The 138,223-nt window shown below is 43.1% G+C and overlaps 7 protein-coding genes across 13 annotated transcripts; 5 read left to right on the top strand and 2 right to left on the bottom strand.

Annotated features, from left to right (window-relative positions):
- Positions 1 to 26,918: 26,918 nt before the first annotated feature.
- On the top strand, positions 26,919 to 60,943 carry TRIM67 (tripartite motif containing 67). Of its 3 annotated transcripts, XM_058801949.1 has the most exons (11): positions 26,919 to 27,039; positions 27,106 to 27,854; positions 33,023 to 33,118; positions 36,851 to 36,973; positions 38,216 to 38,326; positions 40,479 to 40,638; positions 48,134 to 48,279; positions 51,079 to 51,217; positions 52,184 to 52,487; positions 59,688 to 59,850; positions 60,878 to 60,943. In XM_058801949.1, the coding sequence occupies exons 1-11, from the start codon at positions 26,919 to 26,921 to the stop codon at positions 60,941 to 60,943; spliced, it is 2,178 nt and encodes a 725-aa protein (XP_058657932.1). The 3 variants fall into 3 exon arrangements, with proteins under 3 accessions (XP_058657932.1, XP_058657930.1, XP_058657929.1); XM_058801947.1 differs by having other exon boundaries at positions 26,919 to 27,854; positions 40,479 to 40,632; XM_058801946.1 differs by having other exon boundaries at positions 26,919 to 27,854.
- A 7,988-nt stretch (positions 60,944 to 68,931) lies between these two features.
- Positions 68,932 to 75,487, bottom strand: C3H1orf131 (chromosome 3 C1orf131 homolog). The gene is made up of 7 exons (XM_058802540.1): positions 75,425 to 75,487; positions 74,990 to 75,285; positions 72,867 to 72,923; positions 71,731 to 71,826; positions 70,951 to 71,037; positions 69,895 to 69,947; positions 68,932 to 69,266 (listed from the first exon to the last, which is right to left on the bottom strand). Exons 1-7 carry the CDS (start codon positions 75,483 to 75,485, stop codon positions 69,137 to 69,139), a joined length of 780 nt encoding a protein of 259 aa, XP_058658523.1. The 5' UTR covers positions 75,486 to 75,487; the 3' UTR covers positions 68,932 to 69,136.
- Positions 75,488 to 75,546: 59 nt separating this feature from the next.
- On the top strand, positions 75,547 to 95,340 carry GNPAT (glyceronephosphate O-acyltransferase). 4 transcript variants are annotated; one of them, XM_058801342.1, is made up of 16 exons: positions 75,547 to 75,783; positions 79,043 to 79,234; positions 81,639 to 81,815; positions 82,653 to 82,782; positions 84,943 to 85,070; positions 85,530 to 85,605; positions 86,190 to 86,341; positions 86,432 to 86,562; positions 87,240 to 87,463; positions 89,581 to 89,826; positions 90,243 to 90,322; positions 92,038 to 92,178; positions 93,082 to 93,181; positions 93,275 to 93,368; positions 94,318 to 94,379; positions 94,681 to 95,340. In XM_058801342.1, the coding sequence occupies exons 1-16, from the start codon at positions 75,547 to 75,549 to the stop codon at positions 94,722 to 94,724; spliced, it is 2,214 nt and encodes a 737-aa protein (XP_058657325.1). In that variant the 3' UTR covers positions 94,725 to 95,340. The 4 variants fall into 4 exon arrangements, with proteins under 4 accessions (XP_058657325.1, XP_058657328.1, XP_058657329.1 ...); XM_058801345.1 differs by having other exon boundaries at positions 75,692 to 75,783; positions 81,643 to 81,815; XM_058801346.1 differs by having other exon boundaries at positions 75,696 to 75,783; positions 79,046 to 79,234; positions 81,643 to 81,815.
- A 264-nt stretch (positions 95,341 to 95,604) lies between these two features.
- Positions 95,605 to 100,155, top strand: PDCD2 (programmed cell death 2). The gene is made up of 6 exons (XM_058802386.1): positions 95,605 to 95,905; positions 95,983 to 96,234; positions 96,600 to 96,776; positions 97,802 to 97,917; positions 99,100 to 99,216; positions 99,738 to 100,155. The coding sequence occupies exons 1-6, from the start codon at positions 95,605 to 95,607 to the stop codon at positions 99,900 to 99,902; spliced, it is 1,128 nt and encodes a 375-aa protein (XP_058658369.1). The 3' UTR covers positions 99,903 to 100,155.
- A 1,842-nt stretch (positions 100,156 to 101,997) lies between these two features.
- Positions 101,998 to 111,787, bottom strand: TBP (TATA-box binding protein). The gene is made up of 8 exons (XM_058801786.1): positions 111,722 to 111,787; positions 109,886 to 110,122; positions 108,896 to 109,227; positions 107,743 to 107,830; positions 105,671 to 105,762; positions 104,335 to 104,502; positions 103,936 to 104,030; positions 101,998 to 102,718 (listed from the first exon to the last, which is right to left on the bottom strand). Exons 2-8 carry the CDS (start codon positions 109,937 to 109,939, stop codon positions 102,639 to 102,641), a joined length of 909 nt encoding a protein of 302 aa, XP_058657769.1. The 5' UTR covers positions 109,940 to 110,122; positions 111,722 to 111,787; the 3' UTR covers positions 101,998 to 102,638.
- Positions 111,162 to 111,905, top strand: LOC131555434 (sterile alpha motif domain-containing protein 1-like). Its single transcript, XM_058801469.1, has one exon. It carries the CDS (start codon positions 111,162 to 111,164, stop codon positions 111,903 to 111,905), a length of 744 nt encoding a protein of 247 aa, XP_058657452.1.
- A 1,816-nt stretch (positions 111,906 to 113,721) lies between these two features.
- On the top strand, positions 113,722 to 122,882 carry PSMB1 (proteasome 20S subunit beta 1). Of its 2 annotated transcripts, XM_058802388.1 has the most exons (7): positions 113,722 to 113,869; positions 115,084 to 115,191; positions 116,330 to 116,411; positions 116,872 to 117,001; positions 118,532 to 118,638; positions 119,973 to 120,170; positions 122,213 to 122,882. In XM_058802388.1, the coding sequence occupies exons 1-6, from the start codon at positions 113,766 to 113,768 to the stop codon at positions 120,156 to 120,158; spliced, it is 717 nt and encodes a 238-aa protein (XP_058658371.1). In that variant the 5' UTR covers positions 113,722 to 113,765; the 3' UTR covers positions 120,159 to 120,170; positions 122,213 to 122,882. The 2 variants fall into 2 exon arrangements, with proteins under 2 accessions (XP_058658371.1, XP_058658370.1); XM_058802387.1 differs by lacking the exon at positions 122,213 to 122,882 and having other exon boundaries at positions 119,973 to 120,241.
- Positions 122,883 to 138,223: the final 15,341 nt, after the last annotated feature.

Below are 138,223 nucleotides of genomic sequence, written 5' to 3'. Positions count from 1 at the left end.
ATTAACTGCTGCAGGCGGAGGTGACCGCTTCTTCTGTGGCGATGGTGTTGCATCAGTCGCCTGGATAACGCGACGCTGCTCACCCTTTCCATCAAGATGTTTCTTTCTTCCCCCGTTTGGGCTGGGATAAATGGCTTCTTAGTAGCTGTACAGTGCCGTGTTTTTGATTCAGAATGAGAATAATGTTGATAATATACTGATGCTTTGATTTTTGCTGAGTCGTGTTTATCCTAAGGGCTGTCTTTTGTCTCTGTGTGCCTGTCTCATGCTCTGCCGGGGAAAAGGTACACAAAAGAAACTGGGAGGGAGCACAGCCGTGACCGGTGACCCAAACTGGCCAAAGGGATATTCACCTTTTTTATTTGTACTTTGTTCTCAATTATTAAACTGTTCTTATCTCAGCCTACGTGTTTTACTTTTGATTCTTCTTCCCATTCCACTGGGGGAGAGGGAGGGGGTGTGGGGGAGTGGGGCGGCTGAACGAGCAGCTGTGGTGCTTTATTTCCAGCTGAGCTTAATCCACCACCCTTTCACATGTTCACAGCCAAGTTTTGTACTTAAAGTGTTTTATCTCTGAGCGTTGCAACTACACAAACCTGGGTCTGTCTGCTTTGTGAGTCAAACTTCTCAACCTGAGAGTTAGCTCGCTGTCTGTCTTCCAGCATTATTCACAGAGAGGATTATTGCTCTGCTTTACAGAAATACCCAGGTGCTTTCCTGAGAAGGCTGCGGAGAGGGAGCCATGCTCCAGGACCGGGGATGTGGCACGGGAATCCCCAAAACTGCCAACGTGGCCATAGCAACACAACCTCCATGTGCCAACTCTGATTTTGTGCCTTTTATGCTTCCTCCTTTTCTCCTTGACATGTTTGCATCTCCGGAGTCTCTTAAAAAAAAAAATAAAATAGGGCAGTTTTGGATTATTCAAAATCCAAACCAAAGCAGGGTATTAAATTGGAGTTCTGGGAATATGCTGCCATTGCCAAGCCAGATTGTTTAGAGGTGCATTCCTATTCCCATGACCCTGCTTTGTTTGTGGGGTTTTCTCTTCAAGAAATACCCAGATATGGTGATTTTGAGTTAAGCCTCTACATACTTTCAGTTTTGTTCCCAGACTCGCATGGTTTTTTCATGGTTTAAATGTCATTGGACTCTGTGACAATTGTTTTCAAACTGCTTAAAGTCGAGAAAGTTTTTGCCAATCGTTCTTCATGACACTTTAGGGATTGATTTTTCAGACAACCTGATGTGCTTTTTAATGCTTTTTGCCCTGGAATGAAGATTTTTCCCCCCATTAGGCATGATGCTACTTCTGCCCAAGTTAATTGTGAAAAATAAAGTTGTGCTCATAGCTTTTATGAAAATAAAGGCATTTAAACCATCCTTATTGTAGATTAAAAGTGTTAACGAAGGGTGCCTGAGTGCACAACCTTTTTTTTGGTTTGCTAAAGAAATACACACTGTACTATTTTTCTGCTTATTAGCAAATGTATTTATTTGTTCTCCATTCACCACCCCCTGTTTTTCTCCCAGATGACAGCGATTTGAAAAAGCTTGTATAATTTTATCTAGACCACTTTATCTTCTTTTTTTTTTTCCGTTTACCTGATTTCATTAAATTCTGAGTGCATTTTTTCACACGTATGTCCTTTAGGCACCTTGTTGTCACATTTACCATTGCAGAGAGCTTTATGTTGTCTTACTGCTCAGCTTTATAATCTGAAAAAGTAAAAAAACCCACTTTTTGGGTTTTCAGTCACCCTTCTCTCAACTGGCAACCTTATCTAGCCTTCATTCATACTAAATTCATAATTATCCTTTAAAATCTAAATCTACTGCTTTATTTATTCTGACCTAGTTATAACAGGGTGATAATGGAAGCTGGAGTCTTTTGCAGTTATGTCTTTCGGTTATGAAGCAGCTTTTGTTAGCTGTGTAGACCTTTTGGTCTTTGTTGGTTCCCAGAATTGAACTACAGAAACATGTTACTTGTCAAAACTGATCTTTGCTAAGGATGTTACCTCAAAAAACCCCATATTAAAAATATATGCTGCTATGTCATAAAGAATTAGGAAGTTCCAGGAGAGAGGTGTCCCGTAACATCTCCTTATGCATTATGGTGTGGGTTTAATTTACATGTTCATATGTGATGTTTTTCCTTTCCTAATTCATCAGGAGGATACACAATGCCTGTGTATCATTTGTGCATCATTTACTAACAACCCTCTCTCCAAATGTGGTGATCTATATGCATTATAGTGTACCTTGAACTGATACATTAAGACTGTTCCCTACAGCCTTTTCTCTGATGTTTTCCCCTCTAATAAGTGAGTTATCCACAGATGTTAATGGAATTCCTCGTTATGACAGGCCTCTGTTAGAAGGTGTTGTGGTTATCCCCTTTGGAACGAGGACATGAGGACACAGGGAGCTGAAGGTAGGTAATGGTAAAAAACATTGACTAATATTAAATGCCTGGTTTGTGATTCCTAGGAATGACTTTCCACCCAACAGAACTGACTAAAGAACATGTGCCTCTGCTTCAAGCTACCCTGCACAGAGCAGCATTTCTGCTTAAAGCTACCTTCAATAGAACTTTAAAGTAATACTCCAGAGTTTGCAGCAATGTGGCACGTGTCACATTTGTCAGCTGTGCATCAGGGATATCCTAAAACTTGCCAAACAAGATGCACCAGAGCTCCTCTGTCGGTGTCCTTTTTGTATTGGGAAGATGTATCTCATTGGGTTAACTTGCAGTCAAAATTACTTGTCAAGGGCCAGTCAGGATCCAGATATCACAATCTGGGCATAAGCAAGACAAATTAATAATTAGTTACACATGCTTTACTCTTCCATTTGCCCCTGTAGTTAAAGTGCCTGAACACACTCAGTTTCTCATGAGGCCCATGGCTTTTATCACTGGTATGGAGGAACAGAGATGGGACTGTTTTGGGGTGCTTTGGGAATGATGTGAATTGCAAGATTCACTTGGCCAAAGAGAATTCGCAATTTGCTGGGTATAATTGGAACCTCATTATGATGCCATATAGTGGTATATCCAAACAGAAACTAGATTTTCAGCTAAAGATCATTCAATTCTTAGGCAACATTTTTCATCAGTTTTAAATAAAAATGATCGGGTCCTAATTTTGACACTTTTTCCCCAGGTAAATTTTTATATATTTGTCTTAAAGGTGAAACCCCAAGCATATTCTAACACATATCACAGGGGCTTCCAGCTAGGCCCCTAGCAAAGTGGTATCCCAGATCTAGAGCAGAGATCCTTCTATTTAAGCTACCTGAGTAAACAGGAGCAATAGAGGGCTTTTACCTTTTTTATATGTCTGCTACCTCATAGATACCCAAGAAAGACACTTCAGCCTTTACAGGATTCAGAACAAAGTGCCAAAAACACAAATACGGAGATTTAGGTTTCTCAACGAGGACGGTATGGATTTTTGAACTAATTTATGCCCATCGGTTAAAGCAGTGAGAAGCAGTATGGAAATCTGAAGAGCGTGTGCACGTGGCAAATAGTTACATTTCTGCAGTGATGAGTGGTCTAATTCCTCTCTCTCACTGTATTTTTTACACTGTTGTCAGTTCCAAGTGCTGTTTTTTGTGTTGTGAACGGGAAAAAAGACTCAAAGTATGTACTTTCATATCAAAAATTCCAGTTCAGGATTATAGGAAGGACCATGCTAAGGAAAGATAAGGACTGGATCTGAAAGTAAAGTTGATGGAAACTCTAGTTGAGGTATCCAACTGTTGTTTTCCTGATGATGCCAAAATATGGTTTGTTCATACCTCTGTTCAAATTTAGATCAAACTATAAATCTTCTCCACAGTACATCACTCTGTGCACTGCAACACTAGTTTTAAAATCTCCTTATTCTGTCCTCTCCAGTCTCATAGATTCTTCCCCATTTCGTGAACTCTAGAAAAAAAGAATTGTAATTTAGACCAAATTTATAATCCTATAATGTATCCTTTTTTACAGGATTTCTGCTGCAGTTAAGAAAGCAAGCCATTTTATTGTTTCTTATAAGTTTGCAAAAGTAAATCCTCCAAAATGAAATGAGAAACAATGGTAGGCTGTAGGAATTTATAATTTCAGTACTATATGAAAATTCATAGACATGAAAGAATACAGCAGATTTTGTGAGGTAACTGTGTAATAGACTAGCCTCATGCCCAAAGTTCTTAGTGGCTCTGAACATCTTCCCTACATCTCCTTTTGCTGTGTCAAAAAAAAAGAAAAAAAAGAAAGAAGAAAGTAAAAAGGACTTCAAAGTGCTTTGGGATATTTTTCTCCTCTTTCTCATGAGTTCAGTATAGTTCTGATAAGCATTTGCCTCTTCCAAAAGGTGCTTGAGGGGGGCATTTATTACCAGTCTCTGGTTAGTTCAGTTTGTTAGCCTCACAACAACTCATTTCTTGCTCTCAAGAGTCCAGCTTGACTTACAGTAACAGCTTTCCAGAATCTGATTACTGAAAGCAGATCGCCAGGGGATCAGAGCTACAGGCTTTAAGGGTATTTGTCTTATTATCCCAGTGACACTGAGCAGACCCTTTCCTTTAGTGAGATCTGCATTGGGGTCAGATCTGGAGGATGGGCTGAGGTCATCTGGGGTAAAAATGATGGGAGCTCTAAATCTGCAGGCAAAACAGCATAGCGGGAAGCAAGCTGCCGAGCAGGAATGGCTGCGGGTGCACAGAAGGGGGAAGGACTCGTGCTTGCTGAGTGCAGTATATTGCAGATTCTCTAGCAATTTTTATCTGCCTCAAGGCCTTTTTGAGTGAGCAGTGGTCATTGGTAATTTTAAAAAAAGAATTCTTTATTTCTCTGTGAAATGGTCATTTGGAATAAACATGGAAGTTTCTATGTACTATTATGTCAGGGGATGTTAGCAAAGAGATCATATTTCTTGCTTCTTTCTTCTGTGTTTGCCCTTAGCAATTGTGTATATCAGATTTTTTTTTTTCAAGGCTGAATATGGAAATCTGTTAGATAACATGTTTTCACTGTAGAAGTAGATTACACTGCTCAGGAGATAAACATTCCTCTTCAGCTGTAAATTACTATAATGCTGGCTGGGGGGGCATAATTTTATATTTAGATGTACCTGTGTTCTCTTACCATGACCTTTCCTCTGCTGCAATGCAAGAAGACAGATTTGTGCCTGAACTGAGTTGTGAATAATTAAGTTCAAAACGGAGGCTGCAGAAAGCCCCATTCCACACCGTTCAGTTCAGCTGTGCCGATGCCACTGTCCCACACTGCCCTCCGCCTGCCTGGAGCTCTGCCTGCGCTGCAAGGGGCCTGCACTCCTCTGCGGGCACTCACAGGGGACAGTGATGAGCACATTTCAGTGGGGCAGCAGCTGGGGTGGCACAGGGTGCATGAGGCTTCAGAGATGCCTGAGAGCACAGTAGCAGCTGAATCGAGGGCAGGCCAGAGCTTGAGGGGAGCATCCTCGTGTGGACCTGGATCTCCTTGTCTTGTGCTGAAATTGAGCCGCCTCTGAGGTGGGACAGGGGAAATCATTTAATGGTGTGTAACATTATTTCTAAACAGTTTAGAGGAGAAAGATACTCTGTGTAATTGAAAGTTCATTTAGCTAGAGAGAATGTAATTACCTGGCACAGTTAGAGGAGCAGAGCTATTATGAATCTTTGATGAAAGTTGTCATCAGTTGTTTAATGGCCAACAAGTGACTAGAATTTTTTGTTTCATATTTCATACAAGAACAGCACATTCAGCAGCCCCAGTGACCCCTAAATTCAGTGCAGAGACCCTCAGCAATTACTGTCTCAGAGGCAGATGTTCTCCTAGCTGAACTATGATCATTGCTTCTTGCAGCATTTTAGTGTGTAGCACACAAACAGCAACAAGTTTGGGCCTTATTTCAAATGGGCAACCTACTTCTGTAATGGTACTGACAAAGGAATGTCTTTGAAATACTGTCAGTATTTAAAAATTAAATACATTCTATGCAGCAAACATAATGCTTGAAAATAACTTCTTGGTATAAGTACATGATGCCCAATTTTTACCTGGTGTGAACTTGGCAGAGAAATTGTATCAAAGCAGATTACATTTCAAACAGTGTGGAAACAATCCACCCCTCTTTCCCCGCTTCTTGTCTGTTAGAAAAGCCCCTCTCAGGCAGTGCAAACTGTGGGCTGTTTCTCTGTCTCCTGCCCAAGAACTGTATGTGCCTGCCAGGAGGGAAGATGATCCTTATCAGCATGTGCTGGGCTCATGTGCCTCTCAACACAATCATGCTTTTCAGTTTATTGCAGACAGACACGATTGTCCCAGGCTGATATGTGGACTGAAGGAAACACATCCAGCTCACCAAGGGATCCAAATGTTCAGCTCACCTTCCCTTCTTGAAGTCCCACCAGCTTTTCAGAGTTGTTCTTCATTGGTAGAGATGTTGAGGAGTAACTGTAATGCCAGCAGCTGTCATTGCCAGGTGGGAATGGTGCTGGAGTGCAGCGATTCCTGCACACACCTTAGGCACCTGCTGCAATGCTGGAGACAGCTCACATGTGACAGGATCAAACCATATAATAATCCAGTCAATTCTTTGTCATTTTACAACTTGGTGCCATCTGGAGTACGGCACAGAGAGAGGAGAGCCTCACCCAAAAAGCAATCTACAGTAAATGTTGAGGTTGCAAAAGGAAATGAAAATGGAAAGTAAAACAAAAGGCTGAAACCCCTGCAGGGGGAAATGCGACAGCAAATATCCGCAAGGAGGGGAAGCTGCTGAGTCCAAACATCAGGGCTGGAAATGAGATCCGTTCAAGCTGATCCCTAATCAGTCACTGACAGGAACAAACAGGTATACAAATGAGTTGGAGGGAAAAACAAGGATTTATGAAGTATTTTTGGCAAGTCTGGAAAAATAAGAGTCATTCCATTTGGGAAATGTGATCTAAAGGCTTCTTTGCTTTTTTCTGTTGAGTTGTCCAGGGAAGATAGAAGCCTACAGAGACTGCCTGAATAAGAACCATCAAAAATAGGATTGCTATTAAGTCCAACACCTGCTGTAAAAATAAAAGTCAGTTTTAAGGTACATCAATAGTTTTATTTCTACTGGCATCTCTAAAGAATGCTAAGGAGCTAGAAGTGGTGGAGACCTTTTGAAGATCTTGTTTACAAGTTGGACAGGCAAAAGCAACTTCTTCCTTCTTGGTCTTCCTTCCCTCTTAGCTTCTTTTTAAAAACTGTGACAGGGTAAACAAAATGTAATTTATAGAAGGCCACAAACCCCTATACTATGAGAAATAAGATGTGGAGTGCAAGGTATGCATGCTTGGATTTCAACTTACTGTTTTTATATCACTTTCAGAGTGCAATTGCTCTTTATTATGAGTTACCAGAACTTTTTGGAAAATCAGTGACCTGGAATAACTTTTAGATATCTCACAATTATTGTCAAATTTCAACTGTGAGAAAAAAATGTCAAGTAGCATCTCTTTTATTTTTCAATGCTTATGAAAACTTTTAGAATAAAATTAACATAATTTTGTCAGTGCTTTGAAAATAGGTTACTTGTATCCTGTGGCACTCACTCTTTTGATGAAGACATTTATATTTACCAGCTTCATTCTTGTCAAGTCATGGTTTTCTCTGAGATTGCTTTGAGGTAGAGAGAGAAAGAGGTAAAATGATAATTTGATATCACTTTGGTAAACTATCATAGATCAGAAGATAAACAGTAACTCATAAATACCATGATTTTTTAATTATTTCAGAACTATGTTGCTGTCTTTGTTCTAGATTGATTCTGAAAATTAATTACTTTCAATTCTTGTTTATTTAATGAAGTATCAACAAAGCCACAGCTAGCTAAAACTGTGAGAAGTGTGCAATTTAAGATATTTTCCAAAATTTTCATAGGAAGATGCTTCCTAATATGTTCTGGAGACCTCTGTCATTCCTTGAATAAGCCCCATGAGGCTTGATCCAAATCTCATGGAATTCAGTGTCAGTCTGTCCACTGGCTTCAGCTGTAGAGAGAGAGGATTGGGTGGGAGCCTGTCTGAAACAATGGGAGCTGTGGTGTCTGAATGTTGGATGTTTCAGAGAAGAACTGACAAACAATCTTGCTGTCAAGCTTTTCCTTAGGGGACCTTGGTCTTCAGAGCAATATTGATTCACCAAATAAACCTGGGAGGTGCATAATAATCACATAAAAAAGGTTGGAGAAAAATGGTGTTGTTTGTAATACCAGCCTGTGTAAAGGACACAATCAGTTTTGTAAGAGAAAATATAGGGGACTTGAGGACGGCTTTCATTAAGCAGTATTAATAGCAAAGTTCCATCACATTTCACAGACACTAAATTTGTGAGGTTTTTTAAGTGTGAGGGCAAGAACTTAATGTGTGATTTACAAATGCTACTTTTGGTACTGGCGGTGATATGAAACGATCTGAAGAACTGCAGGTGACCATGTCCTGGATTACTGTTGTGCAATAACATCAGTGTTTCGCTGCCAAATGCCCAAGTTGTGCAGGTAAGGTGTTTTTGCTCTTGTCCTCAATGGTTTTCACACTATTGCTCCATCTTGCTGATACATTTGAGTGTGGTTCAGCCTTTCTCAATTTTAATCTTCATCTTCTTAAGATTTGTTTTTGGGTTGGTTTTGGCTTTCTGTTTTTTTTTGTGGGGGTTTCCTGCTAGGTTTTTCTTTGTTTCTTCTAATGGCCATGTAGCAATACCTTTACCATTGCAGACTGAAAGGCCTGGTTTTATGTAATCCCTCCTTTTCCTCAAAACATCTCCCAGAAGTGTTAAGTGCACTGCCACACTCATTGAACCCCAGCACAGCAGTTAGGTTGCATAATGCACTTCTCTAAATCAACTTGAGCAGATGGGAAGGAAAATAGCTTGAGCTAGCACAGCACAAGTCCCCTTGGGCCCTTTTCAGATGGAGGTGGAAGTGCAGCCTGGCAATGCCCCACTGTCTTCATTTTGTCCTCTTGAATGACAGAGGCAGCCTAGCCTGAACAAAGAATTATTCCCCCTGGCTCCTTCTCTCCTCCCAGTTTACGCTGGGAGCACTGTACAGCTACACTCTTTGAAATATTGCTTGTATGATAATTTTTCTCAGCCATCACACATTGCTTCATTTCTGTTGGTATTTAGGCAAAAAAGAGAGAAGATCAATAAAAAATTAGATAACTGAGATATAAACAAGAACAACATAGGTTCAAAGGTGATTAAAAATAGTGACATTAGTAAGTCTTTTTTTATGCTTATCAGGTAGGAAGCTCACAGCTGTATGAAGAAATTAAAGCTTGTCAGTTTATTAAAACTCCATGATCATGAGTGGTTAATTTATCTGAAACAGAAGGAGCAGAATACTACCAAGCAAGGCTAAATGCATCACTTAATTCAACCTCACTGTAATCACTGAAGTAATGAATTTGGGTTTAGCTGGCATTGTCTGGTCTCAGGTGTAGAAACAAATGGTTATATAAAAACAATGCAAAAATCAAGTCAGAACTGACTGTTTTAATGAACCATTAGAGAAAACAGGCTCCCTGTTAAGACATGTTAAGCAAAAGCTTCACCTGGAAAATTTGTTAATGTGAAATTAATTGCATACATAAATATCAGTGGTGGTGTCACAGGTTTTTAAGTACCAGGTCAGCTATTCAGTGAAGGAGGAACACATCCATGATCTGACCAGAGGTGCTGCTTGTTCATGGTGCCTCGTGAGCAAGCAGCAGGAAGAGGTCAAATCTTTAGTTTAGTACCCTTGCCCTAGAGCAAGCCACAGCTGTACCTCAGAACCTGTCCAAAGAGCCATGAGAAGATCAGATTTTCTCCTGCCCTTGCTCTGATAATGCAACAGAAGTGCCTGTCCTCTTTTTGTGGTACTTCATCCAAGGATTCAGTTCACATCCAGTCTTCTTTCCTCATATAATTTATTGATGTCAGTCGTTGAGAAATTGCTAACTACTTTAAGCTTTTACAATTTTCAAAAGACTACAGCCCTGTGTGCAAGAATATTCCCTTATGTACGTCCTCTGCAACTTAAATTGTGCTAGACCTAATTTAGGATGACAGCAAAATGGGCCAAAGAACTAATAAAGCTACAGAGAGTTTAGGTTGTCAAATTCTTTGTAGTCCAGGGACAAACACTCTTAGAGAACCTGGAGCAGCAAGGTGCTGAGACAGATTTAAGCCTTTCTAAGCCAACCTGGTTGTGATTTTCCATATATGCAACATTTGGGTTAACTTTGAATTCACTGGCTCCAATTCCTCCCAGTCCCTTCTTTTACTTTGAAGTTTCCTGAGTTTTATACCACTCTGCTCTGTATCACATTTGCATCTTAACCCAGCATTCTCTATTTCCTTCACATTTCTCAAACTCTTTTAAATGAGTCATTTTGCAGCATTTTGCTGTGCTTCCTTGTCTTGCAAAGGTCAAATGTATTTTTTCCTACCTTTTTGAAGCTTCAGTGTAATGTGAAGCACCAGGGGAGCACTTCCAGCTTTTATTTTCTCTACAGGAGCCTTTGCTTAGTTTACAGTCTTTGCAGAAGACCACGTGAGCAGCAGAGTTCACAACTGACGTGAGAGGCTCAATCATGCTCCCACTCTCAGCACAGGTGGAGCCAATCCATTTTTCATCACTGTGGCAGGCGTTTCTGTGGGTCTCGTGATTTTTGCGGGGTTCCTTATGGGAAATTCAATGAGGAGAGTCATGGGAAATGGTGGAATACAATAAACACAGGGGCAGCTTTGAGGGGGTTGTTTTGGTTGTGGAAAAGAGAGATAATGACATTGAAAAAGAAACAGTGAAATAACAAAGAAGTAAAGAGAGAAGAAAAGCCTCTTTTGAGGTTAGGTTCTCAGCAGGAAAGGAGGAGCTCAGGTCATTGGGGCTTTTGCTGGAGCAAAAATAATGAGGAATAATAGGCAAATTTGAAGTGTGTATTTGGAGGACACTGCCCCAGTGGTGTGGTGAAGTGTGTAACCAGTGAGACAATAAAGAAAGAAATAAAAGAAAGATGTGGCAAAAGGAAATTAGCGTTTCCTGGAAACAGGGCTGAGAAAAATAACAGCCTTAAAACAGTAAGTAAAATTGTCAGCACAGTGAAAAGGAGAAACCAAACAAAGTGGGAAAAGAGAAAACCAGGAACATCTAGGCTGAAAGTCATGTAGGGGAGAGGGGGTTCTGCTTCCTCTGTTTTTTCTCAAGCTTCTATTAAGGTATGTAGTGAAGAGCTCTTATTTTTCTATTCACATGTTTCTTTGCACCTTTCTACATAACTTTTCTATGTTTATGGATATATATCACAGAATCACAGAATATGCTGAGTTGGAAGGAACCCACAAGGATGATCGAGTCCAATCCCAGCCCTGAATAGGACACCCCAAGACACCCTGTGCCTGAGAGCATTGTCCAAACACTTCTTGAGCTCTGTCAGGCAGGTGCTGTGACCACTTCCCTGGGGAGCTGTTCCAGTGCCCAAACACCTTCTGGGTGAAGAACATTTTCCTAATATCCAATGTAAACCTCCCCTGACACAGCCTCAGACCATTCCCTCATGTCCTGTCACTGGGCACCAGAAAGAAGAGATCAGTGCCTACCCCTGCTCTTCCCCTCACAAGGAAGTTGTAGACTGCAGTGAGGTCTCCCCTCCTGGCTGAACAGACCAAGTGACCTCAGCTGCTCCTCTAATTCCTTCCCCTCAAGGCCCTTCACCATCTTTGTGGCCCTCCTTTGGATGCTCTCTAACAGCTTAATATCTTTCTTGTATTGTGGTGTGACTTACAGATGGGGTTATCCCATTTTACATCACTCTGAGAGCTTCCAGAGGAGTTACAGCCTCAGCAGAACCCAGCTGCATCTCATGCATCTCATGGTTTGCAGCGTGTGCTGGTGATGGGCGGTAGCTGATGGACATTGCCACCACTGATTCTCAGCTGTTGGAGAGGTTTCTTGTTTTCTTCATGCTTATATCTCAGCATTTGATTTTTGACAGCTGCAGAGCCAAATCTTTCATTAAGAGCTTATGGGGGATTTACAGACCATGGCCTAGGTCTAATGTGCCACAGCTATGCTACATTTCTAGTGAAAATCTCCACTGTGCCATGTCCTAGATAGGCAAGGACTTTCAGTGGCTTTCAGGGAAAGGTTACAATTTCATCTCTTTCCCCAGGTGTTTGTCTGCAGTAATATAGAAGGATTGGATAGATGGGTACTGTGTTTATTTGGGGAAATACTGTCTCTTCTGCCTCTGGGCTGAGAGGAAATACATTTGGCCATGTGTTATTGTTAAACTATTTACATGCTCTCTGGAGAGAGTCTTGTTCACAGGGTGGGTACTGTGTCTGTCTGTAAGAGGAATAAACAGGTACACGCTACAAAGCCAGGGTCTGTAGCAAGACTCCACTCTTCATTGACAAGGAAAGTGCAAGTGACATTTACTCAGGACTTCATAGTAGTATTTTGCTCATAAAATATTGCACAGTGAGAAAAAACATCCCCTGAAGAAACAGATGTGGGTGCATTCCTCAGAGATTACTGTGTGATGAGACTTCAGGAGCAGTGGTCCGCACTGGTAGCCAGTGTCCCAAGAGCAATAACATTCTTTTGCCCAAGGCACAGCCATCACAAACAGCTATTTCTACCTCTCTAAAATTGTCAGGGGAAGGGAGACAGTCAAAGGCAAACTTTGACATTTGGAAATTAGTCAGCCCCCCTGTCTCACTCCTGCCTGCCTGCCTGCCTGTTTGGCAGCAGAGCTGGCTGGGGAAAATGTTTCTCTGATCACAGATGGCTTGGAAGCAAACTGGCAGATCTACAACTGGAGTGTGTTTCAGCATTATCTTCAATCAAAAATTTTCACTAATGATTCAATTCAGTGGCACAAAAATATAGGCTTGGGTTAACATTTTGTCCTCCTTGGCCTTGTCTTGCTTTTTCCCCTGGATGAACCTCACACGCACCACTAATGGGGAGGTAGCTTCAACAAGATGCTTAATAAAGAACCCTCCCAGGACTAGTACCTGCCTCCTCCCTGTTCAGTCCCATCTCACAGCTCTCCAGGGCATCCAACTATCCATTCAAGAAAAATTAATTCCAATCCCAAAACCTGTTTAGTATCCTTCTGTAGCCAAACCATGAACTTGAGACTTGCTCTTCTTCAAGTTGTTGCCTACCTTGATGTCAAACGCTGCCTTTGCAGGAATTCTCACCCCTGTTAATCACCTTTCCCTTCTTCCTTCCTGTCTCACTGTTGTCTCTCTGCCATGCCACATGTGGCTCAGGCTCTTATCAGCAGTTCAGCCTCCTTCCCTGCAGAGATTGCAAGGCTTCAGGATGGAGAAAGCTGCTGCTGAGAGATGAGGAAAGGCTGAGAAGCAGTGAACCCCTTGCAAATCTGAGCTGGGGAGGGCTGTTCTCAGCTTTCTACTCACTGTCAGATGTGCTTCTTGTCAGTCTCACAGCTCTTGAGAGAAAGTGGCAGAAGATATCTTTTTGCCTCAGTTTGGCAAACAGACAGGTAGGGCAGAGGGTGCATAGCTACAGATTAAGAAACAAGTATCTGAAGCCACTGGAATAAAGTTGAACAAAGCCAGAGAGCAATTGTAAAGGACAGAGACTTTAGACAGCTTTGCTCTATGGTAACCTGAATCATGTTGGAAACAGTATTTTGCTATTGTTGCAATGGAATTGTTGGGTTTTGACGAATATGTCTTTTAACTGCTTGTTTCTTCTTCCTCAGACAGAGCTCTTTTTCAATAATTCAGATCAATTCTCTTTGCATTTCTGTACTGGAATAATTAAACTCTGAGATTATTCCCCTAAAGTGTGGGACCATGTGGCATCAATCATGTGTGCCAGCAAGACTTTCCTCTGCTGCAGCAGCAGCAGCACTGGCTCAGCAATGGTCTGTGAGCAGAAGAGAGACAACATAGGTAGGGAGACACAACACCTTTCATACACCAAATGACAGAGCTGAAGAAAGGCTTTTGTATGAAAAGTTGCCCATTTTCTCCAATAGTGGGTACTGGTCTAATAGAAGACAGGATTTCTTCCTGCTAGCCTTGTGTGCTTACAATACCTGTGCTTTGATCAGGGCCTGCAGTTCACTTCGAACACTTCCCCAGGACATTTGCTTGTTTTAATCACCACCGGCTGTTTCTTTTGCTATCAAAGAAACTCCTTTTGCTAGCTTTTGATATGGGGAATGCACCTCCCTGTAATCAAAGTGATGTTTAGCTTGTCCCTGAGCGTCTAGAGAGAAACCTTGAACCGTAGTTAGTGGCTAAATGTAAAATACATATTTGTTAACAGATGTGCAGACTGAAGGTGGGGTGCATGTGTGTACAGTTTGTTGTGCTGTATTTGTATTGCTGGAAGGTGAAGGCTTTTTTATATTATAGATTCAAGGCATACTGTCCTTACTTTTTACACAGAGATGTAAAATAATAAAAATAATGCAGAAAAAAAAAATTGAACTTCTTATTTTATAATACCATTCAACTAATGGAGTGTCGGAGTGTCTTGGAACATCACAAACAGTTTATAGCTTACAGTGATGTTGTGATTGTCATTGTAATTATTATTAGTGGACTGACAAATGGCTAAGTAAAAATATTTGAAATTTTAAATATTAAAGAGGAAGAGGGAGGCAGAAGATGAGTGCCTTTCTCATCTCACTGGGGTCACCTCAGAAGCCTCTTTTAGAATTCCTGCAGAACTCATTCACCCTTAATTCCCATACACCCTCTCTGGGTTGTGATGGAAATATAGAAAAGCAGGCTATAATTACTCAGAGATGATCAACAGGTAAGTCTGTCTCAGGTTGGATATGGGGGGTGTATTCAATTACTATCTGTTAAAGGTGGGGCAGTTATCCTCGGTTACTTGGGCAGTTTTCTTTATCTCTTCCACAACCAATCCTCCCTCCAGAAAATATTTTCTGTTAATAGGCCATTGAGTCTCACTGCATGACTGATAAAATTACATCATCCCATTGTGAGATGCTCTGCCCAGGGGGAGGAGCCAAGCATTCCTACCTGGATATAATCTGAGAGTTGGAACGCCAGAGAAAGCCTTTACCCACTGGGTTCCCAGAGAAAGATCAGGCCCATCTACACCACCACTGGATCTTCAGAAGAAGACTACACCCTTCTACAGGCTCACTGCTTCAACAGAACTACATTTGCCACTCTAAGAGGACTGCAGCCACCATTCAGACTGCTACCAACACCCTGACCAACAGGGCCTCAGGTTGTATTCTGACTCTGTCAGTGTTGTTTTGTATTACCGCATTGTTTATTTTATTTTTATTTTCTTCCCTAATAAAGAACTGTTATTTCTGCTCCCATATCTTTTCCCGAGAGCCCCTTAATTTCAAAATTATAGTAATTCAGAGGGAGGGGGTTTACATTTTCCATTTCAGGGGAGGCTCCTGCCTTCCTTAGTAGACACCTATCTTTTAAAACCAAGGCAACATCATATGTAAATACACCCATGCAAGAAATTTACATGTATGAAAAAAGAATTCAAACTCCTAGTTTGAGACCTCTGTTTTCTCAAATAATGATTTCTCTGATGATGTCACTGGTAGTAATACATGGTAGTCACTGGATAGTAACCCAGTTTTAAGCTTAGAATGTCCAGCCTTTTGCCTGAGCAGGGGATGTTTGTCACAGGCACTTGCACCTCAGATTAGAATATTGATAGTGATGGCTTCCACTGAGGAAAGGGTCGAACACACTGCCTTGCACAACAATCCACAAAGTGATCTATCCCGTATTAGTCAGTTACTGAGACGATGAGGAAGACCAGGGAAATGTTCCTCAGCACTCCAGAGGCAATAGAGAGGACCAGTGCCCACAACAGGGCCAGTGCTGGACCGTCTCCATGTGCAGGGGGAAGGCTGCTCCTGGCCATGTGCCTGGGACAGGCACCATGGAGAGCCTGCAGTCTCATTGATCCCCTGGGCAAGGCGGTGGCAGGGGAGATTAGGAGTCCTCCAGACAAGAGTGTGTGGCCTATTTTGGTGTATTTATAGTGTAGCCTTCCTTTGTCCTGCTCTGTGTCCTTGGGGATGAGGGTCAATTACAACTGAATGTCAGAGCTAGCATCACTACCCACAGCCACAGCAGGAGCTGAGAGGGCTGTCAGCAAGGCCAGAAATAACCTGACACTCAGAAGGGCAGCGAGTGGGGTTGGGGACCTCTTGTGCAACCTGGCCTTTGGCCAAAGGAGCGATGCTTCACCCCTTCTTGTCACTCTTGCACCAAGAATGACACAGGAGCAGGTGGGAGGCAGTGTTGTAGAAAGAGCAAAGAAGGCTTTATTCAAGAGAATTGCGCGGTTTTTACAGAGTGATGCGATGCATTCTGTTTGGTTGGCCAGTTAACAAAAACACCTTTCTCATACACCCTCCTTGAGAAGAACAGAGATATGAAGTAGAAAAACACTATCTGCAGGTTGTTTATACTTAACAAGTTATCACATCCTTACAACTCCCTAAAACTTCTCACAAAGCGCTGTGAGAAACGCTTGCCGTTCCTCTCTCTCTGTCCCATGGCATCCACACTTCTCTGGTGCTGACATCTGCAGTGCCTCTCCAGCCCCTCACCGTGGGTGCTGCTGTCACTTCAGGTGGCACAGCCTCTGCAGGCAGCATGTCCCACCTGGAGCCAGCTTGGGTGTCAGGTGTAACCTTGCCAGGTGCCAGGAGCAGCTTGGGCATGGCAGGGCAGTGGGCAGCAGGTCCCTGCAGCCAAAGGCACCTGCCCCATGGAGGGACGAGCCATGGTCTCCAAGTGGAATCAATCCCACCCTCCATTTCTTGCTTGGGGACCTGTGCTGTGCACAGATCATGAATGAAGACTCCATTCTACCAAATCAGAAACAAAAAAGCAAACCAAACACAGCAGCATTTGAGCTGGAGATATTCCAAATATCAGGAGCAAACAGAAATCATGGTGCTCTCCTTGTACAAAACATTTGTGATGCTGTTAAATGAGCCGCTGCAAACGCTGTAATGTTCCACTGATTCTTTGTTACTCAGCAACTACTGTGGTGGTTGAGCAGTGAATAGGCTAAGCTGAGTTTTCCTAGCAGAAAAATAATGAAAGAAGATTGAAATCTCAAGTTTTAGAAAGAGACTGATGAGACTGGTGGCACAGCAGGAAGGAAGTGAGGAGCAAATGGAAGTCTGGCAGTCTGAAAAGGTTAGGTTGCAAGCAGAGCTCCTTGAAAGAGGTCAGGGGCTCACCATCCTATTAGGAGATCAAGGGAAGGCAAGTTGTGAAGCCAAATGGAATAATTTAAAGGAGACTAGTGAGAGGGAGAGATGGGGCCAGCACAACACAGCACCAGGGCAGAGATCTGCCTGGTTTGGGACAAAGGAGTTTGGTAGGACTATTATAATCCTAATTTTCCCATTAACTGAGCAATTACAGAAGATGCCAACACATACTTTGAAGGTACATAATTTCAGCTTGAAGTTAAAACTGGTTGAATCTTAGGGGCACTATCTCAAGTTAAAAGGAAAAACAAATTAAAAATGGATGTTTGGCCAAATCCCTGCGGCTCTGCCAGAGCAGGCAGGACAGCTGATCTCCAGTGCTGCCATCAGGTAGGGGAGCAGTCATGCACAGCCCAGAGCACACCTCCCTGTGAGCACTGATCCTGCTTGGAGCTGCCTCTAGAAATCCATGTGTGCTCATCCATGGGAATAAAGCCTCGCTCTACCTAAAGGAATTATTTTAGTTCCTCCACCTGCTTTAACCTATTTTTCATCTTTCTGAAATTGTTCTTAGCCTTTTTTTCCCATCTCTTTTTTTTTTTTTTTTTTTGCACTTCTATTTTGCCCTTCCCCCTGTTCCCTTTATTGGCTGCTGTCAAAGATAAGGTGGACCAGATTCATTGTTAGGCTGATGCGATATGGCCCTTTTTAATGTTCTTCCTTGGATTACAGCTTGCTAAAATTAAATCATTTAGTAAAAGGACAAATTAAATCATCAGCTGTGGCTCTTTTTTCTGTGGGTAACATAAAAGGATGTCTGTTGTATTTCATTTGAATTAAGGATATAATCATATGCACATTGCTGAAACTATTATGTTTCATAAAGTGGTCTTATTATTTTCTGCATATTTTTCTTTGTGTGTGGAGTCTTTTTCTTTCTATTAAATTGCATATCCAAAGAGGATTTGGGGGCACTCAGCCAGTCAATCCAATTTGGAGTTGGATGGTGGTGGTAGTGGACTAAGTCCCTTATCTGTTCCCTTCAGCTGTTTTACTCTTCTGCTATTGATGGAAACATAAAATTAAAAGTGGAATCAACTCATAGGAAGCAAGAGCCCAGCAAGAGACTTAGGAGGGAAAAGTTGAGGAGGGAGATTGTGACTAATCTCTCTACAGCTGGGGTAATGTGCTGACAGATTTGATTTTAAATACACATGCAGTAGATTGGGTATTTCACAAATATTGCCATTTCATTTATCTTAGTGGGTATCAAAGCAAGTACAAGAAGAAAATTGAAATCAGATTGGTAATGGTTTGGGGGTTTTTTTTGAGGAGTGCAATTTATGGAATTCTGGTTTCCCATGTGATATGTACTGGGAAATTATGAAGCTTGAGGAATGAACAGGAGGCCTGAAAGTGGATTAGCCATTTCTACAGGATGATAGCAGAAGCATATACAGGAACTAGCTGGTGTTTATTCTTGATTCTGTGCCTGCTTCACATTATGTACAAGCTATGATGAAAAAGAAGCTTAAATACTTGAAATCGGTGGTTGCAATGGTGCAAAGTTTGATTTAAATAAGGATTAGAATATGATGGACCATGGTTGTCTGGTGTGTCTGTGGGATTCATAGTTCTCTTTGTACCTTTTGATTCCAGACCAGGGAGGGCCTTCAATTTCTCTGTATTAGTATTTCTCAGTAGGCTAATAGCTTCCTACACCCCTCCATGACCCAGATTGTTGGAGCTGCACAGCAGTTGAGTGGTGCTGCTTTCTTTATCTTTACACAAACCTCTCTGCTGTGCTTTCCTTTTGGGCTGACATTTGGCAATGCACACTGACAAATAAAATCTCTTATGTAAGGGGTTCTCCCCAAGGAGGATCCTCTGCCTCTTGTATCACAGTGATGTGAGAAGGAAAACCTCATGGCCAGCATCATACCCAGTCAGCAGGCTGGTCCTTCTGCAGTGAGGGCAGGAACAGGGCAATCCTTTGTGCCCCAGGGACAGATAGGCACGTCTTCCTTCTCTTGAATAAGGGTTTATTGCCATAGCCAGTGCAGAGGACTGATGGGATAAACCCCACCTTTTTGTAGGATTCCTATTCTTCAGACTGCTTCCCTCTCGTCCATGGGGCTGACCCTCACCTAGGGCTGGATTCGGTGAGAAGTGGGGAGCAAGCAGAGCTTTGGAAGGAGGAGAAAGGCAGAAAGGCAGCAGGGGAAGGTGAAGGATCAAGGGAGTTTCTCTGCATCAAGGAGTAGTGAAGAGTAGCAAGGGAAAGCAACATAAGGAAGAGGGAAGCAGAATCTCTCTGCTTATATAAGAATGTTCAAAGAGGCTGTCACAGATGAAAGGAAAATGTAGCAAAGGCAAAGAGAGGACAAAAGCAGAATGAAGGTGTTTTTCAAGTCAGGAAATGTAATACTAAATGAAGCAAAAGAATACATTGCTGGTGTGAGTGTGATTGATTTGGCTGACGTCTGTTTGCTCCCTCCTGTAGGGCAGCTCAATGGGCTGCTGAAGAGAAGGACACATAAATCTCATGTAGGTGAGGTGTGTTGATGGAAAAACCTTGTCATCTTGTTGACTTGCCTCCCCACTTGACTGATGCTGATGTCTCACACCACAGACATGGCTTTTTGGATCTTGTACGAATTCTCAGTAGTGCTGCAAGGGGCCAATCTTCCCCACTCCTGTCCTTGTGTAGGCACAAGGAAACCTCTGAGTCAAGATGCTGAAAGCTAATTGTCCTGGTCTGGATTAATGCTTGTGGCTGTCTGAAAGCTGCAGCAAGTGCAGGAGAGGTGACGAGAACGGGCTGCTGGGGGTGGTGGCAGAAAGAACCTTCCTGTACAGCGGTGACACAGATTTATGCTGGATTACAGAGCTCCTCTCATCAGCAGTCGGCAGGACCTGAGTCTCTGTGCACATTAGAGGCCTCCCCGTCTTGATTCTCTGGTGCATAGCAATGTGGGAGTTCTTGTTTACGTATCAGAAACAAAGCTGAAAAGAGAAGGGGAAGCTCAAGGCAGCCTCTGTTTCTGCAACCTGTCAATCTGGCCCCACTCACAGTTATAATCTCCTACATTTTTCTTGGCTCCTACCTCTCATTTCTCAATGCAGCTTGCAAGGCTCCTGCATGGCACTGCAGTACATAGAGGAGGCTTTGGTCAAACCCTCTAGAGCTCCATGTACATTTTGTCCCAGTACCTACAGAGAAGGCAGGTCTGACAGGTCTCTTGATCTTTCAAATACACATTCAGGGCTCACTTGAGAGAATTCTTGCAGAATAGAAGTGCAACGCCGCCTTTCTCAGGGTATTTATAGATCCTTCCTTGCTCAGGGAGATTTCCTCACTAGTTGTCTCTTGCTAAACAAGGATAGCACTTTTTGTCTTTTCTTACATTTAGTAAAGGAGAAAAGCTGCTTGGGCCTCCCTTCTTGATAAGAGACCTTTCTCAGTGAGTTGCACTTGTCACAGAACACTGCCCACCCTTTCAGGGACAAAACTTCATTACCCCCTTTGTGTAAGTATTTTCTTTCCATGAGAAGAGATTGCCACATGGTGGCAATTTACCTCCGTTTTATAGTTGTACATACAAGTGCCTAACCCTGTCTTGATTCTTTTCCAAACAAGTTTTCCTTCAGCCCTTCCTTTGCTCTTAGGAAGCACTGGTGCTTCAATGTTGAGATTACTTACACCTTGTTTGGTTTTCTGGGGATGTTTGTCCCTCTTGTCTATTCCCATCCACTCCACAATGCTTAGGATACCATTACTTTTTCCTTCCTGCTTCCAGCCTTCCTACCAAACAAGAATATTGGGATAGGTGTAGGAAGCGAAGGGAGACAACCCATCCTTGTTGATCAGCATCGAACTCCGATTTATTGATCCAAAGGGCACGTTTTTATAACCGTGTTAATTAAGTTCATACATATTGCAAAACTCGACCTCACCATAGGCTACAGATCAAACACTAACCCCTCCCTTTGTTTTCAATACCTGTGGTTTGTTTATTGAAACCAAGATTTGTGTTCTCACCCTGATATGAAGGGTTCTCAAAACCTCCATGTCTGTTCCCAAAACAGCCAAGGACAGAATGTTTACCTGTTATGAGAAGACTGCCTGGGAACTCTGCTGTTCATAAAAATGTGCCTGAGAACCTAGTTATTTACAGAAACAGGCTTGAGAATTAGCTGCTTACAGCTGCCTTTTACTTTTCCATCAGCTGTATATTTTCATGGCCTTTTTTCCTTCAAGCCATGTCTGAGCAAAATTCTCCAACAGATAGGTTTGGATTTTACATAATTCTTTACTTTCTTGAAGTGCCATGTGCATTTTTCTTTACAGGCATGAATGGAATGACCATGGGGACAGCTGAGGGAGCAGGGAACCACGTCAGGACAGGTGCAGAGGTTGAGGCAGACTGCCAGCCCATGCTCAGAACAGCTTCCTGTGACCCTCTCTCCTCAAGCTGGCCCAGGGAACAGATGAGGAACCCAAACCCAGTCTCTGCTGCAATACCATTGAAACCAAATAATCTCTGCCAGAAGTTTACAGTTACTTTCTAAAAAGGCAGCAAATGTGACACGAGTACTCTAACAATCATAGTGTGAGGATGTTAACCCTTTGGTGTTAACCCTGAAATGTGTGCAAAGCAGGGCTCCATTCCCTGCTGTCCCTCACATGCAGCTGCTCAGGGTCCAGTGCTCTCGTCCTCTCGCCTCTCAAAAGAGCAAGCACCCCTGAGGATGCTGCTTGCAAGCTGAACTGTAGCATTGAAGGAAAAGTATCTCACTCCACTGCACAAAAGCAGCAATAAAGAGAGGATTCCTGGCACAGCAGGAAAGCCAAGATGTCCCTGGAGTAATTCCAAAGTCTTGCAGGCTGATGTATTTTTACAGCATCACAGAAACATGAGATCTTATTTTTCAAGAGTCCTGATTATGGGTTAGTGCCTTTTGCGCTTTCTTTGTGCTTTCTTTTAGATATGAATTGGTTAAAAAGTGTTGAAACTGACCCGTTACTGAGATTTGTCTGTGCCAACCTACCACTTTTTGTTGGCATGTATGTTTAAAGCACTGTTTTTCTCTGTATTGAATTTTAGTCTTAGATGGCTGAAATAGATTTAGAAGTGTGAGTGTTTGTTGAGCAATGTTTAGGATCCAGCACCATTTTTTTGCCATTTAGCCATTATAACAAACATATACTCAGCAGACATTCTGAATAAAATTCCATTGTATGGAATTGTCCTCAACTGTGAATTACACTTTTCATGGCAGATTTACTTCCTGACAGAGAAAATTCAATATGTAGCTGCATTTCTATTACAGATACAGTCTTCTGCTAGCCAACAGATAAGCTTTTTATCAGCAGCCATGCTTCTGTGGCACTCTTCTGGGCTGCTGCCAAGCTTTGCCATCCTTCCTTTCATGAGCAGACCAATTTGCAAATATTTGAAAGCCCTAAATAATACAATAGCTACTTGAATGCATTCTCAAAAAAAAACCAAAAAAAACAAACAAAAAAAAAAAAAAAAAAACCCAACCAAAACAACACCAAACAAAATCAATTTCAAAACTCTTACACCTACATAATGTGCCTAATGGAAATCTACAAAACCAAGGAGCACAGTTGCCATTTCCAAGGCTCCCTGATCCACAGACCATATAGATCGGCTTTTCCTCTAAGCCACAGTGGAAGTCTACCTTCCTATGCCTCTTTGCCAAATAACCCCTCAAACAGAACATGCAGTGTCAGCTCCAGCCAGAGCTGGTAATGTTGGGAAGACGAGTCTGGGTAAAGAACAGGATGAAGAAAAAGCAGACAGGAGAGGTTATACTGTGCTGTGTTTTTTATTATGCATGGGAGCAGTGCTGAGGTGTGTGGGATGTAGAGCCACTGGTTAGAATCCAGCCTAAAATTCAGATATGTGCAGCTGTGTTGTCCCCTGTGGTTTCTGGGGGCATCCTCTGCTGAGAATTGAGCCCCCTGCATTTTTAACGAGGCAGTGGAACTCCTCAGCTCACACTGCCACACAAGCTGCTGGCTTTAGCCCAAGTGCATTTTAACTTCTCTGCTCTTGTGAACTGTTTGTCTGTTCTCCTTCTTGCAATAGAATAAGAACCTGTGGAGATAAGATCCTTTTTCTTCCCTGTTGCCCTTCAGATGAGAGGATGTGCACTTGGAGTGATGGCCATTAGTGGAAGCTATGTTGGAATACTGGAATCAAAAAATTCCCCATGGAGAAACAGCAGTGGTAAAAGAAGAAAACTGAATAAAGTGAAGTGACCTTGGTGGACAGCTATTGAAGGAAAAAAAATGAGAAAAGAAAGAAGGAAAACTACCAGGAAACGGGTTAATGTGTGAGGGCAACATAAAATATTAAAAAGTACAAGAAAAGGAAGAGGAAGTCAACAAAAATGTCACAACAAGTATAATGAGAAGGCAAAGGCAATAAAGCAAGAGAGGAAAGATTAATCAAATCTCTCCTTACTGCAGGGTTGTACCACAACTTGCCTTATGGCTTTTTAAAATGTAAATCTATAAATAAACCTCATTGTCTTTCTTTTCCCCATTGGGGGGATATAAAAGATGCTAATAAGTTTTTACAAAGGGTAAATAGTTTAAGGGGATGATACTAGTGATACTGATGTATTAAAATGAAGATCAAAGCTAGGACTGCCAGTATAGGGTCTTTAGGTTATCCATACACTGCTACAGCTCTAACAGATTAAAGACTCATTTGAACATAAAAAGATGAAAATATAATAGGGATCATAGCCATTATAATAATGCCTTGATTACAAAACATAGTAAAGGCCCAGTTCTTTCAGGCTCAGACCAAATAGTTCTTTATTAATAGTTCCATTAAAGTTAGTGGAATCATCTTGGTGGGGTGTGTTCCGCATCAAGAGTAAGGATTTCCAAGGTCAGTCTGCTCAAGCTCAGTGACATTTTTCAACTCTTAGACCAGTTTCCATTCCGACCCCTGGAGCAGTAAGGGTTACAGTGATTTTTTGGCTGTTCACTTCCATCAGCAGCAGTGTAGTTATACACAGAATTACTTTTCCTAAGGAGAAGAACCTATCGTGTTCTTCTTGCACCTAAACTCATCAGAGCATTGAATATTGTTAAAGTAGGTACTACTTCCAGCAGCAGTCTCTGGTGCCATGGGGATGAAGGTTTCTGCATGGAAACTCTACAACTCCTTGGCAACAAGGGCTGTCCTGGGACCAGTAGGACAGGTAAACAAGCATAGCTCTCCCTGCTCTCAAAGCCATAGCTCTCTTGGGCATTAACATTTCAGACCCACTCAGAAAATTAGAAAGACCCTGAATGATGTAAAAGTCACACCACAGAACAGAGAACAACAGATCACCTTTTTAAGCTCCATTTCAAATGTCACGTACTATAGGGATATGCTCTCAGGTGAAGTCAGGTTTGAGGAGAGAAGAAAAGTTGTGTTTGAAAGGGAATAATAATAAAACTGTCTGAGATGGTTTATTTCTTGCCATTTCCCATGTCAAGTGCCAGTAATTCTAGGATTTTACATAAATTCTAGAGTAGGATTGGAAATGGATATGTAAAATTCAGTGTATTAGAACTCTGGAAATTGCAAGCCCAGCTAAAAAGCAGCTATAAAGGCAGTTGGTCAGGTTTGATGTTCATACCTTCACATTTCCACCATTTACCTGTCTGTTCATTTTTTCTCTGATGTCTCAGACCTGATGCTACTATTATGCATGTTATGATCATTGTCACCTTCCACACAGGACAGGTAAAGAAAGAAGGAAAAAGTCCATGAAAAAGCTACCATGCCTTCATAATTACCTTTAAGATTATGGCTTGAACATAGACTTGAAGTATGTGACTTGGATTCCCCTATAGGTCTGGAAGAAATCTTTAGAGTACATCCACTCCTTCTGCTGACAGATGGTGGAGCAGAGAACAGCCACGATGAAGATAACAGTATTTCACCCACGGGTTTTTCTTACTATGCAGTAGCATAAGGTAGCTGTGAAATCAGTGGTGTTTCAGAACACTTCTTGCAGTACTGAGGTTTCTGGCTGCAGGTAGCCCAAACACACACCCAGTCTAGAAACTCTCAGTCTCAGCACAGAGGTCACATAAAAGAAGAAGACACGTAGCCAGATGACAGGCAGGTTTATGTGGGTCACGGGTGTTTCTGCTCTGTGCCAGAGGCCAAACTTGCTGCTTTTCACCCTGAAATGGGGACCTAGAAAGCTTTAAACCCCTTGGGGATTTTTCCCCCTCAGCTTGTCATGAGAGTGGCTGGGCGAGATACAAAAAGGAATTCCAGAGAGGAAAGACAAAAAAATTTGAAGCTTTAATATATTCCTACTCTCTGACCCCATTCCTCCTTTTCTGTGCATCAACCATTTTAACAATCTGGCAAAAGCAAACCCTGAAACTAGAAAACCCTTTAATAACCAGTGTCACAAAAACCCTTGTAATTTACTGAGAAACGTTATGATGTTTTAATACCTTATCTCTTCTTCTCTTTTCTTTCTTTTTTTTTTTTTTTAGTTATTTTCATTCAATACCACTCAGTTCTTCATTTTTTAAATAGCTGTTCTGAAAAGACCAGTTTGCATTTTAAAACAAACAAAAAATTAGGATATGCTTATAGAATTGAGCTTAGTATGGTAGTGGCTGTTAAACAAGACTGACAAAAAACAATAATAAAAATCAGTGAAATCACTCTTACATGTAATCTCTTCACTATGAAATAAACCACTGCTACATCCACGCTAAGCATATGTAAACAAAACAGATGGGGGATTTCCCGCTGCTGGTTTCTTTCTCCTAAGGGTGGTTATTTTCAGTTCATAAACTCTCAGCTGTCATTCCTGATTTATCTTCGCGGCAGATTCCTGTTGGGGTCACAGGGCTGGGAGCTGGGGCGATGTGGCACGTCCCCTGCCAGCCCACAGTGTTCGTAGCTGGGCTTCGTGCTTCCCTTTTAACCCCTTTCTCATCCCTCCCTCTGTCAGCGCCTGACATTTTGTGCATCGTGGTTGTGCTCCGGCATGGTGAGAGCCGTGCGAAGGAGAGGTTTGAGCATAGTTTGTTGGTGGGCATCCTCCTCTAATTCGGGGACGGGAGAGAGGGCTACTAGAGATAACGAAACCCCGCCTGCGTTCAATCTCCTACCCAAACAATGGCTTTATTTAAACATATGAAGACATCGCTGCGTGGAGATCCTTTAAAAAATGTTTTAGCCTTTCCCAGCCGTAGAGAGAGCGACCACTTTATTTGCTGGAAAGGGCTCTTCCCGCCCCTTCCTACTCCTGCCCTGCCTCCGCCCCCCGCCTCCCTTCCCCATATATTATTACTCTATGCCACCACCGCTGAAACAGTCCCACGGCGCTCCGTGCCCGCGCCGCGGCCGGCGGGCAGCGTATCCGTGCACCGGGCACACCGCGGCCGCGGGGCGGCTCCCGGGCTCGGGCCGGGCCGTGCGGAGCTGTCTGCGCTCGGCGGGTGCTGAACGGCGCGGGGCGGCGGCGCCCGGAGCCCGGCCGGCCTCGCCGCGGCGCCCGGAGCGGAGCGAGGCGGCCGAGGGGGCGCCGCGGGGGATGGGGGCAGCCGGCGGCCACCCCGCGCCGCCCGCCTGAGGAGCCGCGCACAAAGCCGCGCCGCGGCCATGGAAGAGGAGCTCAAGTGCCCGGTGTGCGGCTCGCTGTTCCGGGAGCCCATCATCCTGCCCTGCTCGCACAATGTCTGCCTGCCCTGCGCCCGCACCATCGCCGTGCAGACCCCGGAGAGCGAGCAGCACCTGCCGCCCCTGCTCCACTCTCGGGGCCCCGCGCCGCCCGCCGCCGGGCCGGGAGCGGGGCCGGGAGCGGGGCCGGGAGCGGGGCCGGGAGCGGCCGCGGGCTCCGCCGCCTGCCTGGACTCGGAAAGCGCGGCGGGCGGCGGCGGCGGGGACCACGCGGACAAGCTGAGCCTGCACAGCGAGACCGACAGCGGCTACGGCTCCTACACGCCCAGCCTGAAGTCCCCGAACGGCGTGCGGGTGCTACCGCTGGTGCCCGCGCCCCCAGGGGCGGCGGCGGCTCCGCGGGGCGCCGGCCCCGCCAGCTCCTCCCTCACCTGCCCGCAGTGCCACCGGAGCGCGTCCCTGGACCAGCGCGGGCTGCGCGGCTTCCAGCGGAACCGGCTGCTGGAGGCCATCGTGCAGCGCTACCAGCAGGGCCGCGCCGCCGCCGCCGCCGCCGCCAAGTGCCAGCTGTGCGACCGCAGCCCGCCCGAGCCGGCCGCCGTGCTGTGCGAGCAGTGCGAGGTGCTCTACTGCGCCGCATGCCAGCTCCGCTGCCACCCGGCCCGCGGGCCCTTCGCCAAGCACCGCCTGGCCCCGCCGCCCGCACACCCGGGCGCCCCCGGCGGCGGCGGGGACGGCAGCGGAGGCAAGGGGGCGGGCGGCGGCCGCAAGCTGCCGACGTGCGCCGAGCACGACCTGGAGAACTACAGCATGTACTGCGTGAGCTGCCGCAGCCCCGTCTGCTACCAGTGCTTGGAGGAGGGCAAGCACAACAAGCACGACGTGAAGGCCCTGGGAGCCATGTGGAAGCAGCACAAGGTGAGTCCTGGCAGCCAGCCGGGTGATGCCCAGAGCTGGGGTGATGCTCAGCGCTGCGGTCTGCTCATCCCAATGCCCCAAAAACGGGTTGCAGTTTGTGAGACATGAGGTCCTTCATGCCCATCATTCTCTCAGACTTTTCTCCCTTTGGAATGGTGCTCTTAGGATTTTGGCCCTTGCTGACTTCCTGCTGACCCCGCAGTCTCTGCTCAGGGTTGGAAAACCCAGAGTCCCTCTCGTGTTGGCCTCACCTTGACCACTGAGGTTCCACCAGGTCTCAGGCAGATAGCTGGAATTAGCAAGTCCATCTCACCAACTTGTTTGCCTTCCACAGCATCCTTGGGCATCCTGTCCTCAGCCTTCCCATGCTCTCAGTGGCAGCAGCTACCTGTAAGGAGCAGGGTGGTTGTTCCTTCCTTTCACCGCCTCCCTTTCATCCAAGACTCTGTGCAAGCTGCCACAACTGTATGTCCACGAGGGAGAGTGGCCCACAGCCACCCAAATGTTGTAGACAAGAAAGCATGATGATCATTGACACTGGGTGTTCTCCTGAGCCTTAGAGAGATCTCCTCCCACTCGGTTCCCAAAGAAGCCAGGAGTAATGGCTGGAGGGATTTTCATGATATAAAGATAACTGAGGAATTGTAGATGGGGACTAGGGACAAGTAAAGTTCTTTCTGATTCATATATTGTCACTGTCTGATTCTTGCTTCCCTGCACGTGATGCTCCCTACCCCTCCCTGGATTCCTTTGTGGAGGGGTCAGAGCCATTTGCTTGGCTACGCAGGGGTTTCATGAGATCTGGGAGAGCTGGTGGGTCACTTGATCGTGCTTTCCTTGCTAAAAATAAGGCTTTGCAACAATGTGAATAAAGAGCAAGACGTGCCCTTAGAAGTTGAAAAAATGTATGAAGTTAGTTCTGTCTTGCTGAGAGTGATGGACCCTGGAGAAAGGATTAGCTCATATATATGAACTTAGAGAGGAGACTTCAATACCTGAGAGCTGAGGACAATCCTTTGGAGCTTCCTGCTGTATTGGGGTTAAAGGACTTCTCTCACAGCTGTGCAAAGACCACTTGACCAGCTCTGCTGGCTGCAGGATTCCCTTCTTTTCACTCTCTGCTTGCAGTTAGCAGTGAAGAAAGCACAGAGATCCTTTCAGACACTGCAGGAAAGGTCAAAATCAAGACTGGTGTCATCACCCCTCAGCCATGGAATGGCTCAGCACAAGACAGGCTGAGGTATTTGGCAAGACAAAAAAACTACTCTCTATTGTAAGATCCAAACAAGATGCCCCTTGGGGTGATCTGCTTTGTTGATCCATCCAAGAAGAAAGACAAACCTCTTCTGGAGGTGTTTCAGTTTGAATGTTCTGCCAGCAGCTCAGCCATCATTCCTCCCTAACATGATGAGTGCTTGTGCAGAGCAGTTCTCTTGCAGAGTAAACTGTTTGCAGCTGCTGTTCATACCCCAGTGTCAGAATCCACTTCTGAGCAGAGTTGTTTTGATGAGCAGGGTCTGGGTTCACAGTTCAAAGGTGGCTGATGTTTTGGAGGCCATGACAGACCAGCTTGTGATGTACTGTGGTCTACCTTGAGTTAAAACTGTTTGATGCCTTTTGGAACATGACAGTCCAGTCTGATCAAAGTTCAGAATCAATAATTTTGTCTCTTTCCTACTGTCAAATATTGTAAAAACTCTTTTGGCTGGTATTTTTACTGCATTTTTTTCTGTGACTGAGGTATCACAGAACATTATTTTTTTCTTGATTTGCATATTCAATCAATGTCAAAATTCTAGTGAAAAGATACCCTCAAAATTAAGTAATTTGGGGGCTCTGAAATTATGCTCTTGTGAATATTATATTTCCCAGAAAAATGTGCTTGTCACCAAATAAATATAATGGAACTGTGTAGCCAGGCAGCCTAAATCATCATCTCACATTCATTCAGATAAATTGTTTTGGAATTAGATACTTCTGCTTAGAAATAGTTTTCTGATACAGCAATTTCTACAAGTTTATTACCTGCAGTTACTTTGTCCAAACCATAAATTACTTACATTGACTGGCATGCCAAAGGTAATTTAAGGCTTATGTGTTCTCTGCAGATGCTCTGGGCATGGCTGGTAGAGGCAGCTGAAAGGTTTGTTCTTAGCCCAAGGAGCCTTCCTTGTGTTAGCCCTTTGTTTGGCTCCTCCTTTGTCTGGGCCTTATTACAGTGACCTAGTGGCAAATTGCAGAGTGTAAAAGCTTGTCCAGGCAGTGCTGCAGGCCATGCAGGGAAATGTGCCCTCACTCTCAGCCGTACTGCTGATACCAAAGCTGGACTGGACTGGTTGGCCCCTGTTAGTGGTGCAGGTTCTCCATTGCGCTGCTGTGTGTAACTTCTTCTACAGACAAAGTAAAATTGGTGTAAAATGACAACAAGGCTCCAGTGGCACAAATATTTGAAAATCCCCTGGTTTAGCTGGACTTGATTATATTCACTTGCCTAAAAAGTGCATCTGGACCAGCAGATCAAAGTTATTAAGAAAAACCCTTAGTCTTCTGTTGAAGTTTAATCCTTTCATGTTTTCTTAGCAAGTACAGTGGTAGTGTAATCACTTTTAGGTGGGAATTCAGACCTGTGAATGTGAGGAATGATGGGGGACACCTTTCAGCTCTGCCCATTCTAAAGGGTTAACTATACATATGTACCAAAATGCTGAAAACATCCACAGCTGGATCTGTCTGTGAAGGGCAGGCAGGCAGGCAAGTGTGGGAATCCTCATGCCTGCTTTTATTTCCTGACCTAAAGCCTTGTGTTCCCAAAAACATGTGGGTTCTATGAGAATTCAACACCAGGACAAGCTTATCTAATCAATAGTCAATCTGCTGCTGGAGATGGAGGGAAGGCAAGCTAAATGAGCATGAACTGTTTGGTTGAAAAAGGACATGGCCATTATCTGGTTCATTTTCTGAAAGCAGCAGTCTTCCCTGCCCATCTGGGTTCAATTACTTACCCTTGTGATCTCTGTGTTCCTGCAATTGGTGGAAATAGAAACTTGGTCTCCATCTCCAGCCCTCACATTATGGGTTGCAAGACCAGGTATGAAAGTGAGGATAACACCAGGTGGAATACCATTTGTCAGGAGTATTAATTGTCCCGGTCAATGGAGCTTGTTACATCTCAGTCTGGTTTACAATAAATATTTCTGTGGTATGAAAGATTGCTCTGGGCGTACAGGGCAGTTTTTATGGCTTGGTTGGTTTACTGGGGGCTTAGTCATGTAGCTCCACTTGATTTTAATGAGAAGTGCATGACTAAGTTCCTCTGATTTGCAAGGTATCTTTTACAAATGCTTGGAAAAACAAGGCTATTATCTCTAAGTGGGTTTCACAAATGGAAATCTGGCCTTCTACTGGGCCTCATGCTGCAGTCAAGTTAATGCAACCACAGGTTTTAATGAGCAGATCAATTTGCTTATGAGCCCTTTAGACAGTGACATGGCTGAGTTTCTGTTGCAGCTCTCAGTGATGGGAGTGTGCCAGGAGTGACTGTGCTGATTGCCATTGGTATATATGCTGCTTACAGTTCATCTGTGGTGGTTTTCCACAGCTGCTGTGATGCCCACATGCTGCCTTTGTCTCTTCTGATGTGGAGAAATGAACTTTGAGGTAATTTGAGAGCTGGGGCAGATGTTGGGAAAGTGGAAGTTTTACTTTTGTTGGGACCAACCATTGGTTTTTATTTGAAAGAAAGGAACCCTTTCCTCCCTGGGACAATTTGGTCAGGACAGTCAATGACTGAGAATATAATGCTTCTGCCACCTATTCTTTCTTGCTTGGGCTCCAGCTGCTTTGTCAAGTGCTGCTTTAACCTTGTTCTGTGTCATCTTGACAAATCAAAGGCTCAGATGTGCCCTGTGAATAGAACAGAAAGTGTGATCAAAAACTTCAAACTTTGGCAAACGTGATCAGCCTGTGCAGGGCTGACCTCAAGATTGTCTGGTCTCGCAGGAAACAGAGATTTTTCCATGAACCTGGAATTTGCTTCTGTGGCCTCCCGTAGTGTTAATATCAAACAACATCATTTCAGTTTTTTGTGCATTTAAAAGGGTTTGTCTAAGAAAATAGCAGAGATTCAGATATTGAGAAATAGGCACAGTAATGTGTCTTCCCTTTACATTTGTAAGGAATGAATTCTGTAAAGCATATTCACATTTAGATTTTAGCACTAATGTGCTTTCAAGGGGCCACTTTCCAGCCTCTTGTTCCCCTGTCTTACATACATCCAGGGTTGCTCCATCCCAGGTGCAGAACCATGCAATGGCACCAGCTAGTTCTTTGAGTACACTTAGTGAATCCTCTTGGGACTCCTGGACTTTCAGGGATCCATCTGGAGCAGAAAATCCTGCACAAATTTGGGGTTGACTGGGAGTTAATGACTGTGACAGTCATCCTCCAGCTCAGGACACCGGGACCCCAAAATGCATCACGGGGTCTGCCAGGGGCAAAACCGCTCTTTCCTTCCTGTCCTCGAAGTTCATCGACAAGCCTCTGGCTCAGCTTAGAGATCTTAGGTGTTAGCTGAGGAAAGGGAAGGTCAGGCCTAGAGTGTGGACTTAAAAAAGACGTATTCTATGTGCCTTACCAGTCAAAAGTTAGAGGAAGGGTTTCTTCCAACTTTTGCAGACCCAAGGAACATTACTGTGAAGTCTGAGAAGGCAAATTTGTCTTTAAAGTCCTAGCGTATCTCAGGTTTGGTAGGATCTACCACATTTATAAAGATTTCAGACTTGGGTGAAAAAGAAGTGTCGTTTTGGAAAGCACTTGGGGATTTTTCAGCATGACAGATGCTACTGTGTAAGTGTAAGACTACTACTACCTCCTTATAAACGTGGGTAGCTGTTTTATAAAAAGGTGTTTGACTTACCAAGTTGCTGCAATAAAGTGGAACGTGCAGACACAATACTTGACTGCCCCCACATGCATATTTCACCCTCATTAAATCTGACTACAGTAAAAATCTTAACTGTTCTTTTCTAGCAGAAACACTTTGTGGAATTAGGAATACATGTAAGCCTTTTTGCACATTATTAATAATCAAATCCAAGGATTACTAAGAAAAACATTTGCATTTTATCACTAACTTTTTCTTTTTTCTCCTCCTTTTTTCTCCCTTGCAGGCACAGCTGTCTCAGGCTTTAAATGGTGTATCAGATAAAGCAAAGGAAGCTAAAGAATTTTTGGTTCAGCTGAAAAATTTATTGCAGCAGATCCAGGTAACTGTAAAATATCTGTTTTGATAATACAGTAATCAATAGAACTGAGTGAATAATTTATTTGATGACTTTGTTTCCTATGCTATTCTCATATTTCCTGAAATCATCTGACCTTTCTTGAATGGATTTGCTAGGTAAAATTGTTCATCAAATAATGCCTGCAAGCCCCTCTTAGCTTCTAGATTGTTTGCTGTTTGTTGCAAAAAGCTGATACTCAATTCTGGACATCTGAGCTGTGTTGATTAGTGTTTGATTGAATCCATTAGTCATGCTTCTAGGCTCTTCCCTGACTGCATGTGCTTGAATTCCTCATTTAGGAAAAATTCTCATTGTAACAGATTCAAAATGTGCTGCTAGCTTTTCATCTTACATTTCCTAAAAATGCACTAATTTCTGCCAAAAATCCAGTGAGCCTGCCTATTAGAGTACTTGTAAGAATGTCCTACACACACTCAAAAATACAGGAATATTCCCCTAAAAAAAAAAAAGGAACTGCTGCTAAATCAATGTGTCGTTTATTGGAGCGTAAGTTATTTTCATGCCTGTAATTGTCCAGATTTAATAGTCAGAAAAAGAGCTCATAGCGAGTGCAGTAATTGAGGGCACAAACCCAAAATGAAACAAGCCTTGATTTCAATCAAATTTAGACTCATCAGTGCTGGAGGTCAGACGATCCTCAAGGTCCTTCTGGCCCTGCGGAGTGTACCTGGAAATGTGCCACTCCCGTCTGGGCTGCAGTGTCCAGGAGGTGACACTTGTGTCCTGTGCTTGTTAGTAAGGGAAAACCAAGCAGAAATTAAAAAAGTTTATTATTTATTCATTAAAGTACTCCACCTAAAACCTCAGAGGATGAATTTGTACCACAAGAGATGCCCAAGCTCTTGGGTTCCCTCAGGGCAGCCTAGCAAGACACCGTCCCAGTCTGCCACAGCCACGTGGGGAAGGGAGCACACCAAAATGAGGGACTGGTAAAATTAAAGGACATTTAGCTGAAAGAAACTCGTGCAAAGCCACTGACTGGGACTTGTAATGTGCTGTATTTTGGCTTTAGGGTGAGGTTTCTTTCAGCTGACTTACCCATTTAACAGTTATGTAGCTCACATAGTTATGTAGTCTGCTCATTTAATTTCTTTCACTGTCCAAGGAGAAAAGACAGGCATCTCTAGAGAGCATTTCTTCCCGTAGGTATGAACAGCTATTTTAGGATGGGATAACCCATCCAAAACAGTAGTCTACCACCAATCTTTCTTGAGTCATCTAGCTCCATTACAAATGTATTTTTCCCTCCTGAAACCTAGAAGTGGCCTATTATGACTATTTATGACTATGCTGTAAAATCCTTTAATGTGTTTCAATAAAATCACCGCCAAATTGCTCTGCATAAGGGAGCTGCTACAGTTGGATCAAAAGACCAAGCCATTTATTTGATGCTGCTTATTGCTTAAAATGCTAGAGGAGAGCTCAGAAGAGGAAATTTTATCCAGCAGTACCCTCTAACATTGAGCCAAATCTGGTCACAAATGTGAATCTGACCCTCACATGTTGAGGCAATCTTCATCCTGAGTCTGAGTGAAACATCAAATTTCAGCAACCAAAACAGCAGGACTAATCAGCTGCATATTGTATTCCTAAGTAAAACAAGACTGGGGCATGGCTCCAAGATGATCACTCACGCACTTTAACCCTTAAGGAGCTCTCTGGAATGGTTTTCTCCTGTGACAAATTGCACTCCTCTGATGCAGTGTTCGAGCCACCTTTGATGATAGCACATACCATGGTAGTCAGGTTTGGTACAGCCACACTCTTCGAGGGGAAGGGGTTTAGATGTGTCATGAGCCAGTCTGTGCCTTTTGACATTTGGACAAAAACCTGTTCTTGTACTGTTACTTTGTGGGTGAACAGATGCAGCCTTTGTGCATAGGTTTGTAGCCAGACACATATCTCAGAGCAGGTTATTTACAGTAGGGATCTTATGACTGCTGCCACACTCACATATGGACATTTACCCCTCAGCAAAAATGTATTTTAGCAATACTTTCACACAAAGGAGCAAGCAATATGTATTTTATTATGCTGTCTCAATGCACTGCAGACCAGGCAGCCACCCACATTCTTTATCTCCTCTCTGAGTTTGCCAGAGCTACCAGGAATCTTGCTTTCATCTTACCTGGGGCAGTTTGCAAATTCATAATCTATTTTTCTTTCCCCTGCTTTGCAGATCTGTTGTTCCCCCTCTTTTTTCATGCCTTTCTCTTCTCTGAGATCACTTTTATATCTCTTGTGTTTTCTTTTCAGATACTGCCTGTTCCTCATTGCTCCTGTTGCTTCCTTGCTTCTCTCCTTGTTGCTGTCATGATCTGATTTTCCCATTTTCCCATCTGCTGTAACAATTTCATACTTTCTCACTTGAAGGAGGCATATAGCCAAACGCCCTGTTTGATGTGAGAGCAGAAAATGAGGAGAGAAAGAAACGATGCACTGCAGCAGCCACCGACTGATTGAGGCTCTGTGCACAAAGCAGCACTTCAGGAGTGACGGGATGGGAATGGGCTTAAGGGGGAGCTGGGAGTGACACCAGCCAAGGACGGGGAGATGCAGACAGGAAGAATCTAAGACAAACCTGTGAGCAGGAGCTGAGCTGTCTGGTGTCTCGTCAGCCTTGGATAAACCCCCGCCCACATCTGGCCGGCAGGTTCAGGGCTGCATTGGGGCTCCCCAGGGAACACTGACCCTGCGTCCATCGGCTGGAGAATGGGACGTTTCTTTATTTTGAGTTTATTTTGAACTCAAAATAAAGAAGGCAAAGCAAATGAGTAGAAAATAAGAGAAAAGATAAAGAGCTGAGATAATAATGAATTAGAGGAGTACAATGTCTTAGCAAAGAGGCGCTTCTCCTTCAGTACATGCTTAAAATCTTCTCACATTTAATGATGTTTTTTCCTTTTTTAATTGGGGTATTTGGGAGGAAAGCTGATAGCACACCTAAACATCTCCTTGGAAGAGGAGCTTGAAAGGTTTCTCCTTCTAGTCTCAGGAGCAGAGGAGGTGAGGGAGAGTCTTCCTTTGAATGGGTACTAGAGAAGCAGTTCCAGGAATTTATGTAATGCTAAATTGTTCCCAGAGCCTACTAAAGGCTCAGTGTTGTATACCTCATGCTGGTTTCTGCCTAGCAAAGAATTTTACCATAATGTGAATAGAAAGTTGCCTCTTTTTTAAAAAGTACATAGCTCCACTGCCAAGTGCTAGCTATTTTATAAAAAGAACTCGAAGCAATACACAAACCTTAGGGCTTTGTACCTCATTAATTTCCTTGTAATAAGCCAGTAGACCAGATTCTGGTCCATAATTCTGTTCTAATTGCTGTGGTACAGAGCCAGTGATTTCAAAGTTGCTACAGTGGGATAATTAAAACAGATTGGAGCAGAATCCTCTTATGTATATATGCACTGTGTATGTTACATTTAGCATTTACATCATGTTGTACTACATCTGTCATCAGGAAAGTGCCAGTAAACCATGGTGTTGAATAAGACCATTTGTGGCATGGCGTGTTATTGTTTCGTTTTACAGCATGCAGCTATTACTGGTACAGTTGTAATGAAATCAGAAGGGCAAAAAAAATGCTGAGGGTCTTGAAAGGAAATCTTTTCTGAGCAGGAAAGCAGGTATGAGCAATAGCTGAAGCTGCAAACTGTGCTGTCTCTGATGTGTGTGACTCTGTCCTGGTTGCAGGAGAACGGGCTGGACTACGAAGCCTGTCTCGTGGCTCAGTGCGATGCCTTGGTCGACGCGTTAACGCGGCAGAAGGCAAAACTGCTCACAAAGGTCACCAAGGAGCGTGAGCACAAGCTGAAGGTGAGCACTCCTCTCATCAGCCCAGCACAGCTGCTGAGAGATACCTGCTGGGGTTTGTCAGGTTCCCCTTGACAATCAAATCTCCTAGTGACCAAATTCTAAAGTTCCTTTAGCTGGTCCAGTTCAGCAGTTTAATGGAACTGTGCCTACACACGTTAAATGATGGATATACTTCAGCAGTTTGTTGAATCAGGCCATCAATCTTTATTTATCTTATGGTTTGGGGCTATCTTTTAGGGGTGCTTATCAGTGAAACCTGTGTGTGGTTTGGATTTTGGCACCTTCTACCCAAGTAAACAGTTGTGATTTTGATATCTCCTTGAATCTTTAAATTCAGGTAAGCCACCTCCAGAAATACATGAGCTAATCAAAACATATTAAAGAAACACAGTAAAAGGAGATGGCAAGAAGAAATCTAAAATGGTTGTATGAAGTGGCAGTTAAGAAATATTTAAATAGACACATTTCTTAAAATGGTGATCTTAATGTGATTTTGAGGTACTATGGTGCCATTCACATTAAAAGTATCTAAGACAGAAGGAAAAAGTGAAATGGATTATCTGACATATCAGTTAACAAAATCCACCTGAGATCAGCATTCAGCTTGCTTAACAAGAACCAGCACTTAGGACATTCTGCTGGCAGCACAGCAAACCCTGCAGTTTATTGCTGTCACAAGTTGTCCTACAGAACACAGTGCTACTAGACCTAGTCCACAGCCATGTGGCAGCAGAATCAAGGCCAAAATCTGGAAAAATGGAATGCAGCTATTTTATTTCTTTATTCCAGCAATGTGTTCTTAAGCAGAGCAGATTCAATAATAAATTGTGAAGAGAATGTTTAGGGTATGATCTGTGAGAAACCACTCCAGCCGTTTGCCTCTACAGTGAAGGACTTTTAAAAAGCTCAGATGTTAGTGAAAGTGTGACTGGAAATGTGAACACTGCAAATGCAGAGACATGTTCTGTGCCCTCTCTGCCCCAAGCAAGCCTAATCTTTGAGAGATTAATCTGCTCTGAAAATTGAGATTCCCTGTGCACAACATTTTGCCAAGCTAATTATCGCTATTTACAATACAGAGCAAGTGAGTGAAGCTGATGGAGATACAGCAGTGGCCATATGGCAGCTAAATTAAGCATAGATTTAACACACTCTCCCATTCCTTGTTTCTTCTGGAATAATTTTATAAAATTCACTGCAAGCTGAGGCAATCATAGAACTGTACTGATGTTTGTTTTCCAGGTTGTTTGGGACCAGATAAATCACTGTACACTGAAGCTACGCCAGTCAACAGGGCTCATGGAATACTGCCTAGAAGTTATCAAAGAAAATGATCCCTCGGGGTTTTTACAGGTATTTTTCTTCCTAATGTTCTGGGAAAAAAAAAAAGAAAATAAATTAAAAATAAGTCTACAAATGTGTGGCTTTGTTAATTAGCCCCTTCCACCTCCAAGGCAGGTTCACCTTAACTCCTGTAAGTACTGTCTAGAAACACAGAGAGCCTGGTGACTGCATGAATGTCCCAGCAAAGAGATGGCTTTAACAGCTGCACCCTGACTGAGGTGGGGAGTTAGTGGTCACACCACTGCCCTCACTCCTGATGTCTTTCCTCTTGCCAGCCCTTCCTTCTGGGCTGAGAAGAATATGCTATGCAGTTAATGATAGCTCTTTGCAGAGTATTTTATTCTCATTTGACAAACCCAACACAGGGCCTCACAGAGCTCTCTGATTAATTTGGAGAGGTCAGTGACTCAACAGAGTAGTACTTCTCCCCCTTGTGCTTCTCCCCTTTGCTTTCCTGTGTAAAAGAGTCCTTTCAGCACCTCCCTGTAAGGAAGTCTAGTCTGAAGGGGCTCTGAAGGGGCTGCATGTAGCTTTGCTTTGCTGAGATTGTTGCAGCTGTGGCAGCTCCAGGTACCTTTTCTTTGCAAAATATGGCCTAGCCAATAATTGCCTTAATTTGCAGGATATTGCTTCTTAGGTGCAAACAGTGAAAATGTCTGTTGATGAGACAAAACAAAACCGTGGTTTTTTTCCATAAATTATTTAGCTTTGTTTATTCTTATATGTTTATTAATAACTTTATTTTGCTCTAGTGGTTTCTATTTATTGCCTAAAAAGAAAGGTACATCAAACAAAATGACCTGCGCACATGAATGCACAAGTGTCAGGGGTTTGTCAGAGCATCCCTAAAAAACAGGATGAGAATTAGCCAGCCTAAACCTATTAACGCTCCAGACTGTTACTGTCATGTCTGGTCTCAAGCAAGTGAGGGGAATGTGTGGTGTGGATTAATCTCAAGGTTACACAGATTTTAACAGGCTGTTGGCTGGACTCTGCAGGACAAACAAAATCTTTGGGGATACATGCTGCATGCTATCTAGATATATGCTTGACTTTCTTTTCAGCTTACTTTCCCTGTAACCTCTGGCGTTTCAGTTTTTGCAGCCCCCTTTATAAAAAATCAAAAAACAAAAAAACATTTTTGTTTTTACTTTTTCCTGGTTTATCTAATGATGCTTTCAAGACACTCAGGCACTGCATTACTTTGAGCAACTACTCCTGCAGCCAGGATACTGAGACATAGGCAAGGGATCCAGCATCCCAATAAGTGGCTCCGAGGCTGCAGGAGGCTGTGGGATGCTCCTCCACCTACTGCACAGACTGATAAGGAGCTGTGGGTTCAAGGGCTCAGACAGGAGTGTCCTCAGTAAAAGTACTGAGGAAAAGTATCCAAATTTCTGCAACAAAGGAAAACTTTCTCTGTAATACCCAGAAAAAAATTCTACTCTCTGTGACTTACAGGAAGTTCACTGTCAGGGGCTCCTGATACCCAAATGACAGCTTGACTGAACTCAAGGACAGCTGAGCTCATTGATTTCCACAGAGCCAAGAGTTAACTTCCTAAAGTGTCTGTTGTGATCATTTCAGTTTAACTTTCAGTCTGATTGTCTGTGGGCTGAGCAAGAGCAAAGCTTTAAAAATTAGGCTCAGTTTTGATGTAATGGAAGAAAATCCATCATATATGTGAAAATCTATCTGACAATTTATCACCCTCACTGTGAGTAATATACACCTTCCTTACCATTTGATTTTTTAATCCTTTAGCTTTCATCCACTGAATCATCTCTGCTGAGTGGAGAGACTCAGACATTTAAGCCTCTCTTTGTGCAACTTCTTTTTAAACAGGAGAGCAAAAGTAGACCATGCAGATCAGAGAACAGAGTACAGAATTATATGTGCCATTCAAAGGCATGACACACAACATAATCTTAACAGGCTTTATAAATGCAGTTTTTACTTTCCTAGCCTAATATGAGCTTTATTTTGAAAAGACAAGATGAAAGGATGCAACATAAATGGACCTCACCCCAAAATGACCAGATCCCATCTCATCTGTTTTGGTGCCTTAATCCTGTTTCCTTTGTGCTGTATCTGACAGGTATTCTGTCATTTTTAAAGTGTGCATCTGCCATTTCATTATAAACCTGATACTCTCTTTCAGATTTCAGATGCTTTAATCAAGCGTGTTCAGGTATCTCAGGAACAGTGGGTGAAAGGAGCCTTGGAGCCAAAAGTGTCTGCTGAGTTTGACTTGACTCTGGACAGTGAACCTTTACTGCAGTCAATTCACCAGCTGGATTTTATTCAGATGAAATGTAGGGGTGAGCTCTTATGATTTTCCTTTTCCTGTTTTTCATGCATGTGTTGGAACAGTGCTGGGAGGTGTGAGGACACCAAAGGAGGAATGACTTGAATTTGCTGGATAGTTTTAAAAGGTGTTCAGGCAAATTCAGGTTACTGTGTGTTTCTTGGAAAGGTGTGCTCCCCTCACATGTATAATCTTTAAATGCATCTGGTATTTCTATCTAAGCTGAACAAGCTCAGGTAGAAATACCAGATGCACTTAAAGATTGGAAAGATAACTTCTTTAGAGTAGGGCTTTGAAGATTTATAAGACATGAACTGCATGAAACTTCATGCCATTTTGTAGCATTCCTAAGTCTGACATGGTTAATTCAAGATACCATTTACCCCTATCTTGTCAGAAACAGATGAAGTAGAAAATAAATATTGCACATACACACACACACATGCTTGAATAGGAAAGAAAATCCCCTATTTTACTGATATCTGTACTGTGCTCCAAAAATTGCCCATCTTAATAAAAAAAATCATGAGGAAGAGATTCACAAGGGGAAAGCAGCTCCATGGCTGTACCACACAAGGGGAAAGTAGCTCTTTGGCTGTACCATTCCATGGTTCCAGGTATCTGGATAAATCTGATGAACAGAATTAGAGAGAACTGAGGCTAAAAAATATATCTAAAAGAAGAAGCTGATGAACAGGACATGTCACTAACATTAAAAAAAAAAGGAGAAAATTAACATAATGAGCTTTTAATGGGGTTAGTTTATATGAATCAAGCTGAGAACTGCATCAGAATTAGACAGATCCATAGAACAGTTGGGCTTGAAAGCCATTGTGGTCCCTGGGAATGATGTCATTAGCTTCTCTCAGTGGTGATTCAAGCCCTAATTATACATGTGGGTGACAGGATAGAGGCTGCCAGAAGTCAGTGAATGAGTTAAGGATATCGTGTAGTGATGTCAGATGTGCTTTTTTTTTGTTTTGAGCAAGCATAAAGAACTTTGTTCCACTTATGTGTTCTCTCTGGGCCTAATTCTGCATCTAAGACACCCGAGATGATGTAATTAGGGTGGATAATTTGGCAGATATGTGGAGAAACAATGTACAAACAGTTAAAGGCCAGAGTCCACTCACCAAGAATGCTTTGCATCTTGGCATAAACAGCCTGTGTTAAAGTTATTCAATAAACATCTGTGAACTGCTCCTTTGAAATGTTGTCAGACAGGCAAGTGGAGTCAAGAGAGCAGGAATATCACTGATGAAACTCCTCTGAATGCTGTCTGCCCTTGTCTTTTTAAAATCAGTTTATATTTATTGCTAGCCATATTTATTGTGAAATACATTTAATACTAATCTCCCACCACTCTCCTTTACAAACACAGGAAGGATTTAGTTAAACTAGTCACCCAGATTGCTAATTAACCACAGGTTACCTGAGGTGAGAGCAGCTTTGGTATTTGGCTTGTGGACATTCACTGGCTTTAAGCTTGAAGACTTACAAAACTTTAATTGAGCCAGATTCACTTGAGCTTTTTGAATTAAAGTGTTTTCTCCTATGCTCTCATTTATCATAAGATGGCAGGGAAGCTCTGGTACTGAGTTAGACACAATCTAAGGGGCAGAGACTTCTGCAGCCCAAACCTGTGCAGAGCTTCCAAACCCCCTTGGGCTTTGCTCCCCAGAAGCAGGGTTAACCCTCAGGAAGGGCTTTTGCTTGAGCTGTCTTGGTCCTGACCAGGGATTATCTATTGCATGTCCCATCAGGGTGGTCAGCACATCAGTGTGACCATGCACACACCATGCAAAAAATAATGGAAAGATGTTAACCTGGCCAGCATTCCTTAAGGTGCATAAGGGATGTGTTACTTTCACACCTCTGTGTGCCCAAGCAGAACAAGCCTCTGACCAGTTCCAAGCTAGCATTCATAGATATTGGGGATTGTTTAGTATGTAGATGTGTATTTATCTTTCTTCATTTATGACAGCAAGTCTATTTCCATTTGAACTTCTCAGTCTGACACTTTGGCCTTTTTTTTTTTTTTCTGAAATTTTACTTCTATGACCTCAACCAACTCTGCATTATTTTAGAATAATAAAATTATCTGGATTGGAAGGGAACCTTAAGGATCATCTAGTCCCAACCCCCTGTCACGAGAAGGGTCACTTTTCTCTAGATCAGGTTTCTCAGAGACCCATCCTGCCTGGCCCTGAACACTTCCAGGAAAGGGGCATCCATGGCTTCCCTGAGCACCCTCTTCCAGTGCCTCACAACCCCCACAGGAAAGACTTTCCTCCTAATATCTAATCTAACCCTCTCTCTTGCAGTTTGAAGCCATCCTCCCTTGTCCCATTGCTACATGCCCTTGTAAAAACTCCCTCTCCAGCTCTCTAGAAGGCCCCCTTTAGCTACAGGAAGGCCACAATATGGTCTCTCTGGAGTCTTCTTCAGGCTGAGCAGCCCCAGCTCTCTCAGCCTGTCTTCATTGGAGATGTGCTCCGGCCCTCTGATCGCCTTCCAGACCTACTCCAACAGTTCCATGTCCTCCCTCTGTTGGGGGCCCTGGAGATGGACACAGCACATGGAGCCATTGACCATGACTCTTTCAGTGCAGCCATCCAGCCAATTCCTTATCAGCTGTGAGATCCATCCATTAAAAATTCTTGTCTCTCCATCTTTGAGACAGGGATGTTATGTGGGACAGTGTCAAATGCTTTGCACAAGTCCAGGTAGGTGACACCAGACCCTTGCCCTTCATCTCACTCCGCTGTTATTCTGTCATAGAGGGCCACCAAATTTGTCAGGCTTGATTTGGCCTTCTTCGAATACACTACTTGTGTCTTCACATGCAGAGTGGTCTTGCATCTAGAAATACAGGTATCACAGAGTAATCAACTCAGCATTTCAGGAGCAAGCACCCAAACTGATTGGGAGCATCCCTTTACTGGCTGTAAGGAGAAGCTGCAGTTGCATGGTGATGTTTTGCTATTTATCACCATGAGCACTGGGACAGATTGCCCAGAGAAGTTGTGGCATCTCTCTCACTGGAGATATTCAAGAACTGTAGGGACACAGTCCTGGGCCATGTGCTCTAGGATGTCCCTGCTTGAGCAAGGAGGTTGGACCAGATGAGCCCCTGTAGTCCCTTCCAAGCTGACCTGTTCTGTGATTCTGTGACTTCCATATTTCTGAGCATCCACTTTCACAAAGAAAAAATGTCCTCCTCTTTCATCTGCTCCTCCTTCTTCAATCCTACCTACTCCAGCACACCAACAACTCATCCGTCTTTGCCAAATGTTGGTGCTGAGGTGAGAATTATTAAGCCATAAAGCAGATGCTTTAAAGATGTCAATGATCTGTAAAGGAAGTTTTGGGGAGATCTAGGAGAACAGGGCAAGCGTGGCTTTTCCAACTGTAAGTTGTTTTTTTCCAAAAACTTTGCAATGTAATATCTGTATTATTGTTATCAGTGCTTAGTACATGACTGAATTTCTATTTTTCTTTTTCAAACTCTGGCCTCATTCAACCTCATTGAGCCTGCATGGGTCATTTAGAGTGAAAGCATGCTTGAAAGTAAACATTGATTCACTGTGGTAGACAAAGAATGAAAATGAGAACAAATCACATTGCATTTGCTTTGATGACAAGTTCATTTACATTACTGATGCATTCTCCATAGGCACAGATCTAAAGCTCATCTAAAAAATAGAGATCATAGGGTTCTTTTTCTTTTTTGCAGAAAGAAGAAGCAATCTGAGAACAAATTAAATGTGCAGAGATGTGATAGGTGCAGAAGTAATGCTTAGGCAGTCCTGTTGATCAAAGGGTCTCACTGAGTCCCACACTCCCTGGGCCAGCTGACCTCAGAGGCACTCACACAGCTCTACTGGTTGCTGGCATTTTGAGCTTTCCCAGATCATTTTCTCTGTCCATGTTTTCTTCTCTCTGAGGCTTTTACAGAATGCCATGTCACAAAATTCCTGTCCTCTAATGCCTGGCTTTTAATGTGTAGTTCACATATTCTCAGTTGGAGCTATTGGCACAGGCAAATGCACTTTCCGAGTCTGCTTTGTTCACACAGCTGTAACTGGCATGCAGTCTTCATTGGCTGAAAAACAGGACTAGATACAAAATAGGAAAATATGTAGCTACTTTACTTTTCTGTACCACCTCTGAACATTCATTCATATACCCTGTCTGCTTATCCTGACTCCTTCTCTCTTCTGCAAACCATGAAGATTCCCCAGACATGTCTGCCACAAATCTTCTCTGCTTCTGCAGGTATGAACTGTACTGCCCTGATAATTAAAGGACAGCTGTTTCATCTTAAGCTTTACCTCTGGTTCTTTCTGCTCTATGTCATGGACTCAGCTCCTTGTGGTCTCTCCTTCTCTTCTTACTTTGTTTGGAAGGCACTTGCTACAGCAGTGAGTCAAGCTATTCCAGAGCTGCACTGCAGTTTTGGAGGAAGTCAAAGTTTTCCTGTTTCTGGGGGGTCCCATTCTTGAGGTGCATTTAGTCCTTTAAAAACTAGTCTGGGAAGGTGGATGACATAGTTGCTTGTCAAGAGGACAAAAGACAACATCTAAGAGCAGCCCTGCTGTACCCTGTGAGGGGACTACCCTGATCAGCCATGAGATGCATTGAGCAGTGTGTTTTAAGAACTGCTCTGTTGACAAGAGACATGAGTCAGTGTCACATTTCTTATCAAAGAGTGACCCGCATGAAGCACTTTTAAAATAGCAGGACATCGTTCAGACTCATTAATAAGTCCCACTGTGCCAATGCAGTATCATTTCTCCCTTTATATTTTTAATATTTCCCTTCCAAAAAATCCCTTGAGAACAATAAATTGGTCAAGAAGTGGGACAGAACTGCAATTTAACATCTGAGTCTTTTCTTTTCTGGCACTTAGCCTATATTTTTTCTTTCCTTAGTCCTATTCCATTGCTTGTTGCTGTGACATATACACCAGTATCCTGATTATTCAACTCTGCACTTTCCTATGATTTTTACAAGCGTTCATCTTTTCTCCTCCTATAGGGAATTTGAGATCAAGGCAAATCTCTGCCCATCCACATCCAGTGGAGGAAGCAGGAGGTCAGGCACAGAGAGCACCATGCAGCAAAGCTGCACAGCTGCTTGGCAGGAGCTTATTGCACAATAGGAATGAAGTTGTGCAGTTCAGGCTGGATCAAAAAGAGCAGAAGGCTGATATGGATTGCCCACAAAGCCTTGAATATCCAGCAACACATTAAAGAAGCCAAGGCACTTCCCCATAATATGTGAGACTCTCACACATTGGGCCAAAATTCACCCTTCCCCTGGGAAGAAGAACAACAGCGCTCTACTGGATGAAAACATATTTTATTCCTAGACAGCATTCCTGTTTACATAGTTAAAGGGGAATTGGAAAACACATACCCTCCTCCAAAAATTCTGCTCTTTTTTTCAGCATTGTGCATTACATGAGCAGTTCCTGAAAGCCTCCTATCAGTGTTCCTAGGAGTAATGAGGTTTTTTTCAGAGGTTGAAAAGGTTAGTGGTTTATTCAGAGGTAAAGGGGCATTGTCTGTTTTGCATCTTAGAAATTCAGGAATTAGGTTTTCATCCAGTCTTGCCAGAAGGAATCTCAGAAATGGGGAGGACCAGACAAATGCCTCCTGAGAGGGCTGACCAGCTAGCAAAAGTGGCAGGAGTGTGGATGGTTGATAGAGCCCTATCTTCTCCCAGGCTCATCAGTCACCAGAAATACACAGGTTAACAAACACAGACAAAACTATAAACTTAAAATGGTTTACCTAAGAAATCCCATTACCTCTGAATTCCTCATTTTCAGGTTTTTGACTCTTGTCACATTTCTGTGACTTGTCCAGACACAGTGTCTCCTAGAGGAAACTCTGAACTTTCCATGTGAGAAAACAAGCAGGTTTTTATTTATGACACCCTCTGAATCATCCTTAAATATCAAGGAATAGGAACAAGGCTTCCTTTTCACAGAAAAACCTTCAAGAGCTAATTTATAAAGGTCTTTTGTTTCATTCTTCTGGGCTACCAACCATCTGCGTTCACTGTGGTGATGGATAATGCCAGCGGAAAGCCGGGCTAGCTTCTGTGCTGTTTATCACAAGTGTGATGTTGACTTTCGAGTCACTTCCAAAATGGGGGTGAAGCCTCAGCCCTGTCACACAGTAGCATCCATTTTCCCACAGTCTGCTTGGTACACAGAACATGAACAGTCCTCTTTTATCCAGAAACATAAAATAGGACGAAAGGAACAGCTCAAGGGCTTAGCTCTCACGCAGACAGAAGGAGGAAAATAAACTAGAGGGTCAAAGCGGAGTAGATAAAAGAAGAGCAAACCAATATTATTAAGGCAATGAATTCTCAGAGCACTCAGTTTCTAAGACATGATTGAGCTCAGCAGAAATGATACTGAGATATTGAATGGTAAAATTTAGCCTTGGGCAGAAGACCAGCCAGGCTTTGTGCATCACTTGCATCCTAACTTAACCTGTATATTTTCAACAGTGCATAAGATGCATGCCAGCTCTGTCCAGAAGATTAAATTTTCACTTTAGAATTGCCAGCAAATAGTGAACAGTGAGAGTTTCGTTTTGTTTAGGAGAGGTTGGATAGAGGTCTCTTTCCCACAGAGACACAGCTGAATATTTTACTCTGTTTCTTTTTATTTTTAAGATGCTGGTCTGACAAACAGTCTCTTGGTGTTTCTTCTGAGCAAGTCACTGAAAAGGCATATTGGTAGAAAAATTTGCATTTGTAATTTCCATGAGGAGTCTCCTGTGATGCAGAAGTTCCTTTTGCTACCTGAACCATGGGATTTAGATAAAGTTTGCAAACAGAAAAATTTGCTTCAACAGTTTATTTTAAGTATGGTTGCCATAAAGATAACACATCCAAGGTGTTTTTGATGAAAAACTAGGGGGAGAGAAAGGGGTGGTAAATAAGATTTTTAACCCCCCCCAACTGTAGTGAAGAATTGCTTTCCTGCTGTTGGTGGAGTTCAGGCTGTCTCTCAGCTGTGCTGGGAGGAGTGGCTGCTCTGCTTGCTGACAACCCAATTCTTTGTTAAAGCACTGGGTTCCCTGGCAGCATTGCCTGTGCCATGCCACTCTATGGCCTGAGACACCCCTGCCCTCCTTTTGGGGACAGTGGGTGCTCTGGTGTGAAAAAGAATTCTTCCAGATAGTGACTCCTGGGAAGGAAGCCACACATGGATTCCCTAGACTCTAGTTCTTATGAGACACGACAATCAAGTCCAGATATGTTTCTGTCTACATATTTCAGTGAAATGATTTGTCTAACTGGGCAACAACATTTTGTTATGTAATTTTACTGCCTTTTGTTTCAAGAAAGAGAATGGACTCTCTTCCTAACAAACACTGGCTCCCCTGCAAGGGGAAGGAGGTGAGCAGTAGCCATAGTGCTCACAGCACAGACTAAAGAGGTAGGGCAGAGTTACACTAACCTGTACCCAGTTCCTGTTTCAGTGCCACCTGTCCCATTGCTGCAGCTGGAGAAGTGCTGCACCAGGAACAACAGTGTGACATTGGCCTGGAGGATGCCACCTTTGAGCCACAACCCAGTGGAGGGCTATATCTTGGAACTTGATGATGGAGATGGTGGCCAATTCCGAGTGAGAATTTCATTCAGCATTTATTTGTGTTTCTTTGTATGTGAGTTTCCTCCAGATACGGATTTGTTTCTGTCTGAGGGTGGGGAGAGGGGTAGGGAAGATTGGGTTGTCAAAACATCCCTAATTCCATTGTGCTGGTGGAGAAAGCAGCGCAGATGCTGCTTAATAGAAGGACCACTGGCCCAGGTAGGAAGTTTGTTTGAGGTTATTCTCAGGGCTCTTGGAAAGAGGGCCCTGAGATACGCCCAGTGCATTCTGGAGTAGAAAATCCCATATGAGCTTGCTGAGTATGAGAAGCTGGAAGTGTTTCATTGCACAAACCAGAAATTTCTTTGAAGCCCCTACTCTCATCTGTCCATTGCACCCTGTTTCAACAGCTGACATTCTTGGTCCAGAAATGCACCTCCGTCTCTCCTGATTTTCTGAGTAAAAATATGATCCTGCATAAAAATACAGGGTTTCTAAATCTTTCCCTTGGGAATGGATGGGACCAGGCTGGTGGAAACTTTTTCCACTGTCATGCTGTGATGGAATTGATAAATATGGAAAGGTTTCTCAAGTGCTGCCTTCCAGATCCTCTGGTTGATGCCACAACGTGATGCTCCTGGTTGCAGGTGCAGAGTGCTTATGGGCTCCTATACTTTTTCAACACATCCTGATGAACAAACTAGAGAAGCAATTCAATCAGCTTTCTTCCAGCCATGTCCTCCTAGAAGCTGTGGCCCTTCCACCTCAGGCAGGCTTCAGGCTCCTGTTGCTCAGGTCCAGGCTGGCCCAGTGCTTCCCTAGGGGCTGGTGTCTCCAAAGCATCTGGACATCATTGTGGAGCACAGCTGCTCTCTTCACAATCAGGGAATTTTGCCAAAAACTTGTGATGGCATTTCTTTGGGAGCTGCAAACTGGCTTCTCCCAGGAAACCTAAAGATTTCTCAAGCTGAAAATGTCCTGGCATGGATCCACCGAAGGAACTGCCAAACCACTACACCCATAGCCAGCAAAGGTGCCTCATTTGGACACTCCTCATTAGAAGAGGCTTTGAAGAGGGCATTGTGGTTTTCGGAAGGTCTCCTCAGTTCCTTTGTCCAAGTAACATTTCACAGGGATTTGAAGAGCTTTCACACTGAAAGTGTGAAAAGGTATTTTTGTGAATGGCTGCTGAGAGCTGCCAATTTGGTCAATGTTAGTAGGTAAGAGGGTTATCAGTGTGTGATGAATGAAGAGTTAGAGTAAGTTATTAGAATTCCAGTATCTTTTATCCAGTTTATCCAGGATAAACTTTTTAAAGTGGTATTCATGTCTTGTGAATTACAAGATTTCAGGCTCATGCGTATCCAAGCTCATTTGTGTGGGTGAGTTTTGGTACTGCCAAAGGTTTTAGGACTGCCAGCAGTGCCATGTTAAGGTTTTGGATTGAAAAAGGTACAAAACTATCTCAATCCTTAAAAATGTAAGGTGACAACTTCTAAGGTGAATGGTCTGTTTGCTGTGGTAAAAGCATCCTTAATTTTTACCTGTTAAAATATAAAAGGCAGGCTTCTCAGCAATGCCATCTCAATAAGGGTTTGCTGACCTTTTAAATGGAGAATTCTATATCTGACAGCAAAGATGTTGACTGCAATTTATCAGTATTTGATGGGTGGATTTAAAGAACATTTTTGTAGAAGCAGAGAGCATTAACCTGCATAAACTGAAGTACTGAACAGTGGTAAACATGGAGTGGGTTAGAAGGTATGAGAGCTGCTCAACAAATAGAAAATTTTTTCACAGTCATCATCTCCTGTGGCATGGAGGTAAATTAAGTTATTCTATTAAAACTCTTCTTTGTCTCCATGATTGATCACCAGCTAACTCAGGACCCAAGAGATTTTGTTGTTTGTAGCACCCAGCATAGTAGCAAAGAGGACAAACACAAGTCCTTTCTTACTCATCACATCCTTTTGGGTTTATATGAGAGAGCCTTAACCATCAGAACTATTCCTGGGCATTACTAAAGTCTTAACTGAACTGGGATCTGAGTGGTTTGCCTAGTGACAGGTTTAAGCACTTTGGTGCCTTTGCTACCATAAACCTACAGATTTCAGAGAACCAGAGAAATCAGAGGTGGAAAGGAATTATCTTTCAACCTGCTGCCAAGACAGGATTTTCTAGGCTTCTTTCAGTTCATCGTAGCCTGCATAATCTCATCCTCTTCACTGGTCTGCCTAGATGTTCCTCCCTCTGAAATATTTCACATTACAGAACTACTTGCTGTATGATAAATATTTGAAGATCTTTTTGATGTCTCTGTTGTCTAGATACTGTTTCATCATGTGGTGAATGTAATCCTAATTTTTAGGAGTTAATTTTCTTCTGGATCTGTTTTCAGGTTTCAAAACAATATTTTAACCTAGGCATGAGAGAACCTTTCCAATAGAACAAAACTGCTCTTGGGTATTTTTATTCTTATGAAATGTCCCCTTTTTTTGTCTTACATAAAATAGTGACCACAGTGTGTCAGATACTGGGACAACTCTCCAAATTATTGGTTTGGAGTAGATATTTAGGATAAGAGGAGCATGAAGATCTTTCTGTGCTGCCCTTTATTGCTTTACCCTTCCAGCTTGATCTCCACCTTAGTTTGTCCAGTGCTGACCATCCTTGATGTCTCCCATGCTGTGGCTGTTTGTATTATACCAGCATAACTCATTCATCCTGGAAGCAAAGAGAAGCTATTCACTTTTTGCTTATATTTAGAAGTCTTAACTATGTTAAACTATGTCCCTCATTCTCTCTCTTTCTCTTTTTTTTTGGAATGTTTAGGAGGTATATGTTGGCAAGGAGACTCTCTGCACCATCGATGGCCTTCATTTCAACAGCACTTACAATGCCAGGGTCAAAGCTTTCAACTCCTCAGGCGTTGGTCCTTACAGCAAGACGGTCATTTTACAGACGTCGGATGGTGAGCTGGGCCTTTGCCACTCTCTAAATGAAAAGCTGCAGGTCTCAGTGGCAGGACACTTTCATCCCTTTACACCCATTAATGTATTTGACACCTACTGGCATTTTCCATTATCAATAACGCTTCAGGCTTCAAGTTGTGTGATTTTAGCTTGCTGTAAAAGTCTAGGATCTAACCAAGAGAGTTTCTTTATCATACAGAAACAGTTATGCAACTCGTGGGATATTTTTTGTTCCACTCTGTCTCCCTTTCTACATACATCTTTGGGATTTGCCTTTTTCTTCACTACTGCTTCAATTTCCCTGCAAGGTTTGATAATACAGAGATGGGAACTCATGCTTGTTCCTCTGTAATTATGCTTGACATCCATATGGACATTACGGGAAGTTCATCTTCATTAATGATATTGTAATGAATTGAGAAGTGCATGCTATTATCACTTCCACTTTTATGCTGTGTTGCCAAAATAGGCCAGTATAAAATATTTATACTTTAAGAGCTTTTGGGGCCTTTTTTCCTTTTCCTTAAAAAAACCCTTCACTTTGAAAAACTGGTGAAGTCAATCCAAACCAGCATGGACGCAGCTAATCTCCATTTCCATTGAGGGCGATCCTGAACCAATTCACTGACATGAGCAGTTTCCATGTCATGGAGCAGCCTTTGTCTCCTCAGTGACTCTCTTGTTCCTGTGTGTGGACAGAATGTCACTACCCTTAGCAGCTAAATTTCAGGGGAACAAGCACAAATGATGTAAAGCACTTCTGAGCTGAAGAACAGCAGGGTTCCAGCTCAGATTAATCTTGTGTAGCTGCCTACAATAACAAGGAAAGATGGTCTTTATTACCTCAGAGTACAGTGGGGTCTTTACAAAGGCAGAATTTTATCCTTCTTACTTGAGTTGAACAGACAACACATGGACACAGCCCCTCCTGATCTAATCCTGCCTTTCCTTGTCCCGTTCCACAGTGGCGTGGTTCACCTTTGACCCCTCCTCAGCCCACAGAGACATAGTGCTGTCCAATGACAACCAGACTGCCACCTGCAACAGCTACGATGACCGGGTGGTGCTGGGCACCGCCGCCTTCTCCAAGGGCGTGCATTACTGGGAGCTGCACGTGGACCGCTACGACAACCACCCGGACCCGGCCTTCGGCATCGCCAGGATTAACGTGGTCAAGGACATGATGCTGGGCAAGGACGACAAGGCCTGGGCCATGTATGTGGACAACAACCGCAGCTGGTTCATGCACTGCAACTCCCACACCAACCGGTGAGTGCTGCCTGGGGCTTTTCTCCTCGCAGACATTTCCTCTGCCCTGCATTGTGGTGGTGTTCGCCGGGGTCCCAGGATGAGGGAAGAGATGAGAATCTTGACTCCACGTTTCAGAAGGCTGATTTGTTATTTTATGATATATATGATATTAAAAGAAAATTATATACTAGAACTATACTAAAAGAATAGAAGAAAGGATTTCATCAGAAGTCTAGCAAGGAAGGGAAAAGAATTTTAATAAAATCTTGTGACTGACCAGAGAGTCCGAGACATCTGGACTGTGATTTGCCATTAATTAAAATCTACCATATGAGACAAATCAAAGATGCACCCGTTGCATTCCACAGCAGCAGATAATTATTGTTTACATTTCGTTTCTGAGGCCTCTCAGCTTCTCAGGAGAAAAGATCCTAATGAAAGGATTTTTCATAAAATATGTCCGTGACACTGCATCCGAGGCAGGTGTCTCAGCAAGCCATCTAGTCCAGCTCCTGGCTAAATGTACTCATTTTATGCCTTCTTAAAAATCACTAGTGACAGTGATTGCACCTTAACAGTCTGTGTCGTGTTTGTTATCCTCACAGTTATCAGTTTTTCCCTGAGATTTTGCCTAAATGCCCCCTGCTGGGATTTAAACCCATTATTGCCTGTCCCACCCACATCAGCAGGCAGGGGCACAGCACGATGGGATGCAGGACTTCTGTCATTGCTGGAGGGAGAAAGGTGGTTGATCCTCTTCATCAGGAGGAATCTTGGCTGCAGATTGTACAAAATTAGGCTGCAGGTGTTTGTCTCCAGTTCTGACAGCTATTAAGGGTTTTGCTGTAGGTCACACTGAGGCAGAGCTGGGACTGTTTGGCACTGAGGGCTGAGTGACAGCTTTCATTGTACCAAAGAGCTTTGAAAAGCACCTCAACTAGTACAACCAGCTTAGACAGAGGAGGACTTCAGGATGTCCCCAAGCCACTGTTACCAAGCCTCTCTGTCCCACCACTCAGAGGCTCTGTGTTGTCAATGCAACTGAGCAGTGGAGAGACATGTTCTAGCTGCAGGTACCTCAGGGATGGATCACACAGAGAGAACAACTGTCAGCACAGATCCTGTGTTGTGCTGACACGGTTGCATGACTTTCAGTGCTCAGGATAGTTACTTCTGCCTAGTGCTGGCTTCTGTTTCATTGAAGTGATGCCAGACTGTGCAGGGGACACATGGTAGCTTTGCTTGAAGGTATCAGAGCAGAACTGCACTGCTCTCTGTGTCCCATGAGAGGGTCAGCCTTAGCTGAAGGTCAGCTGGGTACTGAGACCCTTGAGAAAATCTCTGAAAAGGATCTGAACTCACATGCTTATTTTGGAATATGGTGTTTTCATATACCTGTTCTATCACAATGGGAAATTGATGTATGAGTAAAGTGACTGACTAAGGATATGTAGCAGGTCTGTGGCAGAGCTGGAATCAACTTCTGTTTAGTTTTCTACTGACTGTCCCACCAGACTCTCACTGTCTCAGGTGTTTTTTCTGTTACACCAAATGATTAAAATGAAGTTTTACAGTGATTTTTAAAACACTGAAATGCAGGTATCTCCTTGAAGCGATAAGATTGTGTCAACATGCACTGTGTCCTAAGGTTGATTGTAATGCTCCCACTGCATTGTCATTTGTACTTTATAGCATACCCCTGCTTTAAGTAAGTACACTGCAATTGCTGAAAATTTCTGTTTGAAACATGGTTTGATTTTGCAGTCCATTACAGACAGGTGGAAGGACCTTGTAGCTGGATCAAAAGCTGTCTGAAGTCACTTGGATTGTTCTCCATGGGTCCAAAAGCCTTAGATCATGTTCTAAGACATTACAGAGTAAAATAACATCAGTATAATAAATAGACCAAAAAGTTCTCTGTCCCTTTAACGTCTTGATTCAATTCAGGGCGGAAGTAATGTTAAGCTGTATTAATTTTAATGCTCTGTGGAACAGCTTATGTTTTCTGGAAAAAAGCTGGCAACCATTCTGTGCACCACTGTCCCAGAAACCTATTTTATGGATTTGGTCCTCGGCATGCTCCTCCCGGCAAGCAGCACACAAGCTAAGCAAAAGCTTTTTTCTAGGAAGCACAAGCAATGGAAACACTTAGCGTTTCCAATCATCCTGCTTAATCAAGGGAACAAAGTGCTTTCTGTTGATGATAGTTTCCCAGTTTTTACCTGATAAAACACAAAAGGCATGTGCAAGGCATGGATAGACCCATGGAATATCTGTTCAAGGGAAGTACACTCGCAAAGGGCATGCAGTCTTATGAAATCACATGCGCTTCAATGAAATTAGGTCTAGGCATTATATTTTTAACTGTGACAGTCAACTAGGTCAGTTTTTTAACTCATTAGCTGTAATAGTCTTGTGGAAACAGTTATTGCTGCCTGTTTATTTTTCCCCACTGGACACGAGTGCATCTGTGTGACAGCACAGCATCACAATCCAAAGCAAATTCATTGTCAACTTTTAGCCTCTGGGATGTTGTTATGATGAAAGCTACACCTTAGTAATAGTTTCTTGTTTCCTAATCTTCATGAGAATAAATTAGGGTAATTAATAAGTGACTAGTTTCAAGGATAACCTGAGATAGAGCTAGAAAGACTAGTTTGTGTGACCTGTAACATTTTCTGTTCCTTTCACTCACAGCATGCAAAATTGGATCTAGCACGACTTCTGTAATGCTGGAAGGGGCATGAACAGGAGATTATAATGCATCCAGAAACAGAGGGGATCCTTTTGAGAACAGGCTGAGGAAATTGGTTGAGAAAATACTTCAGGGCAGAGATATAGGATTCGGAGGCACCTTTAAGTCTTGCTGTTCCCAGAAAGCTGAGCCTGGGAAAATCATGGAACAGATTCTTCCAGAAGCTGTGCTAAGGCACATGGAGGACAGGGAGGTAATTGAAGACAGTGAGCACGGCTTTACTAAGGGCAAGTCCTTTATGATGGAGTGACTACAGCAGTGGACAAGGGAAGAGCTATGGGCAACATCCATCTGCACTTCTGTAAGGCCCTTGATATGGTCCCCCACAAAATCCTTCTCTCCAAATTGGAGACACATGGATTTGATGGATGTCTGATGGATAAGGAATTGGTTGGATAGTCACATCCAGAGGGTAGTGGGCAGCAGCTACATGTTCAGATGGAGGCTGGTGACAAGTGACAAGTGACCCTCAGGGGTCCATACAGGGGCCAGCTCTGTTTATTGTCTTCATCAGTGTCATAGAGAGCGGGATCAAGTGCACCCTCAGCAAGGTCACCAAGCTGAGTGCTGTGGTTGGCACACCTGAGGGACAAGATGCCACCTAGAGGGACCTGGGCAAGTTCAAGAAGTGGGGCCATGGAAACCTCATGGGCTCCAACAAAGCAAAGTGCAGACCCTGCATGTGGGTCAGGGAAGGATGGAGCATGAAGGGATTGACAGCACCCCTGCCAAGAAGGGCTTGGGGATATTGAGAGGCTGATCATGGTCTGTCAGTGTGCACTTGCAGCCCAGAAGAACAACTGTGTCCTGGGCAAAAATTGTCAGAGGGATGGAACATCGCTCCTTTGAAGGAAGGCTGAGGGAGTGGGGATGCTCAGCCTGGAGAGGAGAAAGCTCCAGGGAGACCTGATTGTGGTCCTTCAGTACTTGGAGGGGGTTTATAAGAAAGATGGGGATGGTCTTTTTAGCAGGGCTTCTTGTTCTAGGACAAGGGGAGATAGTTTTGAACTGAAAGAAGATAAATTCAGACTAACTATAAGGAAGACACTTTTTTAAAATTAGGGTGGTGAAACACTAGAACTGGTTGCTCAGAGATGTTATGGATGCCCCATCCCTAAAAACATTCAAGGTCAGATTGGGTGAGCTTCTGAGCAGCTCGACCTAATTGAAGATGTCCCTGTTTTTTGGATGGGGACTAGATGACCTTTAAAGGTCCCCTCCAATCCAAACTGTTCTGAGAGGTGCTGGATGCCCATTAACAAGAGGCACTGACATTCAATGCCATAGATCTGTTCCTGGGCAAAGTTCCCAAGAGCAGGACTACCAGATGCTACAGGCAATACTCCAGCCACTACATGTCTATGGAAAGAAGGAGATGTAAATCTCCTTGAAATAAATATTTTATACTGAAAAACAACAGAAAGTTGAAATCTAGAGTATTTACATTTTAGTCTTTGAGGTCCCTTGCAATCAGGAGAGTCTCTTCAGATATTTTAAGAGCAGGTTTTTTCATCACACAAAAATGCTACAACTGAATGAAAAATGCTATAATTAGCAATAGATATCATAAAGTTTTTAAGATGCTGTAAAGCTAACACTTAAAGTATTGTAATGGAGAGTTAAATTAATTATTCTGTTTATTAAATTGTTCATAAATTGTTAATATTTATTTTTAAATAATAGTGAAACTACTCTTAATTCCTCAAGTCAGTTCATGCAATCATATTCTGCACATTGTCCAAGCTGTTACTGAAAGCCTCTTGGAATAACAGCCTCTACTGCCACAGGCAACTGCATTTTTCATGGTAGCCAAATTCCCCTTTCTGTACTCTGACCTTCCAGGCTTCTGCACAGCACTTCTGCCCCAGGACTTAGTGTTGCACACAGAAATCAAAATGTTCAAATGATTTACTTGAAAAAATGAAACAGTGTTGCCTATCTCCAGAACTGGATTGTCCTTTAATAAATACTAAGTATTTATTAAGGGAGCATTGCAACAAAAAAGTTGTATTTTCCTTTTACATGAAAGGTTATTGGGGTTGTGTGGTATAAGTGTCATTAAGTAGTTTAAAAATGCATTGCAGCAAAGGAGCAGGTTTTTTACGTGGTGCCACAGAGGTGTACCAGGAGGGAGCAACATCACTTTGAGTCTCTTGAGCTATTTGGCTTTTTTACCACAACAAAAGCATTTATTAGAAAAATTATCCTGTAATGCTGTCTAAATGGTGCACATAAGAGTGAGGAAATGTATAGCAGAAGTTTTCTCATAAAACAGACTCCCCCAGCTCTCCTCCTAGAGAAAGGAACCAGGAAAACTTCAAAAAGTGTTTCAAATAGTTCAAAAAGTGCTAGAGTCCTCAAAGTACTATTCCCAGGGAAGCATGGGATGCAGAGTAAGAGCAGCTGTTCAGCCCCAGCAGAAGTCCAGCCTCCCTTGTAGCAATGTGGTGAAGAGCTCCTGCCTGCCTCTGTCCTCCCTAAATCCTGCCAGAGCCACTTTCTCACTGTGGGGAGGTGATGGAGTAGGAATGGGACAATCCACCTGCTGAATTCCTGCAGAACTTGGGGCAGGAATAAAGGGAGAAGGTTCCCATCCTTGTGCTCTGCCACCCCTGTGGCTTGTGCAGGGGCCTCAGCTGGGTCCTGCCCTTGCCTGGCTGGAATCTGCAGGCAGAATCTGTCACCTCCTCAGTGGGGCTGTCCCCGGGGGCTGCAGAGGGGTCACTCAATGTCACTGTGCAGCACACACCTAATCAGCCCACGAGAAACAAATTAGCTTGTCATATAGGAAAGAACATCATAATCTCAAAAAAAAAAAAATGAAGTTGCTGGTTCTGTTTCCCTAAGAGAATCTATGTCGTTTAAAAGGATGCAATAAAATCCATTTTAAACAGGATCTAAAATATGGTGTCCTACGTGCAAAGCTGTTCCTAAACAGAGAAAAAAAATGTAATCTACTTGTAAATAGCTCCAAATCATAGTACTGTTGCTTCCCACAATCTCATAGTTTTATGATTGAGGGCTTTTAATAAAAACAGTCTATATAGTGAGATACTCGTGGTAGGTAAGCATCTTAAGTTTTGATGTAAAATAATTTATTTTGTGGTTTTGGAGAGGGGCTCAGCGAAAAACCTATTAACGCCTTTAGGACCAGAAATCAAATCAAAGGCATCTGAGAACAGTGAATTTCCACATCTAAAACCTCTCAGAGTCAATCCACGATTCTTAGCTATACTATTATTGTTTGAAGACCTTTAAATGGAGAAGTCAGAACAGTTTTCTGTAATCTGCTTTCAGATGAAGTGCCACGTGCCGCATTTAGTCTAAAGGAAAACAGTTTGTGACACCTAGTGGACAAGAGGAAAATTTCTTACCTGTGCTACATTCTTCCTAATCATATTCCAGTCCCCCCCTCCTTTTTAATTTTTTTTATGTTTTGCCTACCTATTGTGATAAATTTTACGATAAAATACCGTTAATCTTGTGAATGTTGTATGCCTGAGGGGAGTGCATGGGACACAAGACAGCTGCTTCCTTTCCTACTGCAAATTATTTGAAATTTGTTTTACCCTGGACAAATAGTGTCAGGCTGTAAATCCATTGCAGAGCCCCATGATATCAGCAGAATGGCAGTGCCTGTGGCCAATCTGCCTATCTAGAGGGTATTTTTGCTCAGTGTCCTTTAAAGTAATACTGAGTTTGACTAACCCCCAAGTCGAAGTGCATTAATGTCAAATCGCTCAGGCGTGTAATGGCTGGCTGAGTGTGTCCTGGCAAGCTCTGACACTGCAGGAGCTCTCAGCAGCTGCTCCTGACACAACCAATTAGCACTGGTATTAGTAACTGGGCCTGCACACTCGAGACAGCTCCCACTCCTTTAGCTGAGCACCTTGCCAATCAGAAGCTACACTTAGGCCTAACCAGTCCCCGCTTCCCTTCCTCCCCAAACCACTGTCTGTTGTACCTGCGCTCCTCCCTGGGCTCTGGGAGTCTGGGTTCCCTTAGAGCATGCCAAGGTGAGCAGTTGAACTTAAAGTCTCTCTCTGGAGCTGTTAGCAGGCACATTGATTAGAAATGAACACCTAGCAAAACAGCTTCCTGATTTTTCATTTCCTGCCATGCATCACTTCACTGTAACAGGGATACTCAGAGGTGATGTGTCTCCAGGACTCCCCTGGCTCACCTCCCAGTTTGTCATTAGCTGTTAGCTCTGGACCCCATTTTCACCTCTTAAATTACAGTTGCAGGAGAAGGGGATCTATTTCTGTTTAGGATCCCTTCATTAAGCTCCCATGGATGTGCCATGTATGCTTCAGATAAAGGTGTGGATCAGTCATCACCAAATGCCTCAGGGATAATCATTTCCCTGTGCTGCTCCATGCTCCCTTGGTAAGGCGGGCTTGTCCTTAGAGAGCAGCACAGTGTGCTCTGCCTTCACCAACAATGTGCCCTTTGTATCTTAGGACTGAAGGAGGAGTTTCTAAAGGTGCCACTGTTGGTGTGCTGCTGGATCTGAACAAGCACAACCTGACCTTTTACATCAATGGGCAGCAGCAGGGGCCTCCAGCGTTTGAAAACATCGAGGGCGTCTTCATGCCTGCACTGAGCCTCAATCGAAATGTCCAGGTAAATCTGCAGTCCAGCCACACCTGCCCTTTCCAACTAAAGGGGCTGATAGTATCATCTGTGGGTAGTCAGTACAGACAGGGGCTCTTTTCCATCTCAGGCTTACATCTAGGCTACTCACACTCTTTGGACCACATTTGACTTTCTGCCTTGCCTGACCAATGTGAAGAGTAATGTTGTAAAACAAGTGAAAGTACCTGCATGCACTAACTCCTGCTCTGATTTTCCTGTGATGCTCCACTTGGAAATCAGTGTCTCTAAAGTTCTCCCCTGCCAGTTTGACTAAAAACCATCTTAAGTCCTCCTAGATCTCATGTTTGGAGATAATTAACATTGGCAAATGACTGAAGTGTGAACAGCACAGTGGTAAGGAGAGCAAAGACAACATAAGTCAGAGAATTGGCACAACAGAGCATATCAGTCAGCACATCATTCTTGCGCTCTGTGTACAAGAGGTTTTCCTCTTGGAGAAACTGTCTATAACAATAATGCATTTTTACTTCAAGACCACTGCTTATGGCTAGAAACCAGGTGTGGTATGAGAGAGAACCTGGGGAAACACCCAGGAGCCTGAGGACTGAGGGAGGTCAGCTTAGGTCAGGCAGGACCAGGACAGCCAGAGTGGAACACTCATCATGTCCATGGGCTCCACTGCGTGACCTCAGTCCTGAAGCACTTGGGATCCCTCATGCAGGCATCCCATCAACCTTCTACCTACCTACCTACCTACCTACCTACCTACCTACCTACCTACCTTCCTACCTTCTGGATACCTACAACTGGTGGCTAGATTTGGGAAAAGATACAGACACCTGGCTTCTCGGTCCCAAAGTATTCAGGAGGGAAGGAGGAAGGAAACTTGTTCGTTTCTAAGACTAGATATCATCTCCATTAATAGTCTTGATTTAAACTTGGACTTGCAGTCCTGCAGACCTTTCCATGTCATTTGCCTGCACTTTGCCTTCACAGATGCTCTTTGCTGAGGATGTCTCAGTTTTGAATCTAATGTTATTTCTTCTTTGTGCAGGTGACCCTGCACACAGGACTGGAGGTCCCACAATCTGTAAAACAGCCCAAGCTGCCCAACAACTAATGAAGCCCCATCTGACACTGTGCTGGATTCTGCAAGCTTTCTCAGTGTGTTTTGGCACTTTTCAGTAAGTCAGTAAAAAAGCATCCTCTTCCCTGACTTCAAACACTGTGCAGCATGCTGCTCACCGAGTAATCGGCTGGTTAGAGCTAGGCCACTCCATTTTCAATTTAACAGCCATAACAAGCACATCCACTGGACTGGCACTCAACTGCAGATGGGTACCTGAACATATCTACTCTGCATTGCATACATATGTACACTCATGTGCACACACACACACAAACACGTCTGTAAAGCAAAAGGTTAAATGAGTGCATTTTCTCTCTCATGGCTGGATTTGTGCTTAAATGTTAGGGATGCTGGAAAAAATGGGTGAGGTTGAAGGACAGTGGATGTTGGAGCAGTTTACCAGTAGATGAACTGGATTCCCTTGCCACCTGAAGTCCTTAAATAAAGAAAGCATATGTTTTGACAGCTGAAGTGGAGGTTATATGCTCCAGAATTCCTGGTTGTCAATTCCTTTCAGGGGCTCAAATGATCATGGATTATTCCTTCTGGCTCTAGACTGCAGTAAGTTATAGGATAATGTCCCCTTAGAATTCAGTGGCAGAACTTATCTGCAATGAGAACAAGATTGGTTCCCAAATGCTGCCATGAAATAGCTGGGTTCATTTTAGCTAACACCATGATACATGCAGAATTCAGGTACAAAAAGTTGAAAGAAAAACATCGTTGATGCATTTTAGTGTTTGTTATTTAGGCATGACTATGGAGACACTTACAGAAGATCTGGTTGTGATTATCAACAACTCTTAAAAAACAGTGCATGGGAGATTCCTTTGAACTGAAATAAGATTTATTTAAATATGGCACATGCAAAGTCTCCCACATTGAGAAATTATGCTTTCCAGCCTTGATCCTAATAAAACCTGTGCAGCTGTAGTTCCAATGTAGCTTTGAGATCTGAAGCCTTAATTTTCTAGTAGATTACTGTGAGCTAATTAAAGTCTTGATCCTAATGAAACACTTGAGAGAGATTAATAGCAGTAATGCAAAACCCATCCCTAAGAATTTTTCTGGATTGGGACATAAATCTTTTGCAAGACTTGACCTGTGCCTGGCATGTCCCACAAAAACAAGCAGCCATTTCAGGTGCTGCCCGTGACAACTGGAGTCTGACTGACAGTGATCTTTTCTCACAGCCATGGCACTGTCACCTGCATGCAGTTGTCAGAAAACCAAGCACTGGTTTGCCTGTGTGCTTCGTTTCCTCTGAACCCAGTTAACATGTGCAAGTGTGTGTGTGTGTGTGTATAGTGGCAATGCGTGAGGACGAGATGCAGCAGGCTTGGTGAGCCCATGACATCTTGGACTCTTGTCACTCTCACCCTACAGAAATGTGGTGCTATCAAACAAGAAGAGCATAAACTTTCAAATCCTATCAATGTACTATTTCCTTTTTTAAAATCCTGCTGCTTATACAAATTTTCCTCTTCAAGCATAAGTATACGCACACACATATTATCAGGCATGTACTTATTAAACCTGAAAACAAATATTCCAACCAAAATCCAGCTTACTGCCTTGCATTAAAGCACAGCCACAGGACAAACAGCTCAGGCCTGCCTTCAGGCATCCTGCCAGCCCCCAGATATCCTGCTGCAGGCCCCCTTCTTCTCTCTGTCTGGAGCACATCACTCAGGTAGTGCTGAGTGATGGCAAGGCTTCCCTGTGGCAAACAGCCAGAATCTCCCGTGGATCATCCCACCTCACAGCCATTGTGGGAAGGGAAAGGCAGCCCAGAACAGAGCTGGGCTATTGCACAGACACAAAGCAGTCTGCCATCCTGCTGCCTGTAGCCAACCAAGCATCCTGTAGCCCACCTCTCCTGCAGGACAGCAACGCACCTTCAGCAACGTCGAGACTGAAACAGGAAATAAAACCAACAATGGAAAAATAATGACATATGCTTTTAAGTGAGGAAGCAACAGCACTTCCTTTAAAGTCTGGAACGGATTGTATTAGTAAACTTGTAGACAATGGAATAACTGTGCTATGCTTATCTTGGTTTTGTAAAGAATATCAGAGACCAACTGTGTTATAATCTTCGGTTTCATTCAATACCATACGAACTCATGCAAGATTTTCTAATTAGCAGGTCTGTTTTCACCTACCTCAGCTAGAACGCTACCAGACCCCAAATTTCCTCTTGAGTGTACTCTTCAATGAACCTAACAGTTGTAATCATAGCATTGGCTTTGAGTATTGCCAGTTGGAGTAGTGTATGGGAATATTGTACATAAATTGCACATAGTTTTTATATGGGGAAACATCCTGTGATAATTTTAATATGGAAGGCACTCCACTTTCACTTGTATTCAAAAAGACAGGGCATTGTTTCTTCTGAGACAGAACCTTTGTCTTTACTCCCAACTTCTGTAAAGGAAACTCAAATGAATTTACATCTTTCCAATCTTCAACCATTGCCAGATGTTTAAAATTAATTCTGAATGGGTTTTAGAAGTGTTTGCAGTACTCAGTTTTCGTTTTCATAGTTGCTTTGGTGTTGGTTCCTGGTGTATTATATCTTGGGGAGAACAATTGAGTGACATGTTGTTGATTTCTAATGAATATATGGACAGTAGGTAGGAACAGTGAGTAGAGAAGCTCAGTTTTTACCCTCTATGCATTCCAACATTCACAAAAGTAGGGTAGCTACCATTATAGTCTCCTTTTAACCTAGCAGAAATGCAAATAAGTTAAAAGGAATACAGTTAGAAGTAGGCTACCTGCATTAGTAAGACTACTTTACCTTAGGTAAAGAACTAAAAGCATTTGCATGTGTTGGTTGTGTACACAATCAAGGACTCACATTTGGCATGGCCTGTAGCAATAAACCTGTTATCCTCATAGAGTGCACTCCTGTGACTTCAGCTGGATGCATTTTCCTAGTTTGAGTAACAGAAATAATGCTTAAGTAGTTAAAATTACTCTAGGAAACTAACAACTCACACATTAATATTTATGCAGAGCTTGCAGGGGCCATCTGAACAGCAGCAGGGAGAGGTGGGGCACTCCCATTGCTCTGCTCAGGCTGGAGGTAGTTTCCTTCTCTGCAGGCATCTTCCCCAAGGTCCCTCTCATTACAAACCCAGCAGTTTGCACATTCTTCATCTATATTATCTCTTATGCCAGTTTTTGTTTCCTCCAAATCCTTTCTTTGGGAGGGAGCCAGCATTTAGTCCTTGTAGAAACTGCATTGCTGATTGTTCAGGGAGAACCCAGAGCACAGAAGACTGGAATAGATACCCAAAGGGACCACTTTGTGTGCTCTTCTTCCTTTTGTTCCCTCAGAGTATTTCTGCAGCTCTCTGGGGCTCCAAGCTCACCCAAAGAAAGCTGCCTGTCATGGGACTCTTCAGCTCCTGGAGGCCGGGTTGCTTCTTATAAGCAGGAGAGCAAAGCCTCTTGCACTGGGATAAATCCCATCCACTATGGTACAGAGCCTACATCAGGTAGCTGTAAATTGACTTAACATTTAAAAAAACCCCAAAGCACAAACAGGCCCTGCCCTTATTAACAAAAGAAAGCTTGACTTCTGCACATACCAGTATGGAACCTCTGAACAGCTGCAAAGTAAATACCGCAGTTGAACTTCCTGTCCTGCAGAGCAACAAAGGACTCTCAGTTTTCACCTACCCCTGGGAGCCCCAACCTTAGCCCTTTGTAAACCTTCTTCTTGGCTCCTTCCTCTGCCAATTTCTATTAAGTTCAGGAGCACTGTCAGACTTCCCAAGGCATGCAATGCTATACAAATTCCACTTCCTCCTTTTCCCTCATCAACTTGAAAAGAGCTCACAAGATCTCTTAGTAAGACTTAATGTCAATATAAGCACACGTGTAGCTGACAATCCCTTGCTCCTTCTGCTGTGGAAAGGTACGTGCTGTAAAATAAATCGCAGTGAGGACAGTAATATACTGTGATGTATTACAAATTTGGAAAGTAATTTGACTTCTAAAAACATAGAAAAGATGGGCAAACAGCACTGTCACCTCCTATACTTGCCTATGCACTTAAGATACACAGAGGAACATATATTGGACTGAACAAAATAAATAAAATAAGCACGAGCTTACATTTATCAGAGTTTAAGAGGAAAAAGTATTAAATGTAATTTATTATATGCATAATGTTCCATCATGTTGTAAATAATGCCATGATAGTGTATTGCTGTAGTTTGTTCTTGGCTGGTGATAGAGTTCTGTGGTAGTGCTGTGTAAGTTGTTTTTTATTTTATTTTTTTCCCTCGAAGCACAGTTAGTAAAGATGACAGAGACCACCCCACACTCTGGTTTCCCAGTTGTTCTAGAGCAAGAAGAAATGTGAGACGCAGCTTGTTTTGTTGTTGTTGTTTACTTACATGACAATATTTCTTAAGGTAAGAGAGATGAGATTAAGGCCAAGCTGCCACCACCACTGTATGAAAACCACTGTGTTTGCAACTGCCAACAAGAGGTAGTGCATTTATGGACCACAATTCACATCATCTGTCCCTGTGAAAAGGGACACAAAATTCCACAACCTGGGAACAGCAGCTTTCTGGTGCCATCTGGTACATCCTTTGGTCACAAACAGAAAGATGAGGAAGGAGAGTTGTTAGACCTTATCTCAGGCTTTACTAGCTTTGCAGCATTCTGCTTTAAATAGCAAAACCAAGAATTCAATTTTGAACCAGGCAAGGTAATATGAAAACACCAAGCATCTTCGCCAGATCAACTTTGGAAGGGAGATTGCAGTTACAGATCAACCACATTGCAAATGTAAAGGGCACTTGTCACTGAAAATTACCAGATAAAGATGGAGAGTCCTTTTATTATTATTTTTTTTAGGGAAAAAAAGTGAGCTGCTTCTAGTTTTTACTGACAACATTTCTGGTGGTTCCTCTGCCCAGCTCTACTGAATGCTGCACACACACAGCCAGGTGGAGCAGCAGCCTGAAGCACAAATCCATCATTAATAGGACACACTTGGTCTTCTCAGGTGCAGAAAGAAGCCCATATGCAAACCCAAGAGACTAGATGTGTGGGGCTCCTGCATCATTGCACAATACGGGAGACACATGTGTGTTTCACTGACAGAGGCACTCAGCAGCATTTCCCCTTTGTTAAATGACCTTTTTGTTACCTGTGTCATTGCAAACAGTTCCAAGCAGAATTAATTAAAAAATTATTTTTATGCTAATTGGAGAATTTCTAACATTTTCTTGTGAAGTAGTAGATAGAAATATTCCTGGATCCTGATTGCATTCCTTTATCCTCCACCTCCCTTAAATGTTGTCAATAAAAACACTAACCTTCCTAGGTAGCATGGTGAGAAGACATTATGTGATGAATATTAAAAATAAATGCATGAGGTAAACCTGCTGTTATTTCTGATTGTTATATGAAGCATGAGTAACACTAATTTAAATGTTGGCAACTAAAAAACTGCAAAGGAAAAAGAAAACGGTGTTCAATTCCAGTTAAATGGAAGACAAGAAGTTGTTTCTAAGTTTTCTTAACTACAACATTTCTTTTCTTGACTATCATTTCCCATAGCTTATATGAATTTGGAGCTGGTGAAATATACATCTCTGCTGTATGTGTCTGTCACCAGATCAAGAGGAAAATACAAATTTTTTATAATTTTGTACCTGTAGCAAATGTTTGTATTTTTTGAATTAGAAACAAACTGCTTTTTGTCTTTTGGTCCAACTAAAATTTTGTGTATTATTACTGTTATTACCCTTTTGGAAAACCTGACATGTAAGTTTATGCTGTTTTACAGTTTATAAATAAATTCTTATAACATTGCCAACAAATCCAGCATCAGTACCCTATTTATTTTTACAAATTATCATTATGTAGATGAGGCATTCATACAGTTTGCATGCCTATCTCCTACTGCTGATACTGCTTTGTTACTTACAGTCAAGAATAATCCAGTTTATGGAGAAAGCCAAGAGTGTCCTTCCTTGGAGCAACCATCTGTGCCTCAGCTTCAGATATACCCTGATTCAGTGGCCTGGAACACCTCTCTTTGTCAGCACTGCTCTGCTAGCTCTGGCTCATGTTGCTTACAGAACACCTCAAAACAACTTGGAGACATGATATGAAAAAGCAAAGCTATCTCCATGTAACAGAAGTCTTTCATAATGCATACACACATTAAGTGTGAAAGCGCAAAACTTCGAATAAACTTTTCGTTTTCCCCAAAAGCTTTCACATTCCACTCTTGACTTGGCATTTCAGTTTTCAACTTTTTAATTTAAGAACTGATTTTTTTCAACTTTTTACAGATCTTACAAGCTCAACTGCAAAAGTTACACTCCATTCTGACTAAGTTTCACTCCCAAGTAGCTTTTGGGAGCTGTCGAGGTAGAAAGTGAACATTTTAACTTACCAAAGCTGATGGAAAACATATGAAGTCCCACATTATATGCCAAGTGAGATGAACAAAACTTTATCACGAAGTGAGCAGTAAAAACTAAGCTCAAGGATTAACCATGAATTGTAAAATACAGGTTATCTTACAACATCCAAAGCAACAGCTGTTGCCTCAACAAGTCTTGATGCTCTGTACTAAATTCTTAGTGGTTACACCTTCACACGCCATTGTGATTTGACATTTCCCTAATGTCAAATAAGTCATTAAGTCTGTAACCAGACAGGAATCTTAATTCTAGTTTGAATCTGCAACCAATACTGAGTAAGAAATCAAATTATGCAATTAGGAAATGTGATAACAGCATTTAGCAACCAAACTCTGCACACCCCTTCTGTTCCTACATGGGTCCAGAAACACTCCCTTCTTTCTGCTTGCTCTCTGGCACTTGATCCCTCCAAGCCCTCTCCCTCCTCTTGGTGCTCTCAGTGCTGGCAGAGCAAAGGAAGGTGGAAGGTGTGGGGGAAGCCGTGTGCCAGAAAGCATCCCTGTCCACAGTGTGGCTCTCCCTATCCCAGAACACTTTCCCATCCTGGGAGGGGCAGCTCCAATGGTGCTGCAAGCTTGGCAAGACACAGACCTTGGGTCAAGGATCACCTTGCTCAGGCTCCCAGCCCACAGGGGTACCAGTACACCTAGATAAAGGTCCTGCTGTAAGGGCTGTTTTCCTTACCATGTACACATCCTTCACTGCCAGAGCTGCTCCAACAAGCTCCACATCTCCTTACAACACACAACAAATTCTGTCATCTAAGTTATCCTTATCTTTGTCTCCCCCTAAAATACTCAACTTTCATTTTGGAAGTGTTACCATTTCTAATGGTTGGACCTTAAAAGCAACCAAATAAAATATTTAGCTACAGAAAAGAATCAATGTTGTTCCAGAAACACCAGACTGGTGAAATCCACATAGCACCAAAAGGCAGTTTTGGTAAAGATTTCATAGAAAGGCCTTAAGAAGCATGGAATCAAATCAAACATGAGTTAACTGGAACAACCAGTAGCTTTTGAGTGTCCATACTCATTTGGCTCAGTCTTACATGGTTTTGTTTTTAAAAAGCAAACAACCAAGCCACCAAACCACTATTCCGAAGTGCTTATTTGGAGATCTCTACAGAGTTATACAAGATGAGTGTGTAATTCTTGCCTGGGACAAAACTTCAGAAAAGTATTATTTTCATTCCAAAGCAGGTAATTTTGACCATTAAGAGGTTTTGCTGGACAGAAAAATTATTGTGCAGTTCCACAAGCCACTAATAATCTATAAGGATACAGAAACAGATATATGTCCAATAAATGTTTGGAGAACACCTACTTTCAGTTCAGAGTGAGTAAGATATTGCTTTTTCCAAATTCCTTCCATATGAAAGATATAGTTATATTAATCTATTAATTTATGGATTAAATGAGTATTTTACTTACAGCCAATAAGCTGATTCTACCAAAAAAAAAAAAAAAGGACTTTTTTAGCACATATTGACTAATAAAAATAGCCTGTATAACCTTCTTAATAAGAACTCCAATCTTTATTTATAAAATAGTAAATTCTAATATCCATCCCAAGGCAGAATGGTACATAAAAATCCTGCAGTAACAAATAAGATTAAAAAATTAGGATATGGTGGACAGGCAAAAGGCCCAGAAGTCTGTGTTGCTAGCAACGTGAATTCTCTTATGCATATTGTCCATTTCACTCTGTATCATGAAGTTCATTTGCTAACTTTAGATGATTTAATTTTCTTTATGTCACGGCTTTGCAGAATCAAGGTCCCATTTCTAAATTTTCCAACTTGTCCTGCAGGCCAAATGCTAGGCACTGATTTCTTCCTCTTGGCCTTCCTGAAAGAGGGAGAGGAAAAACAAAAATTAAAATAAACAGCAGAAACACAGGTAAATGCTTAATATGGTGAAAAAGTCACCTATTTATGCAGAGTTTTTGGTATTATGGACTATCACACCATAGCATGTAAAAACTTCAGAACATTTTTCCTTCATAGACATGCAAAATTTACAGCACATTACAGCACAATTTATATTTTTAAATGCTTAGAAACACAAAGATTTTTGGATAGAGAAGGAAGACAGAGTACAGAGGAAATTGCAGCACTAGGATTAGGAAATGTCAGCTCACTTTCAAGCCCCTGTATACTGTAGCTTATGCTTTGCAGAAATCTCTTAGGGCAAATGCTCTGAGCAAGTGGTGTCTCAAGAGTCTGCACATAGGGATTTTCATCCCTCTGACCTCCAGCTGCAGTCTTAGGATGAGTTGGGGCAGAACTGACATACTCTCAAGTGAAGCTGTGGAACTGAAGCCTCTGGAACAGCTAGGCACAGAGCAGTGTCACCATTTTTTGAGGAGCTCAGCACCTGAAGAATTTTGTTGCACTGTGATGTGCATGATTTCTGGAGTAAGACTGCAATTACACAGGGGACATACACCGGGGAGACCATGTTAAAAACACCTCACCTCTCCTTCTGTTCTTTCTGCTTCTTCTTCTTAAGAGAATCACCTTTATGTTCCTGTTTTTAAAGACACATATTTTAATGAAAAAGGAACAGAGCATGCTGGTTAAACAATCACCTGCACAAAGAACATTCAGTAAATAGTCTTTACTTCGCAGAGCAGCAGGAACTTAAAGCAAGCTGGGAGACCTTCTGACAGAACAAGTGATGCAACACATTATGGAGCCACTGCCAGGGGTGCCCAGAGCCCTTCCTAATGCCTATGGAAAGCACAGCCCACTCATGACCAACGTGCTGTCCCTGCCACGTGCAAAGCAGTGGCTTCCTTCTGGGGCATGTGACAGATCCCAGGGTCAGAAATGGACTTGCTACCAGGCAGGTGAGTCCTGTCACCCAGCTGAGGGCAGCTGTCAAATAACAGGTTCAGCTGTGACTAGTCATGCCCTTTGAGCCACATGACAGAGCAGGAGAAGTAGGTCCCTGGGGAAGAGGGTGGCAGGAAACAGGCTGACAGAGCAATTACCAGCCCCACCAGCCTGCTCCCACCTACATGGGAAGGCTCCATAGGGAGGCAGAGAGTAGGCTTAGAGCCAGATGGGCTGTGCTAGAGGATGGATGCAACAGAGGCCTCACCCTTGCTTTAAATAATGAGTAGGATCCTAGATGGAATTGTGCTGATAAAAAAGCAGTTGAAGATCTGGCTCTCTATGGTCAGACAATATGCAACAAACTTTAATTGGAGACTATTCGGTTTCCTCTTAAGAGGAAAGGATGAAAAAAAAACCCACTGCTGATTTTGTGTCATCAGTCTATCAGCCTGGAAGGGTGAGGCAGTGAAACCAACCACAACACAAGCCTAACTCTGTGTCTTCATACTGCCCACAACCAGCTTTTACCAATGAGATTAATCCTGTAGGAGCCAGGAGCCCAATCCACAGGGAGCAGCAGGTGTCAAGCTCAGGCACTCCTCCTGCACCTGAGGTGTTATTATCTGTCAGGCTCTTTTAAAGAGGGCTGGCTCCTACACACTGCCTTCTTCTACAAAAAATTTCATACAAACCTTTTCCTTATCAGCATCTTTCACTGCTTTTTTCTCTTTCAGTTTCTCTTGGTAAGTCCTGTAGTTCATATGTGCCTTTTTGGCGGGCTGCAACAAAGATTGGGAGGGATACTGCTGATTAAATTTTCAAATAGGTTCAAAAATTATTCACACACTTGTACAGACAGCATTTTTCACACGGTGGTGGAAAAACATTAGAAATGCTTATTTCCTTTTGGGTGAGAGGATAGGACTTAAGAGACGTCAGGTAATCACAAATTGTTTCTTTCTTGCTGTGAGGACAGCAAGAGAGAGACAATTCTGTTCTGTTATCAGTCCTACAAGGTTTACATACCCACTCTGAGCAAAAAAACGCAACCCACTTCCTAAAAAAACACCTCAAACATTATTTTTTTGTTTTATACTAGTTATGATCAACTAAAAGCTTTTCTCCATATTTATCTGTCTGTGAGAATGAAGAATTAAAAAGTGAGCCTCGCTCTCTAACTATTTATTTTTGAATGGCCAGATTAAAGATCAGTAAATGTTGTTTTTCAGCCTGATCAGTCATATTTAATCTGTAATACTTTCCTGATAACACACCCATACTAATTTTCTAATCATCTACAGAAAATAGACAAGACAGAACAGATGATGTAAAAGTAAGGATGAAGTGGAAGAAGGGTCAGGGCAGGGGACTTTGTGTTTTAAAAGAGGAATACCAAAGCCCCTCATGTTCTTTACTGCTTTTCTGCATTGTAACAGCTGGGTGACCTGCACCACAAACCAAGGGACAATTACCTTGGCTCCCAGCATGATAGCACGCTCCTGTTCCCAAACACGTTGCTCCTGCTTCTTGTAGCCAGTGATTCCAAACTTGTGCACTTCCAGGCGAGCCTAGAACATTGCAGAAAATTGCAGGCATTTCATAATGTCCAACCTGTTGTAAAGCAATGCCTGGCAGAGTTCAATGAAGTCGTACTCCTGAGGAAATCCAGGCTAACACTGGAAATTGGTGTGCTATAAAGTAAAACTAACTGAGTTCAGAGCTATACTGCAGAGCAGTTAACCACTGTCCAAGTAATCTCTGGATGGTGAGGACTGTCAGGGGGACAATTTTCAATTCTCCTAATTTCACATAAAGTAACACAACTCATTTCTTCCATGTAAAACATGAGCACTTCATCACTGAGAAACATGGACAGGCAGATGGTGGTTTGACTACACACACAGGTAGAGTTAACACTACACAAGCATACCTTGGCAAAACCACTAATGAATCCATAATCTTTTTTAAATCTGTTGTTAAATCTCCACCCTCCTTAGCAGTACCCAGCTCCATGCAGAATCTCCAGAGAGAGACTCCACTGGATCATAACACATCCCTGAGCCTCAATTAGGCCCACAAAACAACATGCACAGATCTGTAAACAAACTGGTAGCTAAGGTGGCCAATACTAGCTATGTTCATGTCAAAACAGATGAGAATAAAAAGACAAATGGAAAAAGTAATTTGTTGTTTCAAAATCAGATGCAAATACAGTTTTTTTTCCTTCCCATATGAGATATCAGAGATTTAACACTGTAGGGCAGGAAGAATGTTAAACATTATGGGAATTCAAGCACCTTTACACATTCCCCTCAAATTCTCACTGGAAGATCAGAAAGAAAGGCCATGAAATTACATACCTCTCTCCACATGGAGCAGCTGACTGCTGCCAGCCTGTTCCTCCTTTGGTGTGGCATGTAGCCAGAATTACCTATTAGGAAATCCTCACCTACAAGAGAGATTTCCTATTAGGAAATCCTCACCCACAATCCTCACCTAGCCATTTCTGGAAAGGTTTCCCATCAGTCCCACTGTAGCTCTCCGAAGTATATGTGTACACATAACTGTACACTAAACTAGTGACATTCGTCTGATACTACTGACTTACCTTTTCAAAGTTAAATTCTTGTCTGAGTGCATTTTTCTCTTCATTCACTATTTGGGTCTATAAACAAAACAAAACAAAATATTTCAAATGAATATGACAAGTAACACCAGTTTAAATGCTGTCTTGGATAGCTTTCTGAAAAGAAGTGAAATGTAACGTCAGTTGTATGGAATAATACACAGGTTTCCAGCAGCATTTTCTTCTAGCTTTATTACCAGGTTCTGTTAAAATAGACAGTTTCAGTGGCATTTTTCTAGGTAAGTAAGAGAAAAACTGCCACATGTGAACTATGTATCACTCATATATCCATTTCCAAACCCATCCTGAACAGCTAACGTAGGATAGCTCATGAATTTTAGCTCACTGTCATTTTGTTTGAGACAGTGCACTGACAATAGTGCAAGTACTCACAGCTGGGGCAATATGTAGAACAAGCTTAATTCCTAACTGCATGGACATATATTAGTGTCCATATCCAGCTTCACTAATGCCAGAGAAACAGCTCCAAAAGGTGCACTGTGAGAAATGGCAGAACCCACTTAGCACAGGCTGAAGAAAGGACTGGCTCAAAATGAGCTCAGAGAAAAGTACACCTACTCCATGATTTACACAGACACCTTCCATCAGCAGTTCTCAGCTTGGAGGGGCACTCTCCAGGGAGAACATACTATCTCCTGGAAAGAAAAAGAGGCACAAAATCCCCAGGGGGAGAGAGAGTTCCATGCTTGCTTGTTACAGGAGCGTCCCACATGGGACTGTGGAGCAGGTACAAATTTCCCAGGATTGTCTTAGACCGTCTGCTTTCTGATTTCAGGGAGGATGTGCTGAACCACCTCTCTGAGTGGAAGCTCTGCCAACAAAATGCCATCTGTTCAAGATATTACCCTGTTCACCTTCCCTGTTTGCTCCCAAAGGTACAATCCGCTCAGAGGAAACAGGAGTACTACATAAGCATTACAGCTGAACTGAAATACATTTCATGCATTTCCTTTTCACCCTACAGGACCTCAGGGCACAATAAGTCACAGGTTCAGGCCCAAGGGTTACACCAGGGCTTCCCTCTGCATCCACCACAGCCAAACTCCTCTCAGTTCTGCAATTCCATATAGTATAGAATTGCAATTTCAACCACAAATACACCCGGTTATCTTCAGAGCATTTTGCTAACAAGCGTAACACCAGTATTTTCAGATAAAAAAACTCCAGTTACAAAAAACTTGAGAAAAATTTTAGAGGAAAACATGCTGGGAAAAGCACAGAAGTTTATGGATTCAAACAACTGCTGGAGTCTTTTGAAGTTCCCAATTCCAAGCAATCAAGACCCCAATATCAGTAAGTCTCTCTGAATTCAAGACAGCCATATGTTGGCCCATCAGAGCTTATTTTAGAATGGGCTTCTGATGTTATGGCCATAAAGACAACTCAAGGAAAACAACCAGAGAAGCTGTAAAATCTGGAGACCAATCAACCCCTCTGCTCAGCTTCCAGCCAAACCTATCCAGACCTCCCTGCTGAAGAAACTCAGCTACAATTTTTGGTAGTGAAAAGCAGTTTGGCGGCAGGAAACCAAACCAGAGGACTGATATCTAATGCTGTCATGCCATCCCCCATTGACTACCCAACACCAATCCTCCAAGAACAAGTGCTGCTGTGATGCCAGAGAAGAGAAGCAAGTCTTGGCACCTCGCATCCACAGCTACTGACAGGAACAGAACAGCACACAGAACTCCTGGGCACTGAAGTAGCCGTGAGGCTTATTAGCCTTCCATCTCTTTCACTTCTTGTTAACATCAGGCCTGTCAGCAAATCAACTTAGTTTGCTGAAGTGCGCCTATTTCAAACACAGGATTCTTATACAGAGATCAGAAATTGAAAAGATTGGTCTTCAAGTCCTGCCCCCTCCCCTGCTTCATCCTGCCTCCGTTTCCAGCAGCCCCACCGGGAATCAGCAGGACCAGATGCCATCGAGCTAAGGACGCGGATGGCCAAAGCATGCGGATTTCCAGGCAGCTGTACCACAAGAGGGACAAACCCAGGCACGGCAGGGGGCTGGAGCTCTCCCCGCCCCACCGTCGGGCAGGGCCGGCTCGGGGGCAGCGGGGACGGCGCCCGCCCGGCTCTACCTGTGCTGGGCCGGCGGGGGCTGCCGAGGGGCCGTGCCGCTCCTTCCTCTTCCTCCCGCGGAACACCACCACCTCCACGGCGGGCGGGCCGGCGGGGGCCGGCGGGGCAGGGCCGGCGGCGCTCAACTCGGCCCGCAGCTCCCCGAAGAAGCCGCGGGCGCCGCGCCGCCCGCCCGCCGCCGCCGGCTGCGGCTCCCGTCTCTCCTCTTGCTCCTCCTCTTCTTCCTCCACTGTCGGCGGCACAGCTCTCGCTTCGCCGTCCTCTGCAGCGCGCCGGCCACCACCGGGCTCCTCACCTGTGCCGAGCACATGCCGTGGGTCAGCTCCGCGCCGCCGCTCCGCTCCAGAGCGCCCATGCCCGGCCCCCTCCCCTCCCCGGCCCCCCGGGAGGACCGTGGGGCAGGCGCAGCGCCCGGCCCGGCCCCGCGCACCCACCCAGGTCGTAGAGGGCGCCGAGCACCGCCTCCAGCCGGTGGCGCGGCTCCCGCGGTCCCATGGCTGCCGCGGCGGGCGGGCGGGCCGGCGTGTGACCCCCGGCGGCTCCCGTCGCACCCGACATGGCGCCGCCCATGGCGCGGTGCCCCCGCCTTCCGCCGCCGCACCGCGCCAGGCAGCCGGGCCGGGGCGGCGTGGGGCCATGGGCGCCGCGGGAGGCGGCGGCGGGCGGCAGGGCAGCGCGACGGGGTAGGGCGGGCGAGCGGGGCGCGGGGCGGCGCGGCGGAGCTCGCAGGACCATGGCGACGGCGGCGGCGGGGGCGCCCGGGCGGGCGCGGCGAGGGGCGCCCATGTACTCGGTAGGCGGCAGCGGCGGCGGGAGCGGTGCTGCGGGGAAGGGGCTGCTTACCTCACCCGCGCTGCGGCGGCGCTGCTCTCTCTGAAGGGGAATGGCGGCGCTTGGCGCAGTCTGCCCCTCCATCCCTCAGCCCCGGTTCGTGTCCCCGGGGAAGGGGAACCGCGCTCCGGAGGGAGGGACGAGGCCTCTCCCGGGCCCCGGCGGGACCGAACGTTTTCCCTCAGCAGTTCACCATCCCGCGCACCCTTCTCTGCCTCGGCTGCTCCTTCACTGCCTGTCGTGACAGTCGCGACAGCCAGAGCTCCCGATCCCGAGCAGCGGCACGGCTCCCTCGGAGCTGCCGTGGCAGGCCGGCCGGGCTGGGGGCGCTGGGAATGTCTCCTCCTGAGGGAGGCAGCGTCCTGGGGTCCGGGCACCGGGCGCTCCGCAGTGTTCAGCCCGCAGCAACCTGTCCTGCCAGCCGTGGGGAACTCCGCGATGGCAGGTTGGCGTGGGCATGGAGCTGCCGAAGCGGGTTTCCCCGTGTTACACAGTGAAAATTACTTTTATTGACCTTGCTCGTTCCCCGCAGCTCCTTCGCCAGCCTCAGACAGGGAGGTTTAGGTGTGGGGTGCTAAACCCCACCTCTCTCCTAGCGTTTGGAGGAGGGGACTAGGGAGAGAGGGAAACTGCTCCTTGTTTCGGCAGAGATTCCCGAACTTCTCTTCTGTGTCTTGTCTGTGTGTTGGGATCCCAAGGGCATCGTGAGCACCATCGTTACATTGCATATTCTAGTTATATGAAAGCAGAGGAGTCCAGGCTCCTGCTGTTTTGCTTCCACCCTTCACCACTGTCGCAGTAACAGTGCGTGCCACTGGATCTTCTGATGTCCGGGTTTCCAACAGTGTGTTTTCCAAGTGTGTTCTCTACCAGCTGGCAATTGAAGCTGGAACAACAGCTTGGCTGTAATGTGTAAAAGCACAGTTGCAAATCTTTAGTGTTTGGTGAAGTGTGTGGTTTGGCTCCCTCAGTGCTCCTTCAGAACAGGGCATGAAAATAACTATTGCCATGGAGAGAATTCAGTTGCACATCAAGTCTGAAGACCTCAGACGAAGAGCAGAGGCAGAGAGGTGATATTTCAGTGGGCCATGGCCCTAGCAAAACTCTGCTCACAGGAATTGTGCTGGGGAGCAGCTGTAGCAGTGTGGTGACTGCTGATGTGGCTGATCATGCCCGTGCTGAGTACTGCCTTTCTTTGTCTGGATTTCATGTAGTTGCAGATTGCAGGATTTTAACTTTTTGTAACTGACATAAACATTGCTTAGATGTTCTGAGCAATGACTTGTCACATGCTGATCTGAGTAGGTTATACTTAGAGTCATTTTCTGCTACTATTCTGAGCTTTTTTTGCCATTATACAACACAAGAGATTTATTTTTGTTTTATTTTAATCAAGGGGTTTGATATAAGATGTCAACAGCAACAGATGGCTGATAGAAACTATTTGCAGTCATCTTAACAGATCTTAGCTTACTCAGCTCTTGCAAAATACTAACCAATTGAAAGCTGTAATGCTAAATCATACAGGAAAAAAAAACCCTAAAAGTTTTAATACCTGTATGGGATTGTTTTGAAAGTCCCTGCTGAGTTTGTTCTGCAGTTACTATGAGGTAATTCTCTAAACTGCAGCTGTGGAAAGAAAAGTTATACGATCTACTAAATGCAGTTATAGTAGAGGCAATTTGCCTGTCCTGTGTGGGTAAAAGAACTTGATAAGGTCAAACATTATAGTGGGATTTGTGTCCTCCAATAAAACAAAATTGACTTTTGATACAGATGAGGCTTTGAAGGATTTTTTGTCATTCTTAAGTGGAGATATTCCTGATTTGTTTTGTTTTGTTACACCGAATTACCTTGTGGTGATGAATGGACGGGAGCTAAAGGTTTGCTCTCTACAAAGGTCAGCTGCTCTGACAGCGTTGCTGATGTGGCTCTGGGTGGCTGGCTGGCAGTGAAACCTGACTCCCGCTCCCAAGGCTGAAAACCCAGCTGCCACGGCTGGGCATTTGGCTTATCTGTTGCTGGTGTTCCCCTGTGTGTTTGCTGGCCAGGCTTTGCACTCAGCACCAGAAAAGGTCACTGAAGGAGCTCATGAAGCATGTTTTACCCTAATTATCAGTTTGGTTCTGCATGGATCAGATATAGAAAGGGGAGTTAGAATGAATGAAAAGATTCCCAGTGCTACCCTTCAAGTGGAACTGTGGAGGAAGACATAAGCATTTTTGTTTTTAATATCTTCCAATAAATATGCTTGGTCATAACTAATACTTTGTTTATTTAGCAGAGGCTTACTCCAGTTGTCTTACTGGTGGCTGTTGCTGCTGGTTTGAAGCTTGGAGAATACGGTTTCACTCTTGGGAAGACTGATGGGTCATTCATACAAACTGTGGTGATACAGGAGATAATAGGAGACAGCTCTCTCCAGCACAAGGGTCTGCTGGCTCAAAGGGAAGAGTTTTGTGTGAATTTTTTGCAGCAGTATGGACCCACAATTAGTTCTTGGTGCCCTGGGGTTTTTCCTGCTTAGCAATGGTGGTGCTGATTACTCAGAGGCTGTGCTCTCTTTATACCTACATGAGCACTATATTGCATTAATGTGGCTGACAGTGAGGTAATTTGGGATTTTTTTAATTTGTTCTTGCCTGATAATGTTTCATGTAACTTACATCCAAGCTGTGTGAAAGCTTCAAGTCACCAAGGCCCCAGCTACAACTTTTAAGTAGCAGGGATTATTTTCTGTGTGTTGATGATTGGTTTTTTATAATATGAATCATGACATTGTCTTAATGAAGCTGTGAGAGTTGGAATCAAAAGTGTTTCAGTTAATACCTATTAATTATGGAGAGGCTGGAGGCAAGGCACTTCAGCTTTAAAAGCCCATGTCTTCTCTCAGTTTCTGTTGTGTGGAATTAAGTAACACAGCATAGGGTGATTTGGGGATCTTTGCAATTGAAAGGAATTAGAGTGAGGGTTTTTTTGGAGGGGTTGGGGGGTGTATGTTTGCTTGTTTATTTTGCTTTTTGGTTTCTTTCTGGATCACTCTTGCAAGCAGGTGGTCTTGGTTCCTGCAGTCACAGAGTGTAGCATGCAGACATTATTGGAAGCTAAGAAGAACCCCCAAATGTTGCAGAAGTAGTGCATATCATTATTTTGGTGCTGTAGCCAAGCAGGTCACCAAACAGCTTGAGACAGTGTCTCATTCTTCATTTGTATGTTCCTAGCAGAAAGAGCTCACATCAAAGAAGAGAGATGAGTTTGAGGATATCTTGGAGGAAAGGCGGTTGTCCAGTGACTTGAGATACGCCATGAAATGTTACACCCCGGTGATCTACAAGGGACTTTCTCCTTGCAAGCCCAACGCTATCAAAAGTGCTGTTCTCCACTCAGAGCAGGTTCAGTATGTTATCAAGCAGGTGAGTCTGGACAATGAGCTCTAGGATGAGGTGGATCACACAGCCAAGCTTTGTGTGGCAGCAGGGAAAAAGAGATTGTTGCTGACCTTGTTAAAATGGTAATTGTAGATTGGAAGATGGTCAGTAAATAAATAACTCTTTTGGTAGGAAAAAGAAAATACTGGAGTTGCCACTAAAACTGTCAGGTTCATGAAACAGTGTTTTGATTTTGCATGTAGAACACTTCATCATTAATTTATCCAGTGTGCCTGACTTCTTTTTTCTCCTTCTCCTTATACTCCACTGTTCTTACCACAGAACAACATTGTGAAAGACATTAGCACTCTCCTTCCTAGCAGATGTTTTTGTACTTTAGGGGTGTCTTGTAGGAATTTTATAGGTTAATGATGCATTTATGAACAAGTCCTAAATGCTACTTTCACTAAAATGAGAGTTCTATATCACAGATAATTCTTTGAATTAGAAATACTGTTTAAGATGTAACCATATTTTTTGTTCTAACATGAAGGGCAGCTACTACTTTATAACAAATAAAGTATTTTATGGTTAGGCTGGCTGATACTTTGCACTGTCTTTAAATACCTGAGATGTGTGTGTTAATTAACAGTATAAACTAATTTCAGTAGCCATAAAAAATAATTGTGAGTGTGTAGAAATACCTAAGGTGTTTTGGTTAGTCTTGAGTGACAGGCTACTGTAATTTTTTTCTATTTGTTTCTTTTAATGGCTAGTACTACCTGTGATACATCAAAATATGTTATAATGTGACAAAGTAAAGTATGTCACTGTACACCACAAAGTAGTTCTGTTTCTATTATGGACTGCTAAAAAGCCAAAAAAATCTTTCAACTCCAGAGACTCTAAAAATTTACTGAAAGAAAATACTTTACAGAGGGTTTGATAGAAAGACGTTTGTGTGATGTTTTCTTCTGAAGTACTTTCTTGATAGGAAATTATTTTGATGAATATTTTCTGGCTGCATCAAGTGGTTGAAGGGAGTTAGCAGACCTGCCATTGCAGCCTGGTTCCCAGTTTTGCACTAGAGGTTACTGGAAGTTTCTGACTGAGAGTGTCCTGGGCAATGTGCCCAGCTCTCTGTGATGAGGGTCCCTCCTACCTGGGCAGGGTTTGCTCAGCTTTACACAGGCGTACTTGAATTTGTTCTTGTGCCAAATTGCTGTAGTTACTGAAGTTCAATGTGGGAAGTTACGGTCATTTGTTTGTTTTAGCTTTTTATATGCGACTGATCTGGGGTTTTGCTTTCTGATTTTGGGAAGTTCTTAGTTCCATAGTGGATTTGCCCTTAAATCACACAAGTGAACTGTGTGGTAAGCCTTTTGCTGGTAGATGAGAACACAATCTCTTCCTGCTAAATAACAAGAGGATTTTTTGGCTTTCTAAGCAAGACTGATTTTCTCAGGCTTAAGTGAAAGCAGGTTTTGGCTTCTTTAAGTGGCTAAAATAATCAGTTTAAATACACGTGGAAATATGTAGGATAATGGGTAATGCATTTAAGAAAACACATTTGACCTAGTAGATGTGATAGTAAGGTGTGGAGGTAGATTGGAGGAGATGGATTTTCTTATATGTCACAAAATGGAAATAATAGATAAGTAGCACTGGTTTCCAAATGGAGATGAGCTTTTTTGGAGGCTTTTTCTTCTGACATTCCTTTCCTTTCCTCCTCAATGTTGAGTAAAAGTCATGTTCCTTATTCCATAACAGTAAAAGGCTTAACTTTTCAATTAAATATTTCTAGATTCAAATACCAAATTGGAGGGATGGCCATTATTTAAGTCTATTTCAAGGAACTTCAAAAGGGAATGTGCATGGCAACAGAAGAAAGATCATTGATATGCACAGTTGGTAGAGACAGTGCTTTGTATGCAATTCAGCTCTCCATTGCCAAAGTAATGCATCACCAGGAAATGGCAGTGTGATAGGCTGAGGTTCTTTGTAAACTCTAACTCAAATGCACTTAAAATATTTACATTTTGACTGTCTGTACAAACATAGGCTTCATTTTACTATTGAAAGAAAAACGCACAGAGTCTTCTTCAGACTGATAATACAGGAAATATTCTTTGAACTTAAATATCCTCTGAATATGCTGCAAGTTAAAACATTCATATGAGGGGAGGATTTTGTTTTTGGGGGGAGGATTGTTCTGCATCCTCCCCCCGCCATTGACATCCAAGGTTATTTTGGTTTTTAAGCAGCTTTAAGTTGGCTTTGTTGGCTGGCGCCAAACAGATCCTGTATGATTAGATCCACACCTATCACATAAAACAAAATCTTGTGGACTATTGTAGTAGTTCTCCCATAGTAGCTGTGGCACATTAGAATGGTGTGCATGGGCAAGGAGAAGGGAACAACTTGTCACTGCTGTTTTGTTTCTCCATAGCTAGCAAAAGAAATGGGAGAATCACCTGATATTATTCAAGAAGAAGCCACGGAAATCCTGGATGAGATGGGCCACCGTATGCAACTAGGAGCTGTCAGATTTTTTGCCTTCACTCTGAGCAAAATATTTAAACAGCTTTTCCAGAGAGTTTGTGTGAATGAAGAAGGAATGCAGAGAGTGAGTACTGGTGGGAAGAAAAAGTTAAAATATTTTCAGACCAGTCAGATGGACAAGAGCTCTAATCACAAATAACAAATGTGAAAAATACCCTCTAAAAAAAAAAAAACTGCACTCACTTTTGTTTATTGGTGCGTTTCTTAGTAAATGTGGGAGGAAAGACAGATGATATGCAAGTATTTTAGAGGCACACAGCTGTCAGGATTTTTTGTATATCTTCCAAATGCTTCCTATAATAAGGAATAGCATGTGCCTGTGAGTATGTTAGATCAGCCACTGAGAGAGTGTTTTCTATCCAATATTATAAAATAAGAATGCATTTAGCTGAATTGGGGGTCACAATATAATATTACATGGCTGTTCAGCAAAACCCTCATACAGCTAAGTGTGGTGAAACACTGTGCACCTCTGAGGCAGGAGATGCTTTAGGTTTTCCTCAGTTTCCAGGAACCGTTGTCCCCCTATTTCTTTTCAGGATATTGCTGCTCTGGAGGGTGCAGTGCATTCCCTGGAAGTTAGCCATGTCAGTCCTGACAGCCCCTATTTGGTTTGGTTCCCATCCCCATCAAAAGGGATTGGAATTAGACTATCCCATGACAGGGTGTCCCTAGTTTTTGAGTCCTGTGATGCTTGTGAGCTTCAGGTTGCTACTCTGGAAACAACTGCTCCAAATTTCCAATGGGTTCTGTGCTGAAAGAGGTATTGATTGTGTGGACAGAGAAACAACCCTCAAGCAAATGGGGTTTTGTTTGCCTTAAGCCCTGTGCAGGTCTGTATTTGCAAATTTCAAAAGTCAGTAAATATTGGGACAATATTGTTTGCTCTGTTCTTTTTCAGTTGCAACATGCCATTCAGGAGCATCCCGTGGTGCTGCTGCCCAGCCACCGAAGCTATGTGGACTTTTTGATGCTGTCTTATTTGCTCTACACCTATGACTTGGCCTTGCCTGTCATTGCAGCAGGAATAGGCAAGTATTTTTTTAACAATGTTTTCAGGATTCAGAGAATTGGTAGCATTCTCCGGTAGCTACAACTATAAGTAGTTGTGTTTAACTTCTGCTCCAAATATATCTTGTTAAATCCTTCTTAGGTAAGTTGCTTATAGTGTCTGAAAGCTTCTCATTGGTGCTGAGTCCTGTCAAAGGTGAATATTTTTCTTAGCAAGTTCACCTAGAAGTAGCCCATCTGTAGGTCTGAGGCTGGGGCAAAGAATACTTCTATTTGCTTTCAGAGCCTGGTAACAGGCAAGAACTTGCCCAGCTGCTACTGTGGGTGCAGAACTTCTTGTGACACTTCATACAGTTTAAAGTGCAGTCACAGCAGCCAGATACAAAGTACCAGACATCTTGTGCTTGTTTCTGATGTGACTGATTCCTTTGAAGTATTGGTAGAACTTTGTGACACGCCGAGAACAGAGCTGGCAGGGAAATGATATGGCATATAAGAGGTCAGGATTTTGGGCATACTTAGTTGTAAAGCAGATGAAGCCAGTAAATTTGTAGGAAACAATTCTTGAGGGCTTGAACAGCATCTTCCAAGTTAATGTACTTTTTGATAATGTGGATGCTGTCAACACTTAACTTAGAAACCTGATCTTGGAAGTCAGGAGTATCAAACAGGCCTTCTAAGCAGGCAGAAAACCACTCAGGTCTGGTGCAGCACTGTTACCTTTCCATGCACAGGTAAGGTAACCTAGCAGAGATGTTGGAACTTTCTGCTTTACTGTTGTCTGCTTTTCCAGTCAAGAAGTTAGCAAGACTAATAAAAGCTTTGAGAAAGGGCTTGCTCTGGAAGATGAGATATCCCTGGTCTTTGAGTTTGCTGCATCTTGGTGATGCAGGTTAGATTCACAAGTCCATGTTTCACAGCTGCCTTGATCAAGGTGTTGCAGTTTGCCTGTGGTGTATTGTTCAGAATCTGCTCATGTGTTATAGGTATTAGTGTAATCCTTTGCTGACTTGGATTAGAGTATTTTTGAATTTTGGACCTCAAAATAGTATCTTAAGATATTATTAGTTTAGCTTACAAGGATTTTTTTTAATGATTAACATTTTTTGAATGTTTTGGGTGCTTCGGGGTCAAAGTTCTCCTAAAGAATTAGGGGCTTTTAGCTTGATGCTGCCTGCATGTGTATATTATTTTAAATTCCTCTGGAGAAAACACAGTTCTCTATGGTTGTAGTTGTATTTCATAACTGCATATCATGTTAGATATTCACAAAGTCACTCTCAAATGAGCACTTGTGCTGAGAGGAGAGACTCTCCTGATATAGGTGGTAAGTGCCTTTGCTTTGTTAGTTATCTCTTGGCTTCAAGCATACAGAGAGATCTGTAGGGATTAGCTAAGGGAAAGTAAACAGTTGCCAGTACCTCATACAGTACATTAGCAGGAATCTAGCTGGTGTTGGGATGATGTTTCTGCCACCTGTGACATCTTCAGGGCAGTCATTGCCAGTGTTGCAGCTATAGAAATGTGAATTTATTTGGCTGAGTGAGTATCTGTTCTCCAGTGTTTCATGGATTGAGGTGGCAAGGAGGTTGGAGTGGCACATTGCCAGCTGGTGTGTGGACTTGTTTTAAATGCTTCCATAACAACTTTGTTAACATGAAGTGTTTTTTCCTGCTTTTTACAAGTTAGGCATTGACTATCATTGCTTAAAACTGAAAAACTATAAAATAATTTTAGCTGGTTTGGTGTACATTCCCCACAATGATGGGTCAGGATCATGGATGGTCTAATGTAGTTTAACTGGCTGCCTAATTTCTGTGTCTTCTGGAATACGTTCAGTAGGAACTGCTTTTTTCTAAAGATGAGTGAGACAACATACTTCAGAAATGTAGTCTGCATTATGGCTGAACTCTGGCCGTCTAAATTATAAAAATGAATTGCTCTAAGTGAATGCAGCTTAAAAAAAATGGAAAGCATATTATAATATGCCATTCTTGTCCATATAAGTCTTGCTAGACAATTTGAAAGCAAATAAATGTGTTGGCAACAAAGGAATCCTTGAAAGAGATCTTCTGTATTCTGGTAATCAGTGTGATAGAAATTTTGTGGTTGACTCTGCTGGCTGATATTAATCAGTAAATTTTGTGTGTGTGGTTTTGGTTTCTTTGATTGTTTTTCAGATTTCCTTGGAATGAAAATAGTTGGTGAGCTGCTGCGAAGGGCAGGTGCCTTTTTTATGCGACGTTCCTTCGGTGGGAACAGACTCTACTGGGCAGTGTTTGCTGAATATGTAAAAACCATGTTAAGGGTAAATAACTTGCTGAGATCTCAGAATGTGTACTTAAGAAGTACTCTGTTGGAACAATTCTTGTGAGATATGCAGGATGTCTTGGCTGTGTGACCAAAAGTCTTCATGGTGTAAGCACTGAGTAAGTGCTTTTTACCTCAGGTGCTGTAGGTGAAGACCATGTATGCACTCTGTTATTATTACACAGTTCAGTAAGTGATAAACAAATTACTCCTCATCAGCTGCTTTGTATTGTTTGCCCATAGCTCATGAAATACTCAATATTTTTGTTAATTAAACTATATGGTATGAAAAATAGAATGGATGAATGTAGGCTTACAGATAAATGAAGTTAGATATGTTTGTCTTTCATTATAAAAACCAACTTACTTACATTTGAAGTATTTAAAACTATTTATGGGCAATAAAGAAGAAATGTTTTTTCTGACTAGATTTTGTTTGTATGTTTTACTTTTGAAGAGTGGCTATGCCCCTATTGAATTTTTCCTTGAGGGGACTAGAAGCCGCACTGCCAAGACTCTGACTCCAAAATTTGGTATGTTTATTGAAGATTTGGAACTTGTAATATTATTAGTGTTTTCATTAGTGGCCATGTGCTTTGTAAGTTCTTTGGATAGGAAGGGATGTTAATGTAGAGGGAAATTGGGGAAGTCTCAGAGTATGGAAAACACCATGGCTGGGTTCCGAGGCCATACAAAGAACAGCAATAGACTTCACTTGCACTCTGCTGCTTTTGTTCCCTTTGCCCCATTGTGTGCTAAATTCAATAACTCTTCAACATTTTCTTCCTAGACAATAGGCATCCCCTGGCCAGCAGGGAAATATTGTAGTTCTAACTGTAAAAGTAACAGGGAATCTTTGGAAGGAAGATGCTGTGCAAGCACAGAGCAGTGCTGCTGAAAAGAGCACAAACAGCTGTCCAAGTGTTGCTTCCATTTACCCTCTGTTTTAAGGCTTGGGCAATGTCTTTTGTTTCTGCTTGCTTGAAGAGAGAGCAGGCACAGTGCACACCTATTAGCAGTTTCTAAAATACAACGATATCCTTTTCAAAGTTAAATTGCAGTTGCTTTTCCCTCTTTGAAAGAGACAGGTGATTAATGTTTTTTTTCCGATTGGCAGGTCTTCTCAGCATTGTGATGGAACCCTTTTTCAAACGCGAAGTCTTTGACACATACCTTGTTCCCATCAGCATCAGCTATGAGAGGATATTAGAAGAATCTCTCTATGCATATGAACTCCTAGGAGTCCCAAAGCCCAAAGAATCTACATCTGTATGTAAATTCCTTAAGAACACAACATAAGTGGATGTGTGCGCACCCTGTAGCACCAGAATTTAAGTTTTCCTCTTCTCATTTTCATAGGGGTTGTTAAAAGCCAGGAGAATCCTCAGTGACAATTTTGGTACCATACATATCTACGTTGGCCAGCCAGTATCCCTTAGAACCTTGGCATCTGGGAGGATCAATCGGTGCCCATACAATTTGGTTCCCAGGTACTGCATCTTTCCATGGTGTATGCACAGGAAAAACGTTGGTTTAGTCTACATCTATGTGAACTAACTAAGATGTTCTCTTGTACTTTGTTTTCATGTTCTCTCACCTCCCTCCATCTGACTGTTCAAACTGCTGAACCTGTTTGGTCTGAGCAGAGGCTTATTGTGCTTGTGACTGGGTGTTTCTGAAATGAATTGCTCCTTGTGGCTTTCACTGTGTTGAGAAGATGCCCCTTTAAAATGTAATGGTGCTGCATGAACCAGGCAAAACTGTGATTCCTGAGAATGTGGTGCTTTTGCCACTTAAAATTTTCGTCTCTCTCTCACTTCTTGCATTATTCCCGCAAGCTGTTAAGTGACCATATGTCAGGGAGAGCTGTAGCTGTGACTGGATTGTGTTGCCTTTGCAGTTTTTTCTGTAAAACATAATGCTTTTGAATTTTGTTTGAAGACAGCAAATATACAGCATCAGTACAAAGGTCTGTGCTTCAGGTACTGTCATGCAGCTACTCATGCTTTGCTCTATACTTCTGTTTTACATAGCACACAGAATCACCCTGCAGATGCTAGATGCTGTAAAGTGACAGATCTGGGAACAATATGAAAGAAATAAAGAGGGATGTTATTTCTATTAGACTTTTTGAGCTCTTTACCTTAAATTGCATTGTTTTTTTCAGGCATCTTCCCCAAAAGCCATCTGAGGATATCCAAGAATTTGTCAGTGACGTAGCTTATAAAATGGAGCTCCTGCAAATAGAAAACATGGTTTTGAGCCCATGGGTGCTAGTTGCTGCTGTCCTGCTCCAGAATTTGCCAGCTGTGGAATTTGAGCTTCTAATAGAAAAGACTCTGTGGCTTAAAGGCTTAACACAGACTTTTGGAGGATTCATTGAATGGCCTGGTATGCAGAGAAAGTATTATTTCTGTTCCTCTTGTTGCTTATGAAAAATAAATTATACTTCTATGGAAGCAATGTACAGTAACAGCTTTACAGAATTCTTAGAGTTATAAATGGATTTTAGGATATACTAAAAATCCTGCTGAAATCTGACAGGTTTGACTGAGCCTGTTGAAGATAATACTTTGAAAAACAGGTGGAAACAGAACAGACATTTTAATGTTGTATCATGTGAGAGGGAAATTATAAGGTACTTTGTCAGAGTACTATGGTTTGTGTAGTGTGTGTGTTTCTGAACTGTGTGTAAGTCACAGGCAGTTGTCTGATTTGCACCACTTAACTCTGTGTAATGCTACATTTCCTGCTTGGTACTGACTACAGTGTAAGTTGTTACTGGTGCAAAAAATTAGCAGAAACAAATGGGTGGAGGAAATCAAAACTCTCAGTTGTCTGTTTATTTTTAAATTTCATTTTATGTCCAGAAACGATGATTTATATACACCCCCCCTTATATATGTATGTGTGTGTGTGTATAGTGTATATATTGGCTGCTGAAATGTTGATTGTGCTTTCAAACTTTGTTTGAAACTTCTCTCTGTGAGCCAGAGTGACACAGGCAATTTTAGAGCCTCAGGATGTAAGTGGTAAAGCTAACAAAGAACTGCATTGTGCAATGCAAGTACATTTACCTTTCTGCTGTAGGTAGATTTAAGTCAAGAATCTTTGCTTTTGTAGTCCTGTGTATAATCAAGGATCTCTCTCACTACTGCAATAAAGAAATAGGAGCAGGCTACTGGTATAAAAGAACTCTGTCACCTCTGGAAAAAAAAAAAAAAAACTTCATTCAGGGAATGCAGGCAAGGTCTGCTTCTGCCAGACTAGTAAAAGCAAGAATTTCATGGCAATACTTGAACAACATTTAGAGTCTTACTACACAGTAAACTGAAAAACATACCACATCCAGATTTGGTTATTTATTTTGTTTATTTTCTTAGCAACAGTGAGTAAGCATTTACTTTAGTAGAGTTGTCATGTAGTCAGGGAATAGCAAATAGGCATGGTATTGAAATGGAGGAGTGACGACAGCTGAGTGGATTTTGTTGGAGTGTGCTGTCTGTGCTCGAAGCATCAGTTGCATACTGGCTTTGTTGTTTTGGTTTGGATTGTCAGTTTGAAAGAAGAAATACATTTTAAAGGCCAATTTGCTGATGCCAGCAACTGCATGTATGCTCTCCATTCTGGTCTCCAAACAGTTGGTTATTTCTGCCCTTGTCGTGCTGGTTGGTCGTTACAGGCAGAACATTTGCAAAATTTTATATTCAAAACAGGAAGTGTAAAAATTACTTGCACAGACTTCTGCTTCCTATTGCATTAGAAACTTGGGAGCTTTAGCAAAACTTGAACAAAGTAGGTTGAAGGAATAAATAAGATGAAAGGAGACTCTACATGGAATCTGTATTCAAGGAAAGGAATATGATGGGTTTTTTCTGTCAGAGGCTATATTGATTTGATATGCCTGTGGTGCAATGAACATATAAAGTGTATTTTAGTGTTAAATATGAAGTTTTTATTGCTTGCTTGTCAAATTGTTTCCAATTTGTGCAGGGAATGTTTCTCGTTGAGTAGGTATGTTATGTAACAATATTTATGCTAAGAATTTTTATAAATTTATTTTGGGATGAGGCATTGCTTATGTATGAGAGTTGATGAAAAAAATTTATAAAAAGATTTGTATCTATGATTCAAAACTTGTAGTGTCAGAAATGCTTAAGCAGAAGCATAGTCTCTGTTTCCTTACTAATGAATGTTTCCATTAAATAGATATATCCTTTTTCCATTTGAAGGCTCAGAATATTTGTTCCAGAGACAAAGGAACAATTACAATTTGCAGTTGTTAGTAAGTGGATGAATTCTAAGCATTTTAATTATAGAAATGTCTGAAATTTGTTCTCACCATGTCATACTATGCCTAGTTTGCCAGTTCCTGGTATGGGATTCTATTGGAACAGCTCTCTAACTGAATGTTTGGTGTAGTGTCTGAAATACTGGTGCATTTTGGGCTGTTTCAATAGAGTTATGCTCCCTTTTGCAACTTCCTGAGTGTTGTATTTTCCTCCTAGATAACCTGTGTGCCAAAAAAGCAGTCCTGTCTGGCCTCACCCTGCATTCCAACATCGCTGGCCTTGTCGATGGCCATGTGGTCCTGAATGACAAGGGAGTGGAAGATGGAGCCGTAGGGGAAATCGTCTTCAGGCACGCGCTGGCTGTGCTCATGTGTGCCACGTACAGGAACCAGCTGCTGAACGTCTTCGTGCGCCCGGCCCTGGTGGCAGTCGCCTTGCAGATGGCACCCAGCTTCAGAAAAGGTACCCTGGGGCTCTGGGAGCTGCTGCCTTTGCTCCTTGTGCCCTCGGCTGGGAGAGGAGCACCAGCTTCCTGTGACTGCTAGTGGCAGCTATCTGAGACTGTTACGCTTGGGATAAGGTGGATGTGTTGGGAGGGCATTGGGGATATTTTGCTTGCCTTTTTTTTTGTTTGTTTACCCTTTGATCCTTTTGTAGGATTTGATTGTGGCATCTAATGCATGTTCTGAGAAGCTGCAAGCCCCCGCTCTTTCCTTTTCTTTACAGCTGAATCAAGTGCTTTGAGTACTTGCTGTTCTGTTTGGTTTCTACCTTTGTATGTATGCTTCAAATGCCAAGTCCATATTTTATTTGAAGTAGGTACTCTCTTAAATAAGGAGTAAATGGCTCTTCACTTGCATTTACAATATTTTTTTCAGAGGAAGTCTATAGCTGCTTCAACTTCTTGAGAGATGTTTTTTCTAATGAGTTCATCTTCTTTCCTGGCATTTCATTGAAGGTAAAAATATCCCTTATACAAAAATACTGATAGTAATGCAGCCAATTAAAATAGCATGATTCCAGGGCTCTGCTAAACAAGTGCTTTGTTTACCTACCGGGATATTACCTTGATCTATAAGTGGGAGAACTAAAAAGGGGGTCATTATGTTGATTGCGAAATATTGTCTGAATCCACAAGGTTGTCAATGCAATTTTTTTCTCCATTCCAGTAAAAAAAATAAAAATAATTAAATTGCCCAATTCTGAGTTATTAAAATGAGCTGTAGCACAATTTTGGCTTTTTTACGTAAAGCTACCAGTCTTCCAGCACAGATCTGAAAATCTGTGTTAAAGCAGTCTTTTCAATGAAGTGTAAATGCTGTCAGAGGTGCAGCCTGTGAAGGTTTTTGAAGTGAGAGCTTTCCTAATGGCAAAATAGTTTCCCTCTTAGAGTCTTTGGAAGCTTTACTTGCATCCTTTTTTGCTTGAAAAGAGTTTCCCCTCATTTTACCTCCTGCCCCATGCAGGCATCAGTCATACAAAGCCAGTATTGTTCCTGCACACTGCCTTATTCCAGGGCTCAGTGTGCCTGTGTGCACCCCTAGCACAGCTGGATACAGGCAAGCTGGGAAAACTGCAGGCAGCCCTTGGCTGTCTGCAGCACTTGCTCTGTCAGTTTGTACACAAACCTGCTGGGTCAGGGCTGGCTCTGGTCCAGCCTGCTTGAAATGCAGGTGAAAACAAGTTTATCAGTTAAAAAGCTGGTTCAGCCTCACACCCAATATAAAATGGTATGTGTAGTTTTTATTGGATTTTAAACTGATTATGTGTTATTTTTATCAATGCTGAGGACAAGTATATGGTGGTGATAGTTATGATCTTTCCTGCCTTAAAAAAGAGTATCATTTTCACAAGAATGTTCAAGACTTGCAAATATATTAAAATTCCATCGATTTTTATATAGATGAGAATTGGGCCATTTTTAAAGGCTGACTGCCACTGTTAAGTTCTATTTGTTGACAATTTTTGCCTCTTGCAACTTTCTTGAAATAGCAGAAAGTATCAGGGAGCAGGAAGGTGCTGGCTGTGACTGACTTTGCTGGAGTCTGATGAAAGAGTTGCTGTGATGCTAAGGGATCTTTTAGCCACCCACTCACCACTTTATTCATTCATTTGCTGTCATGTCCTTCTCCCATCCCTTTGTGTAATCTGTTCCCCTTTTGCCCATTTTGGCAGTAAAATGGTTTTGACCTTGACATTTCCATACTTTGTAACTTTTTGGCCATTTGTTTTCTGTTTGGTAGAGGGCAGGTCAGTGATCTGTATTATCATTTATTGCAAACACTGGACATGAGATAAAGGCAAACCTTTCGTTTTAAAATAGGTAAATGAATAAAAAACACCCCCAGGAAAAAACCCTAAACTGGACAACCTGACCATGTTTTGACAAAATCCTGAGGGAGCTCAGGCTGGCTGTTGCAATAGCAGCCACAGCCACTTCCTTTGGGTCAAGGTCTGTTGTGCATTGAGGAACTGCTGTGTTTAAGAACATGTTCCCACTGCCTTTTTATATAGGTATTTTTGGGAGACAGGAAAATTTTGGTTCAAGTCTCTTGACAACTGAGTTCAGAAATGAATGTGGTGCCCTGTTGTGGTTTCTGTTGTTGATTTTGTGGGAAATGGTAGCTGCACTTCTGTAAATGTTAGAATTTTAGTTATGCATTTCTTGCCCAGGATTTTGAGGAAGGATGTTTTCTACTCACAAAATGTGATGCCATTCAAACGAGTCAACAGGAGATTTACCCTACTGACAAAGGAAGTGGTACAGTGTCTTTCTTGTCAGCTATGTTCAGACCTTTTGTGGAAGGTTATCAGGTATGTTGTCCTTCAGAAAATGATCTCTTTTTTTTCCTGTGTTTTGTAGGGAAAGTAATAGAGCTGTGATACCTCTGTGTAAATAGGCTGAGAAATACAAAAGTTAAGAAACAGCAGTAATAAATCTTAAACCCACCCTTCCCCAAGGATCCCAGTTTTAGCTTTTGGCTCAGAGTTGTCCAATTTGCCAAAGCAGTAACTGCTATGTGATGTGATGGCTCATTGTGTCTTTATAAGATTCATAGGGAGTGTGCTGCTACCAGGTTCATTGTTCTTTTTTATGAGGAGCTCTTGCTTAATTCATTTTATGTGGGTTGTCCTGCCAGGTCTGGAAATGAGTTTGCATCTCCTATGTGGGAGCTTTTAAGGGAATAATTAATTCCACCCATTTCTCTTTAAATTCTTCTGGTTTTCCCAAGGTTTTAATAAAATGAAACATTTACATTCCTGTAGTAAGTAATACATACAAACCCAGAAGGATAAAATCTCAGCTAAATCACTATAAGATTGGTGAGACTGGAGGTGTTCAACATAATGGAATGTAGTCAGTGGTCTGATGTGTGAGGTGTACTGATGTGCCCATTTTTTCTCATCTTCAGAACAGGTATTGCTTTAAAAAAGTTGAACTGTTTTGAGTTGTAAGAATAAGAATGTAAAATTAATGTCTAAGGTAGCTATTATGGAAATATTATGGAAATATGGAGTCTTATTTTCACATTGGGATTCTCTTACCTGTAAAACAGTAATAAAACTTTCAGATGCCCTATGCAATGGTACCTTTTGAGGTCCTCTCCTATGCTTTTCAAAGTGGAATAGTATTACTTACAAGGACACATCTATTTATAACTCATTACAAGCTGACAATCTAAAAGAAAGGAATGCTCATTTTCTTGAAAATGTTAGTTAATTTTCAGATACCTCTCAAAGGAAATGAAAGAAGCATTTACTGAGAAGCAGTTTATACCTGGAGTCCGCAACTTTGTTTTTCAACTTCTTGAGAAGGGTGTGTACAGCTGTTACTCAATATGGTTTTACAAGAGTAGCCTGTCAATTGAAAATTATAAAAATTTTAATTGTGTTTCTACCTTCTCCATAGGGAGTACACAATGTTATGAAGCACTGTCTTCTGACATGCAGAAAAATGCCTTATCAGCTCTTGTGCAACTGGGTGCAGTGAAGAAGAAGAAAATGTAAGTAAAGTTAGATACCTGGTGTATAGAAATCTTAGTGGCAATTCTTAATGTCTGAGCTCCTAGGAGAACAGCAGAACCCCAACTGCCTGAGCACCAGAGGTTGACTGGAGTCACAGAGAAGACCAAATGATTCCTTTCAGTACATGATGTGGAAGTGGAATGGCATGCCCTCATAGTGGAAAGACTCCTGTGGGACCTAACAAAATTCATTAACTCACTATTAGGCTGCTTCTGATTCGCTTTACCTTTTGGTTTTCAACCTTCCTCCCTTTTTTTTCTTTCTGATAAGAAAAGAACAGCACTGCTTATTTGTAACACTGTGTGCTACAGTAAACCTTGTGAGGCAATGTAAGCAATAATCAGGAATACCAGTAGTTTGGGGAACTTCAGCACTGAACTGATGTCAAAGCAATTAAATTGAAACCTTAATCATTTGAGTCTTTTTACACAGTTCATGGTTTATAGGCCTAAGATTAAAATGCACCTGTTGCTGCATTATGTGTTATTCTGTTATGAAATGAATTTGTGTTGTGGTGCTCCTTACTGTGTTTAAAAGTATGATCCTGGAAGTCCCCAATAGAACAAGTCCCTGCAGTGTCTTGAGTGTTCCATGGAACACAGTTGGCAGCTGATGACCTGAGCTATTTCCTTCTGCCTCTGTTCGTTAAATGATTAGGTTAAGGTAAATGTCTATAGCTAAATTCACCTTTCAAGTAAAAGGAATAAATTGAGTGCAGCAGAATTTGGGGACTGTGAACAAGAGAAAAGGTAAAGAAACTATGACTGTTCTAGAGTAGAAGTCTGACATGTCCTTCAATTTGATATGTATGCTGGTATAATGAAAAACATTATGTAATTATGAAAATGTTTAATTCTGATTATTTGTGTAGAAATTACTGGAATAAAGTATATTTTTTGAGTAAACTTTTTATTTTTATAATTGTAGGCCCAGTGGATTCACTTACAATGTAAATCAAGAGGCTGTTAGTAAAATCCTGGACATGTTTGGTAAGTGTTCTCTAATCAATTTGAAGAGAGCTTCTCAAGTTATAAATTACTTTGGACAATGCAAATTTGTTAGATGTAGTGATTTTAGCTAGTAATTCCATAGACTTAACTGCATAAAAATCTCAGTAATATTTTTTACAACGCTTTTTCTGGTATCATTAGCTGCAGCTTTGAAATATCCCTTCTTTATTTCACATACTGTGCAATCCAGTGACTGAGGGCAGTAAAGTAGGAAGTAGTTTATTGGCATGGTGTTTACAGCATGTTGATCAGAAATATTCAGTGTGGGGTTTTTTGTTAGATGCTCGGATACCTGTACAGAAACCTGTGGCTGCACGACTCTGAGTGGTCCCTGATGCTGAGAGTGGATGTAAGCTCCTGCTGAGAACATGGACCACTGCCCCACGGGAGCAGGGATAGGAACAGACACGGTTCCCTTCCTGCCCAGCCAGCCTGCAAGCGTGGGAGTCACAGAGGTGTTTCTTCAGCTGGACAGCTCTCCATTACCACTTAGGAATTGCTGCTGAGGGGCTTAGAGGTGTATGTACATCCTCACCGTGTTTTGTTTTTTCAAACAAATTAAACATTGTCTCTTTTTTTAATAAATATTGAAAGAGATGTGCACAGCAATGGCTACCTACATACATTTTTCTAGACTTGTAACAAGGAATGTGATTGGTTTCAAGTATTTCGTGGATGTGAAAATGTAACAGGGAATAAAAAGACTTGCTATTAAAATTAATATTTAGGTGAAAACGTTGCTGGCTGGCTAAATGTAAGTCAAGGCCCTCATGAATGAAGAGCACAAATCAAACCTTGGGCAATAACCAGAACTGATAAATGTATTGGGTCTTGTGTTTTGGTATTTTGTGTTTGGGTTGGTTTTGGTTTTGTTGGTTTTTTTTTTTGTTGTTTTTTTTCTAAGGCAGCTTGGCATTATTTTAATTACTTAATGAATGTTATATTTAAACATTGAATTAAAGCACCGTCGATTACGTGTCTGTCGTCTCTTCCCCCCGTCTCACCGCTTACTGCGCTGTCCCTTGGGGCGGCAGAATTCTTCCCGCGTCTTCCAGGGTTTTTATTTTTCCCAGTCCGCTCCCTGCTGCCGCGTTACAAAGGCGGAGCCGGGGCGGGCTGAGCCCGGAACGGAGCTGGGGCGGGGCCGGGCGGGGCCGGTGCTTGGCCCGCCCTTCTCGGTGCGTGTTGGCGGACGGGAAGCGGCATGGCTCCCGGCGTGGAGCTGGGTTTCGCGGCGGCGGCGGAGGGCCCGGGCGCTGCCTGGCGGCTGCACAGCACCTACTTCCCCAGCAAGGTCGGGGGGCGGCCGGCGTGGCTGGGCGAGGCCGGGCTGCCGGGCCCCGCCGCTCTGCGCTGCGGCCGCTGCCAGCAGCCCTGCGCCTTCCTGCTCCAGCTGTACGCGCCGCTGCCCGGCCGCGCCGACGCCTTCCACCGCACCCTCTTCGTGTTCGCCTGCCGCGGCGCCTCCTGCTACGGCCTGGCGGGCCCGGGCGGGCCCTTCCGCGGTGAGGCGCGGGCGCGCGGGGAGGGACGGGGCGAGGGCCCCGGCCGCCGCCCCGCTGACCGGCGCGTCTCCCCGCAGTGTTCCGGAGCCAGCTGCCGCGGCGGAACGACACGTACCCCGAGGAGCCGCCCCCCGAGGAGCCGCCCCCGGGCCCGGCCCCCGCGCCCCCACGGCGCCTGGGCAGCGGCGCCGCGCTGTGCCGCGTCTGCGGCTGCCTCGGGCCGCGCTGCTGCGGGCGCTGCCGCCGCGCCGCCTACTGCGGGCCCGAGCACCAGGCGCTGGACTGGCGGCGCGGGCACCGCCGCTCCTGCGGGCAGCACGCCGCCGTAGGTGGGTCCGCACACACCGCCATCGGGGGCCTCTGCAACGGGAACTGACACCCGTGCCAGCCGTGGTTAATACTGCCCCGAGCTGCCGAGCCGCAGCTCCCGAGCTCTTAAATGCTGCTGCTAGCACTGTTTGGTCTGCCTTCCACGCCACTTGGATTTACAGAGGTTCAAAGCAACAGGACGCCTGTTGCAGTTTTCTACTGTCCTTAACATAACAGTGTTTCTTACCTTCAGGTCAGGTCTAGCAGTGATGTAAATCTTGCTCACGCAATGCTTCGGCTATGCAATTTGCTGTGTAGCTTTTGGGGAGAAGGACGTGAAATACGAGATGATGTTGTGAAGTGGTGTCTGTCTTCTGTTTTCTAGATGACTTGGCAAATGCAATTCCAGAGCATAACGAATTCCTTTTTCCGGAATATGAAATTTTGATAGAACCTGAGGAACCAGAATTTCCTGCTGACACCACTGATGATGAACAAGGAGCTGAAGATACATCAAAGGATGCAAAAGAACAAGAGGAACTTGGAGCTGCAGGCACTTCAGGTCAGAAATAACATGCTGCCTGTAATTCTTCCTGGTTATGCCTGTCACATCTTTAAAATATCAAACACTGTGATTTTTAAGTGTTCCTTGTAAACTTCTGGTGAAAAAAGGCTAAATGTGCAGTCATTTGCAATGCTAGTTTGTTGTAGACATCCCATAATGTAAGTTGCTTTTCTGGGAGAGACTTACTAAGCTCTGACCCCAGGAGCTGTTGAAGCAGCTGTTGCTGCAGATAGCTCGGAGTTACACTGTGTCCCTGTGTGCTTCCAATAGGTCAGGAACATCTCAAGTGAGGACTGGACTGAGCACCTTGCTGCTGGATGCTGCTGAAATCAGCACATTGTTAGATTGTCTTGGCTTGACTTAGTACAATTTGTCTTACTTTATGGAAAATAAAATTTTCTTCTCTATGCTTGCAGAGAACTGGTTTGAGGATATTTTAACTCTTGAGGTGCAGTTGAAGTGCAGGCTCCTTCCTCCCTGCTCCTCCTAAATTCACAGTGGGTTTGCTGCAACCACAGTGTCTTTGAAGACACCCAGGGTGGAGAGTTTGTGGTGGTGCCAGGGAAGGATGCTGGGTTCCTGGTGGTCCCTTGCTGTGGTCCAAAGCTGTCTCAAGAGTGTTTAGTGGCCCCGGTTGATGTGGCTGTTGGAGTGTAACAGATACACTCTTCAGTGCTAAAAACTGAAGCCTGGCACATGAGCAGCATGCAGGCCTTTTTCAAATGTGGTGTCCTGAAAGTTCTGTAGTCTCAGTGATATCTGCTGGGAGCCATAAACTTCAGCAGATTAACTCCTTCCCTTTCCAGTATTCAATACTAGCATCTATGTTTAAAATGCAGCTAAAACTAGTAAACAGACCTGTGTGTGACCAAATCTTAACGTGCCATGAAAATAAAAAAAATCTTAGATTTATGCCAGGAATCACTTATGAAGCAAAATAAATTTACACGTGCTAATACTGTTTTTAATTTTTAGTGTCTTGTATGAGCCTGTAAGTTTTACTGTTCTTTTTTCTTGCTTAGATCAAGCATTTCAGTCCTTAGATGAAGAGGCATTGGAAGCAATGGCAAAACACGAGACTGCAGAAGAAAAGATCTTCCAAATGTTTAAAAAACGAGTAGCTGCTGAGCCAGAGCAGGTCAGAAGATGGCGCAGCCTTTGAAAGTAGTGGTTCTGACACAGCATCCTGCTGCACATGCAGTCTTTTGTACTAGTTAGAAACAGGGATGCCTCCTCATCCTCTACACACCTAACCTACACCCTCTCATCTTCCTTATGTGCTGAACTTAATTTGTGCCCAAGTAAGAGTTTGGCACCTGCTCAGCCACCTTAAACAGCTGCTGGTCAGGATCAGGTGGCACAAGGGTGCTGAATCTCCCCCAGTGTGGAAGGAGCCACCATCCTGAGACATGGTTCAAACCAAAGGACATGGGGAACCACTGCACTGTTCCCCAGCCTGCAGCCTTGCTAGAACAAAAACTGCAGAGAAGAGCTCTGTCAGTGTCACCAGCTGCATTGGGGGGTGGCTTGGCTCTTTTAAAGGTTGAAGGATGGCTTTAAAATTTCTGCTATTTAAAACAGAAATCTTTCCCCCATGCTATTTCTTACTGCAAAAGGCTAAAAAGCTACATTGTCAAACAAAACCATGGTCCCTGGTTTCATTCAGAGAAGATACAGTCCTTAATCCATCAAAGTGGTGAAGAAGAAATTCTCTCCATGTTTTGCCTGGTAGCTGAGGGGTTAAGGTGCACACTCAGAAAGTAGGAGACTTTGAGTCTGTTCCCTTCTCTGCCTTAGGTATGTGCCTCACCCTCTCTGACCATCTCTACTGACTGATCTGTCCCAGTGTCCTTTTGCTGATCATGTGTGATTTGCTAATAACTGAAAAACAAAGGATATGAAAATACCTTCTGGAACATTAGGCTAGTCTGCTTGTATTTAGCTGCAGAACTGCAGACAGAAAGATCTGAATGGCATTCCTAACAGTGTGCAGGTCTGTGTGCTAATTTTCCAGCTGCTCTTCTCAAGACTGTAACATACACAACCTTGCATTTCTGAATCCCTTGGTTAGAGAATTACCAATGATCCCCTGGATCACTGAAAAAATATGGTATGAATACTTGCATGATTCACATAGTTAAGAAAACTTATATAAGCAACCTGTCTTATTTAGAATGCTGCATTTGCAAATTATATTTTGCCATGGTTGTTAAAGAACTGACCTTTTTCTGCTCTATCTACAGCTTTGTGTCACTAAACACCTATTTTATAGCAAGATGAAAGGATAGTCACAAGAACTTAAATTTCTGCTGTGTTTCAGATTATTAGATACTGCAGAGGAGGAGAAGGTCCACTCTGGGTGTCAGGTGAAAATAGGCCTGAAGAAAAAGATATCCCAAATTGTGTGTGTGGTGCCAAAAGGATATTTGAATTCCAGGTATGTAAGCTCATTTAAAAATAATACAGGTAATGTTATTTCGGACTCAGGATCTAATTGTTGGCTTGTAAATTGAGCAAGAAGGTTGAAGTTGCAACAAACTAACTACACTAAATGATTGTACAGAGCCTTTATTTACTCTTATAAGAAGTGCTCTTTCAATTCATTGTGTGCATTATAAGTAAGTTTGGCTGGAAGCATTCAGCTGCAGAACTTTGAATTCTATAGGTGTATGTATGATGAACACACTTATGTCATGGACAGGCAGAAAACATAGTTACTAATGGAATTTCAAATGGTGGGAGGCTCACAAATCAGGGAAGTCTTATAAGGCCAAATAAAACTTACCTAGAACTCCAAATCTGGTTTATTTGAGCTGCCATATACATAGTAGCTTCAGTTGGGATTTTGGTGTAAGAGAATATAAATTCTTATACCAAATACAGGACTGTTCTTCAGGAGAAATGGGGAGAGGGGAGAAGTCTGTGGCCTGCCTCTAAACCTTTTGGTTTTCCTTGAAGATTATGCCACAGCTCCTGAATCACCTTCAGGTTGACAGCCTTGGAGAGAGCATTGACTGGGGAACACTGGTGGTGTACACTTGTGCTGACAGCTGCGGCGGGGAGAGTGAATACCTGGAAGAGTTCATTTGGAAACAAGACTACTCCATGGGCTGTACTTTATGAAGTTGAGTCATCCAAATGGAATACTTGATTTGTTTCACTGCATCTCTGCACTGTGCAAACAGGTAGTTGAAGTCACCAATAACAGTGCATCTTGAAACAGTGATAGAACTGCTGTAACTAGACCTTGACAGCCTCTCTTGTGCTCCAGAGGAGCTTTTACTTCAACCTGGTAATGAAGCCAGATGCATTTGTTCAGAAAGCTTTATTTCAAATCTCATTTCTGGAAGTTTATTAAATAAAGATGAAAAACTTTTGGATTGGTGAAATTATCTTTTATTGGTAATGGAACTTCAAAAACTTAAAAGATTGTAGTCTGTCAGGATTTTCATCAGGCTACTCAAAAATTCACATTCATTCAAAGAAAAGCAGACTCCTGTAAACCCACTCCAGTGTTTATGTTGAAGAGCTGTACAGGAGTCAGCTAAAATAAAGCTATATAACCTTTTGCTGTGCAATTTAAACCTACTTCCCTTTCTCAGCAGGTGCATAAACCCAAATTGGGAGTTTGTCCCATGTTCTGACTGAGTGGTTGAGGTAAAATGCACAAAAATTAAGTGTTTTATCTGACTTTAAACTATTAGCCCCATGCAGTAGTTTAACTCAGATACCTGGTGCAGAAGCAGTTTAAACAAAGTCAGCCCTAGCAGAACACATTTGTCTGTTACACACTGCCTGTAGCAGCAGATTTTCAGGCTGAATTCTACCTGCAGTCTGCCATCATTGGTGAAGTTTAAAAATAAGTGTCCTCTGCAGGGATTCTCCCACTGTATGACTGCAAATAGCTGAGGCAAGAGAATAGTGAAACCATAATGCTGAACTTTACTGTGGTCGTTGCTGAACTAATCCTATGGCTATGGCAGTATCTCCAGAAAAGGCTTTTTTGTGTGTTTCCCTGCAGAATTGACTTCAGTTACATATTCCCTTCCCCTGCTCCAACCATTCATGGCTGCTTACCTGTGACTCTGTGGGGCCCACTGTGGGGTTTTTGAAATCATTTAGGCATTGAAAGTACTCAAATAAGCAGGCAGAGAATGCTGTACCTGGAAGTGGTTTTGTTATCACAGGACTTAATTTCTAGCAGGGTAGTTGGAAGCCCTGCTCTGTGTTGTGAAAGTGCAAACTGTCTCAAGTCACTGTAGTACAGCTCGACTGATTGTGCTGAAAACTGTCCTATGGTTTCTTGGGGCTTCAAGCTTTCTGAAGAGTTGAAGAGTTTTGCACATAAGTTGGTAATAGTTCAGGTCCTGCAAAAGCATGGACAGCCACACAATTATAGCCCAGAGCTCTCAGGAGCATTCCTGAGCTCACAGCACAGAGTGGCACAGCACTGAAGGCAACACAGTGCTTGAGCATATCCTGCACAGCTGCATTAATAACAGCATCTTTCTGGTAAGAGCCATGAAAGCAGTCATCAGAACACCTGGAGAGACATTGGTGTAGAGAGAAGACTGAAGATTAAGGTCACTCAGGATGTGCAAATGGAGTAGTATCAAAGCCAGCCAAAACTTAATTTTGTCTGGAATGAAACACCAACTTAGAAATGAGACCATTGCTTACATTTGGGTTACTTTCAGATAAAAGCTGTTTGAAATAACGTGTAAGTCATAGAGAGGTTATTATTCCTAGAAATTTCCTGAAGGGAAAAAAAAGTTTATTTTTAGCTCTGAGCCTATTAGGCTTCAAGCATCGTTCAGAAGGAAGATTATGTATGTGCTGACTCCAGTTGGAAGGGCTTTGACATTTTACAGGAACACTAATATAGTGAGGCTCTCACAGCTGGTAAAATACAAAGGTAGTAATTTAAAGAAATTCTAGAAGCTGAGCAGGGATCTATTGTTTTAGTCAAGTGCAGCTATTTAAGACTTGCCTGTATCCCATCTGTTGAACATAAGGCAACACATACTCAAACACAAGCTTCTTTAACCAGTTGTCTCTTTTGCTTTAACATGTTGGAAATATTCAAGGTAGACATTGCCAGGGGTGTGACTGCTGGTAAGCAAGCCAGAGCACTGCTAAGATTCTCTCAAAACATGTCACTTATAGCAGTGCATCTGCTATTAAAAAATCTATTAAATAAAACAAGTAATTCAATGTATTTCATTCTACCAGCTGGGTAATTTTAAAATTTATTAAGACAGTTCCCATAGTTGTATAAACAGGGTTTATTGTACACGTGGAGTTGAAGAAGGAAAGAGAAGAAAGGTATATATTATATATATATGTACAGTGAGCCATTTTAATTAATAAATTTATCCTATCTTGCTTAATACTGGAAAGAGGGAATGTGTCTGGCACCAAAGAAATTTAAAATTGAAAAAATTTAAAAGCTAAAGTTCTGAAAATTATAAAAACCATGGTCTTACGGAAGGAACTTAAAACATATATACATGGCAATTAAAGTGGTTTATACACTGAGTGACAGTTGCATTTGTCTTTAAACCAACTTACAGATTTTTCTATTAGTAGAACTGGCATTAAAACTATTTAAAAGCTAGAATATAAATAAAAGTTGGAGGGGCTGCTCCAGCAACAGCCCAGTAAAGCAACTCACAGTAACTCAGTAGACATATTCAAGAAAACAGTTCCCCTTGAGCATCAGGGAAGTAGGCACTAACTGGGAAATAGTCCAAGTCCTGATGTTGCAGTTGCACTGGAAGTCCATTTCTTGTTACTGCTGTGCCATACACAATACCTTTTAAAATATACCCCTGATTTCTCTGAAATGTGTAGAAACTGTTACGTTGTCTTTCTGAATCCCTTTAAAATAGGATAGATGTTTTCAAATGCTTCATAGATTTCTGCTCGTACTTTAGCACCTGGAAAAAGAGAAGGGATTCAATTAGTTTTGTACCTTTTGCCAAATACTTAATTTTAGCTTTTAGAATGTGTATGTGAATGCAACTCTATATAAAACCTACATGTATCCATAAATCCCCATTTTTACAATCCTTTTTAACACATTTCATAGAGAGCTTACATTACCAGCCTTCTCTGTTTAATCTGACAGCTGCTAAAAATTTCACTAGCATCTCTGCCACGATGCTATGTTGCAAATGGAATTTTCATATACGTGATTTCCACAAGAGACCCAACAACAAAGCACAGCCCTGTAGGATGTTTGTGCAGAAAGGCCTAACTGGTGCAGCTTGTTTTGAGAGTGTGAGTATCAGGGGGAGGAAGGTCTGGCAGTGGAGACCACTGCAGAGAACTGCATTTCCCCACACTGCAGGGATGTGATCCTTCTTTTGTCTGTGGGTCTTGCGGGTTTCTTCTTCCTAGTAAGACACAGCATGAGAAAAAATGGAGGGAGTAGGTTGAGCACCTGAGGTTGAGGATGTCCTAGAGCTCAAGTATCTCCCCTTCTTTGGCTGCTGTATCATGGATCATGGTAGCAGCCTGCAACCAAGCTGCCAAAGAAAAGCTAGCTCAAAGTCACATGCTCAGCCACAGAAACATTCTTTCAGATTTTGCCAGGAAGATCTTACATTCTTACAGCTTTTTGGGCACCTGCACACCTGACTAGGGTTCATGATGATTGCTCCTTTGATCTAGCCAAATGTGCTGTTGCTTTCTGCATTCCCATCTGTTAAGGAACATGGCGCAGGTATCTGTGTGTGCAGTGGCAGTGCTGAGCTGCAGGTTGAGCTCTGGGTGAAGCACACCCAGGCAAGAGGCCTGAACTGCTGAATCTTTGCATAACAAAGCCTGGTGCTGAGCCCTCAAGAAAACCTGGTCTGACTCTGTGAGTGGAGTGTGTGGGAGTCAAGCAGGACACCTGCTGGATTTGCTGAAGCTGCCCACTCCAAACAGGCTCTGGTCCTGCTGCAGCTGGTGTGGCTCTGACTGCCAGGGTGGCTGCTGGATGGCTGCACAGGGAAGTTGCCTTAACATTCCATCCATGGAATACTCTATTAAATCTCCTTTCTCAGTACTGTCATCTCTAAAGGAAAAGTACCTGGCAGCTTACGTACCCCTGTCCTCTGTCATACAGTCTAAATCTCACCTCTTGGAGTAAGATACTGTCTTCACTTACCAGTTAAAACCACTTTTCCAGAAACAAAAATAAGCAGAACAATTCTTGGCTTAATCATTCTGTAGATTAAGCCAGGAAACAATTCCGGCTCGTAGCTGAAAGAAAGAGAGAGTATTTAAATGTGCTTGCAGACCCATGTTCCACCCCATCTTCTGGGCCCAGTCCAGACTGGCAGAGCAGATGTAGACTTCCCTGAAACTTGGGGAGGGTAGCAATGTGAACCTGTCAAAACCAAATTTTGACAGGTTCACATTGGGCAGCCTCAGTTACACCTGAGGCAGTGCAGAGATGGGAACAAATATGCAGGTTTCCCTGTGGTGCAAGGGAATAATCTAAACAGATGTCACCTTCTAAGATAGTATGCAACAAGAATGAAACATAAGCAAGCCTTTTTTTTACCTGCTGAACTGCTGGTGTGTGAGTACCAATCCTTCCAGTCTGATGGGAAATTTTACGTCACAGCTGCCCACCATATTCTGAATTTTAAAATCCAAAAATTTTGCAGGAAAACCCAGTTTCTGAACAACTCTTGCATACTTCCTTGCAGCCAGTCTGGATTGCTCCTCACTGAAGTGAGAAAAGGATATCTGTATTACCTGCTCAGATAAGTATTACTTCAAGCAAACAGCATTAAACCACAAATACCTAACTGGGGAAAAAAGTCTGTGAGGAGGGAGAGGGGAGTTCACAGGCAAAATTTTTACATCCAAAATTAACAACTAGCACTGACTGATTTTCATGCTAATTTTGGTAATAGGCTCCTGGACACCATTAGTGTTGCACTCACTGTTCATGACACAAACCAGTAAATTATAAATCCATACCTTTTACATTTTTAAAATAATGATCAGAGTCCCTCTAATGGGACTGTTACTTAAGATTAAGCACCTAAGACTAGATTGTTACCTAAGATTTGACTGTAGAACAACTTTGAACTACTACTGCTAGAAAATACGGATTCCTATAAAAATCTGTCAACTGGCAAAATCTTCTGTTTGATTCAGCCCAGGCATTCAAACATGGGTTTAATACAACTGCACAGCCTTACCCACTGTTGCAGAATTCAGTTTGCTTCAGGTCTGTAAACAGTGGAGAATCTGTTGCCCATGCGGAGTAAGACAACTTGAATTTCAAGTGTCACTAGGCAGAGAAAATGTTCGCCTGTACAGATCTATTCATTCATCTCTGCTCATTAGTTTATTCCTTCTGGATTCCTAGGAGACTTCTTTGGAGCAGAATTTCCCTCCTGCCCACCAGAGTTAAGCTTATGTTTAGCTTTCAATTCTCGTCCTTCAATGGTCACATTAAGAACAGATCAGACTACAGGAACTAGAGATTTGGAGCTCTTGTCCTGTGATGAATGAAGCTATTCAAATATAAAATTCTTCTCTCACCATCCTTACAATTCAAGCAGTTCCAATGCATAGTTGCTGATTTTTTTAATTATTAGAAAAAGTAAGTAACTGCAAGGCCAAAAAATTAATATAATAACCTCTGCAAACCAGTTTATGAGACTGAATGAAAGCGCTTCACAACTAGAACTACCATTTCCCCACAAATTAGGAAGTCTCTTCAATCATAAAGAGGCATTTTCTGTAGAAATGTGTATAATCTGAGGTAACTGTGAAGCAACATTAGTTGTACCTGTACAACTTTGATGTGTCTATATAAACAAGCATCATGGTACAAAAGAAAAGACAGCCTGAGTTAGTTTGCTCATAATGCCTAAACATACCTTTTTGCTCCTGTGCACACCATTTTTCCAGAGCTGAATATCAATGCAGTAGTACGTGGTTCTCTTATTCTCATAATAACAGCAGCAAAACGCTGAAGTGTGAGCATTGAGACTGTTAGTGACATACTGCTGTCATCATTATATTAAAACCAAATCTGCATCATCTAAGTTACACTGCAGTGCAAGGAAAACTAAGGTCAAACATACTTACAGATCACTCAAAGTTTACTTGAAATGCTTAAACTGTAAGTACCTTCAAGCACATACTCAGAAAGGTAGAGCCAGGCAGGAAGGATATTTACCACTATAAACATTCCTGTTTATCTCTCATTACTATATATATATATATAAACCTATGTATGTAACATATAAATAACACTAACATTTGCATCAGAGCAATAGAAACAATTTTTAAAAATTCCTCCATGTGTTGGAATTTTATCTTATAAGTAGGATGGAAGATATCCAAAAAAATGGATTACAGTGTTACAATACCAGTAAACAGAACAGCTGGAGATCAAAGTCCTGTGTAAACAGAAGTCACCTCAGCTACCACTGTGGGACACAGCAGCCTCATTAGCTCCAGCTTTTCATTCTCAGTAAGCATTTTCTAAATATTCTTAAATTCTTTGAAGCAAGAGATACTGGAAACTGAGGTGGGCACACACACACACACACACACACACACACACACACACAAACTCCTGTTTGTTAAATATAACTTGGAACAGCTCACCCTGCAGTCCCATGAATTGTTCTGCTGACACAACCAAGGCGGTAGCGTGGGTTACCCAACAGCACATTTGTCAAAATATGACTTAAATAATACAGCCAAGCAACATCTTTCTTTGATAGATGAATCTACTGACTAAATGTCAGGAGTGTGTTACATAACCCTTCTATCCCTCTGCCATGGAAAACAGTGTTTGATATTGATTATTCTAGCCTACAAATTTTACACAGCCACCTACCCCCTACATTAGGAGTTAGCAAGGCATGCTCACATTTTTGCTGCGCTCATACCTTACTCACAATTATGTAACAGCATCACTGGTATAAACTTACAGTAAGAGTCATTTATCAAATATGCCTGCATGTGTGCTTTAACCTTTAAGAGCAGAGTTCAGGTCAACTGCAGCAAAATACTAAATGCTAAAACAAGAAAAACACACACACCCCAGGAAAACTGAAGCCTTCCCAAGACAAGCCAATTCAACTATGCAACATCTAAACTTTTATTAGTGTCCAGCCACTGTTGTTGCAAAGATAACATTTTCAAGAGGAGCCACCCAAAAGAAACATGAAGCTACATTATTTTTTTGACTTAATGCTCCAGGTCCTTTGCTGTTGTTCAGATTTCCCAAGCTAAAAAGATGCTTCTTATTTAGAACCCTACTACTATTAAGAAGCAGCAGGCAACTTTGAAGTCAATATGTTAAAAAAATCATTTTAATTGGTTTGGTTTTGATCCATTTTAATGTTCCACCAAGTTAGCCATCAGAAGCAATGAGATGGCAGAAGTACTGGAGAAGAACATGAGAGAACATGAGAGAACAGAGGGAAGTGAGACTATGAAAAATAAGTGAATGCCCTGTGACTGTAAGAATTCCAGAGGAGCAGCTAGATGGAGGAAACCACAGCTCTGGCAGAAGTCCAGGACTTTAACACTTCTTTCCTTTCTCCTTGTTGGGAGATAGGGAAAAAGATTTCATCATCAGACATTTCACAGCAATAAGCAAAAGGAGCTCACTGAGCACTACAAACAAATATGCCCATATGAACAGCAGCAGAGGCCACCTCCACCACAAAAAGCTTGGCCAGTGTACTACACTCTTGATTAGGTTTTTTCTAAATCTAACAACTTACAACCTGGTGCACATCACAGCTACTTCAGCATAAAAATGCTTTTTACTAATTTGAATGTCCTAAGTTTATTAAGATTACCCTTTTAACCACAGTGTAAAACTGCAAATATAGCAGGTAGGTTTTTCAGTCTATTGCAGCAGCCTGCAGCCACAACCTGTGCCTTTATTTATCTGTTATAGGATGAACTCTTAATACATTTCTCTTACCTTAGGATTATATTCAGCATTTCGGGCACGAAGTGCAATAGTTTTCAGGTCAAGTTTGCAACCAAGATTCACTGTGGACACAATATTCCTAAAGACAGATCAGAGAAATATATTTAAAAAAAAAATAAGGAATTAATGTGTCTTCCTCATTTTTAACCAAGCCTAATCAATTTTTTTAAATTACTTTGTTTCTCCAAGCAAGTTTGAATGACATCTTTCCTAACACGAGCACTGAGCAGTGTTTTGGCTCAGGAATGTCCTTTTGTAGGGCAGAAGCTCCTAAGGCATAATTGCTGATTCCTCCTACCTCTCAGCTATTATATAAAGTGTCCCATGAGAAGAACCTCTATTTCAGTTTGGGAGGAAAAATTACTGATGCTGAGAGCCCTCATCACAATTGTGGAAGCTGCTGGAAACAGGAGAAAATGAGACAGTACCATCTGAAATTTTCCTTGGTATGTCCTTCAAGGAAGAGGGTGCAAAACTAAGTGGGAATGACCCAGGAGGTAAATGCATTGCCAGGAGATGGGATAGCAGGTCTCTAGATAGTTTAAAAAAGTTACTAGATAAACAATTTTGTTTTCTGGGAAAACCCTGAAATATAAAGGTCCTCAGTGAGGGAAAAAAAGTCAGAAAAATATGAGAAACTACTCTTTCAATTCATGGTATCAACCATTTCTCCTTGTCCCAGCCAAAAATTTCTGAAGTAGTCTCTTTAAAACTGAAGTTCACTGAAAATGCTTCCAGACCTAGTTCTAGGGTTCTTCCAACTAGTTCTAGGATTTTTTACCTTCTCACAAACTCAGAGTTAGGCAAGCATTGGGAAAGGAAACATCTTGAACTCCTAAACTGCAAGGAGTTAAAAATTATGACGGTGTTAAATGAAGACATATAACCCTCCACTGGTATGCTCCCAAGATGTACCGTTGACAAATCACTAAGAAACTGTTTATATTACTAAGTGGTTTAGTAATGAAGCTAAGCTAAAAATAAAGTAAAAATTACTCATATTGCTATAGGAGACTCATAAATTCTCAGGACCTCCCTTCCCACCAAAATGCAGTACCTAATTCCTGATGTGACTTTGGCCCTAAGTCTTTCTTTAAAGGGCTATCTGAGACAGGACATGATGCACTGACACAGGGGCACTCACTGTAGTTGTGGCACTATGCCAGAGCTCTCTGACGCCGGTGTCGCAGGAGTTATTGGAGTCATTGGAGTCATTGGAGAGGAGTACAGAGGTGTGGTTCCTGGTAAGGGGGCTGTGGTAAGAGTCTGTGAATGGAAGAGCTGGGGGGTTTGACCAGATGTTCCCTGTGTGGCTTGCTGTGACGTGGATTGCTGTGCTGCTTGCTGCTGCTGCTGCTGCCGCTGCTGCTCCTCCAGGATGGACAGACTGTTGGTGCTCTGGACAGGCTGCGGTGTCAGTCCTGTGCCATACGGCATCATCGGGCTGAAAATTGGAATTCCCGGAGTCATTGCACCCTGCACAAGAAAACATGACATGAAAACCACAGATCATGATGACTCCATTTTGTTTTTAAGAGACAAAGTTTTTGCGAGGAGTCAAAAATAAATCTGTTAGCTGAGTTGCTCATATCAAACCCGAAGCATATAGTACTAAATAATTAAAATCAGCAAATCCTTGGAAATGCAGATGTTCTACAGAATAAAGTACTACCCAAAGGAATTTAGGGAACATGACATACTTCTCACACTACCTTGCAAGCATGTCTCATCTTTGACCCACAATTTAACTTGAAATTGTCTGAACACCAACTGTGCTCACTGTACTCACTGTCCAGTATTCATAGCCCAGTAACAATCCATTATGTGCACAGTTTAAGGAGCAACCACCAAAATTAAATTAATCTTTCCAAGTTGTCAGTCATGTTTCAACTTAAGAGGAATCCCATCAAGAAATCCCACATATATTCCACGTATGAGAAACCACATGTTTCTTACACTTCTGAATATAGACATCAATGGTTTCAAAATTCTGCTTTGTACTAGTATTATTCAATCCCTAGCAGAATTTTTCAGATCTGCAAACAAAAAAATGTGAAGCTAGATGCAAGAAAGAGAAAGCACTTTCATAAAGGAAATTCAGATCATAGTTACTTTTTAAATAATTTGTTTTTACCTGAGGGGAGGCTAAGCCTTGAGCGTAGGGTGGCAAACTGTTGTTCTGATCCATGATTCCAGTTATTTCTTTGGTGAGGCCAGAAGTATTTCCTTCAATTAATTTAAATAAACTTCAAATCCTAGAGGTTTTTTAACTGTTTAAAACATTCCAGCGAAGCAGCTTTTAAAGCCAAGCTGAAAGTGTTAGGAAAACATCAGCTTCAGAGAAATATGAGTCTACAACACCAACCAAAGCCTGGAAAGAAAAAAAGGAATATCCTGAGAATAATATCTAAACACAAACCCGAAAGCAAGCCTATCAGCTGCTGACTCAGATAAGAGACACCCACGTACAAATACATAAAAGAACATTCACGTGTACGCACACACGCATGCACAATCCATAAAAATAACCTTTTTCAGGCACACTCCACAGAAACTTTGCAGCATGATTCTGCTGAAGTCCCTGGCAGGTCACCTGACTTACATGGGCAGGCCTCTGTCCAACCAAACCCTCCTGCACAAACAGCTCAAGCTGCTGATGCTCCTTCTACTCCAAGCTTCCTTTAGCTGCAAAAGCACTGATTTTTTTAAAGAATTTAATTCCCTTGGCTACTAATTGACGCTTGTAAGTCTCTTCTTGGCCATTTTAAGGCTTGGGCTTTCACAAATTACTTTTTTTCTTCTATGAGAAAAGCATCGCAGCTCAAATCACAGCTAGGGAAACCTCTTCCATCCAATTCCATAAAACAAAGCACTAACAGATTTCAAACTGTAATGATATGCATTTCATGAGAAAAAAAGAAATATGTGAAAACCAATTTCAAGTACACAAGTGAAACATGCAATGATTTTCTCTCATTTTTTAACTATACTTCTGTTGCTGTGTTATGGAAATAAACAACAGAAGTGGAGAATTTAAATGTTATGGTACCAATGATGCAAAATATTACCCATTAATTTCTAAGTTTCTTAATTATTGCTAAGAAATACTCAAGGTCATTATTAGGCCAGAGGTAGGCTACCTGAAAATCTGAAGACAGTCTATTCAGCCTCTCTTTTTTTTAAGATATGAGAGCTTAGAACTATAATAGTATTTACACTGTAGCTAGAAACGCCTGCTTTTTTCCACCCATGACCATAAGTCATTATCATCTTTACCTTCACCAAAGGTATCGAGCAGAGCACCCAGGTTTTACAACGTGGGTACATTAGAGGCCTAGACATAATCCTGGAAGAAACAAAGTCTACTCCTCGACAGCCCATCTATTTAGTAAGGAGGCTGGATACCAGGCATGCCAAAACCTGCACGCAGGGCACCGACTACGCAGAGCTCCCTCCTCTACCCACTTAACGCGGCTTGCTCGGATCTCCACTACAAACGCCCGGCGCCGTTTCGGTCCAGGGAACAGAGTCCAGCAGCCGGAGCCAGCCCGGAGGAGGCCCCGACCCACCCGAGGCCCCTTTCGGGCTCGCCCCCCGCCACACGGCAGCGCTCGGCGTGCGGCCACAGCCCGCCCGCGCCCCCGGCCCTGCTCGCTGCCCGCCCACAGCGGCCCCGGCCCCGCGCAGCCCCCGCCCGCCCTCGCAGGGTCCCGCCGCTGCCCGCGCCCATCCCGCGCCCGCCGCCCCCTGCCCGCGGCGGCGGAGAGAAAGGCGGCCGCCGCCTCCGCGCCACGGGAGTCCCTCCCCTCTCCCCCGGCCGCGGCTCAGGCCGCCCCGGAGTGCGGAGCGAGCCCGGCCCGCGCACCATCCCCGCCCTCCAGGCCCGGCCTGTCCCGCACCATCGCGCCCCAGCGGCCCGGCCGCGGGCAGGGGCGGAGGCGGCCGCGGGGGAGCGGCGGGCACTCGGTACCTGGCGCTCGTTCCGCTCCCGCCGCGCTCCGCGCCCGCCGGAGCCCGGCCGCGCCCCGCCCCCGCGCCACCGGCGCGCCCGGCGCGTCACTTCCCGCCGCCAGCGGGACAGGAGCCTTCGCGGGGAGGAACCTTCGGACATCCAACAAGGGCAAGTGCTGGGTCCTGCACCTGCATCGGCGTGACCATATGCACCAGCACAGGCTGGGGCCGGCCCGCTGGGAGGCAGCTCTGTGGAGAAGGGCTCCTGGTGCAAACAGGCTGTCCATGAGCCAGCAGTGCCCTTGTGGCCAAGAAGGCCAGTGCTATCCTGGATGAATTAGGAAGAGCATTGCCAGCAGGTCAATCCTGCCCCTCTACTCAGCCCTGGTGAGGCACATCTGGAGTGCTGTGTCCTGTTCTGGGCTCCTCAGGGCAGGAGAGACATGGAGCTCCTGGAGCAGATGCAGCAGAGGACTACAGAGACAATTAAGGGTTTGGAGCATCCACTTATGAGGAAAGGCTGAGGGACCTGGGCCTGTTCAGCCTTGAGAAGGGATGACTGAAAGGGAGCCTCATAAATGTGAATAAATATCTAAAGGGTGGTTGTGAAGAGGATTCATCCAGGCTCATCTTGGTGGTGCCAAGCAATAGGACAAGAGGCAATGGGCAGATACTGATGCACAGGAAGTTCCACCTGGATGTGAGGAAGAACTTCTTTACTGTGCAGGTGATCGAGCACTGGAACAGATTGTCCTGAGAGGTTGTGGAGTCTCCCTCACTGGAGATGTTCAAGAACCATCTGGACACAACCCTCTGCCAGGTGCTCTAGGATGGCCCTGCTTGAGCAGAAAGGTTGCCCCAGATGACCCCCTGTGGTCCATTCCAGATCCTGTTAATCTGTGAGGGTCCCTGGCAGTGCACCAGCCCCTCACAGAAGCTGTGGTTCCTCACACTGAAGCTGTACAGACTTCCACACTGTTGTGCTGCAGATCTCGCTGCTGTGTCTGCACAGTGCCCATGGAGGCTGCAGCCTCCACGCCCGTGTTCCCGAGCAGGGTTCCGCCGCTGCAACACACTTCTCAGGAGCACCACGTGTCTCCTGTGTCTCACTGTACCCACCCTGGACTCCCCTAGTGCCTCTTCGAGCTTCTATCCCAGCCCTTCCCACTTGTTTCCACTTGTGCCACGGTGCCTGGCACCACACCCCGTGGCCCACCTCGAGGACCTGGTGAGACCCCATCTGGAGTACTGTGTCCAGCTCATGAAAGGCCTGGACCTGTTGGAACAAGTCCAGAGGAGCCACCAAGGTGCTTAGAGGGATGAAGCACAAGGAAAGGCTGAGATAATTTTGATTATTCAGCCTAGATAAGAGAAGGCTTCAGGGTGACCTACTAGAAAGGTGGAGAGGGACTTTTCACAAGAGCGTATAGTGACAGGACGAGGAAGAATGGCTTCAAATTGAAAGAGAGATGGTTTAGATTGGATATTAGGAGGAAGTTCTTTGCTTGAAGGTGGTGTGATACTGGCACAGGTTGCCCCGGGAATTTGTGGGTGCCCCATCCCTGAAAGCGTTCAGTGCAGGATGGAGCTCTGAGCGCCTTGGTCCAGTGAAAGGTGTCCCTGCCCGTGACAGGACTAGATGATCTTTAAGGTCCCTTCCCACTCCAACCACCCGATGATTCTATGATTCCCGACTCTTGCTCTTCACGGCGGTTCCAAAGGCGCTCTCCCCTACAGAGCAGGAGCCACGCTGCTGCCCAAACACGAGCAGTGTGTGATGGCCTCACGACTAAGCAGCCTGCGCGTTCCCACCAGCGAGCACGCAGGGCAGCGCCGGCACCGGCTCCTGTCCAGGCGCTGCCCCGGGCCCCAGGCACACTCCCTGCCGCAGGCGGATTCCGCTCCACTGCGGCCCTGCCGCCCTCCGACCAGGCCCGGCGCTCGTCGCCCGGCAGAGCAGCCGAGAGGAGGCGGTGCTGCCCTGCCCTGCCCTCCCAGAGCGGCTCCGCTTCCGCCTCCGGTGCCGCCATTTCGCCGTGAGACAGCAGCGATCGGCGGCCGCGATGCTGTCCACCGCGGGATGCGGGCCCTCCCGGCCCGAGGCGGGCTACGGGCTGGAGGCGCCCGTGCAGCACTACCGCTTCTCGCCGTACACCTTCAACGGAGGGTGAGGGCCGGGCGGGCAGCGGGCGGGACAGGGCACCCTTGGCCCGGGGCATCGGGCCCAGGGGACGGCGGCGCCGGGGCTGCCTCGCCTTACTCCTGCTTCTCCTCGGTGCTCAGTGCGGGTTTATCTCCCCTCACGGCCTCCTCTTTGTAGGGAGAGAGCGGCAGCACAAGGAGGAGCTGGGCTCGGGCTTACCTTGAGGCCTTGCAGCCTTTCAGGGTGTTCTTGCCTGTCCGTGTGGCTTTTGCAACACTCGGGCTCCCTGTCAACTGGTCTTAAAGTACGCATCTTTCGTTACCGGCAGGGTTGTTTCTTTATAATGGCTTAGGAAACCCAGGCAATGGTCCTATTACAGAATCACGGAGTTGTTAGGGCTGGACGGGTGTTCTGGAGATCACCCAGTCCAACTCCCCTGCTGAGGCAGGGTAACCTCGAGCAGGTGACACCAGAACGCGTCCAGGTGGGTTTTGAATGTCTTCAGAGAGGAACACTCCACGACTTCCTTGGGCAGCCTGTTCCAGTGCTCTGCCACCCTCAATGTTAAGAAGTTCTTCCTCATGTTGAGGTGGAATTTCTTGTGTTTTAGTTTATGGCCTTTGCATTTTACCATGTTGCTAGTAAACGTGTTACTGGGTTGGATGCTACCTTGCTGTAACTCTTAAAGGCAGGTGATGTTTTACACACCTGAGTTGGTGGCATGATCTGGCCAGGTAGGTTTATTTTTTCTTATGATGACTATTGCTTTTTAAAGGGCATATTTGTTACTTAATGGTGGTACACCTGTGGTGATCACAGTACTAGTTGTTAGGAAGTAACAACACCAGATTTTAAAAGTGACATTTATTTTAGTGTGGTGATACTATTGCTCAGTACTTTGCTTGTTTTAGAAGGATGAGTTATTATCAGGTATATAAAATACCTCATCCATTGGATCTGGTTCTTGCCTGGTGTAGAGTCTCTGTTTTACCAAGTTTCCATACAGTTTAAATCAGAGTAGAGGGGCACATGCATATATTTTCTTCAGTCTGTCTAGTGTCTTCTTCACTAGACAGAGTGAAGATGTAGGGATGTGCATAGTGGGAAACATAGCAAGGAATGTAAGATACTTGACAAAACATGAGTCTGGGTGTAGAATTGCTATCTAGTTTGATTCTGTGTTGCCTAAGAAGATGCTTGTGCTGAAGGCCATGATTGATCAATACTCTTTTTTGAAGGACTGTGCTGGCGATTGCTGGAGAAGACTTCTGTATCGTTGCCTCTGACACACGTCTGAGTGAAGGCTACTCCATTCACTCCCGGGACAGCCCCAAATGCTACAAGCTGTAAGTCCAGATCTGCAAAGATTGAAAAAGATGGAAAATATACTGCTGACCATGTCACCTGTCTCCTCCTTTAAGCAGAATTCTTAGAAAAAAAAGCACAGTAACAAAGTAGATTTTGGAGTCGCGGTGACCTTTGCTGTAATGTAGGATGTGATGTGATGTTGTAAATATAGCCGGATTTCTTATTTCATGCTCTTGAAGTTAAGTGAGAACAGAACATTTTTCACGTGATACAAACCTTAACATGGAGTTTTTTGGCTGGATAATCAGAAAAAAATTAACTGTAGCTAAACCTAATTCTATGATAACTCATTCTGCTTTGTCAGGAGATCTGGTGGTGGTACACAAGTGTGCTCACAGTTATACTGTATTTCTCTGGTTAATTACCTGGCAATTTAGAGAGGTGTTTGTTTTAAGGGAGGTAAACCTATGAATAGTTCCATAATTGAACTTTCTGTGCTCATTTTAGGCTTAGTTTAACTCACCTGGGTAGCATCTCCTTAGTTTACAGCTACACATTACTTGTGTTCATTTTACTGCAGTAGGTCCTTGCCTTGTAGGCTGTCATCAACTACAGAAACTTTTTTTTTTTGTCCGGGTTATTGTTTCTTTTTCTAAATTGATGATATGAAATCAAAATAGCTTGGTTTCCACTGGCTAACTTGTTACTACTATATGTTTGACTCTGATACTGTTTAGATGGAGATTAGTCTGGTGCAGGATACATACTGCTCATGATGACTTTGTGTAATTCTAGTGACAGGCTGAGAGAAGACTTTGTTTTAAGATTTTTTCTGAGTGACTGCTTTGGTTTGGTCAGTGTGTGTTAATGTTTCTAGACTCTTTTCTAATTCTTGGAATTAAAATTTCAAGGGTGTTTTTCTATGGTTAGTGTTCATAAAACATTTCAGATCTGAGCAGACAGCCAAGTTTCTGTAGTGCATCTGCAGCCACATAACTTCTGTTTGTGCTGACAGAGGCTACCAAAGCCATAAATGTCACGTAACCATTGTACAAGCTTAATGCAGCCCTCTGGAAAAAAAACTGAAAATACATTTGGTGTTTTCATGGTAACCTACTGTATAAGAAATTGCTGTAGTTCATGCTAAGTCTAAAATTGCAACAAAATGTTTTTCAGAACAGAACAAACTGTCATTGGATGCACTGGTTTCCATGGAGACTGCCTTACCCTTACTAAAATTATTGAAGCCAGATTAAAGGTAACTGCGAATCTTAGTGTATTTAGAAACTTAGATTCTTAATATTATAAATTATAATACCAATAATATGATATGTTTTAAATATAACTTCTGCTGGTTTTTTCCAAGTTTGTATCATAACTGTTTTGCAAGTGAAAGATCTGGCAGGGAAAATCGGTGCTGTGTTCTTATTAAGTGTGACACCACAAATTTATAGAATGGAAGAGCTGGAAAGGATATTGTAAATGAGGCAACACCTATTAATTACAAAAATTTGAAGATATGTTAATGTTTGTCTTGTAAAGAAGCTTTACCTGTTAGACCAACGTGTTTTCACTAATTGTGCTGGTTAATAATTTTGCTTAGCATCAGATTCTTCTGATGAAGAAGATGATGTAGTGAGGTTACAGAAGATGTAATTCTGGTTGAATGTCAGCTTTTGTGTTTGACTTTCCTCTTGGATGTGCTCTACCACTGGCAGATGTACAAGCATTCCAACAACAAGACCATGACTACAGGGGCTATTGCAGCAATGCTGTCTACAATCCTGTACTCTCGACGTTTCTTTCCCTACTATGTTTACAATATAATTGGTGGACTTGATGAAGAAGGTAAGATTTCAAACAAAAAAAGAAAAAAAGAAAAGGGAGGCTGCATTTCTGTGGATGTACATCTCAGTGTAGTGATTGAATAACGAAGTTTGTGTTGCTATTCCTAGCACCTGCCTTTAGGCATTATGGTACTTACACAGATTGAATACGTATTGTGTATCTGGCTCATTTCCTAGTTTTTGTTAGTCACTTGATTTTCCATTTCTGAAGGTCTAAAAGCCATGTTATAATTATTTGATTACAAATAAAATCTCTAAAGTTAAATAATTAATGCTTTAGACTGGAAAATTTTACAGCTGTTTTGCTGGATTTTTAAATTGCATCATTAAAGTAGATGTTACCAGTAAAATTGTATATGTTTCACTCAGACCTGTGAGTGTGGTAAAGACTATTCAATATGAAGACTTACTCTAGAGACAGTTTTCTACAAACTTACTTCAAAATGTTAACTAACCTCTAATGAAAATCATGACTTCTACCCAGAAGCTGTAGTTTAATGTACAGCCCTTGCAGAACTTACTGGGTTCCTGTCCAGTGATTTGGTTGAGTAGCTGAAATACTGTGTTGTCTCGCTTTGTGAAGGAGCTCAGAGGTGGTCTTGTTTGGATAATTTTTAGCCATTCCATGCAGTTTGTTTTTACCAGTAAGTTATACTGCTCTCCCAGTCTTGCTAAGGCATGTCTGTGATTTGTGGGATCTGGCAGGGGATTAGTCTGCCCTGCATAATGGTAAATCTCAGATTATAAGGGTGTTGTAGCAGCTGATAAGAATCAGTGTGCAGGTTTGCTTGCAAGGACTAAATTAGGGTCCAGCGAGACTGATTGTTGATTTGGCTGGCTTTCTCAGGGCTGTTCAGCTCCTGTGCTCTGCTGCCAAGGGCACTGGCCAGTTAATTGAATTGGGTGCAGCCTGTCTGCACAGAAGGGCTTGGCCAGCAGCTGCATTCTGACTGGCATGTCCTCATCAAACCCTGGTGCTTCAGAGCTCCAGTGTGTCTGCACCTCTGATGTTGGTGCCAGCTAGTAAACTTTGCACCACCTGCTCTGGCTTCAGAGGGAAGTGTGCAGGAGACCAGAGCATCATCCCTGGTTCTGGGAGTTTGATGCAGAGACATCCAGGTGTGCTTTCTGGAGGTAATTCAAGAAATGTATCATTCAGGAACGATGTGTGAGCTGCTTGTTTGTGTTAGCCTTGGAACCCCTGGGGCTCTTTGTGCAGCACTATACTCTAGCTCATCTTTCTGCTTTGATTACTCTGCATCAACACTTTTTCTGTGGTAAGTAGTGTAGGAACTGTTGAAACATGGTTGTGGCTTAAATAAAGAAAATAACCTTGGATATTGTACCAGGCTGCAGCCATAGTGAGTCTTCTGTGAAAGGCATCATCTGAACATAGTCAGTGTTGTTTGGTAAAGGTTTACTGGGATCTGCAGTGTTCCACATACTGCTTATCCAGAGAGCTGGTTTTGTTGAAGATGCTTGTCAGTATTGGGCAGCTTTCTGAATTACATACTATTTTTTTTTTTTTCAGGGAAGGGAGCAGTTTATAGCTTTGATCCAGTGGGCTCCTATGAGAGAGATACTTTCAAAGCAGGTGGATCAGCAAGTGCAATGTTGCAGCCTTTGCTGGATAACCAGGTAAAATAGCTTGTTGGCTTTTGTTTTGTTTTGGTTTTTTTCTTTATCTCAGTAAAGATTTGTGACATTCAAATTAAGGTAGCTTTCTTCTGGAGAATACTACTTTTGAGAGAAGTTTTAAATCTATTACCCAGGTAGGACCTGATAATCCATACATTTATAAATTATGTGGCTTTACTTTCTCAAGAGAAATCAAAGTTTTGCTTTGGGATCTGTTGAGGTTTTTAATACTTTATTTGTATTTGCAGTGCCTGTTTAAAAGGCAGAAATGTTTTAACTGTGGAGTTATGTTTATCCTATAAGTTCTTTGGAGGGGTTTTGGGAGTTTTTTCCTGGCTGATAACATAAATATGCCTGTTACTTAGTATGAAATAATAGCAAATTAAGAAGATAGAATTAATACATACATTTTATCATTTAACATACCCTTGTTTAAGTCTTCAGTTTTGTTCAACTCAGATACCATTTTTAGTAAGAGTGTCCTTACTTAAAACTGCTGGAAACTTATTCAGCTAAATCTGTCTGAAATACTTGAAGAATATTTTCATATTTAGTTGAAGCTGTTAATAATTGAATGGGAGAAATACCAAAGCGTATTTTACTCATTTTAAGTTTTTGACATTGGTGTTGGTATTTAGTCACTTGAATGTGATGCCATCACAGCTTTTGTGCTTAGAAAAGCAGTAAGAGTTCTTGATTCTTACCAGATGAGAAAGGAATAGAATATTTCCTTTTTTTTTAACTTTATTAACTGAAGGAAATACATTCTGCAAAAAACAAGTTGTCATAAAGAATTTTTTATTGCTTATGTGTTTCAGGCAAAACATGGGCCTCTTTTCCTGTTCTGATGGTTAAGTTGATGCTTATATTTATGAGCTAACTTAACGCCGTTTGGTAGGACCAGATATGCTCCAATATAGACTTAGTTTTGAAGTCTAGGTATCTCAGGGAATATTTGCTTTTAAAAAATGTTCCTAACTACAAGTGACCAGAGAAAAAAAGACTCACATGCAGTTCTGGTACTGCCAAACCTGTGAGAAGTTTATGAAGAATTAGATCAGATCCAAATGTTCATTGTGATCTTGTACATGCTGAATGAGCAGGAGGAGCTATGCTGGCTGTATATTGGATCTGCTTCTAGGTAATTTTTGTAAGAGTGTCTGTATTGGCAAAGCTCTCAACTGTAAACTATTTGGAGGAATAGTTTTTCAGCTTCAGGGTTTTTAAAATAGACTGGCCATTTCTTCTTTTTAATTAATCTAAATCTTTTATTCTAGTGCAGAGACTGAATCAATTTTCATAGAACGATAAAATACACTTTTATCTTTTCATAGATCGGCTTCAAGAACATGCAAAATGTGGCGCATGTACCTCTGACCCTGGAAAAGGCTTTGCAGCTGGTTAAGGATGTCTTCATTTCTGCTGCTGAGAGAGATGTGTACACTGGGGATGCACTAAAGATTTGCATTGTCACAAAAGATGGAATTAAAGAGCAAACTGTCCAGTTACGAAAGGACTAATTCAGTTCATGTGTAAGCAAGTTATCTGTATGTACAATTTACCTGTGTTATGAGGACATTTGTCCAATTAAATTTTTTTCAAGAAGTTCAACTACTGTGGTGCTGTCTTTGTTAGAAGTTGTGTTTTTTAGAAACCAGAGCAGTTCGTGGTGAGGAAGCAGCTTCAAGTTACAAGTCAGTTTCCTTCATCTCATCTTAATCTATCGATCAGGCTAATTCTAGTGGAAGTTTAATCCCCCTCACACAATCCCTTATGCTGAACTATGGGGGGATATTAAAATTTAGGCTCACAGACTATTCTAATAATCCTTTCAGTTCAGCCTTGATTTAGTGAGTAAAGCATTTGCTCTGTTCATGCTGCCTTCTCTGCACTTCCTAGCGTGCTTTTCCTGTCTTCTCTTTTATTTCTCTGATGTGCTGTCCTGACATTTGACTTTATTTATTTGAATTGGTCATCTGAAACCAGTATCACTGTGTTACAGGGGTGAATGTTAAATGGAATCTTTCAGAGTTTAGTTATGGACTCTGAATCTGGGCTCACTCTGGATGTTTCTGTTTGGTTAATGCCCAGAATTTGAAGCATTGTCCCCTTGTGGCTACTGATGGAAAATAACTTAGAATGGAGATTTGTGAGTGCGTTTTAATGCCTGGATCCTTTGTTGGGCCTACTGATTCTTGGGAAATTGCTCAAGTGCAGTTTGTTTGATGTGCTGTATCACACTCCCGGATATTGGCTTCAGTATTAGGACCTTTAGAAAAATGGAGCTGCATCATCAAGGGCAAGATAGTTTTCTTTTGTCCAAGAGTCCTTTCACAGTCTGTAGCTCTTTAAAAAAAGACGTATAAAATATTTTGTTTCTTCAGGTGGCACACTAGTTCTGTAAAAGAACAATTTTGCTGACATGCTTGACCCTGTGGTAATATTGTCTCTTGTTTGGGTGTGACTGGCTGATTTCAGTCCAGCATTTTGGGTGCAGTGCTATAATCCAAGCTCTAGCTGGTCTTGACCAGAGACAGTCTCAGGCTTTGTAGACAGTTTAGATAGTGGGTAGCATTTTGAACATCAGTAGTGAAACAACCAGTGGTGTTAAACTCTCCCGAGGTGTTTGCGAAGGCACTTGGCCACTGGGTGCCAGTGTTGGGTCGGGTAAGGAGGGAACAGCTCCTTCCCGGGTGGTTGGGCTGTGACAAAGGCACACAGCATCCCAGTCTGAATAACTCGGTGGCTGAAGTCACTTGGGCACACAAGTCAGAACTTCCAGATGCGTTCAGGTGTCTTAAGGGGATGTTTAACATTTTTAAAAGTCATCTCAGCTGGACAAGGTTGATTGTATGAATGACTGTAGCTGTATGCTGCCTGTACTGAGCAAATGGCACACAATGCAATAATTCTAAGAACTTATTTAAGTTCTAAGAACTTGCTTATTTAAAATACAAATCAGCAATACCGAATTAAATCCATGCTCTGTTACATCTGTAAAATTAAATTAAAGCACCTTAAACTTACCTTTCTTTGGTACCAGATTTATGTTGAATTCCTCAAGCATTTCACAATAGTCTGTTGGAGTTTTTTGCAGAGTTGTTGTAAATAGCATTTCAGTTGCAAAGAAAAGCAGGAGAGGGTAGCAAATTCACATGCTTGCCTTTTGGACAGGCCTGTTTGCAGTATATAAGTTCTAAACAGTAAACAGCAACAAACAAGGGGAACTGTCTAATTTCTATATGAACTAATTCAGTGTTCTTGCAGGATGCCAGACATATAGGAGAATGGCAGTGATTTAACTCAAAAGTTTTGATAAATTTGGCTGCTCTTATATTTAAGGGTGGATTTTACATCCAAAATAAATGCATGTTCACAGATTTTAGGAATTACTGGCTTTAGTTTGATGTGGCTAGGCTTTCCTCTGGAAGTTCTTTCAGGAGAAACACAAGGTAATTAGAATTTTCAGGTGTCCTTTGCAGTCTCAGAAAAGATATAAGAGCAGGTACCTGTTTTGACTCTGTGCCATCCTGTTGGTGCACTGATGTGAGATGGCCATTTTTCTCCTTTTCAGGTTTCCCTGCAGGGTGCATCTAGCTGAAGAACCATCAGGAAAGGAAGCTTTTTCATAGGACCATTGGACTGAAAATACCAAATTTCTTTCACCAAAGAATGTAGCACTGTGTCCACTCCCTTTGTGGATGGGTTTGGAACCAGTGAGATGGGGAGGCTTGTTTCCCACATTTTTAACTTTCCTCTTATGCCTGCCCTGATGCCATCACTGCTTGTGCTCTGAGTGAGGAGTTGCAGGAGTGACAGGAGATGTGTGAGTACAAAAGTATTCACAGGCTGCTCAGCTGGAAGTTACTTGCTTTATTAGTATTAAAACACCCCAAATATCAGATGTATATTATGGATGAAAGGCTTTTTTTTTTTTAATCCACCCTGTTCCCTAGCTTGGTTTGTGAAGATTGTCATCACCTCAGGATGAAAGGTGGGAAGGCCCCAACTGTCTGCAGCTCTCCTTAGTTCCATGCCTGTACTTCCCATGTGTAAATCAGTTTAGTATTCATCTAGCACTGTGTCTGCAGTGTAAATTAACAGTTTATGAAGCATTTTGTGCCTTACTTGGTTACAGAGCTGTCTAGGCAGGCTACAGAGGTGCAGCTAGGCAAAACAATTGTAACAATGCCACTTAGAGGTGCTAGAAGCAAAGAGTTGGGTTTGGCAGATCTACTTAGATGGGGATTAGATATCTTTAACAAAATTTCATGTAAGAGAAAGGAGAGAGAGAGCAAAAATGTTAATCTTGGAACCTTTTATCAGTTTTAAATGTATGTACTTTTCGAGAGAGGGTACGCTGCAGGACTGGAATGACCTTGGAACCAGCACTGCCTAAGGGTGTCCAACGAGAGCAGGAGCAGGCAGCTCCCCTGCACCTGCAGCAGTACTAAGGGCTGCCCTAAGGTGGCAATAGCTGCTTGCTCTCGCGGGTCTCGGCACAATTCCCCCGGGCGGGTGGAAATAGCCATACACACTTCCCAGCGCCCCGCTGTAATGCGCTTTGGGTACTGTTTGTTGAGGAGATGGGAGGCTTTATTTTCATCTCAGCCGAATGGCTGTGTACCCTTGCTTGTGTAAGGGACTGTACAAGGTCACAAACAGGCTTAACAACTAGTTTTGTAAAGCAAAGTCTTCTTCACTAATTTTGGACTTGTTTTCAGCAATATTGTTTATGCATCAAATCCACTTTAAGTACGGAAGAGAGGGCCTGTTACTATGGAAAGTGAAAGTGCTTGACGGGACATAAATGTTGCATATATGCTTCTAAAAACTTAGTTCACTGTATCAGTCAAGGATAAGTTTAATTTTCTTTTAACTAAAACCAAGACTTTATTGAGGCTGAATCATAACATGTTGTTATGTAAACAAAATACCAAACTTTCTCTCTCTAGGGTGACATTTTTTCTATTACACTGACATATGCCTGTAACACTACATATGCCTTAGAGTGATGGGAGCCAGGACCAGGCTGCTGACTAGAGAAAACCATTTAAATGGAAATTATAAAACACTATATAAAGTACAGGAGTTTAAAGTGGTCCTACTGCATCTTACTCCTTTATATTCTCAAGTATTTATTAACTTAGGGGACAAAGTTGTAATTTTCCACATTTGATAAACCTTTTTTGATACACTAATCATACATCCTAGAAAGCTGCTTTGGCAATTTCTTTCTGTATGTTTAGCAATCAATTCAGGATTTTACAAACCTAAACTTGGGGAAAGGTGGCAGAAGCAAGTGGGGACTGATTAAAGCAGCATTCACGTGAATCCAAGCAGATTAAAATAGTCCTGCTTCTCTCCAGTCTAGTTGAAGGTATTTTTTAGGAGTATAAAGCAACTGCTGTCTTATTCAGGGTTCCTTATGGAAAGTCAGGAATCAACTTTTGAGTAGAAGGGGTTTGGAAATGACAGCTTTCAAATTCCTCTTTTCTCTTTCTTTCAGCCTTTGCTTTTGTTTAGTGTGAATGTCCTTTGCTTTTAGGCCATTTGGGGCAGTGGTAAACCAGACAATACGGCACATGGGCCTGAAGTTCACTAAGATTTGTCTCCAGATCTCTCTTCTCAAGCCAAATTCCTTCTGAGAAGGGGTTTTGTCTGTGTGAGTGCAACAGAGTGGGACCAGTTTTATATTCTTTCAACACTAATATGTAGTTAGTTTAATTGTATGGACCATTTTCTGTGTACTTCCTTTTCTAAGCAATTTCAACAAAGTATTCATAATTACAAAAACATGGTTTAGCAGAAAAAATAAACAAAAAATCCTGAGTATCTTTCCTGTTAGGCTGTTCTTGGCCCCTTTCCTAACAGTTGCTGGCAAAGTTCAACTTCACTGTTCATTTCAGAGGCTCAAGTGGGGGTAGGGATGGACTTCACTGCAGCCTACAATAATTAATATTCTTTGGCACAAGACACAGATTAAAGGGCTACTGGCAAGACAGTAGTCATGGTACCAGAAATTTAACCAGTCCTTTGTACTTAAGCTCAAAGAACCATAAAAGGAAAGTTAAAAAATAGCATTCTCTTTTGTGCTGAGGAAAAGGAACAAGGTGTTGAAATTTGTGGTTACATGGATACTTCATGGTTGAGGTAAAGTGCTATTGACTTTCCTAAGACTTGGCTTCCCTGAAGCATAGGTATTTCTGTTGCTTAACTTTCTGCAGCTACACAGGTTTGGTGTACTCCTGGATGGTTCTACAAGAAGTCACCAATGTGCTGATGCCCAGCCAGGTGTGGGTATGTGACACCCACAGTGCCTGGCCCACTGAGGTGGCTTAGCTGAGCAGGATTGCAGCCCTCTGGACCAATCTGGACCAATGCTCTGTTTAACCAGGCATTGTGGAACTGGCTGTGATGAGCTTGGCAGTCAGGCTGGGTGGATGATCGAGCTGGTCATTGCTCTTTCAAGGCTATGCTCCCACCCTGGAGCTCCTGGGTGGCTCAGCTGAGCACCTCCTCTCCATCCTGGGCAGCTGATGGAGGCATAACCAGCTGGGGCTACCTGGCAGGTGAGAGATGCTGTAGAATGCCTTGGAAGTTGGTCCCCTACCAGGAGCCCATCTTCAAACATCCCAGTAGGAAACACTTCTGTTTGTAGCTTGCTTATGCAGCCTCTGCAGAGAACCTTGTGCACTGAGATACCAGAAAGTCAAGAGTCCTCATGGGGAAATGCCCCCAATGCACAACAAAAACCAGGAACTGAGGTGGAGGCTTTTTTTCCAGGGATTATATAAGAGAAAGCTGCATTCCAGTGTCACTGCCTTGTGCTTGATCTGAACTTTTCCTGACATGTACCCTTGAAGGCAGAACAGTTAACACAATCTCCACTTAGTCCCACAGCAAACAAACATTTTGGTGCGGCTGGTATGTGTTTGCTAGTTGCAGACAAGCCGATCTCATTAGAACTGCATTTACAACTTTTGCCAAGCGTTTTGAAACTGGTTGACATGCACAACAGCTGCCTGAGCTGGAATGGCATGTCATTCCCTGCCTTCATCTTATTAGCACAGGGGATGGCTTGATTAATGACAATTAAATGGGATTTTTAAAAATTAAAGATAATTTGTCTTTGGAAAGGCCATGCAATGCGTTTTCATTCTCTGATTTAAAATAAGTCACAAAGTCTAGGGGTTTATGACTTTTCTCAAAAGCCAAGAGAAGTGCTTACCCTGAGCTAACCTGCAACATTTGAAGTGAAAACATTTTAAAGGGTGATGCAAAGTGTTTTCAGCTGGTACGTAGCTCGATTCCTCCTCGTTTCTCCAGGCTCTCAGTGCAGAGCTGTTGAGCTTACAGCCTTGAAAAGAGAGACTCTTGATTCAGTGCAGGCTGTTGCATCCAAACCACTCAATGGATTTTGTTTGGCTCTACAGCCTTTAAAGTCAGTGGCTGTGGTGCCCTTCACCTCTGTTAAGATCCTTCTCTGTCAAAGGGACCCTCTCCATCAAACACAGTGAAGCACCAAACAGACAAGATGCTCTTCTCTGAGAAGCTGGGAAGTTACAGTGGCCAAAGCAGTATCTGTATGCTGGCATTCACATGCCTAATTTAACCCATAAAGTTCCTGACAAACATTTAACAGGAGGTTCTGGTGGTTTAGTTTAAGCCCAGTGTTAGCAGAAAAACTACACTGATATTCATTCTCTGCACAAACCTAGCGCTCTGAACTCTAATTTGTGCTCTCAGATAAATTTAACTATGCTGCCAGAAGTCATCATTGCAATTTAAATTTAAAAAGGACAATGAATCAGACTCCTGATGTGAGGTCCTTTTGACTAGTTGGCTCAGATTAAAAATAAAATAAAAAATAGACTTATAAGAGAATGCACTTGTAGTGTTTTAACCACTATTTTGACTTGCACAGGTAGAGGGTTGTTTTCACAAATGTTTCCATTCAAAGCCAAAATGCATTTTGAAACTACTCCAAGAATTTAGTTTCTATCAGAGGCTACAGAAATCTGCCCTCTTCTTGCACCATTTCCTCCCTACCCTCTTGCCAACAAAAGAACATCATACGGGCCAAGCTATCCAACAGCAGCTAATGGATGGCCCTTGAGTGTCCCATTTGAGATCCCAGCAGTCTTGGCTCTGAACTGGAGATTAAAAGCCAGCTGTTTGTTGATTTTAAGTGAATTCCTCCAGTTAGTCTCACTACAGAGAAGGTGAAGTCAGAGATGGTCTGATACATTCAAGATTTATCTTAGGAGCTGTGGGATGAATTCATGAGAGACACAGTTTTCCATCCACATCCCAAAACCCACGTGCAAGAGCTTGGTCAGCCAGTGTGGCTCCAGCTACAGTGTTGGACTACAGGACTGCTGCCTTGTAAACGCCAATTGTAAGTTTTAATGAGACAAACCAATTAGATGGCTTGACAGACCATCACAACAGTGACGCAACCACGCTCAGCCCTCATTGCAGGAGCAGCAGAATTTCAAAGAACTTCTTTAAAGAAAAGTCACAGAATAGCTCGCACACAGCCCTGCAAACAACAACATCACCCACAGGCTGTGGAGCAAGGGGAAGGGAGCTGAGAGTAAAGCAAAAACAAGCAAAAGGAATTAATCCAAATACTTATTTTTCCCTTTCTAACAATCAGAATGGGCACAGCTTGGGTTTCAGGTGCCATCTATGAAATACCACTGCTGTATATAACTCCCACTGTATTATTGGTCCAATAGAGCCTACAGAGAGGTATAGCATGGCCTTTGCAGAAATGCACATATATAAAATCGCTTGTACCCGGCAGTGCATTACATTGTCCTACAGATACCACCTGATACACAGGGCTGTATTCACTGATCCACCTACACCCACAAGGCATTTCCTTCCTGAAAGCCAGAGGAAATTTTTATCACTCCACACCCTGACTTTCAGATGTGATCCATGCAGAGGATTTTGGGCATGGATTTCGTAATTTTTTGTCTTCATCCTCCCTTGGGTAGCAGTTCATACATCACCTGCTGTCCCTCCTGTTTTGAGCTAGGGATCTGGTCATCCCCACAGCTTGCTACAGGCAAGGTCTCACTTGTTTCAGCATGTTGAGCACAACACCTTAAATGTCACTAGGACACAATCAAATCCATGGAGTGTTTGGGTGATGCTCCCAAGATAAAATTTCCTTTGCAGAGTGTTCATTGAGCGCTTCTCAGTGGTTACAATACTCTTCTGCTGACGCTGAAAGAGACATCAGAGGAGGTCCCACAGCCATGGCAAAGTCCTGCTTGTCAAACCAGAGAGTATTTTACAAATCTCTTATTTCCAAATGAGCCACTTTGCCTTATTTTTAAATATGTGTCGAGGAGGATCCAAGACTAACAGAGTAATGAAAGTTGCTAGCTCCAGAATTCACTGTGGCTTGTCAAAGTCATTTCCCCCAAATTAAAGACCCATAAACACACCCCTCTTGGACTGCATGACACACAGATCATAAAAGCAAATCTCAAGACCTGAGCTGGTGCTGAGAGGGCACTTTGTTCCTGTTACTCATGAGAGTGAAGGGGACCCCTGTGATACTGTTGAACACTGAGAGGATGTGGGGCAGGGGCACATGGGACTGTGTGGAACATCTGTTCTGCTCCATATATGCTGTCCAAGTCTCTCTTCCCAGCCTACTGCTAGTCCTTATTCAAAGAGATATTACACAGAGCCATCTCTCTGACTGAGGCCTGTCCCAGTAAGCTGTTGGTGGGAAGCATCCACCAAGGACTGAGGCACCAAGCTGTGGTTTCTGTCTCAGATCTGGTAACCACAACGTAGCTGGAGTTGCAACGCAGGCCACCACAGGCTGAAAACTCTCTGCCTGCTTTTCATGTTAGTATAAATCACTTGACACCATGTGAAGTACCTCTGCCAGCTCTTGACAGCCTCTCAGTAAGATCCAACAGACCACAACATGTCAGAGTGGGAATTTTGCCTTAACAAGTCCAAACTCAGCTACCCCAACCCTTGTGAGCAAAGAGCAACATTTAGCGTGTCTATATTTGTTTCTGTGGGGTAAAATATTCTGTTAAGCAGCAGGTCATTGACACATAACCAGGTAGTTTTCAATAAATTGGTACCCAGCTACCATGGCAGTAAATGACAACCCAGTGCCTGGTAGCATCACTGAAGCCAAAGAATGTGCCATTCCTGGCCACCACAGAGTCATAGTTCTGGAGATTCTGATGTGCACAGCAATAAATGATGTGCTTCTGAGAGAGGGAAGACAAGGCAGAGCAACTTGGTACAGAGTAGAAAAGCTGTTATGCAGACAGCAAGCTCACTGTAGGTGCAAAAGGTGGGCAGGGTGGGAGATGCACACCCTGGAGCTGTTCTCATGGCCTTTGTCCCAGCCCCAGAGAAAGGGGTGTTCCTTGTGAGTGCATCCTCCGCGCACGTGCATCGCAGTGAGGAGCTGCTGCCACAGGGATGTGCTGGGCTGCACGCACAATCACTGCTTTCCAGGGATGGGGGCTTAACGAGGGGAGACAGCTGAGTGCTGCACAACAACTGCCTCCTTCTCCACACTCCATCCAGAGCACCAGAGCCAGTGACAGGTCAGACCTCTGCGGGCTTATGTCAAGGGTTAAACAAAAGCCAAGCTGCTGTCAGCAGCAAAGTGAGCCTGCAACTGTATGCCAAAGTGTGGATGCAGATCTGCACCGTGCTTCTCTTGCAGAGCACCCTGACACGCTTCTCAGGAGGCAGAAAATCAAGCCAAAACCAAAACAAAACAAAAAAAGCAAGATAGAAGGGAAGTATCACATGTGGCTTACAGAGCCATTAACTGCAAGATGGAAGTGACTTCATGGTTAGTCCAGTCAGTGAAACTCGGAGCAGTGGACAGCAATGCCATTTAGGAAGAGCAGAGCAAAACTGCAGTTTTCAAGATTTTCCCTAGCCACAACTTGGAACCTTACATTCCCCAATAAAATGACTGAAATATGAACTTGAGATAACACACAGGCACAGTGCAGAGCTCTGAGCCCTTCATGCCCTCACTCAGCCTCTTCCTTCCCGCTTCCTCAGGCACCTGTGCAGCAGCGTCACACGCTGCCAGAACGGGCATCGGTGCTTCACGCCTAATCTCCCCTCTGCCCCCCAAAACCCGCCTGAATTTGTCACAATGGCTCAAGAGGGAATGAGGCTCGCTCTCCTCTGCTGGCCCCCTGACAATAGAGGATTGCCCTATTTGTGTGAGAAGGAGAGGGGCTGCTGCCCCAGCCCTCGCATCTGTAAGGGCTGCAGACAAGGCGCACAGATAGGCAGAAATCAATAAGCTGGCGGATCAGAGGGCCCGGCGGAGGAGCCGCTCCTTGCACACGCACAGGGGCCGAACATCTGTCAGGCAAACAAAAAGCAACCCAAGCGGAACAAAAGAGAGGATTATTTTAACTCAAGTTCTTCTTCAGTCTCAGCAGGCAACGTTCAAGCCGTCCTCGTATTCAGACACTGAGGCCTTATGGAGTACGGGCTGTCCGGGAAATGCCAAACGCTGTTACCAGAAGACAAAAGAGGGGGAAAAGAAAAAAAAAAATAGATATGGAAAATTCAGAATGTCTTGTTGAGTGCGGTTGAGCAGGGGGAAGGTGGAGGGGGCACCAATAAGGGGGCAGAGGGCAGGGAGGGGAGGAGAACAGAGTGATGATGCGATGGAGAAATTGATGACAAATCTCCACAGCAGTACTTGAAAACAAAGCTGATCATATCAAATCTGCCAGAGAAGCACAAAATATTGCCACACAGCTATGGATTGACAAGCACTGAGCTGCACCCCCAGCTCCCTCCCTCGTGTGAAGAAAGGGCAGGCTTGCTGTAGCCCTTTTGCTAGTGCAGATGAACCCCAGGGAACTGGCAGAGCTGGCCCCACACCTCAGTGCCCTCCTCACCTGGAAGAAGCCCAGCTTTGACCACAAGCCCTTGGCACATTTAAGGGAGCAAAGGATTTAGGATAAGCTCAGAAGCAAGCTGCCATGCCTCTCCCTGGGGCCTGGTGTTGGCCAGTATTCACGGTTATTTTGCACATTGGTTTCTCCAGCACAGCTGTGTCTTCTAATCGGCGTGTCATGTGCTAGAAATAGGTGCAAAACAGTGAATTCAAGATAAAACAGATCTAGTAAAATTTGGGCTTTAAATGCCAGAAGACTTTATTGTTTCTGAAACAGAGGACATAATGTCATAGCTGAGAATGCCCTGTATTGCCTTCACATGCTACTGCTCAGTGCCCTTTTGCTGCTGTTGGCTTGGTGCTTTTTTGAACTAAAGTATTAGTAGGGAAAAAAAAAACTTTTAGGTTTTGGGTTTCCTTCAGCAGTTTCACAGTATGTAAGCTGCCTTCACAGCAGAAGCTGTTCTGGATAAAGGTGGACTTGCTCAATTGAAGATTCTGAAGCTGCAGTTCTGTGGTCTGGGATGCACCCACCATCAAATACTAGCCCACAGCATCCCACAAAACTGATATACATCTCAGCCTTAAAAGTGACTTGCCATAGAAGACATGGGTTCTTAACGGTATTTTAGGAAGCATCACAAAGATATTTTGACCCAGCTTCATTTTATTACATTCTGTTTGGGGTGGGGGAAGGATGTGAACTGAAAGAGATTTTGACTTAGAGAAAACTGGCTCCTTTATTAAAAAAAAAACCAAAAAAAACCAAAAAACCCCCCCCCCCCCCCCCAAAAAAAAAACCCAAATAAACAACAAAGTAATTATTTGGGGAAAAAAAAAAAAAAAACAAAGAAACCAACCAAAAAACCCACCAATATAAAATATAGGCTTAGCTGCTGCTTCATCTTAGAAGGTTCTAAATTTCCTTAGCCTTATTTACAGTGCCAGACACAACTGGGCTGGCTGTCTTAACAGACATGACCCTTAAAAAAGAGTAATCCCTGTTTTTTGTTATGCTTGTGAGAGTAAAGGAGAAGGAAGGGATGCCTTCCTTGTCCCTGAGGAGGGTCTGGGCACAAAGCCCCATCTGACCACAGGTAACTTCTTGGATCTCTTGAACTCAGCCTCTACACATCAAGGAGGAGCAAGTGAGACTTTTAGCGACTTAAGCCACTTGTGAATTTTGCAGACATGTACCACCTACCTGAGAGGAACCAGAGGCACCAGAATAGGTGCTCTGTCAGCAGCTGGAGACAGGCACAGCAGCCTGGTGCTGGCATCATGCTCCTTCATCACCAGCAAACAAGGAGATCTGCCACAAGTGCAGCACCTCTCTTTCTCAGAAGCCTTGTTCAGGTGTACTGTGAGCATTTCATAACCCACAGGCAAGACTGTAATCTCTACTGTCCACTGCAGATGCTGCAGACCTTGGGTACCTTCACCCCATCTTCCCTGGAGACTCCCCAGCACTCCTGGAGAGGACAAACTGAGGTTCAAGCAGCAACAGACACACCCTGCATGCTGCACTGCAGGTGTGTGCAGGCAGAGCACATCCAGCCCCCTGCTCATGTCCTACACAGATCATGCACATGCACCTGGACTATCTGCCCAAACACTGAAAGAGTTCACAAGGCCAGAAAGATCAAACTCTCCTCCTAGAACACAATAATTCAGTCACCAGCCCTTGGCATCTCCTTATCCGAGCTTCACTGGTCCTGACCCCTCACCTCTTCTAGAGGGAGTCTCATCCAGCCTCCCCCTGTGAAGCACCCCAAACCCAGAAGGAGAGTCTATTTCTTACTGCTGTTTCTGGCCTACCCAGGTTGTTGTTGACTTTCCTTCATCAGCATTTTCTCAACTCAGCTGCAGCCCTTCCTGGATGCCTCACTTCACCTGGGCTGCAGTTTTTGTAAGAAATGTTTCCAACTGACTGCTTGGTTATGTCTCAGGAATTTCAGAGGTCCCCTGTTTTCCTTTTGCAAGCAGTTCTCATACAGTAGCAAATCAATAGCTTCTTATCTCACTGTTAGAACATTACTAATATTTATCTATAGTTGATGCTTTTCTTTAAAGCCAAAGTTATTGAGTTTCTTTTGCTTTTTTGGGTTATTTTTTGCAGGTCTTGAACCATATGCAAGTTCTTTGTTCAGCCATACAAGCAAATGCTTCTATAGAGCTGGGCTTTAGATAGAGGCTGTTAAAACAGAGGGTTTGATGTTATGCTGGTAAATAATAAAAAATTAAAACAAAACTGAACATTTAAAGGAGAGAAAACTGCTTAATGTGAGGAACAGTTATGGTAAGGGAACAGTGCAATAAAACAAGGCAGATGTTGCCCTTCAGCTTCCATCATAGAAACACACTCCTGATTCTCCTTGTGCACTGGCTTCTCCAAGGACCAAAGGAAAAAACAAGAAAGTAGTAAAACTAATAAAAATAATGTGCATCTTTTTTGTGAAATTCTTCAAATTTGTGTTTGGAAAATATGCTTGTATGTTGTGTTTAATTTAGTCATTGTTCATTAGCAGTGAAAGAGAAGCTATCTCATCAGTAGGATCTTTTTTTGACAGGGATTAGGCCTGAGTTGGTCTTGCTGTGAGAGACCCTTGGATTAGGGTCTTTTTTTACACCCAGTCTGGCATGGCTATTTCCTTAGACAAACAGGCTTTGGGGTTGTTTTGATGCCTGTGAGGTTGCTCCACAGGCAAAGGAGGTACCTGCAACATACAAACCAGGGACTGGGAACCTAGACGGAAGAAGGCACTGGTTACTTGTGAGTGGAGACTGACAGAGACCCTGCTCTGAGACAAACATGAACTGTCAGTGTGATGGCTCCCACTGCCTCTGGAGCCACAGAACACCCTGCAGTCTGTCTATGCTCCTTCTCCAAGCATGAGAGACACAGTGCCAGTGTGGGATAGAACACACATGATGTGTGTTAGAAGGGCTTTGCAGATGGGTTGGTGTGTCCAATAAACTCCACCTTGGGCACTCCTGCTCCAAGAGCCTAAAAGAGAGAGGGGACTAACCAGCAACTCTCAGACAAGCAGCTGTGACATGTGATCACAATAAATTGATGGTGGCCACAGTTTTGACAGCTAAAATCAAAACAACAGAACAACCAGAGTAAGTTTTTGCCTTGTGGCTGCAATGAATTCCCTGGTGGCTGCACGCAGCCACTATTATTGTCTTTGAGAGTCACTGCCCTAAGAGATGAATTCTTTAACAAGTGAAGAAATAATTCAAACAGAAATTGAAATTACATTCCTGAGAGGGGTTCAGCAGCCTCTTCTTCCATTAGCAACAGTGGGAGTTACCATGCTCTGCACATTGCCCAGTGATAGCTCTTCTTCCTTCAGCAGACAGCTCTGCTGTAACTGATTGCTTCACAATGTCATCCCAGTTTTCCTCTTTGGGGTACCAGTTGCTGATATGTGTGAATGTGCTGATTTTTGGGCAAGTTTCAGCCTAGAAGAAAAATCCTATTACACAAAGCAAAATGGAAATAGCAGGGAATTAGATATCAGATTTATAAGGTGATAAGCAAAATTTTGTTGAAAAGTACTTACTGTGTAATCATTTTGTGGATAAGCTTGTTCTTCCAAGAAGAGAGAAAAATAAGTAATTCTAGGATCTAAAACTATTCAAGAAATCAAACTTAGGCAGTTTGAGGATGATAGATTAGTCAATATGAATTCTGAAGTACAGATATATTAACTTTTCTCCAAGGTAGGAAAGAGAGAGAAAAGTATTTTCATTAAATGTATTCAGTGGGTGTGGAAAGCCTCCTGCAAGGAATAAAATGTCCTTTGAGTCTCTGTCGTGGTAGCGTGGTACTGAAAAACAGAAGGGGTGAAGGAATTGTGAACAGCTGGTGAGTGGCAGTCCTATACCAAAAGAATGAAGTGTGGAGGAGGGGAGAATGCAATTAAAAAAACCAAAACAACAACAAAAAAGAGCTCAAATCCTAACGACAGTAAAATAAAACCCAAACAGAAAAACAGAACTGAAGTGTTGGGAGTGTACTGTCAAGCACCAGCTTCTCATGGATTGTAAGAGCAACAGAAGCCATTGTCCTCTGTTGGGGATGGGAACCATAAAAAATAAACTGGGATGGGAACTATAAAAAAGAAACTGGGCTGCTGTGTGCTCTCAATCACAATTCTCAACTAAGCCCAGCACAACTCTGGCTCTTCAATATGCTGGATGCTCCACAGAGGGTGAATGCACCCCTGCCTAGCTGGGGAGATGATCAGTGGGCATTCACCTTCCTTAAAACAAACAAACAAACAAAAAAACCCAACAAAAAATCCCGTCAGTTAGAATGTAATCACTTCATCAAGGCTCTCAGGTGAGACATAAATAATTGCAGCTCGGCAGGGCGGTGGGGCTGTGGGACGGGCGGCCAGGCGCGTGGCACAGCCTGGGGCCAGCTCAGGGAGAGGTTGGGCTGGGTGCTCGCAGGCGGCTCCGGGCACGCAGCTGGCACACAGCTGGCACACAGCTGGCACGGGCTCAGCTCCAGGGCCCCTGAACTCACACAGCTGGCACAGGCCCTGCCCCGGGGCCCCTGAACCCACAGCTGCACTCCTTCCCGACAAGAGGGAGGCAGAGGTTCGTGCCCAGTCTCGGGCGACGTGCGCTGGCTTTCCTGGCACGCTGTGCCCGTGGATTACAGAGATTTGTCCTTGCGTGCTTCCACCTGGCACGGCAGAGGTGCGGGCTGTGCCAGGGACTGCTCGTGGCTCGGGCAAGCCCGGCGCGTTCCGCGGGACGAGGGCACAGCCCGGCACAGGAGCTGGGCACGTACTGCACTAAGATGCTTAAAAGCTGAGGGGGTTTTGAGAAAAGGGACACTGAGCACACAGGCTCTGACCAAGCAACAGCAGCGCTGTGTAAGGTTGGGACAGACATAGGCAACAAGGGAAAAGCTTTTCATCGCTTCTCACAGTAAAAATATGAATGGATTTCACCTGAAACAAGGTCAAAACAAACAGGGAATGTTTTCTCTCCCTGTATAGTATCAATTATAACATAAAGAAACAAAGCTAGATAAAGGTGGTCTATAAGTGCAATTCAACACAAAGATATGGATGCAACATGAACTCAGAAATTCTTAAATCACAGAATGCCAGGTACCAGGAGGATGCATAGGAAGAATTGGCTCCCTTTGCTAGCCCTGTTCTTACACTGACCACTGTTAGAGGCTGGAAAGATCTTCACTGAACACAAGTCTTGTTTGATTTTTCATTTCTCCTTTAAAGCTTGACATTCTTAGTGATTAAAAAAGAACCTGTCTTTGAAATAAATAAATAAATTCACATCATATGTATTCAAAGTCCTGTGTTAACCTTACTGCCACATGTTTTGACATTCACTATTTTTAAACTTTTTAAAAGGCTTCTGCTCAGGGATGGGCTCATCTTTTTCAGGGCATGATTGACAGGGGTTTATTTCAAAATACCTCCCATTAAGGGGGAAAAAAAGAAAAGAAAACTACCTTAATGGTGAAGCAGGGAATGACAGCAGCAGACAAAAGGTCGTTGCTTCTTTGTTCTTGAAATCTGAGGAAAATACACAGAACTCCATTGTATGACTTTTTCATGCACAACATTGTCTCCCTTGACCCCATGCACATCTGCAGCCTGAAGTCCTCTGTTATCTCTGGATAACAGCTGTTGCATCACTGATTATTCATCAGTTCCACTTTAGCCTGCCTAAGGTGCTGTGAAAAGACCACAAGTTGCTGAGTTTACTAAGTGAATTCAAGATAAAACCTACCCTTGCTGGGGAAAAAAATAGGAATAACAATGGATAACTCTTACTGGACATTTTGTTTGGTCATCTGTAGCACATAGGTCTATATTTTAACACACTGGAATTGAAGGATTTCTTTAGAATTTCACAGAATCCCCTAATTTTCTCACCTAGTTCCTTTATACTTTTCATTTGGCTTTGGAGAGCAAAATGCAAGGGCAAGGAGCACATGCAGTCAGCACTGGAGGAACAAGCAAGCCCTTCAGTTATATGATGTGCAGAAGCAGAACTTGCAGAGCAATGAATTAGTGAGGATTTCCAGTTAAAAGAAGGGGGACAAAGAAGTACGAGCACAACCCAACTCCTTGGAATGCAAATACCCCTTGATCTTTATTTGGGGCAGAGGAAGTAATTTCTCTCCTGTCCTCTCACACTTGCTATGGAGACCACAATTCAGTATGCACCTCCTCCCCAGGTAATTCATCTTCTGGCCTCTTCCATCACCACCTCCCCCAGTCATTTTCCACCCTTGCCACTCCCCAGTTACCAATGCTCATATTCCCACATGGGTGCTAAATCCCATCAGTTTTTCTGTCCGAAGGATAAGGATGGAAGAGGATTTCTTTGATCTCCAAGACTCTTTCATGGGTCATTTGAGAGGTGAGGATAGAAGAAGGTGAGGATTTCCAGTTTATCAGCAAGGCACTGATGACCACCAGATTGCTGGGAATATAATAGTGGATATTCCTGAAAAAAAAAAAAAAAAGTTGTTTGCAGCCCAACACTAAGTTGTTAATGAGCTCCTGGTGTAAATTCATGGGGTGCAGGGACTACCCCTAAGCAGGTGGCTCTGCAGTGACATGCAGCCTCAATTTATTTACTTACAAGTAAGCTGCACAGCTCCTGTCACTGAAATATCTGCATGCTAAATATGTGACTTTAGATTGGTGTTATGGACTTCACAACGTGCTAGGCATATTACCAGAAATACAAAACCCACCTTGTGTACTGCAAACCAGAGAAAACAGTTTCTGTAGGAGCCCCAGAGGAGACATGGGCTATATTGTCAGGTGGCCCCTAGTCCTGGTGGCTCCTTTGCCTTGTGGCAAAGCATCAGTAAAGCAGACTGTTTGGAAGTCATCAGGCTTTGATGTCTCCAAACACGAAGGTGCTGCACAGGCACAAGTGCCACAGGTAGCTGCAGTTTGTCTGTGGGAGTTGTGACTTCTGTGGCTCAGGTACAGGATGCCAACACCTAAGTCTACAGCAATGATACAGAGTGACTGAGCTAAAGGTACATATTCAACCTTTGTTCTAAATTCCCAATTTGATTGCAAAATGACCCTTTTTCATGCTCTCAACTTGTCTTTTGTGTTCTCCAGTTCATCTGCATCATATCCTTTGCAATTATATCACACTCCCTTTGTCCATATGCCAAGAATTTGCCAAGGACTTGCAAAATCCTCATTCCTGATTGTTTACCTGTTTGGTACAGCATTTCTGCCTTTCTTCAGAAAGCAACTCTGCCATAGCCTCCTTCTGTTGGGGAAAATTATGCAAATTGCATAGATTAAATTGCTGTATAATGGTTGATCAGCTTTTCCTTATTGTTTGCCATTTGCTACACAGGATTTGCGTGCATTTAAGAGTTTTATGTGTTTAATAGCTATTTAAGTAGCTTAGCATAGCTAATACCTTCAAGCAGTTCTGCCCCTGCAGGCTGAAGAGAAGTAAAGGCTACCTCTGGCATCGGTGGTTTTGACTGGGGGAGTTTTAAAAATTATTTTTAAGTTTTGAGTGGTGAAGATGTTGGGGATAAGATGCAGTGACTGCTGACATTGTTTGGAGAGAGCATTGCTGTTTACCAAGACTCTCTCTCTTTGATAAAAGGAGCTA

This window comes from Ammospiza caudacuta, chromosome 3, assembly GCF_027887145.1.
Source record: "Ammospiza caudacuta isolate bAmmCau1 chromosome 3, bAmmCau1.pri, whole genome shotgun sequence".
Classification (NCBI taxonomy): domain Eukaryota; kingdom Metazoa; phylum Chordata; class Aves; order Passeriformes; family Passerellidae; genus Ammospiza; species Ammospiza caudacuta.
The sequence above is the reverse complement of the archived record's forward strand: the minus strand, read 5'-3'. Positions and strand labels throughout refer to the sequence as shown.

What these genes read in the sequence shown, in the direction of transcription:
- LOC131555434 (XM_058801469.1), top strand. Translation starts at nt 111,162, where the DNA reads ATGCCAAAACCTGCACGCAGGGCACCGACTACGCAGAGCTCCCTCCTC.
- C3H1orf131 (XM_058802540.1), bottom strand. Translation starts at nt 75,485, where the DNA reads ATGGGACCGCGGGAGCCGCGCCACCGGCTGGAGGCGGTGCTCGGCGCC. An exon ending in CGGCGCCCTCTACGACCTGG is followed by an intron (nt 75,286 to 75,424) that starts GTGGGTGCGCGG and finishes TGCTCGGCACAG; the next exon opens with GTGAGGAGCCCGGTGGTGGC. An exon ending in AAGAATTTAACTTTGAAAAG is followed by an intron (nt 71,827 to 72,866) that starts GTAAGTCAGTAG and finishes GCAATGTTCTAG; the next exon opens with GCTCGCCTGGAAGTGCACAA.
- PDCD2 (XM_058802386.1), top strand. Translation starts at nt 95,605, where the DNA reads ATGGCTCCCGGCGTGGAGCTGGGTTTCGCGGCGGCGGCGGAGGGCCCG. An exon ending in CGGGCAGCACGCCGCCGTAG is followed by an intron (nt 96,235 to 96,599) that starts GTGGGTCCGCAC and finishes TCTGTTTTCTAG; the next exon opens with ATGACTTGGCAAATGCAATT. An exon ending in TAGCTGCTGAGCCAGAGCAG is followed by an intron (nt 97,918 to 99,099) that starts GTCAGAAGATGG and finishes GCTGTGTTTCAG; the next exon opens with ATTATTAGATACTGCAGAGG.
- PSMB1 (XM_058802388.1), top strand. Translation starts at nt 113,766, where the DNA reads ATGCTGTCCACCGCGGGATGCGGGCCCTCCCGGCCCGAGGCGGGCTAC. An exon ending in AGCCCCAAATGCTACAAGCT is followed by an intron (nt 115,192 to 116,329) that starts GTAAGTCCAGAT and finishes AATGTTTTTCAG; the next exon opens with AACAGAACAAACTGTCATTG. An exon ending in TTATTGAAGCCAGATTAAAG is followed by an intron (nt 116,412 to 116,871) that starts GTAACTGCGAAT and finishes TACCACTGGCAG; the next exon opens with ATGTACAAGCATTCCAACAA.
- TBP (XM_058801786.1), bottom strand. Translation starts at nt 109,939, where the DNA reads ATGGATCAGAACAACAGTTTGCCACCCTACGCTCAAGGCTTAGCCTCC. An exon ending in ATGCTGAATATAATCCTAAG is followed by an intron (nt 105,763 to 107,742) that starts GTAAGAGAAATG and finishes CTCACACTTCAG; the next exon opens with CGTTTTGCTGCTGTTATTAT. An exon ending in TGGAAAAGTGGTTTTAACTG is followed by an intron (nt 102,719 to 103,935) that starts GTAAGTGAAGAC and finishes CTCTTTTTCCAG; the next exon opens with GTGCTAAAGTACGAGCAGAA.
- TRIM67 (XM_058801946.1), top strand. Translation starts at nt 26,919, where the DNA reads ATGGAAGAGGAGCTCAAGTGCCCGGTGTGCGGCTCGCTGTTCCGGGAG. An exon ending in TATTCAGATGAAATGTAGGG is followed by an intron (nt 40,639 to 48,133) that starts GTGAGCTCTTAT and finishes TTCCTGTTTCAG; the next exon opens with TGCCACCTGTCCCATTGCTG. An exon ending in TGCAACTCCCACACCAACCG is followed by an intron (nt 52,488 to 59,687) that starts GTGAGTGCTGCC and finishes TTTGTATCTTAG; the next exon opens with GACTGAAGGAGGAGTTTCTA.
- GNPAT (XM_058801342.1), top strand. Translation starts at nt 75,547, where the DNA reads ATGGCGCCGCCCATGGCGCGGTGCCCCCGCCTTCCGCCGCCGCACCGC. An exon ending in AGGATTCATTGAATGGCCTG is followed by an intron (nt 87,464 to 89,580) that starts GTATGCAGAGAA and finishes TTTTCCTCCTAG; the next exon opens with ATAACCTGTGTGCCAAAAAA. An exon ending in TTTTCAACTTCTTGAGAAGG is followed by an intron (nt 93,182 to 93,274) that starts GTGTGTACAGCT and finishes CCTTCTCCATAG; the next exon opens with GGAGTACACAATGTTATGAA.